Genomic DNA, 121896 nt, shown 5'->3' with positions numbered 1-121896 from the left:
TGAGACAATGTCCTTCTTAGCAAGCGGTGCCTAATAGGCAGGCCACGGCTATCCGCGCTGCCATCTGCGCAGCGAAGACAGCCGCTGCAGTGAGCGGTGGGTATACTCCGACGTCAGAAGGGACACCTTTGCTTTGAATTTTGGCGATTGGTGAGCTTCGCTTGGCGAAGGGCGGTATCATTGATGAAAGGGTGCAGTGAAAGCCAACTGCACTGCGAAGAGTATGAGTAGTGGCGATCAGCTTACCTGGCAATTAATACTCTTTCCGAAACACTAATCTACCCTCTTCAGCATGACGTGCACTTTTGTGCACGTGACTTATATTTGCCATTTCTGTGCAGTGGTGGCCGAGAATAGACCTCGGACATTAACCTTAGAGTAAATTGAACATTCTGGTTACCTAGTACCTACATTTTACTACTGTGTGAAATGTATCTCTACAGAAGACCGTTCTGGAGAAGGAACAATGTGCTTGACGATTCGTGTGACATGAGGCGTTTCGGTAGTAACTATGAAATATTGTTTCTTCCTTTCTAGTAATGCTTGGAGCCAATAGTTAACTTGTGCATTTAATTCGAACGCGTGATATAATTATTTTTATGAAGAAACGTAGACTGACTGAATGTTAAATAAAGAGATATTTAATTACTTTGCAATTGAGATGACTCACCACAAAATGCATAAAGAGTCAAATTGCCACCTTGACTTCCTTTCAGTGGGACGTTTGCGGAGGGGCGCTGTAACGTAAAGCTATTCCAAACTGCTTCTATTTCATTACTGCAATCATTCCGCCAAGATTGGCGAAATTTTTTTGGCCTATCCCTCCTTCGCCTGTCTCTCACGCGACGTCACGAGAACCACGAAACCTCCCCATCTGATATGATGTGTACATATTGATTATGCATGATTACACCGAATAAAAGGTAAATAATTGTACCCGACTCTACGCCTTTTTCGCCATTAGTCCTCTGGTACTCGTCAAAAGCTTTAGGGCTGCGTCCTCCTAGCCTGTCTGTCATGCGACGTCACAAAGCTGCGAAAACCCAGCACGTCAAAGTGATATGCACGCTTAAAGGTGCATCAATATGCTTAACAAAATTTTTGTGGAATAGCCGGGAACTGCCCCTTTCCGAAAGGAATAGAAGATTGCTGCCTGCCGATCGCTCTTGCACTGGGCACTTGGATCTGCCGGGAGTCACGGATTTATTTACTTATGATAAAAAAATTCAGTGGTAATATAACGTTGTAGAGCCCTTTCGGCCACTGCCAACTATTTTAGCGGCATTTTAGACTTCCGGTTATACGTCACCGCGAGTTTCTACCAGCGACCGCAAGCTAAGCAAGGGGAAGCGGACCGATTGCAGACGCTGGCACCACCCTCCTCATACGGTTATCAAATTTCACTGCGTTAGCTTGGCACTTCGGGACCCTCTCCACTTCTGCGTGGTCCTCGCCTATTGTCAGTCAAGTGGATAAGAAAAACCTGTCAAGATAAGCAACACTATTCGCATTGAAAACAAACTACGTAACCTACTATAAACGAGGAGAGCGTTTCATTGGGCTGCTCAAACAACGCTGCGAAACACCGCCCAATGCTTGTGTCGGCGGTTACGTAAATTTTACGTTAGGAGATTGAATAAATCACTGTCGAGTGACAGTCGGCAGTAGTTATCACCCTGGCAGCAAAGGCTGCTGCGCAGGTGACAATGGATGATACTGATGTCGTACACCGCGTTTCAACAAAAAACAAAAATCAATCGAACATTATTATAAAATTCAAGTCCTGCGCACCTTGTGACAACATGCTTCAATTTGCAAAAAAAAAAATCCGTTTTACTGCAGCCGATTTTGGCCTGAGAGAACGTACAGCAGTGCTCGTAAATGAGGATTTGTGCACTGAGCACAAACTTATGCGCGCAAATGCGATTGCCGCAAAGAAGCAACACAACTAGAAATGTGCTTGGGTATCGAGAGGACGAATATTAATGAGGAAAGCGGAGAATTCAGATGTCCTCCGCATCTTCACGGAGGCTGACCTAGAACGTGTGGCATAATATCCCCAATATCCTCACGACTTCTTCCGTTGATAACTTTCACAGATTGCATAGAACACACTCACTGCTTCAATGCAATGTAAGAAACTTAGGAAAAAATATTGACGCTCTTCTTACGCTGTTGGCACAGCGCAATAACATGTATGACGTCACAGTCGTCACGGAAACTTGGCTAAAAGCCTGGTGAAAGTTATAACATCCCAAACTACGTTTTCTCTCGTGTCCTAGAATTGCTGAAAACAGAGAAGGAGGGGTAGGATAATATATTAGAAACTTAGTAGGGTATAGGCTTTATTCTTCTTTGAATGACCTACTAGTGGACACTCGGAAATGTTTTTTGTAGAGGTGGACAATGTAACAATGTCGTATACCATCCCCTGCATACTGATCGTAGCTAGTTTTTAAATGACATAAAATGTGTTCTCATTCACCTGACTGAAAATAATAAGAAAACCGTTATAGTCGGCGACATGAATATTGACACTCTTACCCCTTTATTCAGAAATGCATCGTAACTTGAAGCTCATGCTTGACTTTATATAAATGATGTCTGGTGCGAATGTGCCCAAGAGGCTATTTGCGTTTCGTTTACTGCGTTCACGACAGGTGTCATGTTAAAGTGTCATGTTAATGTGTCATGTTAAAGGCTTCAAGTTAAAGTGTTCTGAATATGGGGGTTAGTAGCAGACACGCTGAATATTCAAACTTACTGTCCTCGTATGAGATAAGTAACCTTGTCATTGGTCCCACGCGAATTACAACTCATAGCTCAACTTGTCTTGATCACATATTATGTAACTTTGATGCCACTGAAAGCTTTTATGGAGCCTAGGATACAGATCCTGCTGACCACTTACCGACTGTGTTCCTATATTGTCTTGAAGCCCAAAAACAAGAAAGGGGCTGACAGATGGAATAGCACACTGTGGTATAAAGTTTGTAAACAGGGATAAGGTGCCTCAAAAAGGCTGGCCAACGTTTCGATAGGAGGACCTATCTTCGTCAAAGACGAAGATGGGTCCTCCTATCGAAACGTTGGCTAGCCTTTCCGAGGCACTTTATCCCTGTTTACAAACTTTATACCATATTGTCTTGAAGATACACACTTTAACCGGACAAATGTTTTCCGGAACAACAATGTGAATTGATTATGAAATACTCTCTCTGTCACTTTTCATCAAGTCGTTCGCCGACTTATACGACTTAAACGCTAACATGCAGTGTTCTATGCTAATAGAAAGACCTAAAAGTACAATTATAGAATGCACTCAAATTAAAGTAAAAACACGATACACGCAACCAGTATGTCCATAGATGACACAGAGCGCTCTGAACCTAATTAAAGCGCGAGATTATTGGCATAATAAAGTGAAACAATATCGAGGAAACACGTACTACTTTAATCAATATAAGGAGCACAGCAACAAAACCTTGGCAGCAATGCGAATACAGAAGAAGCTTTATTACAATAACCAAATCAACGCGTAATCTCACAATCCGAAAAGATTATGGGCTACCATAAACTTTATTATTATACCTACAGTTTCAAAGCGAATTATTGCATCGATAGCTACAGGATGCGATACTTCATCAGTAAGTAAAAAATGTAACCATCATTCTTGTGCGCTTGGAACTGAGCTTCTTTTGGGCATGCAAAGTAAGTTCGAGCCATCTTTGCCTGTTTGGAATTCATGCTCCTTTGGCATGAATAACAACTACGAATCTATTAGACAGAGGAAAGGCGCCTCATTTCGATGGTATTGCAATGTCCGCACTGAAAAATAATATAAAAGTTTTGGCACGGTACTCTCGACACATTGTTTAACAAAGCATGTTACACGGGCATATACTCGGAAGTATTAAAAGTAGCAAGAGTGACGCCTATTTATAAAAGTGGGGACCCCTATTATTTAGGTAACTATCGACCTATATCGGTACTGAACTGCATAAACATAATTTTTGAGAAACTACTGCCTAGAAGACTAACAAAATTTCTATATAAAAGTAACATCCTGTCCCCGCGTCAACACGGGTTTCAAGTATCGATCGAAAACTACGGCTATTTTGTCCTTAACAGATGTAATCAACGGAGCCTTGAAAAAGACCGAAATATCAGTAGGAGTATCTTTAGATATGAGAAAGGCATTTCACACTGTCGACTATCATTCATGAAATTGCAAAGATTCGGATTACGAGACATTTCCTTAGACTTTTTAAAGAGCTATCTCGATAGCCGTAAACAAGCAGCGGTCATCGATGAGCACATCTCAAGTTTCTCTGACATTACTATGGGCGTACCACAAGGATCGGTACTTGAGCCAATATTATTTACAATATACATCATCGACCTTCCAGACTTCCTAAATGAAGCACATATCTTCTCGTATGCTGATGACACAGTTCTTGTGGTCAATAGCAAATATTTAAATAACGCAGTTAAAGTAATCAACAACGAGCTTCGATATATTAGTAAATGGTTTGAAAGTAATCGATTATCCTTAAACTAAATAAAAATAAAAAAATGAAAGACAAATAAAAATAAACTTGTTATTTTTAGGTCCCCGTTTAAGAAAAAGTCTCTTTAGGAGCCGTGCCGCATTACGATTGGCCATGATGAAATAGAAGTTGACTCAGTGCTCTACTTAGGGGTAAACCTTGATTCCGCTCTCAACTGGAAGCCACATATTGACAGGTTGGGTGGTAAGCTCTCTTCCGCATGCTTAGTACTGACGAACGCGCGAAGTAATTTGAGTTTCGAAACCTTGAGCACCTTCTATTTTTGTCTCGTTCATTCTCACATAGGCTATTGTATTGAAGCCTGGGGATTTACCTACAAAACATACTTAGAGCCTGTAGTACGGCTTCAGAAGAGGGCTCTGCAGATAATCAACTACGCTAGCTTTACTGCACCGTCAAGAAGTCTTTTTGTTACGAACAAATTCATGCCATTATTGAACCTTGTAGATTACCGTGTGGCCTTATTAGTGTGATCGATAACCAGATACAACACGCCTTTTCCTGCCACTATATTCAATGGATCGACATTTAACAGTTGCTCAGCCTTTCCTGAAACATTTCTGGTCCCGTATGTCACAACCAGTATGGCAAGCGACGCATACATAATATAGGTGTCAAAATATGGAACTCGCTTCCTACAAACATTAAGCAGTCGGTTGATTTTAATACCATGGGAAAATAATTATTTCTTTCTTATCTAAACTGATTAGGATATAGCGAAAATTATAACGATGCAACAACTGGATACAGTGTTGCTGCTATGCTTTCTTGTTGTTTCTATGTATGTGCGTATAGATGTATATTAATGTTAGTGTAAATGCCGGTGTACCCTTGTTATTACTCGATATACTGTGCATCAAATGTATATATAGCGTATCAGTGTACATTCTTGCTACGTTGATTGAACAATAATTACAGGTTAGCCTTCTGCAAACAGTGAAAGCGCTATAATGTTTAACCAGTTCTTTTACGTGTAACAGTTTCAGGTATCCTTATCGCCAGCATGCGTGTGTGCGGGCTGCCGTGAGAGGGAGGCCATGGGTCTTGTCTCGGATGCGCGCTGCCTCACTGGCGGTGGGGGGTTCCCGTCGTGGGCGACACTTAGCAGTTTGGACAGCAACTAACTTCTTCGCTCCTGCGGCAGTCTGCAGCATTGTCTATTGGTTTTTGTTTGGTTTGAGTTCTTTCTTGTTTTTTTTTTCGATCCAGAACAAAAAATGATTGTGTCCATGTATGAATGGCTGATTTTTCTTGAGGTAACTCCATGGATCCATAACTAGCTTATGGCTAAGGATCCAGACTTTGTCGCATACCAGTCTTGTATATTGAACTGAACAAAGTTATTATTATTATTAGATTGGAATAGTATTACGTTGAAGGGCCCGGGGTCTCTAACCCGGGCCCTGTAAAGTTATGGCATAAAGTTATGCAAATATCACACATTTATCTATAGGCGATGATAATTCGGGCATTCCATGGATTACTCGAACTGTAATTCATGCCAAGCGGAAGGTCGGACGACTGAAAAAAACGCAACGACGCCACCCATCAAAAGAAACAGCCGAAAAATTAACATTAGCCATTAATGATTTAAAATCTGAATTCTAAATAGCTAAAACTTTCTATTTTTCAAATACGCTGACAAATTTCCTAAAAGATTCTTCCCAAAAGTTCTGGCGTTACTTAAATCCTTAAGTACATAATGAAAGTCATCCGTCCTCGAAGGAAAACGGAAATACTGCAACCACACTAAATAACTACTTTTGTTCTATTTTCACTACAGACGATGGAAATGCACCTCGCAATAGCCCCTGCACCGTAAAGCAACTAGGGCCCCTTACTGTAACCGAAGCTGGAGTCTTAAACCTTCTATTTTGGGCACTAAAAAGGACCGGGGCCTGATAACATCTCTAACACATTCCTGCGCAGATATGCCGAGTGGATTGCGAAGTTTTTATTAATACTCTTTAACCAATTCCTGTCATCCTGCACCCTTCCTAAAAAAAATGGAAAACAGATAAAATAACACCAATACATTAATCAGGAACCAAATTAGATACATCAACTTCAGACCAATCTCACTAACCAGCACAATATGTAAGCTATTCGAGCACATCATCTTAAAGCACATAACAACCTATCTAGAACATAACCAAATTCTAACACCTTTTCAGCATGGCTTTCGTAAGGGACTTTCTACCGTTACTCAACTAATTGAACTCATGCATGACGTAACCACCTCTATTGATCACCAGAAACAAGTTGACCTCATTTTCTTAGACTTTTCGAAAGTCATCGACCATGTGTCACACCCAAAACTTATTAGGAAGCTTGAACTAAGTTTAGGGACTGGCCCAATTTTAGACTGGATTATTGATTAACTCACTAACCGTACTCAGTTTGTCGAAATTAGCAACGAGAAATCCGTAACAGCTGATGTCACTTCAGGTGTACCACAAGCAAGTGTCTTAGCCCCAACGTTATTCCTAATTTTTATAAACGACCTTCCTGCTAGAGTTTTTAACATCAGACTACTTGCCCATGACTGCGTACTACATCAGCAAATTAACTCTATCATCTACCAGACCCACCGTGGTTGCTCAGTGGCTATGATGTTGGGCTGCTGAGCACGAGGTCGCGGGATCGAATCCCGGCCACGGCGGCCGTATTTTGATGTGGGCGAAATGCGAAAACACCCGTGTACTTAAACTTAGGTGCACGTTAAAGAACCCCAGGTGGTCGAAATTTCCTGAGTCCTCCACTACGGCGTGCCTCAATCAGAAAATGTTTTTCGCACGTAAAATACCATAATTTTTTAACTGTGTCATCGACCAGTTAAATAACGCCATATCAGCACTAACCAAGTGGTGCGAACATTTGCAGATTACTAGTAACGTTATTATATCTGTTCTATTATCTGTAACCAGGAATAAACATAGATCATTCTTTCAGTACACACTAAACATTCCACTTGCTTCGTTCTGCGAATACAAATACTTAGGAATATTACTAACCTCTGACCTCAGATGGGATGCTCACGTTAACAAAGTCACGGCAACCGCACTATAACAGTTATTTTTCATTAATAGATGCCTCAGACTAGCATAATCTGATATAAAGCTACTAGCGTATAAAACATTTGTCAGACTGCTACTAGAGTATTCAAATGTCGTTTGGTTTCCTTTCACTAACATGTTGATTAAAAAACTTGAAGGTGTTCAGAGAAAGGCGCTCAGATATATTTTTAACAAACATAGCTAGGCTAGCAGACTCACGGACAGAAATACTAAAACAAACCGGGATGCTAACCCTTCAAAATAGAGCAAAACCAGCGCGCCTTATTACCATTAACCAACTCATAAACAATCAATTAAATCTGGATACCTCACGATACGTAACGAAATCTCAAACGAGAAAAATACGTCATAACCCCCCACACACACTAAACGAGTTTGCATTCCGTACTGACACTTTCAGGTATTCATTCTTTCCGCAGACTATACGCGATTGGAACGCTTTCAACGTGAGCTCTGTTATTAGTTCATCACTAACTGCCTCTATCACGCTTGTTGAAAACGATCTACTTGCATCTCAATAATTATTTTGTTTATTGTCAGTATCGCTTTGTTACTTCCTTTGTTTTGCATTTTGTGGCACATTTATCTGTCCAACCCAAATCTTGCAGCATGAACCTCATTGTACATTTTTTTACTCCTGCTGATGTAAAAGTTTATTCAAGGTAATAATGTGCGTTTCTGAACCGTTTATCATTGTCATGTTTGTATGTCGGTGTACTTTTTTGAATGCCTTTTCTGTTACGATCCCTGACGAGATTGACAGTATTGAATAAATAAATAAATAAATAAATAAATAAATAAATAAATAAATAAATAAATAAATAAATAAATAAAAATAATTCGTGACTGGAAGGACTACGGCAGTCGGCGAAAATGTGGCTTCTGAGGACACCGCTCCGTGAGAACGTAGCCTCGAACCAGCGCACTACGCCGCTCTCCTCCTCACACTGGTATGGGCGGATTCCGTTTGATCCAAGCGACAGCTTGGAAAGGTGGCGGTTTAATTGCGGATTAGTACGATTCTGACGTGTTCTGTCTGTTGACGGGCTACCACTCTGCCGTATTCGGCTGCAAAAATAACTTTAGGAAGCAAGGGTGAAGTGCATCTTCAGCCGCGGCGACTTCGCGGACACCGCCGCTGCGGTAGCAGAGAAGCGTCCGCTTTGTATTGCCAGCATTAACAGAAAGGACTTGATGGCATCGCGTGTATGTTAGGAAGGTGTTGTCGCCAGTGAGCGCTCGGCGACGAACTCGGAACTGGGCACCCATGATCAAACTTGGATATGAAAGAAAGGTGCGTATTCGAGTCGGTCAACTATTGCGAATGGATGAAGCTATTTTTTCGTGCACGCACATTAAGCTTATTCTGTTTAAACGTGTTCTAAAATTATCATGCTTGGCAACAAACGTTCTGGCGGAAGTTGACCGAGGACGTATTATGAAAACAGTATGTGCCGACTAAGAAATGAAAGTGTGTTCCTTTCCATTCTGTAACCAAAGCCATGCCTGCCGTATTGCCAGCCGGCCCTAGTTCACACGGGCTCCCCCATGCTTCTGAATCTCGCCGGCAATCTGTCGACGACGCTCATCGAGCGCTGTATTACTGCAGAAAATAAAGTTGCTGTTATGAATAGTACTTGTTGGTTTTTCAGCTCTCTCAAGTAGACGAGGTGCCCTTGCAAGCACAGGCAGCATTCGAGACCTAAGAGTGTGCATATTCTTTCAACACGTCGCGTGCGTCTGGTTAATTGTGGCATATTCGCGGCCACTATCATAAGCTCATTTTATCCATGTTAACAGCCCTTTCGATCGAGTTATTTTAGAGTTTTTTTATTTTGTAAAGCTTGATGCCCGGTTGCCAGATAAACAATGTTTAGAAAACAGTACCGCGAAACTTTTAGGACCATGAAAGCTAGCAAAGCGTGCTTCCTCGGAGCTTCGCAGTTACGTCGATTGGGATGTACGCTGGTGCGACACACAGCATCACAGATGAAGACACCTCTGACTGTTGTCGCCTGAGTGATACCTTAATGGAGTTCAAGGCTAGATATACAATAACAACACGTTACATGTATACGTTACGTATCGACAATGTTCAGACTTGACTCGCCTCCTATTTCGATCGTGGAGAGGGCTGCGGGAGCGCCTCTAGGCCCGTCACCGTTCGATATTGCGGCTATATCGAAGCTAAAAGCTTACTGACGACACGCTAAGAAGTTTTCCAATTCAAACAACTTGTTGATACCTCTCGGGAAAGTGCGAAAACTTGCTGCTCGTCATCAACAGCACGTTCGCCGTGCACCCTCCTGCGCGATCGTACATACCAGCATGGCGCCGCACGATAGACGGCGCTGTGATCGAAAAATGCCGGCGCCCTCAATAAAACAGTCTATAGACAACAGTTATGAAGGCTGTACAAAGTCATAGAGCTGTTTTGCTGCTAGTTGTTTTATTACTTCTGGCATGTCGCGCTTGCTCGCTTTTATAGCACAGAAAGCTGGCTTGTCTGCAATGGGCGGTAGCCATTTCGAATTAGCAACCCATGGTGGCAGATACCGACAAATTTGTAAAAATGTCCTTCTCCTTCAATAAGTCTTCCAACTTCAGAACGCGCTAGTTTACGCTTCTCAAGGAAGTATACTGATTCAAGTAAAAATTGGTAAGGGATATCTTCCCTCGAAGCGTATTATATGCAAGAACTTCAGGACGATTATTCTCTGCTGGCACCACATTATACCACTCTCTGGTGCTGCTCGAATCCTTCGCAACTGCTTCAGAAATGAACGAGGTTTGGTCACATTGACTTGGTTTTCAACAAAAATACAATGCAATAGTACAACGCTCAACGCGCCAGTATGGCCAGAAACGGCTGAAACCATCGAGCACCACCTTGCCACCCACCACCCACCACCCACCCACCCTTTTTTTTTCATGTTTACTGTGGCTGGAACGTTAACCGACAGCCCATTAAGGACAGGGAGTTATAGATCTTTTACATCTAGCAGCCTGTTCTTATAACTCAGAGATAATCAATTGGATGCTTACCATCATACTTGTAACCGTAGGCACCAGTCTCTCCCTGAGGAATGTTATGCGCTATGATGGGGAACGAGGACTCGGGGAGTGCGCCAACCTGGCGCAGTCGCTCCTGCAGCTCGAGTGAGTGACGCTCCTTCTCCATCTTCTCCCTGGCCTGCGAATCCATTTGCGCGGTCCGGTACCTATCGGCGGCCGTCCTCTGCTCGCGGTCCGCCCTGCGCTCCTCGTCGATCCAGCGTCTGAGGTCGTCCCCGGTCAGGCCCAGGCTGGCGCCAGTCTCCATCAGAGCCTCGAGTTCCATGCTGGGGTGTCACGTCAGCGCCAGTTTACCGCGACCAGATCGAGCCTTCTCTATCCGCAGCTGGTTTGCCACCTCCTGTTTTTCAGTATCTTAGCTGACGCTGCCCATCTGTCTGGATGTTATCTTCGGGATTGATTCGGTATTTTCTGTCTGGTATCGACGGGAGCGTTGGCCTCGCCTGTCCCCACAATTGAATGGGATTGCTGAGACTTCGCTCAGCGAGTGTCGGCTGTTTTTTCCCGTCTCCCGTTTTCGCTTCCGTGTTCGATGTTTATTACCTAGGTACCAGAGTGCTTGCGAACTCCTTGGTATTAATTTCACACTTATTCGTGTCTTTTGTCACCTGTTTTCCAGTGATGGGTCAGACTCTCTTACTTCTTCGTGAAATATTTGCTCGTTTGCAGGATTCGCCGCCAGAGGGACAGGAGACGAGATTACACCTCCTTGCCTTGTCAAGTCTAGGAGCTACGGCGTGTGATTATTCCGATGGAATGCAAAAATTGCACTGTTCGTCTGGTAGTCGCTGAAGAAAGTCGAGTGGTGTCGATGGCTGTAAAAGAAAGCCGCAGAAAAGTTAACGAGGAGTAAAAATTTAATAACCTTACCTACTGCTGAATCCCCTTAGAAGCAAGCAAAGAACAATGTTAGCCCCCGCACCCTACCCCTCTTTCTCCGCAACAACGAAAGCCCGCAATGCATCCGCACATTATTTCATGTTTCGATAAAATGTACACTCCCGTTAAGTTGTGTATTCTTTAATGTGATTTCTTGTTTTCTATGATATTTTTTTCACTGCCCGAAGGAAACTTTTCAAGTCCGAAGGAATCGCTTTTAAATGGGCTATGCGTGGAATGCAAGAAAAGAAGAAAAAAACGAAAAAAAAAAAAACGAGAACTACACTGAATATTACTTTTCTATGCGACACATTAATAATCGCTCGTCTTCGAGAATAGATCCTCCTGTTTCCTTTGTGATTTGCGCCATGTCTGATCTCCAGGAATTCTCGTCTTACGGGTGTTTTGCTATTGTTTCAGTTGGTACAGAAGGCGAGTATGAGTTGGTATGCTCGCGTCGGCATTGAACTACAAAAGTATTTTTTTTTTTCTGAAGCGTGCCATTCTAAGAACAAATTGCATCGCGAGTTAAAAGAAAATAAATAAGAACTCCACCTGCTATGGACTTGGTTTAAACCTTCCACCTGTCCCTTTGCATCGCTCTCAACTGCTTCAACAATCACTTATCGAAATTCAGCGCAACATAATCGAGCTTGTGCGTAGTGTTGCAGTTACTCGCTCGAATGTTCTGCTTAAGACTCTCCTTATGTCGCGTCGGGAGCACGTGAAGAATACGCTACATAATAACCGAGAAGAAGGGGGGTTAACTGAGGGGCCTGATTTTTATTAGTCATATCATAAGAAGCCAATGAACACTGACACCAAGGACAACATAGGGGAAATTACTTGTACTTATAAAATGAAATAAAGAAACGATAAATTAATAGAAAAATGAAAGTGGATGGAAAAACAACTTGCCGCAGGTGGGGAACGACCCCACAACCATCGCAGTTCCCGTGCGATGCTCTGCCAATTGAGCTACCGCGGCACCGTTTTCCCATCCACTTTTCTTTGGTATTTATGTTTCCTAGTAGAACTCTGGGAGTGTTAGCCAGCGCCACCACACAGACCTTTGATGTTCCACAGACCTTGTGGAACATCCTTCCTGCCGCAGGCGTCACGAGAACGTGATCTTTTTGGGTGAAGGCAACCGATCAATAAACCCACACATGCTACCTGATGGCATCAATGTTGCCGGATTCGGCAACATTCAGCGTCGCACGCGAAATGCGAAGGTTTTCGGATCGTTCCCCACCTGCGGCAAGTTGTTTTTTCATCCACTTTCATTTTTCCATTCATTTATCGTTTCTTTATTTCATTTATTAAGCACAAGTAATTTCCCCTATGTTGTCCTTGGTGTCAGTGTTTCTTGGCTTCTTATGATACGTTACATAATGTGCACTCAAGTACGCACGACTATGGAAACGCATTCATGCTTTGTCTTCCGTTACGTTGAGTGAAGTGTTACCTAGTTAATTCGTATTAAGTAAAGTAAGTATCTCGCTGTGACCTCTCTGCCTGTCAAAGTTTCCGTCTCTCTGTCATATGTCTGTCAAATCAGTCAAGGCTTTCGAAGCACGCATTTGCTTCCTTGCTTGCACCTGTTGAAGTTCTCTGTGCCCCTCTAATTGCCAGGTCTTGAACTAAATTCTCTGCAGACATTGTGACTATACGATGGTAAACACAAGTCGTGAATTGAGAACTTCGTCAGAAGGTGAACTTTGATTATGCAATACCTTCTTTTTTCCTTAATTTCTTAAATAAGCTCAAAATTGCAGTAACAACTTCCGTATTACTATTACATTTGTACTTCACGCATGCGTAATAGTATACGCAAAGCAACCAACAATTAACACCTTTTGGTGAAGTTCCAAAACTGTAAGTATGGTTTGCAGTTGCTGGAGCAGGTGCTCGTACAAGCGCTCTAGGGTGCCCCAGACGAATGGCTCATTTCTTACAGCGAAGCTGTATATGGTTAGCGGCTTCGTCCGTCCGTCGCCTGTACACCGAAAACACCTCCGGTGCAACCCCATGCGCATGCGCAAAAATAAAAAGAGAAAGATAGGCGCGGGATTAGCTGCGCCAGTAGTGACGTCGCTGCTCTCCGTCGAAGCCGAGCGCGCGCGCAGCAGTTTCTCGCCGGCTCCGAAATTGGTAGGCCCCGCGTCATACATACTCCTTGGGAGAAGGCAGCTTTCCATCAGCAACGCCGCGAGCAGAACCGTGAACGAGCTCGTCTACGCCGTGCCGATGCTGCAGCCCGGGCATAAGAACAGGTTCGTGCTAGCAGCAATTGCGTACCGAGGACCTGCAGCCTGCCAAGCCGTCGTTTACTGAACCGTCGGGATTAACTGGGGCCGCACGCCTCAGCTTCGCTGGTTAACTATCTGTACGGAGTGCTTGGGCGGTGTTATCTTTTCAACTGGACCTGAAGCAACAACGTGAATTACCAAGTTCTATTTAAGGTCGTTAATTCGGCGTTTAGTATTGCGTCATTGCTTTCCACGCAGATTTCTCCACTGTTACTTATGCGCGGCTATTTAGGGAACAGTTCTGGGGTTTTACGTGCCAAAGCTACCATATGACCATTAGGCACGCCGAAAAGGGGGGGGGGAGGGGGGCTCCGGATTAATTTCGACCACCTGGTGTTCTTTAACGTGCACCCAATTGCACGTGGTTCTTTACCGTGCACACGGCATTTCGCCCCTATCAAAGTGCGGCTGCCGCGGCAGGGATTCGATTCCGCGCCCTCGGGCTTGGCATTTTAGTGAGGCCGATGCGACTTAGGAGATCTCTTGGCATCCCGAGATGTTCTTCGGCAGTTGCAACGATTGTCATTGGACACGAGCACCTGATCACCACTCGTGTAGTCGTTGAGATTTTAAGGAGCGCACGTTAGACACCTTTCGCGGCTACCATACCACCATTTGGCCGGTTTAGCAGCGGGAAAACCACTGGCTACATTCTGTAGTATTGTGACAAGATACCATGACTCGATACTGTCTGGCTTCCAGCCGGCGACATCGGTATTATTGTGTCTCCGGGAGCCTCACGTGTGCCCCTCAGCTCCTGAGGTTGTTTAGAAGGATGACTTGTCAGCACTAGCCCCGAAGCAGTTGTCTCTGCTTCTCCTAAACGAGTCCTCTTTTGAACGCATACATATTCACACGGACGGTTCCACCAATTCCAACAGCTCTACCGGAGCAGTGCTTGTTCCATCGGATGCCGTCTCTTTGCGCTTTAAATATATTCTCATAATACCAGGTCAACATCAGCTGAACTTCCGGCTCTTCAAGATGCAGTCAATTACATGCTTCAGCTTCCACCAAATCGTTGGGCCATATTCTGCAGTTCGAAAGCAGCCCTAGAAACTCTGCAGTTTGCCTAAAGTCATGGGCTACACGAGCAGCTAGTGTGCGAAATAAGGCACGCTCATCGTCAGAAAGGGCAGGACATTTCATTTTAGTGGTTGACGAGTCATTGCGGCATTGTCGGCAACGACAGTAGAGATGAAGCTGTGCGCTCGTCTATTCGAAAACATCAGCGGGTGCCTATAACATTCTCGAGAAGGGATGCTGCGCGGCAACTCAAATCACTTGCCCGCCACATTCCACTTCTACATTGGAATTCATCGGGTTTCACCAACACACGTTTGTATCTTCTTGACTCTAACTTAGGACTTTGCGTACCACCCAGACTCTCCCGTCACGAAACAACTTTATCGAGTCACACGTGGTTGGGCGTCGCATTTACATATGCCTATTCAGTCTGTGGTCTCACACACACAGCGCTCTCGGTGAGCAAGCTCCAGGATCACGTGCTGCCGAACGACTACCACGGGTTCGAGCACCACGCGCCTTCATGCATCCAGGGCGCCGCGTCCGCGTCCGTCTCGGGCGCTTCGCGGCCGTTCCGTGAGCCCACTCGCCGAACAAAGCAGACGCTAGGCGAAGCTCTCCAGAAAGGGAGACATGACATCTATTAGACTCAGTTTCGATAAGTTCAACAACACAACCGAATCTGAACCCAATTGCTACGTAAAACATGGGTAAATGGTCGCTGGTGGCCACTAACGGCGCACCGCGACCGAGAAAAACAAAACAAAGAACCCAGTTTAGCGCAGTCGTCTATCCTTCGGCCAGCGCCTGCCATAGCGCGCCCCGCAGCAGATAAAATAGAAAGAGAAACAAACAGAGGGACGGAGGGGGGAACGATCGGAAAGCGCTGCCTCGAGACATCGAGAGGACGGAAAAGTGCGCTCGCCCGCCGAGGTCGGGGCCCCGACGAGCCGAAGAAACCGTCGGCCGGCGGTAGCCCCTTGGCCGCCACCGGCCGAGAGGAGCTCATAAGCACCTTCTGACACCTGGATGTGGTCTCCGCAGGCCCCGCCTTGCACGCGCTCTCCAAAAGCGCATGCAAGCAACCACTGAATCCCGCCAGAATGTCGGTCAATGGTAGAAGCTCGTTGACCATCACATGGGCGGGACGACAGTCAAGTGACAGTGTTCTATGATCCGCTGCCATCCCTTACAAGCAGGGAGGTGAGGGTCATGGAGTTTTCCGCGACGCAACGGCATCGCACATCTATTACAAGCGCTCGAAACTCCAGATTTGCTAATAGGCATAGCCAACAGTGCGGCAGCCAATTTCTGCGGGTGCGACGAGCACCCTCGTATTCGCAAATCATCCTCGACTCGAAGTGCTTCCCCTACTCGACCGAGTTGAGCACAGCGACATTCCTCGACTGAAAGGAATGCTACGTTTCTCAGGAATTGACGCGGAGTGTCAATGAATCGCAGTGACAGCTTCTGTTGAGGGGTAGCGCTCCCATCAACTTTCTTGAGTCAAGGTACACTGTTGAGTGGAGGAATGTTCTAGAACACTGGGGTAAAGCACCTTCTGTGCCACTCCCCATCTTTCGACGCTAAACGATGTGCTCTCCAAGCTGGACTAAGTTGATGGCATAATAGAGCACTATCGGAGGAAAAGATCCTGGGACCATGGCCTATGCATTCTTGTATGCACAAGGCCACAAAAACTCTCCTTAAACGCGACTGGGCGGTTCTAACGCTTGTGACAGCGAACATTGTGCAAGGTTGTGCAATGCCGAGCCTCCCCACGGCGGAGGTGAAGCAGCCGTTAATCACTCCCCACGTGGGCAGCTCCCGAAAATAGTGCGATACCGGGCCGACCCGCGGCCCACACAAACACAGCTTCGCTGGTCACCCTTCTTCACAGCGTGGAAGGACACTGATTTTTTCAAGCGAAGCTTGTATTGGCTCACAAGTTTCGGTGGCGTTCTGGCCATGCAAAAAAAAAAAAGAACAGTTGCTTCCAGAGCAGAGCAGTTGCTGGAAAGGGCGGTTTGATGAGTTCGCAATGACTGACTATTTATTACTTGTCTTCTCTGTTCTTATCCATTCTTCCCCCTTTCTCCTCCCTAAGTGTTCGGTAGCCAATCGGGCGCGTCCTTAGTGTAACTCCCTTCATCTCCCTGTCTGTTTCTATCTCTCTCTACGATGTCCATAAGAGCACATTTTTTCCTGAGCTGAATGTTTTCTACATAAGCACTTTCAATTTCCCTCAGTTCACAACACCATTCTACATCCTCTTGCGATGAGGTCCAGTGTACCTAGAGGATCAGTTACTGAACCTCTTCTCCTTTTAACTTATATTAATTTGCTATGTTCTTTTTTTTTTACAATGAAGCTGTCTATGGCTAGGATCTGGTGGATCGCGTCCGCGCGTAGACCAGCAATTTTTCATACGTGGGCTGATCCCGAAGGTTGTGAAATGCCGGGCCTACCCGCGGCGTAGGTGAAGCAGCCGGTAAACACTCCACATACGTGGGCAGGTCCCGAAAATAGTGCAATACCATGCCGACCCGGGGCGGAGGTGAAGCACGCGTTAAGCACTCGCAATACATGGGCCGATCCCGAAGATAGTGCAATGCCGGGCAGACCGGCGGTGGAGCTGCAGTTCGCCATTCAGGGGCCTACAGACACACAGCTTCTCTGGTAATCCTTCACAGAGTGGAATGACACTGATTTTTTCAAGCGAAGCTTGTATTGGCTCACAAGTTTCGGTGGCGTTGTGGTCATGCAAAAAAACAGTTGCTTCCAGAGCAGAGCAGTTGCTGAAAAGGGTGGTTTGATGAGTTGACAGCTGCGGTGGCGGCGGAGCGTGAGTCATTAGCAAGGATTCCAGCTTCATAAACCCGCGCTTACGCCACGCGCGCTATCAATCAGAGCCGTTTCGCATCCGCCGGGGAGGGAAAGGGTAGGAAAGATTTTCGCGTGCGCTGCACCGACTTCGTTTCCGTTCAGTTCATTCTCGGAAAACGGATGGGACGGCCCCGCACTGTGCATTCCCCCGAGGAACTGGTAGCCTTCGACGAGCGGCAGCGAAGGGTTCGCCGTCGGTGCGCCGATCTAGCCGTTAGAACCGCCCGAGCCCAGACAATCTGACAGCAAGGAGAAGATCTCGAACTGAGGGAGCGGGAGGCCGAAGCAATCCCGCACCGTTACCTGTGGGTTACATAACCGTGACGAAGGTCAGGTGCACCCAGGACAAGCTTCGCTTACCCCAATTTTCCGGTAGATAAAGGGTAAAGATGTTGTTAAATGCGCATTTATTTGCCGATTGTTGTTTAATAGTCAATGCAATAACTTATGGGAATGACGGATTCATTCTGCAGCCTGGGTCTGTGTAACGTAAAACTATTCGATTGTAATTTCAACGCGATAACGTTAAGGGCCCCGTGTCGCAGAGAGTCCGGCGTTGGCGTTGAAGAGAAGTTTATTTAAACAAACTTAATAAAAAAATACATGTGCACTTGATTTGATGTACAGAAAAAAAAACATCAGCAACAATGTCACATTACTTGAACAGCTAGGGCACATTATGATGAAACAACAAACATTGAGGTTACATACATGTCTTACAGCTAGGTGTTGTTACCTGCTTGGAATTAAGTTGTCAGTGAGGCAGCTGCACAGTAATGCGCCCATTGCAGAGTTTTATGAAGCGTATCGACCATTTCCTCAGGAAGTGGTCTTCATTTAGGTTGATCAGGTCCACGCAAGCCTATTCATACATACATTTGCGTAAGCCGCGTATTAACGGGTACATCGCTCTCTTTAGCTGCCCCTGTAGTGCCGCAGCACTTCTTTGCCGCCACAACACGAATGCGCCCTCGCACCACAAGACAACTTCGAAAAGTCTTCGCAGTTGCGTTTTCGGATCCATGCGTACATCAAACATGCTCCACAGTTAGAACAAAAATGTTTTTGCAACAGTATAGTCAAAGAGGGCATGTCGTTACGTTTCTTTCTGTCTGCACTCAAGGCAGCGGTTATTGGAAGATATTGCCCACGCTGCAGTGCGGTTCCATGTAGGCAAACCTCGCGAACCGCGTCTCCACCCAAAGTCGCGCACCTCGGCAGGCACGGCCGATGTGGTTAGCCTGCGTCAGCTGACGCTCCTGCAACGGTGCAGCTCTTGCTGTGTCAAGTGTTCTATTACTAGTAATTCGCACATCTCCATTGCCAGTGTGTCAACTATATCTGCATCTGGTGAGGTTTATCTAATTGATTGAAGGCTGCTGGATACATATTTATAAAATGGCGGTGCCTGTTGCACCGTAGGTCCTGTTCTTATTCCTGATAAAAAGAGTTTCCTGGACGTTCCTAGGAAATAGTCGACAAGATTCCTGCCCGGAAATTCAGAATTGTTCACGAGGTCGTAAAAACCTCGCAATGTGAGGACGGACTACATTGTTCTGATACACGGCATGTTAAGTCCACCCATGCTCGTTGGAAGCCCAAGGAGCAGACGTGCCACTAATTCCGTTTCGTCTTCCCAAGGGAAAGAACTATAGAGTGAAGCTAGCCTCTGTGAAGCCTCGTGTGGTGGGCGCCCTATGCGTGCAACGCAGTAAAAAGCCACGCAAATGCTCGATTTCATTATGTAGCTGTGGTCGGCTAGCGTCAACGAGAACTTTGATGCGACTGACAGCTTCTTTCCTGCCTTCTCACACAAGTGTGACCAAGTCTCCTGCGACACTTCACCAGACGTGAGGAAAGCTACTCCCAGGACTTTGATCCCTGCTACCCACTCAACTTCTCCGTCAAGGGCGGATATAAAGTTGCCAAAGGCCATCGCCTTACTTTTGTCTTTATTCACAAGGGCTCCGGATATTCAGAATAATAGTTAAATAAACGTAAGAAAGCATAGTAGCTGTCATCGTTTCTTAAAAAGAGGGACACGTCGTCTCCATATGCAGACATTTTATCTCTCCTTGGCCTGCAAAGGAGAAGCCACGTATCGCTGACCAAAGTGAAATGAGGTGCAGCATTGGGTAAAGAGAAAGAACGAACAGGTGATGGCGCAGTGAACACCCTTGCATGAGGCCGCGCGTGACCGGGACAGAATCGCATAGGCAACCGTTGACGAGTAACCTGGCCGATAAACCCGAATACAAGAGGCCGATGTTAGATAAGAATTCGGCAGGAAACCCGAATGCGTCCAGCACGCCAAACAGGTACTGATACTCAACACAATCGAAAGCTTTCGCTTGGTCCAGCGAAACGAAGCAGCCTGAAATTTCTGTCCTAGAAGCGAAGGTAAAAAGACCCCTTGTCAATGCTAGGGATGAAAAAATTGATCACTCTGGTACGCTAAACATCCGCATCTGGCTGATTATGTCTGGAAGAGCACCACTTATTCTTTTCGCTAGCATTGACGAGATTATCTTGTAGTCCACGTTTAACAGCGTAATCGGCAGCCAAGACCGTGGGTCGGAGGCCTGGCCGCTTGACTTGGGGACGAGGATGATCCGGCTATCGCGGAAAGAATCTGGCCGAATGCCATCTGATATGAATTTTTAAACCATGAACAAAATCACTTTTTTGACGCCATCAAAAAATCGCACGTAAAACTCTATTGGGATGCCGTATGGTCTGGGCGCAGAGGAGACATTCATGTATTTTACTACAGCTCGAAGTTATCGAGTGTCGCTGGCACGCACAGGTGCTGTACGACATTATCAGTTACTTGGGGAAGGGCTCAACAGAGTTCCCTCAGTCTTTCGCCATAATCATTCCTGCACCAACTGCTTTCTTCGGCAGTAAACACCTCCATTACATGCTGTTTAAAGACTGTGCAAATGTCTGACGAGCGGTCACTGTGACTGCCATCCAGAAGCGTGACATAAGGGATTCAGGTAGAGACTTTTTCCTCTGTCGAGCAGGTTCGTATGTAATCGGAGTACGGCTGGATCGGATCGAGCATTACCCTGGGTGGCAACCTGACTGGCAGTTCAAGTACCGTCTCGCGTGATGCCAGGTGTCGGCGTCTGCCGGGACTGGGGGCGGTGGTCACAGCCTATCGGATGACGCGGCCTGTCGGTGAACTCGCCGGCTGGCAATCGTCTTCGTGCGCTGTGAAGTTTGCTGACTCGTCGATTATGAATTCTGGAGGAGAGGTGGTGTCGCTTGAGCTAGCCTCGGTTTCGCTGACTTCGGTAGTGCTCTTAGAAGATGGGATTGGTGGGAGCTGCTGATCTTCCGAACTGTGTGAAGCCTCCGAGTAAGACAGGGGTTCGGAAAGTTCGTTACGGCGGGGTTCTTCACACGGATCCTTGTCTGTTCTCCAAAACACTCGCGCATATCCACTATGGGGGATTGGCCAAGAAGCAGGTGGTTTCCAGTATGTTTAGAATTAAAACAAAACGAGGTTTGAATAGTAGAGCGTGGGACTAAAGAAATGTGATTTAGAAGTTTAATAAAAATATTCTTAAGAATTTTGAGATAAAATAAGTTAACATAAAAAAACGAAATAATAGAAATAATTGATAATTTTAGAGATTCAGCAAGGTACTCTTTTTGCCTCTTTAATAAAATTGTAAACTGCAAGAAAAGCATTACTGTGGCTGGATCCCAGTGAAGTCGCCCCCAGAAGAAAAAATGGTTGGCGAGGCTATATCGATAGCCCAAGTTTGCTAAAGGAGTTTTCCAAGAGTCTTCTTTGTCTATAAAATCGGCGGCACGAGAGAAACTAATGCTCGATATATTCAGGTACATTGCAAAAAGAACATAGATGGGACATAGCGAAACCAGACCTGTGTAAGTAAAAATTTAGAGGCGATATACGACATCTCAATTTTTTAAAGGAAACTTCCAATTGCCTTAAAGAACACCAATTATGATTCCATGGCAAGTCAAGATCATGGAATTTAGAAGACGGTGTTGGCATGGATATTACTGAATTTTGTGATGTAGAGAAATTTCTGTACCTAACCGCGGTGACATAAGCTGATGTCGGCAAAAAAAAAAAAAAGAAATGATAGGGCCATTGAGGGATGCTCGTGCGAATGAATCAGCAATTTCGTTCAAGTGCAACCCATGATGTCCCGGTACCCAAAGCAAACATACTTTACGTAAGTACGGAAGTACCATCAAACAAAATGTTCGTTGAATTCTTGAATTTGAAGATGTGGTAAGTGCTGCGCATACCGACAGCGAGTCGGTGACAATGGCAGCTAATGGGTCACTTTGAGGAAGCTTTTGTAACGCTAATATAATCACTAATAATTCTGCCTGAAATATGGGTGTTAAGTCGGGAAAGCGAAGAGAGTGGGACCATTGAAGAGATTCAGAGAAGATCCCCACTCCTGCCTTCTCATTGCACACAGAAGCATCAGTAGCTATTACATTGTCAGTGGCTAGCTGGTGCAGGCGGTTGTGTAAAATATTAATTAAATGTTTGCTTAGTAATAGTTTAGCATGATTTGCAAATATTTCCTCGAACTCAATTTGAGGTCTGGTAAGGCATCATTTGAATGGCAAACTTGACGTATGGACACATCCAATTGTTGTAACTGTGCTTGCTTGCAAAAATATCTGAAGGCTGTGTAATCTCGACCACGTTACTTCAACAAACTTAGACAGCACCGGTTCAGTGATAAATACATGTTGCGTACGTCTTTTTAAAAAGTCATAAAATTTTTAAAATGTCTGAACCGTAAGCACGCGTAATCTGCTATCTAGGGTGGGTATATGAGCTTCCTGATATAAAACATTGTTGGCAACGAATCTAAGTAGCCCGAGGCATAATCATAGAGCTTTCCTTTCTAAAAGCATGAAAGGTTTAATATTGTAGGCGGGAGCGCCGGACGATATTACGCAGCCGAATTCTAATATGGGCCGAACATACATCTTATATATCATCAGTAAGGTATCCCAGCGTAGTCCACAGCGACGGTGGCTGAGCCGGTGGAGCATAGGTATACGGCACATTCTGCCTTTGTTTTAATATGTTCAATGTGGCTGCGCCAGGTAAGCTTGTCATCGTAAATAACACAAGGTACTTGACTGCGTCAAATTAAGGAATGATTTCCTGGTGGTATTGTAAAGATATATGCACCTGTGCAGTTGACGGAAAGACTACTACCGTACTTTTGCTAATGCTTAACTACATGCATAACCTCTCTAGCCATGTATCCAGCATTCCTAAGTAATTCTGCAACGACCGGTGTAGGGAATATATATTATTCGCGGATGTAAAAAATGCGATATCGTCCCCATAAACATAAACATGTGCTTCCGAAGACAAAAGAATTGTACTTAGAAAAATCTTAAATAAGATAGGGGAAGGAACGGTACCCTGTGGTACACCTCTTATCGGCTTGCGTTTAGACGTCGAAATACCGTGTTGATAACAATAAAACTCTCGATGCCTCATAAATTCATAGATCCAAGTGGTTATATACTTCGGGAAATTCCTGGACTGAGGCTTATCGAATAGAATACAATATTCTACAGGGTCGTATGCTTTTGCTACATCTAGCGTCACCAAAGTGCATACTCTCGTTTGCGGCGAGCAAGTTTAATGCGGCTCTCTAATTCTACATGGACGCACCATATGGAGTGGCCGGGGCGAAACCTATTCTGGCGAGGACTGAGAAGTGTATCATCCTGCATAAAATTTGTTATACGGCCGTGAACAACCATTTCTATATTTTTTTACCATATTGGAAGTAAGAGAAATCGGTCTTGTGTCGTCTAAGACCAGCTGCTTTTTTCTTCAATAGTGGAATAATTTAGGTACTCTGCACTCTCTTGGAACCCATCAAACTTTGAGAGAGAAATTTACTATATGTAGCAGGTCCTGAGGCACATAATCAAACAAAACTTTTAACATTCACGTTGTAATATCATCCGGACCTGGGGCTGACGCTGGTAATGATCTAATAATGCCCCCAAGCTCTGTCGCTGTTACTTTTACAAAGTCATCTCTCAAGGGAGGTTTCTTTAGTCCAATCGGCAATTTATGCTTGAAACGTCACGCAAGTCTTTGAGCAATTTTCTCAAGTGACTCTGATGATTGTTTTGTTGATAGAACGACAGAGTCGATATTCACGGGCGGAACTTTACGGGATCGAACAAATATAAACAGGGCATTTTTATTGCTAGACTTCGAAAGATATGAGTACTGCTTGGAATCATAATCCTCCTTAGCTTGTAAGACTGTTCGCTTAAATGTGGGTATATATGTATAGTCTGCCCAATTAACAGGGCACTGGCTGTATAAGAGGTTTTTCCATGCGGCTTTTCGACGTCTAAAATCTCGCTCGCAGTCAGAATTCCAGCAGGGACAACATTATCCGCCCTTAATAGATTTTATAACAAAATGAGCTTTTCTTACGATTGTTTTAGAATCGAACACAGGCTCATTGCTTTAGTATCCATCTCCATGCCATTATGAGCGTTTAAAACCGATTTTAACGCATTTTTCAAAGTTGTGTAATTAACAAAAGTGCGCACATGACTATCTAAACTATAGTTATAAGGGTAAGCAGTTAAAAATTATAGGGAGGTGATCACTCTTAGTTCCAGAATCAACAGTCTTCCACGAGGTCACAGAAATGCTCGAGGTAGCAAACGTAAGAACTAGGGCAGCTCGCGATCGACCCCGAACAAAAGTGTGTGCTCTCGAATTTAAGCAAGAGAAATGATTTGGTAAAACCCAATCCCAGAAGCGTTTGCCGCAAGTGTCCGTTCGGAAACCCCAAGATACATGATGATAAATAAAATCGCCCACTAGTATGATGTTCTTCTGACTGCAAGCAATACACTGCTTGTGTCGATATAATGGGTATCTTGCACTCCAGCGGTGAAGTAAGTGGTAACTATAGAAAACGGCGTGCAACCAGGAAGTATTATATCCAATGCTAATATTCCACAATCTGGTGACATTTTCTGGTATGCTATAGTAACTTTATGGCAGATGTTTGATGATAAAAAAAAACTAAACCACCATCTCGGGAAAAGCGATCCAATCGAAAACATTGGAAACTTTTTAGATGAAAAGTCTGACTAGCAGCAAGGCCAAGTTTCCTGTAAAATAATAATCTCTGGACAATATTTACAATTAAGATATAATAAATCGGTTGCACACGAAAGTATGGAATTTTCCATTCTCCTCGGCAGCCCCTAGTAGCCGGTGCCAGAGCGATTGGCGAGCAGCCATCTTTTATTCCTTTTGGAATGGGGCAGGGGCGCATTAAAGTAAAGCTATGTCAAACTGTTTCTATTCCAATTCTGCAGTCAGCGCTCCACAACTGGCCCAAAATTTTTCGCCTTCCTCTCCCCCATTTCACCTATCTATGACGCGACGCCGCGGAAACCGCAGAAACTCCTCATCTAATATCACATGTGTACACTGTTTATGCATAATTAGACCAAACAAAAGGAAAATCATTGTTCCCAATTCTACGCCTTTTTCGCCTAGCCCTCTGCGGCTGCTCAAGCGTTTTTGGGCTGCGTGCTCTTCTCTTGTCTGTTAAGCGACAACACAAAACCGCGAAAACTCATTACGTCAAAGTGACGTGTACGCGTTAGAGTTGCACTAACATGTCGAACAAAACGATTTTTTTTAATAGCCGGAGATCGCCCCGTTCCAAAAGTAATAGAAGATAGCTGCCCAACGATCGCTCTGGCGCTGCCACTCGGAGCTGCCGGGTAGCATGGATTTATTTGCAAATAATAAACATTTTTTCCAGGCAGTATAACGTCATTGAGACCTTTCGGCACGTATACGACATCACTCTTCCAACCCTTCTTCGTTAAGTATCTGTTTTAACGCCATCCTTAACCTTCCGTTGCACGAAGTCGTGAGTTTTGACCAGCGACCGCAAGCTAAGGGGAAGTGGACCAATCGCAGATGTCGGCACCACCCTCCTCATCCGGTTGTCTACTTTCACTGCGCAAGCTCGGCCCCACCGAAACCCAATCCACTTCAGCGTGCCTTTCGCCTCTTGTCACCTAAATAAGATAAATCGCTCAATGTAAGCAATTCTATTTACTTGAAAGCAAACAAAAGTTACCTCCTATAAACGAGGAAAGCGTTTGATGGAGCTCATCAATCAACGTTGTGGGTTACCACCAATGCTTGCGTCGGTGGTTAGGTAGGAGGAGGAGGAAGAGGAGGAGGAAATAAAGAGAAAAGGCACGGATTTTAACCAGAAATGCGTCTGGTTGGCTACCCTACCCTGTGGTATAAGAAGGAGGTAATATAAAGATGAGATAGAGAGAGGGAGGGGGAGGGAAGCCGGGCGGGGAGCTCGCGCACGCACGCGGAGGGCCTGAGCGTAAATTTGACATCAGGAGATTGGGATAAATCAGATTGGAATTGGTTACGTTATATGGCACCAATCTGTAGCTATTAAAAATTTTTCGAAATATTAATGAATCTTAAGTGCTCATACGTCATATTGAAGGGGTTAGTTCCTGCGGTTTTGTGAAGTCGCATGACAAACATTCGAAGTGGATGCAGCCCGAAAATTGTTGACCAATAGCTGAGGGCTAATAATGAAACTGGAGTAGAATAGGAGAGATTTCTTTTGTTTGGCGTAATTATGCATTAGTTCGTACACGTCATATCAGGCGTGGAACTTGTGCGGTTTTCCTGACGTCGCTTGACAGACAGGCGAAGTGGGGGGCGGCCCGAAAGAATGTTGAACAATCGTGGAAGGCGAGTGGCGTTTTGTCCTTGGCAAGACAAATCGAAAGCTCTGTATTGTGTTATTGTCCGGTGTCTGGTTGTTTGTACAGCGGCGCTCCAGAGAGGTTCACAGATCGCCGATATAGGAAATGTACGAAGGTCACCTGTCGTGCCCCTCTACAGAACTAAAATAAAAATTGGCCAGATATTTCTTTGTACCGACCATGCTCCCCTGGAACTTCGCAGTTGACGTCGAACTCGGTTGCTTTGGGTCGATCCTAAACGAAGTTTCCCTGCTTGTGTCGACGGGAAAAGTAAATGGCGAAACTTACACCAGAGTGTCCTGCCCGAATCGGAGCGATGACCTTAGCGACAATGTTTATGCCTGTCTGTGATAATCTGTTTAGAGAAATTAGTTTCTTAACACGGAGGGTGAGCAAGTACGTATCTCTTGCGGGAGAGAAATAGGCGCGTCACTGCTTGTACTTATATTCGTCAGTTTCGCTTACGAAAATGGGCGAATAGTTCAGTTTCGGTAGTAAGAGGGTGGGGAGGGGCTCCCCTAGACCCCCTTTTAAATACTTGTCGGGGTTTGTTTGCGTCATTTTTGGCTGCCTCCGTCGTGTTAGTGCACGCTGAAGCTCAGCCTAAAACAAATGGTACACATGACGTCCGACAAATTTTGAAGTCAGCATGCAGCAAAATTAAATTATGACGATTTACGTCGCAAAGCTGCGCAATGGGCTATGATCGACTCCGGCAGACGCTTCCCCAGGTATTGAAATTGGGCGAGCGGGGGGTCTAATCTTCTAGGTGGGGGGAGATTAGACCCCCCGCTCGAGTGCATGTGTCAGTGTTGAGGGTAGAGGCGTAGTGTTAGTCATTTTTAATTTTTAATTTGTGTTATTGATGTGTCGCGTAGGACTAGCGACGTTTATGACTTTCACTAGTGACAGAGATTGCGTACAATTACTTCAATTTAGATAAGTCGTGTTTATGAATATACAAAACTAAAAAATACAAACTACACAAAATGTGTTCCCTACATACACAGGAAGCCGAACCCATGCTCAACACTGTACACTTGCGCAGAAGGTGTAAACATGGGAGCTTTGATAACCGTCACGATGATTTGCATGACACTGACACATCTAGGGGAAATTTACGGCTGCTAACGCATTTGGTTGAATAGGTACAAGCACAGGTATGTTGCACATCCCAACTATGCACTCAATAAGTAAACTAGTAAAAGAAATATAAATCGAGACGTGAGCATCTATGCAATAGCTACAAATAAAATGTTAAGCCGCCACAAATATATGTGCGCATTCTCAACCATATTCCAAACAATTACATCCTCCTGCGTTTCATGGTGCAACATCCCACCACTTTCACGATAAAATCGATTAAAACGCGTCGGTCATTGTCAGTGGCATCTCGGGCTTCCGGCAGTTCTTAGCTCTCAATGATGATGCTCAGGAGCTCATTCACATGGTTGGGCGGAAGGCAGTTATCCTTTGACGGCATAAACCCGGTTGAGAGCCGAAAAGGAGTGCTCGACGGTGGCTGTGGCGAACGGTAGCAACAAAAGATGACCGACATTTTGCAAACTTCTGAAAAATAGCGACGAAGTGGGGAACAAAGGGCAGCGAAGGTAGAAATGCTAAGGATGTGAAATGCTCATTCAGTCGTCGAAGATGTTCTACTACACATCTAATTTCCTCCCGTGTTATTCGTTGTGCGGCAAGCCGACGGCTGGAAGGATTTCCTTCCAGTTTACTCTTTCTTGCTTTTGCGACAGACACACCTTAAAAGATCGCAGTGTTCTGGTGAGGTCAACAAGACGCTGTCAAAGGTTGTCTTTGTGCTTGTTTGACTGACGCGTCAGGTTACTCTTGTTCTCGTCTGTTAATACATCGATGAAAGTACCTTCGGGATCGCCTCATCATCATAATTGCCTCCGTGCACATGGTCGTCTCAATCACACGACACAGATCCACCGCTGTCGTTGTAGTTGCCTGAATGGCATTTAGCCTGGATGGCCGTCGTATTCGCGGTACGTCCTTTCGTGTAAAAGTCGTGGCTTCTTCCCCCACAAGTCAGCTATGGACGATATGTCCCTCCGCGAACATGCCCTTCTTCCGGCGTCATTAAATGGGTCTCCGTCGCGTAAAAAAAAAAAGCGTTACGAATTATGGGGGTGCCGTAAAAAAATGAGGGGCTGCGTAGGCAAATCATTGCCGTAAAGGAAGGCCTCGGATTTTTTTTTTTTCGACGACCGAGTGTTTTTTAACCTGCACCGAAAACACGCTCCTCGAGCGTTTTTGAATTCCACACTCATCGAAATGCGGTCGCCGTGGCTTGAAATCGAACCTAGGAACCTAGGAGTACGAAGTGTATGATATACTCTGCGAAAGCTATAAATACCACGTAGATGGAACTTCCATGACTATGAGTGCGCGAAGAGACAGAAGACGGCTGAAGAATACGGGGCGAGCGCTATGGTTCTTCAGCAGTCTTGTGGCTTTTCGCGCATTCATAGTCATGAGTCTACACCAACTCATGCAGTTCGCCCATTCTGACTCACACGCACTGTTGCTAGTGGCCACTGATCTCAAGTTTATCATATCTGGTAAATAATTCAGGCCTGTGCGCACTAAGCAGTTTGTCCGCTGGAGGAGTCCGTGAGAACAGTTTTCAGTCAATCGCCATAGTGAAAGTATACTATTACTAGGATTGTGCGAATAGCAGTTTTTGACTAAGCCATTTGTTCGCAAACTCAGGGCTCTGCGGAGCACGCGCGGTCATACATTATCATTTAAAGTTTAGAAAGTCAGTCTTATGGGCCAATTAACATACTTGTATATATTCGCTAACAAACCAGAAATGCGCTTCGTCTGCGTCCGATAGCAGAGCGAAAAAAAAAAGAACAATTTCTGTCTAGTTCGAATGGTTGCGCCTTATGGTGTCACTTTTATTTAAAGGTTGTTTCAGTGAAACGTATTCAGATTTGATCGGATGAGAGGACACAGTCGCTGCATCTTTAAGTATACAAATCACGGTGGCATGACTACTTGTTAGAGAAAGAAAAGGAAAGGAAAGAAGGAAACGCCAGCCCCGGTCCGGTGGCCTCATTTCGACGAGGGGCTTCGTCGAAGGCCGTGTTCCTGTGTCGCGCCGGGCCGCTCGGGGCTCTAGCCCTCCTCCGTGTTCAATCTTTCGTGCTTGTGGGCGGCGGTATGGTAAGGCATACGACACGCAGGTGCCGTGTATGCACGCAGCTGCGCGCGCGGCGTTCGATATCGGCTCGCTGTTCAAAACAACTCCTGCGCGCATACATACCATACCGCGGACCTGCCAGCTGTGTCGTCCATAGCGAGGCAGTCACGAGGGAGGAAATGCACGAGTCGGCAGCTATGCAGCGAGCGTCGTGCGGTATCGCGTCTACCCGTGAACGCCAGCTGTGGCGCCAAACGGCGGCGACGCTACACCGCTTCGCTGCTCTTCCTCCCAGTCCTCGCTGTCGCGCTCCTCCTCTCGCCGTACCGCGGAGCATGGCGCCAACGTGAAGCGCGCTGTACCTGCGAGGCGCCGTTTGTCATGGCTGCTTGGGCGGCTAGAAGAGTACACGTTGCTGCTTGCGAACTCTCCAACGGCTTGTTTTTCCTGGTCTGCCATAACTGACAGCGTCCGTGTCTACATCGGCAGATTGCCGCGTGCTAAAAATCATAGCTGATAACCCAGCGTACTAACTACGGGACAGAGGTTAATAGCAAGTACATCTTAAGAACGAATAGTTCAGTCAATGTGGGTCCCGGGACCGAATACACAAAGCTTTTAGTTCGTATACAACCTCTACCTGCCACTATATATATCTGGTAGCCTTGGCTAATAATATATGGGCATTATCACGGTTGGCGGGCATCTCTACTTCAGAGATGCTTTAGCGTAAGAATTTTATTGTCAATACGGCTCTAGCACACTGGGCCCGTATTAAAGAAACTTATATTGATACCACGCACTGTACAGAAATCAATGTTGTGCGAGGCAATTTGCCGGTAGCTTGCTATCCAACATTGTTTGGGGTTCTGCAAAGCGCTAACCAGATGGGCGAGCGTGTTTATGGTGGCGAGCAATGTGTGTGGGAAGACAGGAGAAACTCGACGAGAACAGCGACGACGCCAGTGTTACTGCGACGACAATGGCATGATGACTGTATTTCTTTTTAAATTCCGGTGAACAAAGGTTACGACCATTTTCGTTACCGGAAACGATCCTGAAGGTGGCACAATGTCGCCCAGCGCATACGTAGCGCTGCGTACTACAAGGAAAGTACCGGGAGATGTGAACCAATGCCGCAGGCAGGGCTGCTGTCTAACACAGCGTCTCAAAGCGCTAGCTGCTGCTCCAGCGGAAGATTGAGAGAAGCTGGCGTGCTCTCTCTTTCGTAAGCAACTTGTTGCTATGCGACGCGACCTTCATGAAACGCAATTGTAAGGTTGGCCGTTATTCACACGTTCCATTCATGCGTTTGTGGCTTAAAGGACGCTAGCGTGCATTCGTGCTTACACGTGTGCGTGCACAAAGCAACCGGCTCATTCTGTTTACTATATATATATGTTAAAAACCATTTTTCTTGACCATAACACAGAGATTAAGATACACGTTCGTGTGTTGAATTACCATATTTAATGCTCAATCCTGGATTTTCGTGTCATCTCGAGGCATTCAAAATGCATTTAACGGTTGTTTTTCGTCAACTGTAATGACACAAGGGTGTACTGAATTTCGATTTTATCTAAAACTGATGGAAATATATGATTAAATACATCCATACAGTTCTGCATGTATCTCGCTTCAAAACCGTGATGAATAGTTTGCGCAGTGGCAAGGATTGAAGGCAGCGTGTGATATAATCTACAAAGAGTTTACATTCATTCGTTACGGCCATCAACCAGCCACGCTGTAGATGTAGTGAAGCGTTACGGCGCCGTATTCTACAGGGCTTTTCTTCTAGACGATGCATATCTTTAACAAAGCGCTATGAGAGGCTATTGTAGAGGAGTTGTTCGGCGAGGAGGACATACTTTGCCGTGAATAACGTAAGTCCTAGAAACATAATTAACAAAAAACGTGTCAATTACCTTTTTCAGCAGAACCTTGAGGACAGTTGCTTAGGTAGCGAACTTGGAGCCAATCACATTTTAATGCAGTCCCATTTTTTGCAGCTTCGAAATCGCGCCTGATTCGAGATATCCATTTCAACTTTCAACGCCCATCGAGGCAATATCGAAACGGAGTGCGCCGGGAGTTTAGAAAAGACAGCCCCGCTGTCACGTCAGACGGAAACGTCCCGCGATGAAAAGCGCATGGTGTTCTTTTTCTCTCTCCTTCTCTTTTTTAATTACGGGCTTTTAGGTGCCAAAACAACGTTTTGATTATGAGGCACGCCGTAGTGGGAGACTCCGGAAATTTGGACCGAATGAGGTTCTTTAATGTGCAGTTAAATGTAAGTACACGGGTGTTTTCGCATTTCGCCCGCATCAAATGCGGCTGCCATGCGCATGCCGTTCGCTCGCGCATCATCATGATGTGATGAGCCAGCGTTTATAAGCAGCTCATCAGCCCTCGGCGGACACTAGCGGCATGTGATGCGACAAGTGGCGCATGCAATGCATCGCATCGCATTTCTAGCGCATCACATTCATGTAAACGGCAGTAATGCGCTCGGAGGGCGAATCACATTGATGCGACCGGAGAGGTTAGTTCGAGACGGGGCAAGCCGCCTCACGCGATGCATGTAAACGCTGGTGTGTCTTAGTGAGGGAGAGTGGCGGCTGCCGCGTCATGTGATCTGCTACATTCACCGGCATTATGCAAATCACAGGAAACAGGTTCCAGCAGGTTTTGGACGAGGGCCGATGCGCCACATGTACACGCTGTCGCACAGTAATTAACGTGATGCACTAAAGAATGCGACACGTTAATGTCGCATTCATGTAAACGTAGCACGTACGAAACGAGCTTGCGGCTGTTTTTAGCTCTCCTCCGCCTGTGAGCAGAGAAGCGCAAACGTAAACGGTAACGCGTTCGCTTTCCTCCTCTTCACGATATGAACTAGATAGCTACATGAATTCCTTGGAGCTGACTTCGCCCACTTAATGTATACATCCGGATGGCGCATTAAGCCAATTCGTGCTCTTAGCGCATTGTCTTGGTTTGAACGCGAGGCGAAAGAAAAAGAAAAGGAAGAAAGAACAGTATACGATGTGCTACTATCTCTTTTATGCAAGAATGACCAGGGACACAATAAAAAAGCGGTGCAAAGCGTCCAAAGAACTCTCAGGAGCAAAAAAAGAAAGAAAGAGAGCACAGTGCGCAATGGAAATGAAAAAAAAACGGGAGACATAACGGCGCGAGAAATTGGAAGATATCACACTAAAGTGAAAAGCGCTAGTAAGCTTCCAGAACGAACGACAAAAGGACACGCATGACATCTGGACAAGCGCAAATTGACAACCTTAGCTCTTTTGGAAGTTCATATACTGGTTCACGGGGACACGGGGAAGAATATAAGAAGCTCAAATAAGAAATACGCGATAAAAAAGCAATGAAGCGCCAAGACAATTCTGAAACCACGTCAAATCATTCGGTAAAAAGGAAGAAGCACACCGCCTAGTATCGGTGCCAAAAAACGCGTGCTCGCCAAGAATAAAAGAAAAATAAAGAACGGACGTTTCGGGCCCGGTACGGGTCCCTTGATCACAAAGAAGATGTAAGCATGGGCGAGCGGCTATTTGTGGGTGAGGTGGCGCAGCGTTCGGGTGTGTATCTCGGGAACATTACCCCGCGTCCTGCTTATTGTGTGTCTAGTTGATTGGATGTAAAATTATTCCAAAAGCAAAAGCGAACGGGCAGATAAGTGTTTCTCTTTTGCGATGATGGCTGCCGAGTGTCAATGACGTGTCCGGTTAGCTCGCGATGTTCCGCCAGGGCGTTCACGGCTGTGTGGCCCTTGGCGAGATTAAGATACTTAACACCTTGTTAAGATACTTAATACCTTGTTAAGATACTTCACAGCGTCTATTTGTGGAATGAAATCGAGCTGGTACGACTGAGATATATGTACTGGGTCCTTCAGAGGAAATATGAGCATTGAGCACTCGTTCACGTTTAGAGCCAGACGAATGAAATTTAGCCAAGCTTCGATAATATAATAAATACCGCGTAGCCAGAAATTTCGTTCGGGGGGGCTCACAATGTAGCTCGGTCTCCTCCAGCTCGGGTGCTCGTATCTAAATACATGTAGAAGGAGAATTCGTTTTTCTCGGCAACCAGTGCACCAAATTTGACGAAGTTTGTTGCATTTAAAGAAAAACTTAAGTTCTAGTGACTGTTGGTTTTGAATTTATCATTTAGGTTGTAAATTCTTTATTAAAAATTCACCAAAATCGTACATTTTCAGAAATCGAAACTATCAAGCTTAAAACTCTGTAACTCTGCAATGAAAAATGATATCACAATTCTGTGAATTGCACGTAATAGTACATCTACAGCGGACAAAACTTCTATGTTACACGTGGATCTCAAGAAATTTAGCATTATAGAAATACGGCTCTCGCAGAATCCTTGTACACAACGTAACCAATTCACCCAGGATACGAATTGACACACCAAAGTTGTCCGTTTTGACTGTTATAATAGATGCCGTTTACTGAACAGCGACATGTGTGCTTGATTCAGAGCTATTGGTTGGTAAACGTTGTGCTTTTTTTTTACTTTCGAGTTTTTCAAAATATTTAAACGATGTTCAGGTCCTAAATCGAAATTCCGCTTCCAACAGACACTAGAATGTAACTTTCTCTCTAAAATGCAACAGATTTCATTAATAACAATCAGGGGGTTATCACAGGAAAGCGTTCCTGCGTTTTACATGTATTTGAATAGGCCGCGTCGGAATTTGGCGCGAGCTAAAGCGTCCTGTCAAATAATTTGTCTGGGGATCAGATACACGAATAACAACTGCATTGTCATTGCTAAAGATGCTGCAAACGAATTCTTGAACGCTACGCACTGTCAAAATAAGTAAAATACGTATTTTTTCATAAAAGAATATACTTGAATGGGCCAAACATTGTGCCTAGAATAACCGATATCAATGCTTCCGTGTTTTTTTTCTCTATTTAATAAGTAAATAAAATATCACACGAACTTTAGAACTATATCAGATCGAAACCAGCAAGGCAGTGCATGCCGCTGATATGAAAAATGTAAAGGCCATGAAATTAACAAGCCGAGGACAAATATTGTAATGAAACTTTGTCATTCAAGAACTTTGTTTAGGTTATTGTACATATGCAACGGCCAGCGAAAAATCTTAATGAGGCTGTCATTTCTTCCAATGTATTACGCAGGAGCAGCTGTCACCGGTCGTGTATCGTGAGTAATTGCACCGAAATTATAGCCGCAACAGAGAACACGTATCAAGAGCAGGAGTTCTGCAAAATAAACGAGGGCGGGTCAAATGAAAGTCAGCCAATATGAATATATGACAAACTGGGTGCCTTATTTAAAAGTAGTCTCCATGATCATTTAGACATTTGTCCCGTTGTCTAACGAGTCGCGTGATACCCGTCTCATTAAATTCCTTGGGTTGCTGCTTCGAAAAGTCTGCAACTGACTCTTTCACGTCATCGTCCGACACGAATCTGGTTCGCTTTAACCTTTTTTTTTTTTCAAATGCTCCAAAAAGTGGAAGTCGCAAGGCGACAGGTCTGGGCTGTATGGCAGATGTTGCAGCGTTTCCCACTTGAACATTGGCAGTTTTGTATTAACCACATCAGCGACGCGGGTACGGCATTGTAGTAGAACAAGATGACCCCATTCGTCAATTTTCCACGTAGTTTGTTCTTGATTGTGACACGCAGCCGATCTGGCGTTTAAGAATAACGAAAAGAATTGATAACCTCTCAAGATTTAGCAAAGTCTATCCAAAATGGCCCCTGACGACCGAAAAAAAGAAAGTCAACAACACCTTTCCGGCGGAAATGATGGCCTTTCCTTTCTTGGGGGTGGTGAATTCGAATGTTTCCACTGTAAGCTTTGCTGTGCTGTTTCAGGCTCGTAGAAGTGGCACCATGGTTCGTGCCCGATCACAATTGGAGACAAGAAATCGTCACCCTCATTTTGATACCGGATCAGATGAGTCAAGGCAGCGCTCAATTTCTCCGTCTTCTGGCGGTAGTTCAAAATCTTGGACAACCATTGCGTACACAAGAGCGGATAACCGAGATGTTCATGAATTATGGCCCGAACCGAACCGTGACTGATGTCCACACGCTCTGCCAGTTCATGGATCCTTATCCTCCGTTCTTGTCTCATCAGAGTATCAACCTTCGGAATTTTGTTGGGGGTGATTGCACGATGGCTTTGGCCCGGCCTTGGATCCTCTTTGCAACATTCACGTCCTTCTTTGAACCGTTTGCTCCAATGCTTCACATTGGCCAATGAAATGAAATGCTCAAGGAACACGGCAGCCATACGGTGACTAATTTTTTTTGGGGAAACACCTTCAGCTGTCAAAAACCTCACGGCACCACGCTGCTCAACTTCTGGAGCACCCATTACGTCACGCAACCATGTTCAACCCAGTGTATGGGAGCATTGAAACACATTTATCCTCACACCTGCGTGTCACTTGTAAGTGAGAGATGCCTGTGTGCTACGCGCGTGCCTCGCAGATAATGAACCGAACCATTATTGCGCGGGGTGGGTTGGCTCACTTTCATTTTACTCGCCTTCGTACATTAGAAATGCGAAGTTACAATGGAATATACAAATGCGAAGGTACAGCTTGATAAAAGGCAAAAAAGTGTCACTGGAAGCAAAGTTCACTGCACGTATACACAAAACCCAACAACAAGATATTTAAATATACGTATAAGTCTACAATAAATCTACGTATCTAAAGAAAGTAACTGTATATAATGCATCAAACAAGGCAAATAAACATGTTGCACAATCACAGATTCCCAGAATCATAGATCCCACCCCCATTCCATCCACTCCCCCCGATGTATCGCGCGCGACGGAAGGCGGTGCGCTTGCTCCCCGCTTTTCTCTTTTGCGCACACAAGACTTAGCCACCATCGTAGTCTCACCCATTCCAGCCCCCCGCCCTACGCTTTCACTCGCACATACAGCATGCGGCGCGCGGTCACGATGTTATCGCCCTTGAACTTTATACGAAACATGAGGGAGACGGCGACGGCAGGAATGCGCCTGGGTTTCGGCCAAGGGTTGTTGGCTCTTGACGGCTTCTTCGGCTCGCTGGACGGCCCAGAGTTGGTGCTGCAGGTCCGAGCTGAGCAACGCAGACTCCCAGTGCGCGCGGAGGCTGTCGCTTTTTGAGGCTGCATCCCCGTTATTGTGTATTACACCCGTACATTCCCATAGGATTTTCTATAAGGTGGCTCCAGAATAACAATGTCTGCACTTGTCAGTCGTGTAAAATCTGGGTGTATTAGATGCGTGATAGCTGGACTCAGATAGGATCTGGTTTGTAACTGCCGCCAATTTTGGGTGCAGCGGCGGGAATGTGCGCCTCTGCAATCTATGGTGTTGTGTAATTTCGTGAAATCTGGTCATTCGATCTTCCCACTCCCACTCGTAGGTAGTCGATGAGGCGGGGCTAACCGAGGCTCGGTCCGTGAGCTCTCGAGCCATGCGGTGCGCCGCCTCATTGCTACAGTCTGGTAGTGTGTGAGCGGGTGTCCAGATGAGATCTACACTGTTGTGGTGGTTATTAGCTAATTTTAGGAGCCTCTGAGGAGATTCAACCGTTGGCGAAGTTTTGTATCGCCCTCTGCGAATCGCTGATGATTATGTACGCTTGTGTTTGTTCTATGGCTAACGCGATAGCTGTTTCTTCTGCGGTTTCTGCGTGTAGCGTGTTGACTGTGGCGCTCTTCGTGCATTTCCCCTCGCGATTTATCACCACTGCTCTGTAGGCGAGCTTGTATCTGTATTCAGCTGCGTCTACAAATGTGGTGTCCTTGCTGTTACCGAATTTCTTCTTATATCGCGTGCTCTGCTTTCCCGTCAACACTGATGATGGGTGGGATGCCTATTCTTCAGTATTGGAGGGACGGTTATCATGTCTCTGATGTGTCTGGGCATATCTACTTTGACGCCATGTTGGGTATGATACCCGATACCTAGGCGATCCAATATTTGCCTAGCTGTTTTAGTTTTGGACAAACGTTCGTATTGTGCTATGCGTTGTGACTCGATTAGCTTATCCAGTATATTGTGTAGACCTAGCTGCAGTAGTCTATCGTTGCTGGTGGTGATGGAGAGTCCGATTGCTTGCTTGTAGATTTTTCTGATTAAGCAGTCTAATTGTATTTTTCTTACGGGTACCACGTAGGTACGGTGCCACGTATACTATTCTGCTTATTACAAACGCTTGAACTAGTCTAAGGAGATTGCCTTGTTTAATTCCACTATGTTTGTTGGCTATTCGTTTAAGTAGCCGCATGATTTGAGATGTTATATTGTCTAATTTGCGTATGGTCTCTCCATTTTAGCCGTTATTTTGGATGATGAAGCCCAACACTCTGATCTCGTCAACCTTGAGTATGGGCGTAGCATCTGCCGTAGTTAGGTGAATTTGCCCATATTTCTTAAAGTCAAATTACAGCTGTAAATGCGAAGTCAATATATTCATTCCCAGCGATGGCCCTTTCTTGGACCGGCCCGGCCTTATCTGCCGGTAGCTCCGCGGTACGGCGCTGCTGTCAGTTGTTGAAGATGACGGTTGTGCTTTACACGCTCACGGCCTACAAGGAACGAAGTGTGATTCCTTTTCTATGGAGCAAGGGGCGAATTCCCATCGAAATCCACCGGGAAGTGCTGCCCACGTATGGGGAAAGGTGTCTCCCTTTGAGAAGTGTGAGGTGGTGGTATTGTGAGTTCGCAAACGGCCATGAAGACTTGCCTGACAATGAGCGTCCGAGGAGGCCGCGTGCGTTGCTGACTGACGACACAGGGGCATCTCAAATTTAGTGCTGCTATGGGACAAATGTCTGAACCAATGTGGAAAAATAGTGTAAGGTACGTAGAATAAATAGCACATATATTTGTAATTACCCGTATGTACCTTATTTTGGCTAATAAAATATAGGGGAAAAGACTTTCTGATTCGTCCTCGTATATCGAACATTTGGCGACTGCGAATCGTGTAATATGCTATCTAAAGGCTATGAGGCGTTGTCGTTGTTACGGCATTGTTGGCAGTGACTCCGTCAATGATTTGGGCTTCGTTTTCCACCATGTTTTCCACCAACTGCCGCATCCCCCATTGGCGGACTATGTTTGGGGCTCATCATCATTGTCATCTGCGCTGTAGGGGTTGGAAGGACGGGACTTCGGGATGAAAACCCAAACTTGGGAGGAATTTATTCTACATTATGTACAAGGAGGTGAGCGACAAGTAACATTTGTACAGACATTACGGGCCGGCAGCAACTCGGACGCTGCGGCCCGCGGCAAGAAGTTCGAGAGAGGTGAATCAGGGAATCAGGGCATGTCCCAGAATGCTCAGGTCTCTCTGGAAGGCTTCTTATAAGCCCTTCGAGCACTGCAAGTCACGTCATGTTTGACCAATGGGAGAGTCCACTCCGATGACGCCACTTGCAGCCAATGGTAGGCGCCCGTGTCGTGGTGTCACACCTGGCGGCTTGCTGCGGTCTTGCCTCGCAGACTGGCAATGGACTTCGAACAAGGAGAAGGGGAGGGCTGCACCTGCTTCATTGTCGGATGCCCACCTGCTAATCCCGGCGGCGCACGAACTTGTTGGCACGTAAACTTGTTGCCTTAAACTTGTTTGCTCGGCCGCTTCTCTGGAATGCGCTTTCCTGCTTCTGCATTCCTCAATTAGCTGTGCTGCAATCCGATGTGGTCTGGGGAACTCGAAGTAATCGCAGGAACCAGCTCCATATCTAACAGCTCGTCCTCGCCCCGGTTGTTCTGAATGGCCGGTGAAATCAATTCGCTGGCCATGAGGAACGCTGAAAGAAGCTGCAGGGTACTGGGGTCGAGCCTCGTTTGACGAACTTCGGGATCCTTGGCCCTGGAGAACAGACGTCAAACAAACAAAACAGCACAGCGCTGCACCACGCGTAAGCGCAGGCTCTTCACCCCTGACTCGCCAGGCTATTACTGAGTCAAAATGAACCCTGATCTTTTATTTCCCCAATTTTGACAAAGCAGTTCCAACCACCCTTCCAAACAGCTATCCATTTCTCCTCGATTGCCGACAAGACCAGAGTACTATTGTTGTTGCAAAACAAAAGGGTCGTTGACGATGCAAACAACAAATGAAAACAGCCGAACATAACTTAAGTGGCCTAACTACACGAACAGCATGTTTCCAATCTATCGCAGTGGCGTACTTATCGCACGTAATGGTGCCACTGAACAATCTGGTCAACTTCACAAGTACGTAATCACAAGTGCACCAGCCTTGTGGTCACTAAACAGAACGCGTACTTGCATTGTAGGCAAACTTTTCATTCACGCTTACTCACGTTTTTTCCCTGAAGGTCCTACAGGACACGTGACGTAAACGAACAATTAAACTTGCGGGACTTACACACTCCGCAGAACTCTTAAAATAATGCGTCATCTGATAACTAGTTCCAGGCACGCTCACTAAAGAAGTCAGAATACGGCTGCCCTCAACACACACTAGCAACCCAGTCATAAAGTCTGCTTCCTTCCGTCCACACAGGACACGCGCTAATGGAACTAAGAACGCTTCTCCGTGCAAATCATGCACTCACTGAAACTCTACGCGCTTAACCTTAGAAAATTCAGAAACACTTAAAGAAGGTTAAATAACACACACGCGCGTTACGATAGGCCTCTCAACAATAACCTTGACCCTTCAGGTTACTCACACATACACACACAAAAAAAACCTATCTACTTATTAATGAGCATCTCGCGAGACTACATGTTTACATAAACCTCATCTTTCAAATCACGGAGCTTCTCAAACGAAAACACAGACAAAGCTCAAACCTTACATATTGAAAGAAATCCTAGTCTCAAATCGCGAAAACATTCCGATGCTCAAAATAACAAACAAAACACTTCATTTCTACGGAAGCTCTCTTGGCTTCCCTTTCCGAACGCTTATATCTGACTCATACTTTGAGTCTAACCCGGGGTGGGCGTGGTCTGAAAGCTACTCTGGCTGCCGAGAGACAACAAAAGGGCTGATTCACTATCAGCTCCCCCAAGACGTTACGGTCTCCTGCCAATTTGCGTCCCCGCGCCCCGCTTTCAACACAAGCTCGATTGACCGCGTCGCTACTCCCCACCTGGTCTCGTCCTGCCACCTTGCGTTTCTTCGAACTGCACGCTGAGCTATGAAAAGAACTACGGAACGACGAGGAGGTTAACTGTCCCGTGCCCTTTGTCCGCGTCCGCGCAGAACATTCTTCGCGGTCCCCCTTTGACCGGTGGCTCGACCATTTTGGATGCGTCAACATCGTCCTAGACGACCGCACCTTCTTCCTCGCGCCCTGCCCTTTTGGGTTTCTCGCCATCTTTGGCGGCGCTACATTAATTACCGACTTTCGGTTTTTACCGCGCTTCTTTTTAAGGCGCTTTCTCTTTGCACTAGCCTTCATGTCGCCTTCTCGTGCCTCGTGCTGGCCGGTACACATTTCGTCGGCCCGGATCGGCCTCTTACCCGCACAGTCTGAGTGATTTTCATTTAAATCTACTCTCACTTTGCCTCGACTGGCGGACAGCCCAACCGACTCTGGCACAATGCAGCAGGCTTTACTCGAGTTAGACAACTCGCACTCTTGCGACCTGCCCTCTGCTACATTGCCCAGCGCACGCTGTGCATCGGCACACAGCCCGTCGGTATCGATCGCTGTCTCACGCGCACAGTCCGAATGATTATTAACTGAACCATCCCTCTCTAGGCTATCTAGACTGGCGGAGAGCCGCACCGATCCCTGAACAATGCAGTTGTTCTCTCGTGAGCTACGGAGCTCGCCACCCCGAGAACTATTCTCAACTGCATCGTCCAGCTCGCACTTCACTTCTGCACGCAGATCTGGCTCTACATGGGTGCTCGCGTCTGTCGCGTCAACAGTACCCGTTTCCTCGCTAGCAACCTCGCTAACATTACCAGCGACGCACACGCTCGGTAACTGTGCCAATTTGTTCGCAGCTGGCCTAGCTGTCTCCACAGTCATCTGTTGGCACAGCACCTCGTCGCTCTCCTTGCGGCCTTTAACGGCCTCTATTGCCACTAAGGCATCGTTAGCAGCTAGCCTTTTCCCTTCACTTATTAATCGGCAGTCAATCTCACAGGCACTACTCTTTTCGTCGGCTTCTGGCGAAAATCCGCTAGACACTTGCTCTGTACTTCCTACAGAATTCTCAGACAGCCGTTGTCTCTGTGCCAATAACTGATCACAATGCTGTATCTCTTTGATCAGTGCTGCCTTCTCTCTCGCATACTTTTGCTCTCGCTCACGTTCGCGTTCATTCTCACGTCCGTGACGCTCACACCTAAGAGTAAGTTCTTGAAGCTCCTGCTTCCGTTCATTCTCGCGTTCTTCACGCTTATGCTTACTCCTAAGCTCACGACGCTCCCGCAAACGAACACGACGCTCACGCTGCCGTGGCTCCTGTATCACCTCCCAAGCAAGCTCAATGCTTTTGTCATCATTGCCACTATCATTAATCGCCTTTATGATAGCTGGCGTTTCCATCCGTTCGTCCGCCTCAACTCCCAAATCGTCGCACACCAACAACAAGTCTAACCTCGTCAACCTTCTAAGATCCATGGCAGCTGCCCCGACAGGTGGTTAAAACTGTTTTCCTTAATTAATTTGTGCAAACACACAATGCATCAAACTCCCGATTCCCAGAACTATCAAAATTGAACACACAACCTTTGAGTCTGGCGAATCATAAGGAAAAAAACCACGCGCTCACTTACGGTTGAAGCACCCTGCCATCCGGTTCATTTGTCCGCTGTTCCGGTTCCTCCGGACTCCCTGGGTCGAAGGCTCGCTCCTTCTTCGCTGCTCCCAGTTTCTTCGGACCTCTTTCGACGAAGGCTCACTCTTCTTCGCTCTTTCCGGTTCCTTAGGGTCTCTCTCGACGAAGGTTTATCCGTAGCGCTGCCACCAGCTGATGCATTCGGAGGCGATCCTACCGCTGCCAACCAGATGTAGGGGTTCGAGTACGGGACGTCGAGATGAAAGCACAAAACTTGGGAGTATTTATTCTACATTATGTACAGGGGACGTGAGCGTCAATTAACAGTCGTACAGACATTACGGGCCGGCAGCAACTCGGACGCTGCGGCCCGCGGCAAGAAGTTCGAGAGAGGTGAATCAGGGAATCAGGGCATGTCCCAGAATGCTCAGGTCTCTCTGGAAGGCTTCTTATAAGCCCTTCGAGCACTGCAAGTCACGTCATGTTTGACCAATGGGAGAGTCCACTCCGATGACGCCACTTGCAGCCAATGGTAGGCGCCCGTGTCGTGGTGTCACACCTGGCGGCTTGCTGCGGTCTTGCCTCGCAGACTGGCAATGGACTTCGAACAAGGAGAAGGGGAGGGCTGCACCTGCTTCATTGTCGGATGCCCACCTGCTAATCCCGGCGGCGCACGAACTTGTTGGCACGTAAACTTGTTGCCTTAAACTTGTTTGCTCGGCCGCTTCTCTGGAATGCGCTTTCCTGCTTCTGCATTCCTCAATTAGCTGTGCTGCAATCCGATGTGGTCTGGGGAACTCGAAGTAATCGCAGGAACCAGCTCCATATCTAACAGCGCCTCTTTTGTACCCTCGAACGCTGTTTTCAGGAGCGTGACGACGAATAATTGCACGCCAGACGATGCCATCTTCTCAACACCTTTTGTGCGATGCACATAATGCAATCCTAGTCCACTACAGTGCTGTTTGTTCTGGCCTCCGAAACACATGCGCAGACGCTGGCACTCTCAGTCTGTGTGGAGCGCATTACGTACCATGCACTCCTTGCCCGCTGAAGTTGTTTAAGCCTTAGCGCAGTAGTTAGCACGCCAGACTCCCGAATGCATATTCCGGAAGAGACTAAACCCAGCAGCGGCGTCTGCGGACAACGCATTCTTTCTGTACGCCAGAAATAAATTGTAAAATTGGGCATGACAAGGCTGCCTGACGACGACAAAATAGATTAGATGACGCGACAAGGTCATCGTAACAAATGTTCAAGAGGGATTTTTTTTTATTTATTTATTGCATGAATTATTAGTTAACAAACGTAGAGAAAAAGCAGACCACGCAGTTCCGTCCCCAGCTCAAGTAAAATGTGCCGCCAAAATAACGGAAAACGATACCTGTGGCGCCACCTCGGAGCGTTTCAGTAAACTTAAGATGAATTATAGCTTTCGCGAGCCTGCCTGTTTTTTTGTCGTTCTATTGTCTATCTATCGCCGCATGGCCACGGCGGCGCTGAAGAAATGTACGCCATGCTTGGCCCGCTGACTACTTCGTTTCACTACGGCATAACAAAGTCGCATCAGAGTGGGATATTCGTTGCTTTTTTTAAAGAGCGATCCAGTTTATGTAGACGCTTTTGGATCGGGGTATCATTTATATCATTTTCAAAACCTCACTCGTTCGGTCAGACGTGGGCACCCAGCGTCCTCACTCTCATCTGCCCTCATCGGATTCGGTGAGGTCAGATGAGGTGAGGTGAGGTCAGTGACGCACCAGCTATTTCTCGGGTGGGAGGGAGGGGGGAACTTCAAACCATCTGACCCCTCCCTCTTATATATATATTGCAAATTACCATTACGTTAAAAGGGGCCTGGGAATGCATGTCAGTATTTTTGATACTTCACAGACATAGGCTAAGTTATCAGTTACACATGGTGAACTATGGGGGCCCGTACAATTATTTGAATTTGCATTTATTCCTCGCAACTTTATAGAATCTCAAGATGATGCAGGGACGAAAGGCAGTGAGCGTCTGACAGAGGTCCCTGATCCCGCCAAATAGCAGCAGTACCGCGGACATAAAGAATGCACATTTGTTCATAGACATATTTATTAGGGAGACATGGGGAGCACTTGCCTCTCCCCGCCCCCCACAAGGGGAGAGGCAAAGTATGCGGTTCGAACCCCCCCAAGAAAAACACACTTTTCTGAAAGCGCGTGCTTTTGGCCTCGCGCTGGAAAGTCCAACAACAGCTGAGGCCAAATTTTATTTCTGAATACATTAGCCATGTAAGTAATGGGTTTCTTTATTACTTATCCCCTGTTTGGGTAGAGAGGATTGTCTTTCGTGCCTCGCTGCGAAGAGCTGTAGCAGACGACGAACAGGGTGCGGCATACACGCTAGCATTGCGGAGAAGACTGGAGCTGGGCAGTTCCCGCCATAAAACATATTGCGTTGCGCTTCCATCATGTCCTGTTCTTTGGGACCTCTGAATCATATTTAAAAACATAAAATTAGCTTGCTATGTTTAACCTAAGGGCGAGGGAAGGGGTCCGCACAAGCTATATTAAGCAGCCGCGCTCAACGATGGCGTGCCTTGCGGCATGAAATTGTTAGTATATCAGTAACCGGCACTATTGAATATATATATATATATATATATATATATATATATATATATATATATATATATATATATATATATATATGTGTGTGTGTGTGTGTGTGTGTGTGTGTGTGTGTGTGTGTGCCTGTGTGTGTGTGCAGAGGCTGTCGAATTTCATTGTGTAATGACAGTTTATCCTATATATGTTGGGGAAAGCGACCTTCACGAATGTCGGCAGTCGTGTGCTGTCTTTCTGCTTTTTTTGTGTCGTGCTTTTGTTTTTGCTTCATACGTCACAAAGAAAAAAACGACATTGTCACATGTGCAGAGCCATTACAATACCATTAGAATACTGCCTTAAATTTTTTCTCGATATGTTTCACTTGTGACGTCTGCCCATGTTATCTTTAGGCTTTTTAAACATAAGCGTTACACTAGCACACATTCTCTGGAAGAAGTATTAGAAGTAGATATTTCATATTTTGAGAAAATGGGGACCACTTCTTGGGTCATATTTACCGAAACTCTGAAATGCTTAAGTTACTTAAAGGATTCGAAGAAACTTACAAAATACCTGCCTTTTCTCTACTTTAATACGTTAACGAGGCGTTTAGTTGTTTTTCACAGTTTGCTCGGTAAACTATGCGAGACACCGTGTTTATATTTCGTTGCAGTAGGAACCGTGTTCTCAGTGACGAGCGATAAATCTTGGATCTGTGTGGGCTCATTGTAGTCTTTGTAGAAAGTTACTTATTCAAGCATTAAGGTGTCATACTGTCGTTATTGAAGATATTTCCCAGAGTGCTAAAGCAACTGCCGGAGGTACACACTTTAAGTTCCGGGAAAATAGGGAGAATTTTTTGTGTAATGCGTTGCGAAATTTTCGTGTGCTTGCTTTAAATGTAACGTTGTAAATAATGAGTGAACCCTCGTTTTCCCCCCTATGTTTGTTCGTCATACGAGGCTCGCAGTTTGTTCGTCCGGTGTCTTCGGTTAACTAAACCAGACACCTTTTTCATATTTGGGAAAAATAAGTGTCCTGGTATGGGTAATGTGTACGCAACGTTACAAATAGCTCGATTAAATAGGTGGCCTTTATAGTTTTGCTAGGGCAACGGACTTAATTCTGCCCCGCTCGTTAGACACGCTCATAACGCTCTGGAGCGCTTCCATAAGTAATTTATTGTCAAAGTACCGATTAGCCATACATTTGGAACTTTGCCTACACATCAGCCGTTATCTGCTCCTTACTGTCACAAAGCATAAAGAAGATGCCTCGTTTAGTTCAGTGAGGGCACCAGGCAAACCTAATAAATTTTGTGCGAAAATTTTTTTAAAAAACAAGGATTCAATAGTATTCGTAACGTAACGCTTCTAAATGAGCTAGAAAAGTTAAAACTTCATGACATATTGCACTAAAAACGCCACCTATTCCTTCTAGGTACAAAATTTCGGAGACGCAGATTTCGCTGGAAACATTGGGAAGCGTAGCAGCTTGGCACTTACCAACACTTGCTAACATTTTTTTAAAATCTGTATTTGATCAATACGCATATGACGTCGCACACAAACTTGGCGTTGCGTTCCCTCTATGTTCAGATAATTTGACCTCATTTGTGTACTTGTTATTATGCCAGGGCAGCAGTCTAAGTTTCACACCACTCGTGAAATACAGTAATGATTCCCTGAATTACTTGCATACGTATTCTATTGTGAAAGGCGCATTTAACCCGCCCATTTGGAACATCGCCTACATATTACCAATACCGTGCCGCTAAGTTTAATTCCTCAAATGTATGAACAAGAGGCATTGTTTATTTCGGTGAGGGCACCGCATAAACAAACTACGTACCAGGCTTCCAGCAGAAGATACGGACATGGATAGGAGGGAAGAAGACACGATATGTCGTGTGGGTTCTTTCCTTGCGTCTATGCGAGTGTTTTATGCTGGAAACCTGTTCTTGCAATGCTATAATCGCTCCGTCAGTGTCTGCCATTTTTGCGCCTCTGCCTGTGATACAGACGTCAGCAGGCCCCATTGCACATGGATGCAACAGGATATCTGTGTCAGTAGCAGGCTGACTTCACTATTGGAAAGCATAAGATTTAATTGTTCTTTGTTCTCGTGCGCCCGTTTTGCATGTGCACCCGCTGAACTGTTTCTAAGGATGTTGCAGTGTTCTGGTACCCACTGAAGCGTTCCAACGCCATTTCTTGCCCTTTATAGCTTCGGTGTACTCTGTCCGTTCCATACAATAAACGTGCACTCAATAAATTTTCATCTGCCTTTTAACTCAAATGAAAACAAAAGAAAGAGATGTAGTCAACCTATAATGGTGACGGCTAGTCGTTATCACGCAATAATAATAGTAACGAGAAAAATATTGTGCAATACGAAGTAACGCCACTATATAAACGTATAGATTTCTGAAAATCTTGAGCGGAGTTAGGCAAGAGAGTAAATGAAGTCTACAGACAGTACTACGCGTATAGAAACTTAAATATACAAGAGGCGAGGACAGGTTGCACCCCACACCATACTTAGTCCCGACCCATACGCGCATACACTGAGTTCCGAACACGTACACGAGGCCGCGATGCAGTCCAAGGTGAACAGGCGTACAGATGAAAAAAAATATATATATATCACGGATGAAACAAGACACGCACAGGAACACGACAGGCAAGAGCAGGCTTCATCGCACAAGGCGCACCAAGATCAGTATGACGCACACATTAAACAAGTGCTAGTGCCGCGGCCGCCAGCATGTGTGAGCGGTGCTGGCTAACACTCCCAGCTAACCTTACACACGTGCACAAATCTAACAAAGTCATAATTCAAAGTTCGCCAATATTGTTATATGGTCCCGAACAACCTTTCGAATTTCATTCTTTATCAATTTTTTTAAGGGCGCGGTTTAGATGCTCCTCATGTGGCGTTAAAATGCGGTAAGCGTGTCGACAGGTTTCAACTGTTCTTATTACCGTGAAAGGCGGATGGCGGACCTCAGCGATACCAAGAAAACTTTGGGATGCCTGCTGACGCCATAACACAATAGAGAGTTTTAGAATAGGGGCCCCAAAAAGCTTTGCGGGTGTTAGCGTTGTGGTACGCAGGAGTGAAGAGTTTAGAATAGGCCTTGCGTTTGCGGATAGCGTCTTGCGCTGACAGCGCCACTACAGCATAAAAGAAAAGCTATTAGAAATAATTAAATAAAGTATACCATTTTATGATAGGAATAGTAATTTTGACTTGCGTGTATTCGTGTTTAATTACAATTTAGATGTTATTCTGTAAGCAGCAAACAATTAGTTGCGCTTAATTTTGAGCAAACCAACTTTATGTGCCTTCACCAGCCGAGCTAATCCGTGTTAGGCCTACGAGCCATAAATTCCACAATTGAATTCGGAATCAGCGGCCTCTAATGAATAAATCTTCATAACACACGCTAGTTGAGAGAAAGCGATAATCGCAGTCACTTCTCATAGCTTGCAAACTTCACGCATTCCCAGTTTGGTGCTAGGTTAGAGCCGTCGCTTCGATGGGTGCTGCCATGTTTATTGACGCAAAGCTTTTGGGAACGCTATTTGAGCTCCCGCTAAATCGGTGAAATAGCGTTCCCAACGCAAAACCCAAACGCAGTTTGCGTCTCGCGCATGCGCAGTGGCTTCGACGCTATTTCTTTGGGGCCCCAAAACATTTGGGACCCCTATTCTAAAACTCTCTGATGTTCGATCTTTAAAGCGACGATAATTAGCGAAGTTGACCACCGCTAGGTCTTGCTTGGCGCTCTGCGATAACTCGGTTGTACGGCATGGGCGAGAACGGGCGTAAGAGCAACATGGGTTCCAGCAAGAGAGCATAAATTGCATGCAAGGCTCGCATGCAGGTCAGAACTCAGAGCTCATAGTGCCAGTAGAAAAAAATCACAAACGAACGCACGCCTATCTAAGTACAACAATATCGCTTACAATAAATTATTGCTAGTCGCATTGTAACCATGTTTCACGCTAGTGCGCGCTACGTTCACGCACACAGTAAGAAGTAGCGGACAAAACGCACCTCACATCACTAACCAACGCTTAAACTTTCACGATTCTGCCTTACGGATGGCCGAGAAAAATAGTTGGGTTAACTGAATTGGATTTCCACACCATGCGCCACGTATGCGCATGAGATCATTCGGCAAACGCATAGGCAGACTTGCGATGCATATTAAAATGACAGCAGAAAGTTCACTCGAATCCTGCGCCGATGCAGCTCCTCTTTATCCGCGCCTCTGCACACTACACCACGGCAGTTCTGTCACTTCCTGCTCGTCCACACGACACCGAATCCGTTCCCACGCTCACGGCGAACGCGGTGTCCGACAACCAGAGGCCAATTGTTCCTCCGGTGCTATATATATACCGATGGCTAACCGTATGCCCAGGTGCCCTGTTGAGAGATCCAAATGCGTTGCTCACCTTACACATTCGGGGCACGCGGAACGCACTTTGCTATTGTTTCCATCATAACAAGGTCAAATTAACGGTTACGGCCAAGGTGCACCTGGAAACATCAGGCGCGTATTTCCACGCTCTGGCCTAGCGAGTGACGTCGAAGCAGCTGTGCACAGAGATTCCCGATGCACGGTTCACTTTCGTTTCCCTCTTCATGTCTCTTTCACTCTCTTACGTGGCGAAATAGTAAGAATCTAGTAGCAAAATCGAACCAGCGAACTCGCATTTAGGGCTGCCACCTGGCCAATTTTTTACCGGCACAGACGGTGACGGCTATGGGTTCAACACCGGCACGCCATTTGCCGGTTCACTTTAAGTGAACCATAGTGAACCATATCCATACATAGCAAACAATTGAACTGTCCCAAGTGGATTCCTTCCTAATTCCTTAAACGGGAGTATGGTAGCGTGATTCAAAGACGGGACAAAAGAAGACACAAAGGGACACACACAGCGCTTCTCTTGTCCCGTCTTTGAATCGCGCTACCATACTCCCCTTGAAGATGCATTACCAACAAGCCCACATTGCAACCCTCGTGATCCTTAAACGGCTCACGGTCGTGTTATTCATAGAGCTTCATACAATATTTACTAGAGGGAACTCTAACGTTCCCTCGTTCCCTCGTTCCCTCGTTCCCCACGTTAGTGTCTACGGGGCTGCAGGCGGGGTAGCTCAGCTCAGCTAGCACGAGAATGATGTGTAGTACATCCATGGATATACTTAAACTTGGTCCTTCTAGCTTGAAGGGCTTCGTAACTTTGTAAACTCGTCATTTTCATCAAACTACTGTGTAATCAACGATGAAATAAACAATTTTACAATTGTCCGGCGGTGTGATTCGAACACAATCCCTCAAGCACAGAAGCCCGATATCGAAACCATTGCACTCACCAACGCATGCATCGACAAGCGGCATAGCGCCCTTATGAATTTCTTGCGGGCAAGCCAGCGCGTTGAGACACATTGCGCGTTTCAATTTTGCCACCTCGACAGGCAGAACCGCAGCAAGCATCGATTATGCCTGTTCGCACAGTCTCCTGCCCTTAGAAAAATATAGATTGCTTTAAAACTTATGACATGCAATGAAGGCAGATAAAGCGTAATAAGACAGACCACAAGAACGTCTCAAGCCACAGGCACGAAGATCAGACAAATCCGTGTGCTACCTATCATTTCCATAGTGGCTGAACGATTGCAGCGCCCGAGTTCCTTCTAGTAATCATCTTAGAAAACTCTATGGCGTTATCCGATTTTCTGAGACTCAGTGGTCCTTCGTTTTACTACTATTTTTCCTCTCAGACCTTTCTTCTGCTTCTCCCCGACACATAATTTCGGCATCCGCCCACTGCTGGCACCTATCGCGTGATCTGTCAGAATAGTTCGGGCCACATGCGCGAAATAGACGCACAGTGTAGGTTCTGGCCCTACACATCCCTGGTCTATCGAAACGACGCTGAGTAGGCTGTTGGCTTTAGCTGCTTGTTTTATTATTTTTTAAATGTTAAATGTAAATCATTGTGATGATTTGGATTGTGTAGCCGTGACACGAGGAAGAGGAAACGCGTGGCCACGAGAGCGAGAGCGGCGTGCAGCCTTTAACCCTTTTGGGATGTTGTTGGGTGTATGTTTCAATCTATCAAGTGTGGCCAATCCCCCTCGTGGGCTCGAGCCAAGTGTTGAGGGAACAAGGACAACAACAGCTAGAGCGAATGGAGCGTGGAACGACTCGAATGGCGGCAGCTCGCTGACCGGCGGTTCGAGTTATGGCCTTCTACAACCAGGCGTCCTGCAGCCATGCGTATACCTTGTGACGCTGATAACCGCTCTGCGCTCGCTGCTGACGCGGCTACTGGCGACCTGCTGTCATAGCGCCCTGGTGCCGTATTTGATCTGAGAGCCTGGTGGCGCGGCCTGGGACCAAGGAGGCACCCGCCTGCGGACCAGCTGATCCGATGCGCCCGCAGCCTACGACAACAGTGGCTGGCTAGCCACTGACTTCTACTGCAGCAGCCTGGTGTTCTGCCTTTCTACTCTCTCGCCGCCGCCACAGAGGAGAGGGCAACGGGAGAAGAGGAGGGATCTTTTTTCCCGAACTTTCCGCCACAGCATATGAACCGAACCTTCAGACGCCTCCAAAGCTTTCGTGCTACAGGACGTGCATCGTATAGAACTACAGCAGAGTCGGCGCTCGGCAACCAACGCGCTCCGCAGCTCTCTTGCGCGAGAGTACGCGGCCTTTGCATCGGTGACTTTGTATCAGCGGTGAAAGTCCGACCATCACCAATCACCGACCGTTACGAAAACGGGCGAAAGAGCCAAAGAAAGCTATTCGTTTTTATACAAAAATACGGAACATTCGCCCATATCGTGTTTGGCTTTCGTGTCCCATATGCTTTGTGGCGCTCGAGTTAAGTGTGCAGAAAGCGAAAGGCTCGGCGATCAAGGTCACTGAACATCAGGTTCCTAGACAACTGTATGGCAAATTATTCAATTTGGGCGCAAGATACATTATTCAAGTTACTTTCAATGCATAAATTCAGGCTGATTGAATTCAACAAAACTTTCACTCAAGGAAAGATATTGGAGCCAGCTCGGAAACTATTATGTTCTCTAAATACCTTAAAACCGATTAACATTCACCTGCTCCGCCAAAAAGATTACTGCGTTCTATAGGAGTAGGCAAATCTTTCTTTCTTCTTTCCCAGTTTTCATATGGCACAAATGCATCAGAGGATAATAGGTCTATTCATATAGACATTTAGCATCTGAAGCAACTTAAAGCGGTCAGCTTGAGCTTACCCATACTTTGGCATAGAGTTAAAATGTGGCTTAACTTTACTGGAAGAAGAAAACCCCGAAGGAGCGAGCATTGACAGCTATAGCAAGGTTTAGCGTTTCGCTTGAACTCCTCGGACTGTGTCTTAAATATACGTGGTTGCGACATGTTTGCGCGACGCAGCACGCAAGGCAACTCCGGCTGGGCGTGGAAGGAATAGCGCCCTGGCAGCTACCAGGCCTCTCACAACACTGGAGTGATGAGGAGCGCCGCCAGTGGCGTTGCAGGCGTCGCATCTGGATGGTGCACGAGACGAGACCAGCGGGAAACCGCCGGCGTTTGTCAGCGTCGCGTGATGTATTAGAAAACGTTAGCTTCACGTTTACTGACTGTTCTGCTCAGACCAGAGCATACGCACATGAGCTTAGCAGTAACTCTCGTGTATACTCATAATGTGCGTGCGTACAACACTCATGCCCTCAGCGGAAGGCAGAACGGTTCCCTTGCTCCGCCGCCACGCTTGAGCGTACGGACCATTTTCGCTGCGATCCCGTGGGCGCCGTGATGCTTGATCGCGTGATCACCTGCTCATTGGTTACATCAGCTGCCTCCTTTTCCTCCGTGTTTACAACAGATTTACATGACGCCCCGCGGCAGATCAGCAAACCTCTGTTTCGGCGGTTATCGTGGACGGTGAGTGGCCATAGCTTCGGAGGACATGTAAGCGCTTTCTGAGCTCATTGCGCCTTGTCCAAACGAAGCGAGCGACGCATACGGTGCTTGTACTAAAACCGGCGCTTGAAATGTATTCCATGCTGTTCTATCTACCGCTTACGAATTAAATCATGATCAGTGTGTCTTGTTCTTTGTTCTTTATTTACAAACGCTTTGAAGCAGAGGATAGTCATGTTTCTGATTCAGTAATGTTCCTCGGTGCGGTCACAACCCGATTGTTTATTTTCTGCCTAATTGCTCGCGGGTGTGCTTAGTTGCGATAGATGTGTTCTTCCTGTGCACAAAACTTGGAACGTAGACGTTCTGTACTTTGTCGAAGCTTGTAGCAAAGACGTATTATCGCCACTCACTGGCTTACTTCATGGGCCGTCACGAACCGTTCAGCACAGTGGTCTATTCATTAACGTTATTTCTTTTAATCAGCACTCGATCAGGTTGTTAAGTTTCTTTCGGTTGCTTAAAATGCTTTTTTTTTGTGCTACCATTTATTGTCGTTTTGCTTTTCTTATTGTATTAGCGTTACTTTATTGTAGCTTCTGTGTGTGTGCTTGTTCGTTATTTTCCCCCAAATTCAATTGTGATACTGCACCATATCTTTTTTATATGTCCCACTACAGTGATTTCACTTTGGGAACTCTTCCTGTGTATAGTTTGTAATGTGTAATGATTCACATTGTTTATTGCATAAGCTTCCCTTCACTCCGTCCCGGGAAGCCTTCTCACAGACCGCGCGCATTCCCCGCATACGCTGTCCATAGCTGCACAGCACGAAAAACGGTGGTGGTGGTGGTGCCGATGGCGCGAATGCACCTCGAGCGTCCGCGTAATTCCTGTCCCAATAAAAACTACAGAACTTGAGTTCGCGTACTCTATTTTTTATATTGCCTTGCTATAAAATTGTTCCATAATGGGGCACCGAAGTCATGCCGAAGTGCAGGACATTAACTGTCGTGCAGGGGAGTTGCAGGTTCGTGATGTCATTGCTGAATTAGGTTAATCGTCGTTAAGGTCTTATTGAAGCCCTTGGCGCTGTGACATCACAGTGCGTCTTTTATTCGCCTCTTTTCCGTTTTCTTCTTATCAGATATTCTTGCTTGTTATTTACGGTGAAATTAATCAAAAACAGAAATGAGGTACGCGATACATTATGCTGTCTACATGATATATCTTTTAAACTTAAACAAATCAAATTAGTAAACGCTAACGCTTGCTTGACTCCCATATTATATTAAAACTTTATATCACAAGAAACCTGAATCTTCGGTTTGAACATGTAAGAACACTTTAGAATAGAACCGAACACACATATTCGGAGAGAAATGGCTTCGATTATGGAATCAAATGCCGAATTTTTCAGAACGTCTAAAATGACGAACGCACAGTGGCACATAGGAGCAAACAAATCTGATATATATCCTTAAATACAAGCACTGCCGCCTAAAAGCGAAAGTACCATAGGCTGGACGTCTTTTAAACGTGCCAAAAAATCGAAAGATCTGTGTTTCATTACGAGAATCACAATAAGAACACAAGGAACCATACGGTGCGAGATGTCCGGTTACAAAACTGTTATATGTGATCGAAGAACGTGACTCTTGATATTCCCCAGCAAAGGAAATCGCCATTATAACAGAAAACTGCGCTCTTAAAGAACACTATAGTTGTTACTAGCATAAGTATACTAACTACATGTCCCATAAGCTGCTTTAGTGATGTACACATCCAGCAGTCAGTATCTAAGGCAAGTAAGATGTTTTTTATTGCTAGAAATTTCAAATCAGCGTCCAAAGAGAAGAAAGAAACACTGTAGTTTTTGCATGTCACATCTAGCTATCCTCGATTATGCCTCCATTATTTGGGACCAATATAAGGACTAGTTGGTACAAGTAATAGAAAAACTTCAAAATCAGGCTGGCTACACGCTTCGTCTCCAATAATTACAACCCTTTCGAAAGTATCACTGAAATAAAAGCATTGCTGGGCCGGGAAACGTTAATCACCAGAAGAAAAAATTTAAAACTGAAATTCTTCCACCGTATTTTCTACAATCAAATTGCCATTGATAGCCGCAACTACCTGTCGGAGCCAACCTACGTCTCGACTCGGCTCGGCCACTCAAAGAAGGTGCGAGAATTCAGCTGTAATACGCACCGTCTTCCGAAATCATTTTTTCCACAAACTGTGACAGACTGGAATTTGTTACCGGAGGAATGTGTTTCAATATCTGACAATAGCCATCTTTATTCCCGTCTGTGTTTGTCAAAGTGCGTTACTGTCTTAATTTTGCTTTAATTTTCGGTTGCGCTTGAAAATGTTCACTTATTGTGTATTGTGTGTATTGTGTATTGTGTCCCACCTTGATGTCACTTTAATTTGTACATTCTTTACTTATTTCTGTGAACGATTTATACATCTTTTTCTAACTGTCCCCCTTGCGATAATGCCTCCGAGGCGACGCAGGTATTCTGCAAATAAATAAATAAATAAATAAATAGGGATCCAACAAGGTACCACGAGATACCACTGCAGCGAGCCTTTCAACAAGTGGTGGCGTTTTAATTGTCGCGTCCCCGTCGTCCTGAGTACCTCTTCCTTGTTTGAACACGTTGTTAATAGGTTATTAGTAATTTACAGCTACCAGCACATGAGGTTAGTTCATATAATTAGCTTGCCAAGCATTCCTTCTTCGTCATGTCAACAACGCCAATTAAAACAATTAACACGGCCATTTTCACAGACGCCGAACGCTGTCTATTGTATTTCTAAACATCGTTGTTTAAAAATGCATTCACGACTGCTAAGTCACCAAGATCAAGGAAATGGTACGTCATATCAATAATGTCTTCATGTTTGCTTCACAAAGAATAACAAATGGCAAGCCGAGGCGGGTAGTGGCGTTTACTAAATGATCGCATCGATTGTTGGTCTCTCGCGCTACTGGGTCCTAGGTATAATCAAAGCCCTTTGATCACAAGGACTCTCGTATGAGGTTAGTAACATATAGAAAAGTTGGCAAATGAAGAAGTTACTAGTACTTTTCCACAAACATTTTTTATATAAGAGTGCTGCAGTGTATGTCGATCTTTGAGAAGTTAAGGTACTATGCACGCTGACTGTTTGTAAGAAGCTTACGAACAGACAACGCTGTGTGCACAAAATGTGAAACGAATAATTAATTCGATGCTCGATCGAGTAAGGAAGATGTATGTCTCACTGTGTAAAGAGGAGCAGGTTCCGCAGTGCTCGCTGTAGCTCATTAGCTGTCCGGCTGCCAGGAACGGTGGATTGGCACTATTAAACGCATGTCAGCATAGACGGCTTCGTTTAACTGCGTCTTTATCCTGAAAGCGTTGCTGAGTGTTCAAATCCCGTGCTTCCAGATCTTAAATTGAACCAGCACAGGACGTCACTCTTCGGAAATTACAGAGCACTCGTAAGTTGTACGTGGAGCGCTCTACATTCGGAAAATATCGAACAAACTAGGACACAGGTGCCGAACGCCCAGCTGGCATATCAGGTAATGCTTTCCCGACACAACGCAACCGCTTGTTCAAACCAATAATTCATTCATGCATGCAATAGCGCGAACCACAAGAGGGCCAAGGAGGCGGAGGCAAATGTGTACATACAGAAATGCACTGTGTTGAGTCTTACAAAAATAATAACAATGTACGTACGGGACACTTCACACGTTACACTTTAGGAGAAGTGGGCTTCAGGCACGTACGAACGTTCGGGCTCAGAATAATACTTGTCTTTCTATAGAACTAAGCAATGTTGTGCTTAAGACAAGATAGTCTGGCAGCATGCTTTTTTTAAGGCGACACAATCTTTTCCTCTTGCCCCCGCTTTACAGGTGCTGGCTGCAACCTGCTATCTGCTGCTGTCTTGCACGATTAGCCGGTCCCAGGCATAATGCAGACCGGTACCGGATGTAGTGTAAAGCGAGGCGGCCCGGAGTGGCGGGGATCTACGTGAGCCCAGACGTGAGCTCCAACACAAACACGCCTGCGTCGTCACGCCATCTTCGTCATTTTTTCTTCGTCATTCCTTCATTGCATTCACCTGGAGTAGCTTGTTAGGTGTGACTCCAGGCAATCTTATCCAACTTTTATTTGAGAGCCCCTTTCTCTCTTTTGAAAAGGTCCATTACTTCTAGTTCGTACATGGTGGCAGAAAGCATAGCGGGTAAGTAGCCATGCCTAGAACGGTATTTGTTGGGAGCGTACATGGTTGTCGGTTTGCACTGTCTTCCCATAGCATGCGCAGTGAGTTGATTTGTCTTCCATGTTTTCCGCTACTTTTCGATCTTTCAGCTGAAAGTCGGAGTTTGGTTGTACTTTTCGTTCCTCTCATGTATGCGGTTGTACACCTGACTTTTCAAATCTTGAATCCCATAAATATTTGCCAAGTATTGCAGGTCGAGGACTCTCGGAACAGACGAAGAGGAGACGAAAAGCTTTACACATTATGTACAGATATAGCAGGTAATAGCATACAAGTAACGGTGCCGAAGAGCGCACCAGACCAACGGGGCGACTGGTGGCGGCTCTCTCTCCTAACAATGGGCCAGTTCTGCCTAAAATCCCTTTGGCGACCCATCGTCGGCAGGAACGAGGCAGACGGGTGCTGGCATCAACCGCGTCGCCTTCCTCTTCCATCGCGGGAGAAGTCCAAGCTGCATGTCATTGGACTCCACGGCAAGGGGTTAGCAGTTCTGTATGGTATCGTATGAAGAACTTTATTTAGGTCCTGAGGAATCAATTTGGGACTGATGCGACCCACTCACACGTCAGAGTAGAGAAGTCGGGCCCTTCTGCCGTCACACGGGCCCTCTGGACAGCCCCGAGTTGGTCCGCCAGAACTTCTGTGTACAGCATCGGCTGCCACCACTGTTCACCTTGAGAACCATCACCGGGCAACGCCATGCAGCGCCAAGGCGCCTGTTCTAAATCTAGAAAGCCCCCACACTTACTACAATAGACTGGAGCCCCGCATTCCGGATTAATTTCATTCGTTCGTGTCTGCAGAAGCCTTAGTGTAAGCGCCTGTAGCCTATTTATTTTAGAATGTGGCAGGGGGAATGCCATGCGCCCTAAGTAATAGTGCTTGGTGATCTTGTCGCAGGTTAATAGCTGGTCCCTGAACTCAGGATCGGGAAATCCAGCCCCTTCAGGGAGTACACGCCACACTAATCCTCGTGCCTCCCAGAGTGCCACCTCGTTTAGGTTCGCGGAACTCCCTCCACTGACCCAATGTGCGCCGGGAACCAAGTAACATTATGCGAAGTGATGTCCCTACCCTCCAGCAGTCTGTTAGCGGTTTCCACAACAAGCCCCTCGAGAAGGTTTTAATCGCAGATCGCGAGTCACTAAACACCAAAACTCTTCTTGAATCAATTAGTGCTAGAGCAATAGCCACCTGCTCGGCGACCCCCACATCTTTGGTATAAATAGAAGCGGCATTTATACCGCTCCCTTTGCCATCTACCACCACCACGGAATAAGCATCTTTCCCATTAATCCATGCGGCGTCAACAAACACAGACTTCTCCTCCTGATCGCCTCTCGCAACAGAGTCCTCTCCTCCGGACGCCTCTCGCAACAGAGCCTTAGCTCTCGCGACCAGCCTCCCTACATTGTGCACGGGGTGCATATGCCGCGGAAACGGACGAACCATGATATTGGCCCTAAGGTTCACGTTCAAATCGTGTAGTCGCACGCCATCGCGCGACACAGCCACCGATTCTCCAACTGATTCTAATATATACCTACCCGCTGGTGTACCTAGCAACCGCTCTCTCTGTGCCGTACGCTGAGAGTCGGCAATTTCACCTAAATTATTATGCAAACCCAGTTGCAACAAAATATAGTTTGACGTACTCACAGGCAGACCAAGCGCCGCCTTAACGGCTTTTCTGATTAAAGCTTCCAATTTATCTTTTTCCCCTCTATTCCAATTTAGCGTAGCTGCCAGATACGAGAAATGACACAAAATAAATGCATGAACTAACCGCATCGCACCTTCTTTTCCTAAACCCATAAGCCTATTAGAGTTCCTTCTGGTGAGTCTTATGGCGTTATACGCTGAATGGTTCTATTATTCGATCCGTTCGCTTCAACTACAAAACCCAGGACCCTCATTGCCTTAACTTTGGGTATCAACGGCCCTTCCCTAGTATGGATTCTAATGCAAGACTGAACTTCCGGTAACCAATCCTTCGGCCTACGACCCATCTTCTTAGATTTGAAGATCAACAACTCCAGCTTTTTAGTGGAACACTTGAGCCCCATAAGACCCAAATACTCTTCCGTAAGCGTTACCACCTCCTGCAGCCTAGCCTCAAGCTCTTCGTCACTACCACCGACACTCCATATAGTAACGTCATCCGCATAGATAGAATAGTCACTACCCTGGACAGTTTCCAGTATATTAACAAAATTCGACATCGCCAGATTGAATAACATAGGCGAGAATACAGATCCCTGTGGAATACCACAGCAACACAATTTAAAGACTTCTGACTTTATCTCCCCAAACCTGAGGGTTGTCCTTCTATCCGTAAGGGAAGCCTTGACAGAATGCAAAAGCCGCTGCCCCAGATTGAAGTCCGATAGCACCCGTAGAATGCAAGAATGTCGGAAATTATCGAAAGCTTTTTCGACATCAAATCCAATTAGTACATTGTATCGCTTGTTTAAGCTGATGCTTAATCTTGATCATAGCATCCTGAGTCTAGAGACCGGGCCGAAATCCTATCATCGAGTGCGCATAGACCCCATCGCCCTCAATATAACGCGTTAGCCTATTTAAAATGATATGCTCAGCGACTTTTCTCAAATACGATGTCAGGGAAATGGGTCTGAGATTTTCAAGCCCTATGACCTTCCCTGGTTTGAATATCAGAACAGAGGTTGGACGTTTCCACTCTTCTGGGAAACAGCCTTCCTTCCATTGGCTGTTGATCTCCCGCGTAAGGAACTCAATGGACCCCTCGTCTAAATTTCGTAACATTTTATTTATTCGTAATGCCATCCGGCCCTGATGTCGATCGACCATTAAGATTCTGCAGCATCATCCTTATATCACTTTCGATAAATTCCTCATCCACAACTGTATTCTCATCCCCACTATATTCCAGAATCACGTCAGGTGTTTCGTGCCAGGTCTCCAACGGAAGGTATCTTTCAGCCAAATCCTTCAGCAACTCCTGCTCCGTGGAGTCCCGACATGCCTGATGGACCAGCTTACTCATCACAGTCATCACAGTCCTTTGATTAGATTTAGTGTTTGTCTCATCTAGTAAATGTCTGAGCAAACTCCAGGCACCTCCCCTCTTAATGCGACCATCAATAGAATTGCCTACTTCATCCCATTGCTGCTTGAACCGTACCTGAAAATGGTCAATTTCCCGATCAACCACTGGTATACGCTTTCTAAAACTTCTATTCAAGCCCTGACCCTTCCATCTCGCTAACATTGACTGCTTTGCTTCCAATAAATGCGCCAGGTTACTATTCATTTGCTTTGTGTCAATATGGGTCTTAACCTCCTTAGTGGTCGCTTCAACGTCACTTTTAAGTTGACTAGTCCACTGTTCCAAGGTCAAATCACTTCCCTCATGTTTGATTATCTGCGCTTTTCGTTTCCTAAATGCATCCCAGTCAACCATCCTGAATGTGCGCACTTCTTTATTAGCCCCTGCCAAAGTAATCATGAGTATGTAATGATCGCTCCGAAAATCTATATTAGATTTGGACCAGGACGAATCCACCACCCCCCGATCAAAAGTGAGATCCGGTGTCGAATCTCTACATGTCGACGTGCCGCATCTGGTGGTACACGAAGGGTCTGTAATCAGAGTTAAATTCACGTCTAGTACCTGCTGCCATAGTCTCTCCCCATTAATAGTGCTGTAAACATACTTATACACGTGATAGGGTGCATTAAAGTTCCTTATAATAAGCAACGGCTCATCTTTAGCCAGATTGGTTGCTTTGATCAAGAGAGATTTGAAACTCTGCTTCATGTCCCGGGGGCTACTGTACAGGTTAAGTAGCTAAACGCTCCTCTGACAGGCTCTTTGCCGGCATAAAATTACCTCCACCATAATATATTCATTCTCGCAATCCGCCATGGGAAGATCATGCCTAATATTCATGCCAACCTGCTATTAAAAGGTTGCGAGTCCTCTGCCCTGTTCATTATCCTTAACCACTGCTTTGAAACCCGTTAAGGTCATGCTAGACGTCAGTGTTTCCTGTAACATGATAACTTGAGGTTTCACACCATGCGTTAATTCTAACAAAGTGCTGCAGGGACGCCCTCTTATGATTGAACCCCCTACAATTCCACTGCCAAATACTAAATGGACTATTGAATAGAACCACCTTTACCATGTAAATTCGGTGAACTTGTTTTGAGCTTGAGTCGCTCGGCGACTTACCCTCCTGGGCTAGCGGCCGAGAGCACTCCCGCTCCATAACAGGGACCACCGTCTCGTATAGATATACTTCGATTTTGTCTAATCTCTGATCCCTGATATTTCCCCGCTCTTCTATCCGCTCCAGCCTACTAATGATCTCATTTACACTTGCTTGCAATGTAGCCATCATTGCTTTAATCTCGGAACCGACCTTGCATTGAATACGCACCATCCAGGATAGGGCCCTCTTTTTCGGAGCCGGCGTCTCCTCGTCAGCCAGGTTCTCTTCTGCAACCTCCACAGACATCGGTACCTCAACCGAGTCATCATGCTTGCTAGCTTGTCCTAAGCTACCACTGTTACCGGACGGTAAGCCCCTCCTAAGTTCAGCTACCTCGTTGATAAGCCCGTCAATGGCTGCTTGTAAGCTATGATACTCTCTCTCCAATTGCGGACTCCTATCCTTATCCTTATTACCATCGACATGCTCCTGGTGCTGTTCACGCACTTGGCCGGCACTGATGCCGGCGTTGGCCTTGTCAGCCCAGATGATCCGGCGCCCAGCTGCGCCGCCGCCTCCACCAGCTGCGTGAAAGCGCACCCGCGCCTCCCTAAAAACAGAGGGGTTCCTGGTGGTTGGAGTCCCAGACGACGGCCGCTGCCTCGAGCTAAAAGCCGCGCGAGCGCCGCTTTCAGAGCATTGGGGGGCGCTCGCCAGCTGCGCCATCTAGGGGTTTTAGCGCCGTCTCGGCTACCTCCTGTTCCGCCGCTATCTCCGCCCTGGCTCTCTCCTGCCGTCGAACATGCACGACGTAGGGAAGCTGGTACCGTTGTCTGCATTGTTTATCCACCGTCAGATGTCGGCCGCCACAAAGCTTGCAGCAAGGCACACAGTTATGATCCTTTTCAGGGTTCCGAGTCCCGCATCGTCGGTATTCAAGACAACCGGGCGCCGGACAAGCATCCGCCCGATGTCCAAGCTGACCACACACATAGCATATATCCACCTGCTTTCGATACAGGAGATACCGGACCAGGGTTGGCTCATATCTGACAAAATTGGACACTCTTAACCCATCGAAAATAATGATAACGGATCCTGTATTCTTGATTCTTCTGACCGCCATAGCCAGCGGATTGCGTTCATTAACGATGCTCCGCTCAAGCGTCGCAGGGCCATTCATAATGTCCACAATGCGAATGACCCCTTTACACGTAATGTGTGGGGCCGTCTCTTACGCACGTACTTCAAAATGCTTGTCCGCCATCCTGATTGACCTGAGTCTCACATATCATTCAGCGTTGCTCCTTTCTGGCGTACTAGCCACCGAGATATTTTGCATAAAGTTAGGGCAGATGACGTCTTCCTTAACCTGCTCACAACTGAGGCCTGCCGCCTCTACGACAGCCTTGCCCAACGCTGTAAGGCTAACTTTCTCCAGGTTCAGTCTACCCCTTGGGCGAATGACTATATTGATGTGTTCTTCTGGCATCGGTGGCGTGCGCGATGCCCTCACAATGCGATTCTTGATCACAGAGCCTCCGCGCCGCTCACCTGCGCCCATTCGTTTAGGCATCTCGCAACTCAGCTGAGAGTTACAATGAATACCCTCCTCCGTTTTATCTGATAATTTTACTTTTAATGACATTTACAGATCAGCCATAAAACAAGGTTAGGCGTCCCTTGCTTTCTGTTACGTCTTGGTTCACATTATTTCTGCAGTTCAATAGAACTGGCGCTCAGGTAGTTGGTTTATTATGCTAAAAGAAAGATGCAGAACAGCATAGATAATGACGAAAAGAGAGAGAGGAACGAACTAACGGCAAACTTTTAACTGATTCTCATTCGTCAAAAGCAGTCAATTTAAGGAAATTTTTACACATGCACAGTGAAACAGGAAATGAACACTATGTTGAGCACAAAGACAAGTAGAATTTAAAAACCTCTCCTCGCTGCTAAACAAAGAAATTGACTTCGGTATGCGCGACTTTCAAAATGGTTATTTTATTCATTTCAGTTGTCGCGTCGACCGGGAAATGGGCACCTCCCGTTGTCGCCCCCGTCTCGATTCGTATGAAGCTTCCATCCCGTAAAAATAACTTCTTTACGACAGAACTTTTGGCTTCAGTTTGGCTACATTGTTTTTCTATGTAGTTCAGTTTACAGTCATTATGGAGAGAAAGAGAGAGAGAATTTATTTGAAAGAAGGTAGAGAGCTCGGCCTGAGCTAGCGCGCTCTGGCCTGCTACTCTGCGCAGGTCTAGGAGGAATGGGGATATAAAGGTGTGATGAGGGATGATGATGACATAGAAAGAGGGATGCACAACGGTGAAAGAAAGTTCAACGCTCTGATGGTAAACATTCAGAAATGTCATCCATGAAGCCGCTGCCGGGTTCCATATCTTGTCTGTTGTCACTAGTTCAAATAAACTTTCAGATAAAAGCGCTCAGACGAATCTGATGTGTGGGCCTCTCCTGCGTGAGCCGCACAGGCACCAAGCAAAAGCTTTACAGCATGTAAAAAACTGTGATAAGCGACTCCAGTACGGCGAGCACATGCAGGGCACTTTTAGCGCCTGGATTCTGGAGACCACAGAGAATCACGTGCATTGACTCTACCAAGTGCTCCAGGATTTTCTTAACTTTGTTCTTGTCATTATGTCCATCTCCTTGCTTACCCGTTGTGTCATCGGACAGTCATCGGTTTCAGTGGCTCTATCATTCTTGGCTTTATGGCGCAGAGGACCACTAGGGCCCGCTTGCATAGCCATGCGTCTAGAGGACAGCAAAGGCCACTCAGTGTCTGTATCAGCTGGTGGAGGCGAATATTCGGCGCTTGCTCTTACCGACCTTGAATTAGCAGTAGGCGTAGTTACCGTCCTCCATGCACTTACAGGCAGAGGTGGTCGGGGCACCTGCGCCCCGCTATGCAGTTCTTCTGAAATGGCTTTGTGGCGCTTCTTTCGCGAGTGGTGGTCACTTTGGCGAACAGATTGAGCAGCTTTGTTACGGGAAAATTGGTCTGTTGCCATTTTTTGCAGAATACGAACTTTTTGTTGCATCTTCGGGAATTCCTTCGAAGCCGCTTCGTAAGAGCCAGTACAGTTTGTACATTCAAATGAAAACACATCACAGTCGGCGGTATTATGCTCTCCGCCGCAACGCGATCAGGTGACATCACTTCTACAAGCAGCGCTCACGTTTTCTATCTTTAGAAATTTGTGATACTGAAGTAGCCTCGGAGCGAATGATTGTACACGGTGAATCACGAAGCTTGCTTTGACAGACGCTGGTAATGTCGAAGAAGCAAATATTAACTTGATGCATCGGGAGTGCCTCAAGCGGTGAATCTCAAGAATGTGTACCAATGACTCGAAAGACTCCAGAAATCCACATACTTGATTTCAAGGACCACGTCGGAAATCACATCAGTCGTTGTCTCCTTCCCTTAAGTAATAAAGGAGCGAACGGGGATTGTGCTTAACTGCGGAATGATCGTTAATTTCTCCAGTATTGCTGAATTTTTCGCATCTGTCGTCAGGATGTTCTTGCGAGCGTTGATCCCGATCTCGTTGATTTACCAGGGGCCACAGTTTCAACATATTCGGTTAGAAACTGCCCGGTGAGGGGGTTCATGCTGTGTGACGTCGAGAACGGCACATAAGAAACCATGAAGGATTCCTGCTTACTCTAATTCGACAAAGTCAGTTCAGACAACGTATGGCGCATCTTCTTCATCCGGCGGCCCATGGTTATAGTGTACTCGCTGTCAGAGTCCATGACTGCCGGCATTGGGCTCTCCCAGGAATCGAGCTGATTCGAGCTTCCAAAGGCACGTCATCCAAAAATGAGCGATGAAGCAGATGACTGAACTTGTTCAGGTGGTTGTGGGAGCGTCTTCTTGCTCATCTTTAGTGAAATACCTCTCACGAAAATGGCAGACCAATAAAAAAATTGCATAACAACGACAGGCTCAGAGCACCGGTGAGCCCTGGGCACTTCTTTTTCTTCCTCTATGGAGCAAGGGACATTATGGAGGTCTCTGTAGCTTCAGTGGGCTCCTATTTTGTTTGTTTATGGTGGTGCGCACTCTTCAGAAAGTATACCTCACTTCTGTCAAGGATCTATTTCGTGCCTTTTTCATTGTTGCTGATGCCCAGACAACGCGATAGCATCCAGACATTCGTACATCCTATGGATGCCCTGCTACTAAAAGGCGCCGGATCAGGTTCATTTGTCCGGCCCAATTAGATACTGAGAATGTACCAGGTACATAATTGTAGGGCCATATTAGGATGATATCAGGATGATCCAAGGCGCTACTGTTTGACACTGGAATTCAATGGCAATTAAATATTAATACAGTGGGTTATAATATCAATAACGCAGCTTGGATATCGGGACCTATATTGTAGGGCTCTGTTTTTATTTTTGTGCACTTTCATGTGCTCTAAAAGCTCATAAAGTTGGCATTGTTGTTTCTCGCCAACACCAAAAAGAAGTACGGTATCAAAGGTCGCACGTTTATCGGGTAAACATTAACCCATTCAATGTTTACCGTTGAGAACACTGCCTCAGAGTCATGGGACTGATTGAAAAATTATAAAATTTTAATCTATGCAGGTAGGGCCAGACGTGTCAGCATCATGCAGGAGCTCGATGATATCTGCAACGTATCAGGATAGTTCAAGCAGGCGGGGCTAACTCTCTTTTAATGAGTGAGTGCCTTGAAACGCAATGAGTACGTTGTCACACGATATCAGAAAACACTTCAGATCCGCAAAAATTATAAATTATAAAATTTATAAAAAATATCAAAAAATTTATTTAAAAATGTATAAAATTTTGTAAAATTTTATAAAAGTTTTATAACAATTATAAAATTTTAATCTATGCAGGTAGGGCCAGACGTGTCCGTATCACGCAGGAGCTCGATGATATCTGCAACGTATCAAGATAGTTCAAGCAGGCGGGGCTAACTCTCTTTTAATGAGTGAATGCCTTGAAATGCAACGAGTACGTTGTCACACGATATCAGAAAACACTTCAGATCCGCAACTTGTTATGGAATTATATTTATGGATGAAGTGACGTGGAAGCCACGTGAGTGGCATCGACGTGACTGTAGTGTGACGCAGTGTACAGAGTATCTGCCTCCACCTGAAATTCGCATAGCTGGCACGAAGCTCTGGAGATTATCAAGCAGTTTTTATCTTTGCGCTTTATTCTCTTTAGGGCTCTTGACACGTGATCGAAGGGTAATCGACCACCGTTTTGAGCATCAGAATTGACAACGCAGCAGAGTGTACGGCTCATAAATGTTTGAACCACGATTGCGTGTTGTTAACATCCACCAGCGCAGGTCAATTGACATCCTTTCCACTCATTTTGAACTGCTCAGTTATTCAAAGAGACTACACTACTCTCCTGGTCTTTGTTTTTTTACAGGTTTGACGCCATCCTGATTGACAAGGTTTGACGGGGTTTCACGTCCCAAAAGAACAGAGGCGCTATGAAATACATACTAAGTAGGAGGGAGTGGGTAATTTTGACCACCTGGCGTTTCTCAACGTGCGTTAAAACACGGTACAGGAGCATTTTTGCATTTCGTCCCATGGAAATGCAGCAGCCGCCACGGGGCATCGAACCCGGCACCTCGTTCTCAGGATGTTCTCAGGATGTCCTCTGGCCGGACGTCCTAGCCGGACGTTATAGACGAACGCATAGGCGCCGACTACACGGAGGCTTCGCGGCACGAGCCCCCTCCAAAATTTTCCTGGGGGGGGGGGTTGCCCCGGCGATGCCAAAGCCTATGCTCCCCCCCCCCACCCCACAAAGTGCCATTACCAGAGTTCTGTCACCCACATCGTTTAAGATTTCTTTTGAGTTGCATCTACCTTTTCTTTTAAAATTTTGTTGTGCCTAAATGCTTACTGCATTATTGTTGGCACGGACGTGCACGGCGTTTAATTGACTTCGCTTTATTTCCGCAAATCCTTACACCAGCAGGATAAGCACCAGTGGCGGGTACCTCATCCGTATTTTCTCAATTTAAACATTTTTTAAAATTTCCATTTTAGACGCCCTGCATAGACACAATACATTTAAATATATACGCAGGACAATGTTTATTATAGATTTAAACAGAAGAAGGCAACCACGTGACAATTATCTTTAATGGCATGAATAACCTATGCCTAGAGAATGAATATGTTGTTGTACGTTCGTCTCACTTCAAATTGCTTTGCGTGCTTTTCTGACCATGAAGAAAAAAACCTGCATGCTTCAATGACCCCATCGGCAGAGTCTTTTATCAACGGCGTGTGAAATGCACGAGAATGATATGTGTCCTCAGCGTTGCTTCTCTTTCCATTAATAAAGGGAAAATCAGACATCCACCCGTTCGTAACAAATGCTACAAAGGAAACCCATACGGATTCCTCGAAAGAAAAGCCTCGCAGTTGAAGAAACATTCGTCCTGGTGATACTTTCCAGTATCCAGTTTCCAGTGGAAACATAGCCACTTGGATACAGAGGTTATAAATATATATAATTCACTCAGTAACTGAAATGACGCCAAGCCGGATTCACTCGAAATCGGAATAAATAGCAGTCATGCACAGCAGCGCTTATACTCGGGCTCAAAGAAAAAAAAAAGAAAGAAAAAAAGAAAGAGAGGCTGCAGTTTCGCCGGAAAGGTGAAGCAGTATTAGTGATCGTGAAGTATAAGACAATTACATGCCGGAAGATTACACCAGTGAGAAACGCCAGATTCCTGGTGGTGCGAGAGGTCTCTAGCTGTGTAATTGAACTCTCTCCTACGATGAGGTCGTGTAAGTACGAATATATGGCCGTCACTTCAGTGAACAATTCTTCGAGATCACACGAAGTTTATTCAAGTGCAACTGTTATTTTAAAGGGTAACATATATATATATATATATATATATGAGGTCGAAAACCTGATTGAGCTCCAGCCCCCCCCCCCCCCTCCCCTCGGCAAGATGAAGACTTTCCGCCTACGGTCGGACGCAATAGCAAGATGCCATAACCGCTGAAAGACCGTGGCGGGTTCAGCACTTTTGCCAGGTCGCAAAAATGTTGAGTGCCGTGCAGCTCCATAGAAATCAGTGTCAACTGTCGGCATGTGACCATTGCTGCATTCAGTGTTCACATGCCCACAATTGCTTCATTTCTTGCCCTTGTAAAAGTTACGAACACTTGCTAAAGAACTATAGCGTGGTTTTGTGGGACCATACTATCCCCACTAAAGGTGTAATATAAAACCTATCTGGCGCGGTCTTGCTCCAATAACAGTGCAAACGTCATCGATACCGAGCATCCCTTGGTATTGATATAGCGAATGGCTATGATAGTTCGGGTGCACCTGATATATTGAACATAAATAATAGAGCAACTGCACTTACCAGAGGTTCTTTTATGAATATGTTCTTTCATGTGCTCTACGGCGGAGAGCCTCTAAAAGGAAAAGAAAAACATATGTACCAACCAAATTAACAATTATAACAAATTAACAAATTTAAGTCGACCAAGACAACAGGGCAATGACTGTGGTTTAAGACAAAGCGGAATAACAGCGAATGTATAGCCATACCTGTATGAGTCCTTTCCTCCTTCTTCAACGACCGGATCGACATAGAATTTGTTTCCGAATTCGGTGACGCTAATCGTCGCTGCACCCTGCGTATACCGCGTAGCAGGCGACACCACAAGGCGCCAGGCGCCCTCTCATCGACAAGCAAGGACCACACTTCAAGCCAAAGATGTGGGAGGCGTTAAAGAAGCACTTTTCGGCACTTTTCCGGCACTTTTCGGGGCTGGAACAAGGTACACGCGACCCGAGTACCTTCGAGCGCCAATGCGCGATCCCTTATTGGTGTATCACACTGCTTCCAAACAAAGAGGTGCGCAATACCTCATGAACCGGGGGCAACTTGATAGCGCTGCCCTCTGCAAGCCGAATGCCGCGAGATGACACGGATGCGTTCCCGCAGAGACGACCCTGGCGTGCACCCTAGCGTGCACAGATAGTCTCTCGCCAGGGCCGCACGGAGGATACGCTCCGCTGAGCCCTATAGCGCTGCGCGAGCACGTGTTCGTCTGTGCATGGCAAGGGACAAAGGAACCGAGCAGCACCATGCACATATGTATGACTATATACCGCTGTACGACCTGGAGGCATGGTGACGTCGATAGCCGGGCGAAAAGGCATGTACTGTACGTGTATCGTATTGCATTCGCGGCGCTGTTCTTGTTTGCTTGTGATTTTCCCCGGCGTCCTCGGTATCAATTGTAAGAGCGTAAGAAGCTCACAAGACGCACACGCTATCTTCGCTGATTAGCAAGAACCATCATAATTCCTTGTTAGAAGGTGATGTTATCCAAAAGGTGTGGACAAAACAAACCCATATATCACCGTAGGCGTCCATGTCTATTAAAATATCACGCTATTGTGTTCACTAGCAAAGTGAATAGAAACATTATTCGGGCTGCCTTTCGAAGGTTCAAACTGCTGTTCAGCAGCAGACCCTTGGGGTATTCCGCTTTTACTGATTACTGTCGCACTATGCTATGACGTCATTGGCCACATTCTGCTATGCTATGAATACATTCATTTATTGCGCAGAAACCGCAGTAATTGGCAGGGACATAAAGAAAGTTTAAACGGGGACAGAAGAGAGAGAGAGAGAAGGGAGGAAGGAAAGGCAGGGAGGTTAACCAGACTGAGTCTAAGAAATGGACAAAAGAAATGGAATAGAGATATACTAGATTATGGTCCTGGCATTGTGCAGGATGCAGATGTGCTAGGTAAGGTAAAGTACAGAGACCATAGGATAGTTAAAGCCAGAGCTGTCGTTGCTATGAAGATAAAAAAAAAACGAAAAGCAAGCAGTGAAATTCAGGCCAACCTGAGAGCAGTCGGTAAAAGGGGGTATTTCAGTTTCTTGCTCGCGAACAAATATGATGCTTTAGAACCAGTAAATGATGATGACATAGAAGTAATGAATGCAGACCTTAATGAAAATAATTTCAGAGGTGGCAGTTGAAGTCGGGGTAAGGCACCAAGGCAGGAAACAGACAAACTTTGTCAAGCAACAAGGGGCTCTATAAAGAGAGCATGAAAGTTGCAAACCCCGCAGATGAGGCAGAATTGACTGAACTGTCGGTATTGATCAACTAGCAGAAAATAAGTCACACTCAAAATTCTAACATTTGAAAAACTTAGGAAGAAGCAAAGAACGGTGGAGACACATATTCAACAAGAGGACCACGTATTATCAAAAAAATAATGTTTATTCACTAAAAGATTAAATAGGGCATTGTCATCACCAAATGCGTTAGTAAGACGTTACCGTCACTGTCAAAGAAAGTTTTTACACGATAAAAATGTCATTTTTATTACAGTTTATATGAACGTTTATTTGTTATATTTTGGCTGGACATTCGTTGTGTGACTTAGCATGCGGAAAGTGTAAGTGTTGCTGTTTTCCCGGAAATAAAACCTTGTCGGAAATTATAATGATGTATGTTTGTATATGCGTTCAGTTTTTCCATATTTAACACCATATTTTACTACCCGGAAGCGCTTGAATTCGACCTATTTCGTGCCGGTGTTGCGTTTTGAACTAGCAATGCTTTTGAATTTTATGACATTGTGATTAATTTTTAAGCCAGTCGCAAACAGTTTTCATCAATGTGAACAGCCGGTCGTGAGCAGTGGATCATGAGAATGGCATAGAAACGATCGGAAAGCACTTTTAATGGTATGCCGCCTGTGTGCGTTTGTGTTGTCTTGAAATTTGGCTCCGTCTTATTTTGCAGGCACAAGTTGGAATCAGCTAACGTGAGACAGGTGTAACTGGAGATCGCAGGGCGACCCATTTGCCATGCAGTGGACATAAAAATAGGCTGCACACTTTTCAACGACTCTGGTAAGGCCCCAGCACTGATCTGTACTATATTTTGCTGGATGCTTCGTCGCTCGCCGAGCCGGGTGTCGGTGAAGCCATCGGAAATGCGGCGTCGTGCGGCGGCTTGTCCCGGAAGTAGGGCGCATCTGCTTCACTTACTTGTCGCTTGGTCGGAAAATACTGCGGCCGTAACAATTTTTCTTCGTTGTTTACCGTGCTTTAGGGATGTTGTAATTTCATGATTGGCAAGGGCTTTTATGGTAATCTGAACCCGTATGCGAGATTTTTTTCTACATAAAGTGTTTTCTCAATCACCGTGTTTCCAGCGCGCGCTGCTCATGATCGCGACGCTGTCAGCACGGCCATGACGAATTTTAAGCATGAATTACGTTTAGCTCCCGTTGTTGGCGACCACCAAGTGACCTTGACCCAAAATCTAGAGCCGTTATCCGGGCATCATTGCGAGAACAAAACGAGATCATCCGGGCAACCATTTAAAACTTAAGAAAACGGAGTCTCTGGCCCCAAACCCTTTGTACAGGACCGCATCACATACGGTAGCTACTGCCCAAACAAGTTACAAAAAATATTGCTTCCGGTTTCTTCCTAATATTTGTTAACAATATCGCTCAAGCTGCATCTTCTAATACGCTGAAGTTTTATTTGTCATTTCCAATAGGCGAAGTTCAAAAGGTAGATACAAGCCACCATACACTTGATTGCTATCTTTTGGCACTGAGACAGGGTTGTCTGTGCTGTTTTCAATGCCAGCGGTCCGTGCATTCCGCGGCGCGGGTTCTGCGCCGTCTGCTTCGAGAGATGGCGCCACGCTGCGTGACCAGGCCGGCAGCGTCCGGCGCGCCGCGGATGGTTGCGAGATGGCTATGAGTAATCGTCGTAATTGCTCCGATCAATCTGCTTTGCCGGTAGCCATTTCATTCATGCTTACATCTCCTCTCGATTACGGGACAGCCAGCATTTTTTTTTTATGTCTACCCACAAGACATATCCGGCCTTCTTGGGCAGTTTACGGCACAATAGGCAGGCATCTTAAGGCGAGAAAAAAAGAGATGCTGAGCTCCCGTGCAGCTAAAGTGTCGCTAGAAAGCACCAAATTACCGGCTTCCGGCGCAAAGGAGCTTACTTCCGGTGGCATTAGTTGAGGGCGCTCGATGCGCTATCCAGCCCCATAAAATCGACATCAGTGGCTCCCAGTCAGAATTCCACACCTAATACCTGATATATTGCCATGGCAGCACTTAACGCTAAAAGCTGCGTTTGCTGTGTCCGCCCATTTGCCTAGTGCCCGGACAACTGGTTGTGCTTTACTGAAAACTGATGAGTGCATTTAAGAGTTGAACTGGTGATCTCCCTGCAACTGTTTCATTGAAATAAATCCTGTATTTTTAATGAGATTGTCAAATGATTCAGCAGCCTGCAGAACATAGTTCTGTAGCTTCGTTACTGTTAGTTGTTATGGCATTTACAAGAATTTTGAAGTGAATCCAGGACTTGAAACAGTCGTCTAGCTGCGGCGTTGACGAAATTAATTCAAAACTTTTGAAAAACACTGCAGTATATTCATCTGTCTTTTTTATGTACCTCTTCACCCAGTCTCTTAATTGTGTATCATTACCTGCAGATTGGAAGGTAGGGAAAGTGGTTCCTCGTTTTAAATCTGGTGATCCACATTCACCTCTTAATTATAGACCTATTTCACTAACAGGCATCCCCTGCAAACTTCTTGAGCCCGTAATCTACTCGAACCTTGTCTCCTTTCTAGAATCAAACTCATTCTTCACTCCTAAGTATAATTTCCGTAAAAGTTACTCCTGTGGAACACAATTATTATTCTTCATTAATAAGTTGGCTTCCTCTTTAGACAAATGACAGCTAGTTGATTGCATCTTCCTAGACTTTGCCAAGGCGTTCGGCAAGGTTCCACACCAACTGCTGCTCCTTAAAATCAGTGTCCTAAATATAGATCCTAACATACTGAAGTGGACTGAATGCTTTCTTACTAACCGTACGAAATTTGTTACTGCAAATGATTCAGTGTCGCAGCATTGCGCAGGTCAATCAGATGTACCAGAGGGCTCCGTTTTAGGACCATTGCTATTTCTAATATATATTAATGACCTCCCCGGCGCAATTATTTCTTCAATTAAACTCTTCGCAGGCGACTGCATCATTTACCGTGAGATAAGAAATTCACAGGACTCTTTCATTCTGCAGACTGACCTTGACGTTATCTACAACTGGTGTTCCAAGTAGCAAATGGTCCTTGATGCAGCCAACTGCAAAGTAATGGCAGTTTCTCGATAGTATAACCCATCCAACACTTTCCAGTACAAAGTTAACGAAGTTCGTCTTGAAACAGTTCCCTCGTATAAGTATCTCGGTGTCCATGTGGGTAATAACCTCTCCTGGCATACACATATCTCCGAAATCACCAGTAGCGCGAATAAAATGCTAGGCTACATAGGCAGGAATTTTTCGCAGGCCCCACAACACTTAAAACTGCTTCTGTACAAAACACTCATTAGACCGAAGCTATAGTAGGCCTAATCTCTATGGGATTTTGGACAAAAAACACTAACAGATAGCATCGAATCAGCACAAAACCGATCAGCTCGTTTTATTGCTTCTAATTATTCACGCGGAGTTAGTATTTAATAAAGTCGAACCTAGGTCTGGACAATTGAAAAAATAGACGAAAAATATTTCGCCGCTGTTCATTCTACAAAATTTTCTTTCAGTACAAACTGTTAAAGGAATAACTTTTGAAAGAACCAGCTTATGTGTCTTCCAGAATCGATCACCCGCAAAAAGTATTCGTTCCCTTTCGTGGAACAAATGCATTGTTTGAATCGTTTTTGCCCAAGACAAGTACCGAGTGAACCACCTTGCCTCGTCAATCACCTGTATAGAAGACAATGATTTTCAAGGCTGCCATAAGTGACTACATACTTCACCCTAGATGAGTAACAATATCTTCACTAATACTTTGTTTGTCGTTTGTTATTTTTCATTTGCTTTATTTGAGTGTACTTGTCGCGCGCTAAGTCTGTAACATTTCTTAGGAATTTTTGTTTTCGTGTTAATGTTTTGTTGTTATTGATGTTTTTTATGTACATTCTACCTATCCCCTCTATAACGCCCAATGGGCCTTGAGAGTACTGTAAATAAATAAATAAATAAATAAATAAATAAATAAATAAATAAATAAATAAATAAACGCTATTGTCATCAGGCCCCCTCCTCACCTTTAGCTTAGCCGTGCCGTCACTATAGGACGAATAAGCACAAAATTTACTCAGCACCTTCATTTTGAATGGAACTCGTACCCTTGTGGTATTTGTGCGGTCGGGAGTGGGGCACACTAACCACCGATCTATTGTGCAGCTTTGGCACTTCATAATTTATGCCCAGTTTTGTGCCACACGCTGATTTTGAGAATGGTGGCATTTCCGCGGGTATTTCGGAGGCTACATCAGGCAATTCGGTAGTGGATGAAGACGGCGTGTGTATCGAAAATAAGTTGTTCTTTAGAAAAAATTTACAGTTTTTTTTTTTTGCTTTTTCCCCGGTAATTCGCCACCCTGCACAATATATTCCTCTAATTTCGATCAAGACAATTAGGCTTAGCTTCATCAAGCTCAAATATATTATTACCCGCCGTGGTTGCTCAGTGGCTATGGTGTTGGGCTGCTGAGCACGAGGTCGCGGGATTGAATCCCGGCCACGGCGGCCGCATTTCGATGGGGGCGAAATGCGAAAACACCCGTGTACTTAGATTTAGGTGCACGTTAAAGAACCCCAGGTGGTCGAAATTTCCGGAGTCCTCCGCTACGGCGTGCCTCATAATCAGAAAGTGGTTTTGGCACGTAAAACCCCATAATTCATTCATTCATTCAAATATATTATTGTCCAATGCGCATAAGTTGAGCGCCCACCATAGTGTCATGGGATCATTCTATATGCTCTCGACAAGTTCATTAATGCATCCTCTTAAGCGGCCAGGGATGCGTCTTCCGTCGCGCACAAGACGCCGGGCGAGGGGAGGGAGGGTGGTGGTGTTGTACTCCGGCAGCAACTGCGCATTACGCGACCGCGCACACCCTAGCTTGAAAGCGATCTGCGTCGGGGGCTGAGTCTAGGTGCGACGGCGACTCAACCTTTGCGCGAGCTGCCTTGGGCATTCTTGGGCATTCCGGACGCCTCCCAGCCTACCGTACGCAAGCGCAGTCGGAATGAGAACCTGCCTCAACTTCCTTTGCACGATGAAAAGATAATTATGCGGCCTCACGGAGTACTTTGTCTCGATAAGTGGACGCGCCCAGAACTCGCCAGTGCTCTGTGGAGTGCAGCCGGCTTGACCACCGAGGATCGTCAGGACTTCATATTCCGACTTCAACCTCAGCAGAACTTGGCAATCATCAGCACGCCCCAGTCACACGTAGCAGACGCATTGTACAAGGTGAGGGAGCTGAACCTTGGTCAGCGGGTCTATCCGATCACAACATGTTTTGCGGCCCCAGACAACTCATGCAAGGAAATGTTCCTGGTCTTTTGCCCGGTACACCGTCTTCCAAGCTAGTGGATGAGCTTTTGGCTCCTGGAATTCAAATACTTCAAGCACGAATGATCGGTGAAACCAACGTTGCATTGGTAACATTTGAAGGACTTAAAGTGCCTCGCAACGTGCGTTTCTACGGTGCAGAACTCCGCTGCTACCACCATCGACCCCGCCAGCTGGTTTGCAAAATATGTCACAAGCTCGGCCATTGGGCTGATTACTGTCCTACGCCGCACATGGTCATTTGGGCGACGTGCGGGACTGAGAACCCCACTCCGTCACATGCGTGCCCCCACACTGCAAATCCTGTGACGGGACCCACCCTACAGCGGACCCAAACTGCCCGCGGCGAGCTAGGCAGACACTGAACAAAGTTTGGGTGCGGAAAGCTCTCGAGAAAGAGCAGCGTGAACTCCAACCCTATAGTGACCCGACCACTAACACAAATACGGCGGAGACCCGAACGTCTCGCGCCCCAACGAAGGAGACCAGAAAAGTCCGGTCGGAGACCCGTTCGAGATCCCGTCGCAAGTTCCGGACCCGCTCCAAGTCTCGGTCCCGATCCCGCGAGGCATCGGTGCGCCTCCCAGAGAAACGCCCTCCTTCCCCATCTTCCCAACAATCCTACAAGAAGGCCCTGCAGACCAACGCCCCAGCCAAGGTGACCCTGGTCCCTTCAGGAGTGCAGCGGACTCCGGAGAAGAAAACAGCAATGGAGGCGCCTCGGGAGGTCGGGCGGAGGGTCCCCCACAGCTCGCTCCGCCCCGTAAATCTCTCCCTACCCCTTCCCCTATTACCAATTCGTTATCAAATCTCGATCCTCTAATAGAAATAGCCCGCCTACGTCGTGACATGGAGGCGCGCTGTGAGCGCCTGCAAAAACAAGTGGACGCGCTGGTGGCAGACATGAGCTCTAGTATGCAGGCGGCTCTGGACAGGATAGAACGCCAAATGGAGGCCCTTCAAATAGGGATTACGGAGCAAGTAAAATCATGTATAGAGTGCACTTTCGCACTCACGCAAGTTCCTGAGCTTAGCGGTAACAACGAAAGCGCGCTTTCCGACCAAGGCTCTCGGCCGCAACCTTCCAATGTTGGCACCCGGCGCCCGCATCCCTATGCACGACCGCCTGCTTCCTCTCGCGATGATGATGGCTCCGCGTAACGCGGAGCAACTAGTGGTGTGGCAGTGGAATTGTAGGGGATTCCGCCGAAAACGAGGTTCCCTACAGCAGTATATCGCCACATCCACGAACCCTCCCGATGTCATCCTCTTACAGGAAGTCAATTGCACTCCTTCTTTATCCGGCTACAGCACGCTCTCGGGTGTCTCTCCTCTTGTGGGAGCCTTAGTTTCGAAACATGTTACATGTCGCATGCATACCACTAACATTGACGTTCCTCACCAAATATTGGAAATAATTACGCAAGGTAAACGCAGCGAGAGTCTGTTTATACTCAATGCATACAGTTCCCCCCGTTCGCGAACGCACTGTTTTCAGCACCTAGCTACTAACAGAATTTGGTAGGTTTGGACGGGTTTGTGTGGTGGCCGGCGACTTTAACGTTCCACATACTGCATGGGGTTACGTTAAATCGCAGGCTAAAGGGAGCCGCTTATGGAATGCGATCTGTAACATGAGATACACACTGCTTACCGACCCAGAGCACCCCATTCGGATGGGCAACAGCGTATCTCGTGACACCTGCCCTGACCTTGCCTTCGTGCGCAATACTGGCCCAGTCGTTGCGCACGGGCCTTTAGAGGTGCACCTTGGTAGTGGCCACTACATTGTGGCGACCACCTTGTCATTACGGGGTGCGCGCAGGCCCGAGCGAAATGTGCGTATAACGGATTGGACGAAATTCAGGGAACGTCGCCAGGACCCACCTGAGCGCCAAGGGTACGAACGCTGGCTTGACTCTCTCGCACAAGATCTGAGATCATGAACATGAGATGAACATGAGATGAACAAGAATGAACAGGAACATGAGATACACACTGCTTACCGACCCAGAGCACCCCACTCGGATGGGCAACAGCGTATCTCGTGACGCCTGCTCTGACCTTACCTTCGTGCGCAATACTGGCCCAGTCGTTACGCACGGGCCTTTAGAGGTGCACCTTGGTAGTGACCACTACATTGTGGCGACCACCTTGTCATTACGGGGTGCGCGCAGGCCCGAGCGAAATGTGCGTATAACGGATTGGACTAAATTCAGGGAACGTCGCCAGGACCCACCTGAGCGCCAAGGGTACGAACGCTGGCTTGACTCTCTCGCACAAGATCTAGAGGCGACCACGAGCACACTGCGCACCACAACCGAGACACCAGACATAGACCCGCATTTACTTCATCTTTTGGAACGCCCGTAGAGGGTTGACACGACGATCCATGGAAACGACAACGCCTCAACCGCAACCTTAGGAAACGTATAGATCAAATTACACGGGAATCTCAGGAGTATGCAGATATCCTTACGAGGAATAACTGGCGAGGATTTTGCGATCGCCTCTCAGGCACGTTGAGCACAGCAAAAACGTGGTCGATTCTTCGCTCACTCACAGATCCATCACAGATCCCACCAAAACAAAGGGAAAAACATTTCAACAGCTGCACATCCTAATGCACGAGCACAGGGACGATGTCTCGACACTCCTCAGAGAGCTCGAGAAGCATTTCATACCCACAGGCCTGCCGCCGCAATGTAGGCGAGGCGAACGAATTGCTCGATGCAGACATCACATATGACGAGGTGCGGGTGGTCCTACAAGACCTACGCCGCAACACGCACCGGGAGCCGACCAAATCCGATTCGCCACCCTTCGTAACCTCAGTGATGCGGATATTAACCACCTCACCCATATCTTCAATGATTGCTGGCGCAAGGGCATGCTTCCCCAAGCATGGCGACACGCCAACATCACACTGATCCCCAAACCGGGCAAACCTGTTAAAGTTGAAAACTTACGACCCATCTCCTTAATACCCTGCATTGGTAAGCTCATGGAGCATGTACTCTTGCGGCGTCTGCAGCCCTTCCTCGAAGAAAAATCATTCTTTTCTAACTCTCAATTCGAATATCGGGCTCATCTGTCTGCCAAAGATGTGCTTTTACAATTGCGGGAGGAATTCATAGGACCTCCGTCGTCCGCCCAAACGAGAGCACTCATCGCATTAGACCTAAAATGGGCATTCGATAATGTTGAACATGACCTCATCCTTCACAATGTTGCACATTCAAACTGTGGAACTCGTATGTACAACTATTTCCGCGCATTTCTTCGAGATCGCACAGCCACCGTAAAAATCGGACCGCATCGATCCGGTACGATTCGCCTTGTAGGACATGGGACACCCCAGGGCTCAGTTTTTTCCCCTACTCTATTCAACATCGCGCTCGCAGGATTCTCCCGCCTACTTGACCAGATCCCTGATGTCATCCACGCTATTTATGCGGACGACATTACTATCTGGTCGACACGGGGTTCAGACGGAGCCATCCAGGACCGACTGCAGCAAGCAGTCGATACAGTTTCCGAGTACGCGAGGAAATGCGGCTTAAGATGTGCTCCGAAAAAGTCGGAGCTCATAATCATTCGTCCCCGGAGCCGTTCCTCTACTCCCCCTATCACTGTGCATGTGGATGGCACACCGATACCACAGGTTAATCGTGCTCGTATTCTCGGCCTACACGTCCAAGCGGATGGCAGGTCAAACTACGCTGTTTCCCTTCTATCCAGACCAGATTGAGCAAATTCTGGCCATGATCCGGAGGGTCTCCAACAGGCGCTCGGGCCTTCGAGAAGAGGACCTGTTGCGCTTGGTGGAGGCATGCGTGATCAGCCGCCTTACATACCATCTCCCATTTCAGCGGTTGACCCAAGCGCAACAACTTCGCATAGACGCAATGATTCGCAAAGCGACGAAGCTGGCCCATGGCCTCCCGAATTATACTTCCACACGCCGTCTCCTTTACTTAGGGCACAACACACTAGGCGAGCTGCTAGAGGCACATTGGGTCAACCATCGCCAGCGCCTCCTACTCACTCCTACTGGTCGCCATCTTCTCACACGGCTAGGATACTCTGTGATGTGGAGGGGCTTCGGACTCAAGGGGTGGCCCTTGAGTCTGAAACCCCTCCAATGGTCTTGTCGTCAGCGATACGCCAAGCACTAAGTCTTCATCCATTGCCACGTAATATGCACCCCGAGCATGACAAAGGGCGGCGCAAAGCTCGTGTACGATACATTGGCCGCATGCTTGCAAACATCCCGGAAACACATACTTTATACACAGACACATCACGCACTCAAGAGGGCTATACCCCGGTAGTGTTGGATGGCACCGAATCCCTGAGAGACTCTGCTGCAATGCGCGGAACAAATGCCGCTTACGGAGAAATTCTCGGTGTTGCTCTTGCAATTTGATACGCCATCCGTGTTCCTGAGGAAGTGTATATATTGGTATATATGGACGGACTCGCAACAGGCATGCCGGGCGTTCCTATCAGGACATGGCATCCCGAGGGCGGCACACCAAATTCTCAAACAGATCCCGCAAAATACACCAACCACACCTCCCCGCATCCACTTACTCTGCACTCCTGGTCATACCTCGCTGCCGGCTAATGAACGCTCACATGCGGTTGCCCGAGAAATTTCCCTCCGGGCGACTCGGCGTGGTGAGGCGACTAGTTCACAGTGGGGGATCCCTTGCTCCGTTACAAAGACATACTCCGTCATTATACACGCATTCGTCGCACCCACACCGCACCACCGCCGTCCTTCTCACGGGAGCAAGCAGTGGCATTACGCCAGTTACAAACTGCAACTTTTCCAAATCTTGTCTCTCTCAATAAATTCTACCCACACTGTTATGCAGATCGTTGCCCTGGCTGTGGCAGCTCGCCCACAATCTTCCACGTCACGATTGAGGGCACTGCAAACCTCTTTCCTCCCTTGCCAACTCTCCTTTACCCCCTACGCAACAAAGAGCTATATGACGATGCCCTCCGCGACGGACCTCCCGAGGTCCTCCGAGCTGTGATACAACGGGCTCGAAACATCGCCGGAACCATCTTAGGGACCCTGGACTGAGGGTTCCTCCCACACTGCTCTCGCCATTCAAATATTATTAATAAAGATGTTTTACTCTCTCTCTCTCACGTTATTGCGGCCCTAACACCAACCGAAGCAGACGAGGTACATGGTATTATCCTCGCGCTTCTAAACGAGCATCATTACGATGCGCTGAGACGCGAGCTCGTCCGCCGCACCACACTCTCCGAGTATATAGAAGCGCCTGCAACAGCTCCTAACGGCGCAAGAGCTAGGTGACCGCAATACCATCGCGGTTACTACGCGGCATGCGGTAACTTTTAGGCGTGACGGCATCGAAGATGGACTACACCCTGCTCCGCCAACTGATTCTCAAGCGTCTCCCTGCATAGTGTGCATGGTTCTGCAAGCGGCAGTGGACTTGCCCCTCGATGATCTTGCAGTTCTTGCAGGCAGGTTGTGCCACCGGTGATTTCTGATATTTACAGCACCACAAAAGTGGGTGAAGCTTCTTCCAATTCATTGTCTGGGAATGTCACTGCAGGAATATGTCGCTAAATGTGGAAGTCGAGCGGATGGAGCGCCTTCTTGAAGCACTCAAGAATCAAAGGGAGAGACGCCCTCCACCTCACGCAACCACGCGTCGTCTTCTCCTGACACGCACGTATCTGCTGGTACCATCGCCATTTTAGAGAAAATTCAAGAAAGTGCGTGGTGCCCTGCGCCCATAAGGAAAACATGCCGGCTACGCACCGAAATTGGCTGGTGCGCAGGCCCAACGGCATGCTGCTGTCGGAATTTCCACTTCCAAAAAAGTTCGTTTTTAACAGATCAGCACACGCCGTCTAAAAGCTATAATCCGCCAACTTCACCGAAGAACTTGTCTGAAGTATCTGGCAGATCCAAACCCCGTTTATTTTATGTTGTGGACACAGGTAACGAGGTCAGTGCAATTTCGGCGACGCGTGTGGATCGCCAAGGCCACGCCACATATATTTACAAGCCATGAACGCCACGCGAATTGCAATGTATGGACAGCTAGCTCTAACGGTAGACTCTGGGCTGGGCCGAACCTTTCGTTGGATATTCATTGTGGCAGACGCGGAGCACACGATCATTTGAACCGACCCTCTTCGCCACTTCGGTCTTATTGCAGACGTCCGGAATCATTGCAACGAGATGCTACATTTCACTTGAGATCCAGAGCATCACAGCCTTCAGGGAAATTATGACGTCAACGCTCCTTCAAACGGAAGAACCGAATGTTCAGCCCGTCATCACAGACTTGTTGAAAGATTTGCCCTGCCTCACATTTCATATGAACAACACACGCACTGTCAAGCAGAGCGTGGCGCATCATACCGTGACGTCGGGACCACCAGTGGCGCGCTCGTCCTTGCCGCCTGCCACCCGAGAGGCTGAACATTGCCCGACGAGAACTCGAACATATGCTAGAACTCGGTATTGTGCACTTATCCTCAAGCCCACGGTCATGCTCGCTCCACATAGTCCCAAAGTGGGCCTCCAGGTGACTAGTGCCCTTGCGGAAACTACCTTTCCCTCAACAAGGTAACACACGCCAAACGGCTATCCAGTCCCCCATTTGCGTGGCTTTGTCGGAACACTACACAAAGCTGCTGCCTTCTCCAAAGTTGACTTCATCAAAGCTTGATGATAAGAGCTTGATCATCACAAAGCTTCATCAAAGCTTGATTATCACAAGATAACTGTGGAAGAGGCTGATAATCCAAAGACAGCAGTCACGACAGCCTTCGTTTTATTTTAGTACGCCAGAATGCCTTTTGTACTCCGTAATACATCGCAGATTTTCCAGCGGTTTATTGAGGAGGTAACCCGAGGCTTAAATTTCTGTTATGCATACGTCCACGACATCGGTTAAGTGATTAAATGAAAGCCGTTGAATGACCTTCCCTCAACCCCTGGACGAGGCACCGCACCGCCTTCAACACAATCAAGGATTATCTGATGACTGCAGCTCATCTCAGTCATCCGCAGCCTGACACATCGGCCCGCTTCATAGTGGCCACTTCCAGCAATGATATGGGTGATATACTACAGCAATGCACTGGTGATGAAAAAGCCTTTCGCTTTTTTATTTCAAAAACGCTCTCTTCTGCACAAACCCAGCACCGCACCTACGGACATGAGTTACTCGCTATCTATATGGCAGTGAAATATTTCCGCCACTTTCTGGAGGGTGGGTCATTCTGTATTCTCAGTGGTCGCAAGCCACTGACCCACAATTTCACGACCCAGTCAGGGTGATTGTCAACAAGAGAAATTGAACAACTGGCATTCATTTCAGAATTCTGCACTGATATTCGCCATGTCAATGGCTCTGAGAACGCCGCAGCTGACGCACTCTCACGTGCAAAAATGAGCTCTTTCACTTTGAATTCAAGTTCTATCGACTTTGACAAATGGTATTAGAACGAAGAGGGGATGAAGAGCTCCGAGCGCTATGAAATCTTCAGACTCGTTTTTCAAGACGTGTCCTTGAAAACATGCACGCGGATACTCACATGTGACATGTCCCCTGGCACATCCCGCCCGCTTGTACCGAAATCTTTGCGCCACTATGTATTCGACTCTCTCCACTCTTTTTCCCACCCGGTAATCCACGCAACGCAAGCCGTTGTGACCTGTGGCCAGTCATGAGCAAAGACGGGCGAAAATCTTCACGCACATGCACTCACTGCCATGGCTCAAAATACACCATCACACTGTGACTCCATTATCAACCTTTCTGCTACGAGACGCCCGACTCAGAGAAGTCCACATCCAAATAAATGGCCCTTTGCCACTTTCCCAAGATCACTGCTACTTTCTTACCGGTGTCAATCGCTTCACTCACTGTCCGGAAGCCGTTCCGATGCGAGATACATCTGCCGAGACCGTCGCAAAGGCACTTCTGCAGACATTGATTGCACGCTTCGGAGCACCATCCACCATTACAGCAAACTGTGGACGCCAATTTGAGTCTTCCCTTCTCAAGTAACTTCACGTCTCCTTGGCACACATCGTATCCGCACCACCGCATACAATCCAGTAGCTAACGGCCTGGTTGAGCGAATGCATAAGCAGCTGAAGTCTTCTTAACTACCTACGGAGAACCATCTCGATGGACCGAACTGCTGCTGATTGCTCTTCTCGTAATGCCCAGAACACTGAAAGGTGCCTTGCAATGCACCAGCGCTGAGTTGCTCTATGATACCACCTTTCGCTTTTCCTGGCAAGTTTGCAGAAGCTAGCAAAAGCGAGCACTTGCCCGACCCTCTCCAGTACGTTTCACGCTTGCGGACTATGATGGGCAGCCTCCGTCCCACACCGACTCGAGTGATGGAGACTGCTCTTGTCTACGTGTCCAAAGACCTATGTAATTGTACCCACGTTTTCCTGCGCCGCGATGCTGTGAGGAAACCCCTTCAGCCACAATACCACGGCATATTCAATATACTTCGTCGCAACCCGAAAACTTTCCCAATTGAAATTCGTGGATGATCCGAAGTCATCTTCGTAGACCGACTGAAACCGGCGCACGTAGAGCAACAGCTCAACCAGACCGCTACCAAGCCACGCCTAAGACTCGCACATCCATGCGTCACGCGTTCAGGAAGGACAGCGCGCCAAACTATGCAATTTGGAACATGACTGACTGTTCGCCTATACTTGTACTGCTTACATCCTTGCCTAATATACTCGCCTTTTCATTTTACAAGGAAGGGGAGCGGTGTGAGAACACACAGTTACAGTTTAGCGAGTTTTGGTTTTTGCAAGTTTCGGTTTCGCTTATGGTGTCTCACAACCACGAGCGGCCCCGGAATCCCGCCGGAAATAAACATCGTATCATGTTAACTGCAGACACACAGAACAAACGAGACGCTTCCGGCCTGGTAACAGAAGCGCTCGTGGGGCCTCCGCTATGCAGTCATGTACATCTACTGTAATAAATAGTTAAACAGTTCAATGCGACCATATAATCATCCTCTACACCTCCTTTCTCTTTCTCCTGCCTTAGACTATCTTCCTTTTCTTCGATCATTTAGCGCAAAATTTGTGCACTGCTATTTCTGCAAGGCCGGACGTATACAAAAGACAAGTACGCGAGAAAAGAACCGATAGGTCATTGTGACCATGCCAACATGAGTAATGCGGCGAACTTTGCATGAAACGCGACCTCATTAAACTGTGCATTGAACTTTGCTTGGTATCTGCAGCTGAAAAAGGTACGATCAGCCCATTTTTGTGCTTGAGAGCACGCAGTGTCACCGGTGTTGCAGGAGGGCACTGTGTAGACTGAATGGCTGCTGCTATATGCCAGTGAGGAGGAGGAGGAGGAGGAGGAATAAACTTTATTTGTGCACAGCAGATTTGAGACCTAGGCCTCTACCTAAATGACGGCCTCGAGCCCTTGGGCCCTGGCGGCATCTTCGGCCTGCTGGATTGCCTTGCGTTGGTCTTCCGGTACACAGCTGAGCAACGCGGTCTCCCAGTGCTCTCTGGTTTTAATTATTTTATTCTGTATGGGTGTACGAGGACAAGCCCATACCATGTGTTGTAGGTCCGCCCTTTCTTCACAGAATCTACATCTATCCGTGTAAAGGTCCGGGTAGTAGCGGTGGTAGGCCACCGGGTTCGGATATGTATCTGTTTGTAAGAGGCGCCATGCCGTCGCTTGCCGTCTATTTAACGAGGAGTGTGCCGGGGGGAAATGGGCCCTTCCCAATTTATAGTGTTTGGTGATCTCGTTAAAGCTGGTCATCCGGTCTCTCTCCGTTCCCAGTATTTGTTGCGTGTCACCTGCTCGGCCTGTCAGTTCTCGAGCCAGGTTGTGCGCTATTTCGTTCCCGGGAAGGGAGGAGTGTGCGGGTGCCCATATAATGTGAATGTCGCGATCTTCACGAAAGTTGTTTAAAATTCTGAGTGCTTCCGGCGAGATTCTTCCTTTTACATAGTTCTTGACTGCTGTCTTGCAGTCGCTTACTACGATGTTGGCTTCCGTGGAGGCTATTGCCAGTGCTAAGGCAGCTTCCTCCGCCACCTCTGCCTTCCATGTTTTCACCATCCCACTAACTCTGCAGTCACCCTCTAGACTCGTAGCAACTATCGACATACTCTGTCCATTTGCGTACTCCGCCGCGTCCACATAGACCACGTCCCTGGCATCACGGAATCTTTTGTGGAGAGCTCTCGCTCGTGCGTTTCTTCGATCTTGGTGAAACTCCGGGTGCATGTTTCTGGGGAGTGGGGGTATTGATAGATGTTCCCTTATTTTCCTTGGGATGTCTCTCCGCACTCCGTGCTGTGCTTCGTAGGTTATTCCGATGTCATCTAAGATGTGTCTCCCCGTCAAACTCTGCGTAAGCCTTTCATACTGCGCTACTCTCTGTGCCTCAATAAGTTCGTCTAATGTATTGTGCACCCCGAGCGCCAAGAATTTCTCGTTTGACGTATTTGCCGGAAGTCCCAAGGCTTGCTTATAGGCCCTTCTAATAATGCAGTCTATCTTGGCTTTCTCCGCAGCGTAGAGCTTGAGGTAAGGAACCACATATACAATACGACTGATTACGAATGTTTCTATTAATCGGATGAGATTGTGCTCTTTCATGCCATAGTGCCTGTTGGATATCCGCTTTATTATTCTGATTGTTTGTTGAACACTATTGTCAAGTAGTCTAATGGTTTCTCCGTTATGGCCGTTTTCGGATATGCGGAGTCCCAGTATTCTCAGGCTCTCCACTATCGGTATTGTGGTGCCTTCTACTGTGACCACAATGCCCGGCCTTTCCCTAATGCTTTTTCGACCGCGGCATGTGTGCCTATAGAGCAGAAGTTCTGATTTTTGCGAGGAGCATCTCAGTTCCTTGTCTTTGATGTAGTCTTCTACCGTGTTTACTGCGGTTTGAAGGATCTCTTCCACATGCCCATCGCTTCCACCCGCCACCCAAAGGGTGATGTCGTCCGCGTAGAGGCTGTGTCCGAGTCCTTCTATCTTTTCGAGTCTCGCAGGAAGACCAATCATTGCCACGTTGAATAGAAAGGGAGATAGGACTGAACCCTGCGGGGTACCCCTATTACCTAGCTTGAGTGCGTCCGATTTGGATTCTCCAATTGAAATCTTTGCGGTACGATCTGTCAAGAAGTCTTTGATGTACGCGTATGTTTTACGTCCTACATCCAGTTTTTGGAGATTTTGTAGTATGGCCTTGTGCGTGACGGTGTCAAAGGCCTTAGTTAGATCGAGACCTAGTATGGCCTTAGTGTCTAGACTTTTCTCACCCGCATCTATGATCTGATGTTTTAGTTTGAGCATAATATCCTGCGTCGATAACTTTGGTCGAAATCCAACCATGGTATGTGGGTAAAGTCCTCCATCATCCATGTATCTCGTGAGACGTGTGAGAACCACATGTTCCATGAGTTTACCGACGCAGGATGTCAGGGATATGGGACTTAAGTTCGTCAGTTGTGGTTTCTTTCCAGTCTTTGGTATAAAAATAATTTGGGCTGATTTCCATTGACTTGGAATGCTGCCTTGCTCCCAGCAGTTATTCATGTAGTCCGTGAGAGCTCGGATGGATACATCGTCGAGGTTTCTAAGTGTTTTGTTACTTATCCCATCAGGTCCTGGTGCAGATTTCGAGTTGAGCCTGGTCAGTTCATATCTGACTTCTGCCTCCATAATAGGGGTATCAAGATCTGGATTCTCGTTACCTAGATAATCCGGAAGTACTTCTCTATCCGCATCTCCAACGTACATCTTTTGGAGCTCTCGGAAGAGCTCTTCTTCTGTGCCGTTGTAGCTGTGTATAACCTTCTGTAGATTGTGTCTTTGTATGGTTTTTGTACTTCCGGGGTCCAAGAGGCATCGGAGAATGTTCCAGGTCTTGGACCTTCCTATCTGCCTTTTCATCAAGTCGCACGTGGCTTCCCACTTCTGTTGGGTTAACCTATTTGCATATATCTCGATTTCCTTGTTTAATTCCACAATTCTCTTCCTTAATTTCCGATTATGTTTTTGCTTTTTCCATCTTTTCAGCATGCTACCTTTCGCTTCCCACATGTGCAATAATCTGCTATCCATCTCCTCTATGCCTGCCTCCTCTGGAACAGTTTTGGTAGCTCGTTTAATGTTTTCTTGCAATTTCTCTGCCCATTTCTCTATGTCCGTTATAGTGTCTTCCGCATCATCTTGTCGGATTTTGCGGAAAGAGTCCCATTCTACTAGCTTCAGTTCTCTCCCCCTCTTTTTCCTTGGGCCTGCTTGTACCGTTGTGACGACGATGTAGTGGTCACTACCTAAGCTTTCCTGCATGTTTGTCCATTGAGAAATTGCTACATTCTTCGTAAATGTGAGATCTGGTGTCGTGTCGTTGGTTACGCTGTTTCCTATTCTGGTTGGTGCCTGAGGGTCAGTTATGAGCGTTAGGCCTTCGTGCTGAGCGTCTGCCCACAGGCTTCGGCCCTTAATGTTCTCTATGCTGTATCCCCAAGCCGCGTGTGGCGCGTTAAAATCGCCGACCACGACTAGTGCCTGCTTGTGCGCTACGCTCAACACTTTTCGGAAGAGTGGGCCGAATTTGGGCTTGTGCCGGGGTGGACTATATATGTTCAGAATAAATAGACTTCCCTGTTCTTTACGGGAGGGGATTATTTCAATCAGGACGTGGTCTATGCCGCGCACACCGGTATCGTGCTCGACAGCCGAGAGGTTTCTGTGTATGAGCGTCGTGACGGTTGCCTTCTCGCCGGAAGCACTGTACGATTTATACCCCGATAATTTTGCGATCCCCCCGGTTTCCTGCAGGGCGATGACATCTGGTGCCTCCTTACTTGTTATGAACTGCTGCAGGTGTCCTCGCTTGCGACGATACCCGCGGCAGTTCCATTGCCAAATCGCGTATTGGTTACGCGGCGCCATGTTGATTTATCTGTTCTTCCCCGGTGGCCTTGCTATTTTCTACCGCATTCGGCCTGCTATACGGCTTGCTTTTAACCGGTCCTGCGCCTGCTGGCCTAATATCCTTTGGTGTGCTTTCTAGTGCTGCTACTCTATTCTCTAATCCATCGAATCGTTGTTTAATCTCTACATACATGTTTGTGATTTGTTGCTGTAACCCATCGAACATTCCTTTAAACGTTCCCATAACCCCGCTGATTGCAAAGACGCTCTTTTCTTCAGCCGTTTCTTGCGCCCTCCTTTTGTGTGGTGGTGCTTCTCCGTTCGCTTGCGTGGGAACGGGCGTTGGAGCCCGACTCCGCGTCGACGTCGTACTGGCGGAGGGTGCGTTGCCATTCTTTTCTTGCTGAAGCTTCGCGTTTTCTGCCCTAAACTGCTTGATCTCATCTTTAAGCATTGCATTCTCTCGGGTAATCTGTTCTAACATGTTTCTAATCTGTGTCATTTCCTGTTCTAGGGCGGACCCTTTAACTTTAGGCGATTGAGTAGCAGTGCCGGAGACCGCGCTTGCCCAGCTCACCTGTGCTTTGCTCCCGTCTCCCCCTCGATTAGTTCTCGAACCGGACCTCGACCTTGATCTCGTCCATGATCTGGTCCTGGACCTGGACATGGAGCGTTGGCGACCGGCTTCCCCTGGCAGTCTCGGGAAGGAACCGGAGCGGTGTCTTCCATAGTCTTTCCTGCTTGTTTCTTCTCTGTCGGTTGAGGGCTGCTTGCTCGCTACAGTCTTATGATTACTATTGTTGCTCCCTCTGTTTTCATTGTAGTTGTGGTAGTGGTACTCTTCCTCTTCGGCCTCTTCTTCCCTCCTCCGTCGCTCCCAGCGGCGTCTCCTGACCAGGTACGGTATCTTGTATCTTGCTTGGCACTTCTTGTCTCCCGTGAGGTGGTCTTTGCCGCACAGTTGGCACTCCGCGTTGCAGTTGTGATCCTGCTGTGGATTCTTGCACCCACACCCCCGGCAAATCTTGTCTTCAGGGTTGGGGCACACGTCAGCCCTGTGCCCTGTTCTTCCGCATCCATAGCATATGTCGATGTGTTTTTTATACAAGGAGCATTGGATAAGCATCGCTCCATACCTCACATATCTTGGGACGTGAAAACCTTCAAATAAAACGATCACGTTGTCAGTGTTACCCATTCTCTTGGCGTGCAAGACTCCAGGATTGCGTGGCGTGACCAGACTGGTCACTATGTCCCCCGGACTCTCCTCCTGAGATATTCCTCTGATGAGACCCTTGGATGTATTATCAGGAGCTGCTCTGTAAGCACTTGCTTCAAATTCTTGTTCTCCAAGGCGTAGCTTATTGATAGCCCCATATTTCCTGGCTCGGTCCTCGGAAGGCGTGCTGAGCACCACTATATTTTGTTTGCTGTTTATGCATATGCTGTCTTCCTCCGCTGTCTCTCGGCCGACCCCGGCAGCGTTGCGCAGACAGTAGTAAATGCGATACAGCTTGTAGTCTGATACCTTAAGTCCGCCACGTGGACGCACGATAACCCTGTAGTCTTCTTTTGGCAGGTTAGGCAGCCTACTTGCTTTGATGATTTGTCGCACCTTGCGTTCGTTCTTCCATTTGTTTCTATTTTTTGCTTCCCCGACGAAGGTTCTTTCCTGCTGCTCGTGTCCCGCCAATCCGGCACCACCGCTGCATCGCTTCTTTGTGCCTCTTCTAACTTCGCACCAACCTGATTCTTTTCCGAACTCCTCCGGTTGCATTTCTTCGCCTCCCACGCTCACGACTTCCATTAGGGGGCAGGGCCTGGGTATCTCCGTCGGTAGGCCGAGCTCTCTCAGCCACCGCTGCGGCGGAGCCGTTCGAGGTGTCGAGGCGTTCTAGTTAGGTGTAGATCTACCGCCACGCGCAGCGAGAGGAAGGACCGATTGACGGCCGAAAAACGGGCCCACCTGGTAGAGAATGGTGTCCTTGGACTCCTTGGCACCTGTTCTTTTGAAGATCAATGGATTTCTCCACAAAATGCGATTTTCCGCCGAGAATCATAAGAAAATGCGGAGCTGACGCGATGTGCATCCGCACTCCACGGCTTCTTCTTCTTCCATGCCAGTGATAAATATTTTTTGCCGCTTATGTACTGCCCTGCAAGGCTGGAATAAACAGAACCTTAATGGTACAGCAGTATCAAACAAGTCAGCACTTTTGTATTTCTTGTTCTGTTTTGCCAACTTATTTATGTTAACATGGCTTATCCAAGCTCCAGAGCTTGAAGCTACAATGGTTCAATGAAAAAGCTTGATAAAAACATGGTACTTGATATGAAAGGCTGCACCATAGTGCATTTATGCTGTTCAAAGCACCAGAAATAAAAGCAAAAATGTTGACATCTACTTTTTTATAAATTCTGGGGTGGAAGGGAAGTTGAAAATAGTTATTTATTTCGTATACGCGCCATGACAGCATGTGGCATCTTAATAGAGTGGGTCCACCACGATCTGTGTACCGGTGAAATTGTCTACTGCTTTTCGACGCATCTGTGCATCACGATATCAGAGTCCACTGAATGTCACCCTCTGCACTTTTGTCAAGGAAGTTATTACATATCTACCTGACACTAACGAAAAACAATATGTCAGTTTATACAGATAAAGTATTCTTTAAAGACGATATTTTTGTTCATTTCACTGTAAGAGATTCATTACTACGAGAGAATGAAGGATGAAGTTCCTTTCTTTTTCATTTGACACCGAAACGTCGGTGACGGTATGTCAGTATGACGATTTGGAAATCAAAGCATTTTGTCGTATAGGGGCCATTGTGGCAAGCAAACGTTCTCGAAAATATCCAAGTCTTTGGCTCCTTGAGGATACAATACAGTCCATCTACCGATAAAGAATCGAGTAGGCCCAAGAAGACACGAGTAAAATTCATGTCACAGCGAGCTGTTGCGGAAACTTCAAAGCAGCATCGCCCCCCGTCTTTCTTTTTTTCGTGCATTTTTGTGGCTTATCAAGCCTACTTTCATGCTAGAGTCGCTTTCTTGGCATTGTAGAAGCATTATTAACACAGCTCTCTTTTTTTCTTTGCTGTCTTATTTAATACAAAAGCAACGGCAACAAGGTTGCTCACGCCAAAAAGGCAATGTTTTGTTCCAGGTGAGTATGCTATTTGGCAATCCAACCCACTGCATGATCTCATCAACATTAAGTTTTACACCTCTTATAAAAAAGCCAGTCACCAGACCTCTCACTAAGCTCGGTGATAAATTTTGGTTACACACCAGAGATAGAGAATTTATTGAGGAAACGCAGAGAGGGCTGCCTGAGGTAATGTCCTCTAGCTTGCTACTCTGCTCAAAGGGGAGAGGAAGAGGAGAAGAAAAGAAGAAAATACACACTAGAAGTTGTAAAGCACCGTCCAAGGTGCTTTACACCTTGGCGTTATACCGCAAGATTCTTCAAAAAGAATCAGTAGTAGCCGAGATATAAGCAAATGAAACGCTGGGAGGCCATAATGCGATCAGTGAAGCTACCTTCCCTGCAGCAGAGGCTCTCTCCTGTTGACAACGACGTACATCGGCCCAGTAAAACTTATTAAAAGACAAGACGTTTCGGCTTCCATACGGAAGCCTTGTTCACAATGGGGCGAGAAAGGTTGAAGTGCCTGTTTAAATAGGCTTCAGCACGTGGCACAACTACCGCACGTAAGAGGGGGGGAGGGGCAGGGGCGCCTCACACAACGACTACGCACAATATTGACTGGGTGAAGTCTACTCTAATCAGCCAGGAAAGAAACAGGAAGTCGCGTCTGTACCTGGAGCCTTTCGAGATACAATCAACAGGACACACGCTCAATCGAAATGAAGGAACCCTCCCAACGTCTTACGCGCGCTGCTTGCGTCACATGCTGAAACCGATTTAAACAGGCACTTAGACCTTTGTCGCCCCATTGTGAATAAGTCTTCCGTATGGAAGCAGAAACGTCTCCTCTTTTTAATAAGTTTTACTTGGTCGGTGTACGTCTTTCTTCGTCATGTCTCATCCCGACCAGACAGGCTTCCATCGAACTCTCAATTACTCTCTTCTGTTCCCTCGACCAGCGCCCGCGAGTGACATTACTCTCCTGCCTTCTACGACCAGTGCTGAAGACCCACCTCATTTTGGTCCCAATTTTCACCTACGTTCTTTTGTCTCCCTTGTTTCCTTGCTACACAGTGCACTTCCAGAGCTGTCTTTGTGTGTTCTGCGCTTATCGGAATTCCCCGAGCTGTTCGTCCTGCTTCTTCGTTCGCTGCAGGCGCTAGTGCGTGACGCGGAAGTACCACACATTTGACGTCATCTTGTGGGTGGGCCGAGAGGCTTCTTTGAGATGAAGAAGCCTGGAATTCTGTGTGAGTTTTCAGCTGTTGTAACGGTGTACATCGACATAGTGCTTTGCAGACATCATCACCGTCTTGTGATCTAAGCACCATGTTTTACTGTTTGCGATCTCCATACCTGGTGGTGTGATTTGTGGGAAACGTCGAGTGAATGGAAATGGAGAATGAACAAGCACATATTATCCTTCTTTGGTCCATCTAAATGTTTGCACTGATGACACTTAATATAGTAGCATGAACTATCTAGGCTGGAGATTACCCATCTTTTTGGTCACTTAGGTTATTAACGGAGTGGATAAGATGATTACTGCGGCATGTGATTATATAAATATTAGTTTACATGCGACATCAATATTGGGAGCAGTAATTAGCGATTTCCATGACATTGTCCAATTTATTACGTTTTCATCTTGCGTAGCAGTCCTGCACGTATTGCGCAAGTTGGTGGTACCAGGCCATGGACTAAGCATAGTATGTCAGTATCCAGTGGACAAGCGGTGCATTGTTAACAAGTTCTAAATAGGCATAATAAACAACGCCTTACCTGTCAGTGACGTGCCCAGCAATCACATATATTTGTCGTGTTTCAGTGTAAACTAAGAAACATTTGTAGGATACCATGAAGATATCCTTCTGTGGAGGAATAACACTCTAGAAACATGAGATATTTGGTGTTGTCCAGGAAAGGTCTAGACACAGTTTTATTTGAAGAGTCCATACAAAAGGAGAGGGTTCTAAGAAACGTTCAGAGTGGAAAAGGTCACACCAGCATTTCATGAATGAGCAAATAAGGGCTGCTCGAAATGCATATGGGAGAAAAATTTTTATACACCTCTTGATAGTGTTGCAAATTCCCAGTAACTGCTACTGTCCGCCATTGTTGAAAAATGTAACTTTGGTAAAGCTGCATCTATTTTCTGCGTGATCACTTCCCAGCCAGTAAACGTTATTCAATTCACAATGTCATATGAATTATTGGGGCACACAACACCCACTTAAATGAACGTGTAATAAGGCCCCTAATCAAATTTACTTGCAGCAATAGGCGGTAATGCTCCGATCCTTGTTCATATAAAATGTTTGTGCTTGTTCATTTTTGTCGTGCCAAAAGAAGCCAAAACGGCAACACTGAACTGTTCTGTTGCGTTACCTCCTAGATAAAGTAATTTTTTTTGAAACATCCAGATATGTGCCCGTTGTACTTACTGTGACTGTCACTCAGCTAATGCAAATTTTATATTTTATATTACGCGCATTATTGAAGTTGACATTTCAGCATGTGAACAGAAGCTTTTTTTTGTAGCAGCTACAGGACTACTTGGCTTGAACTTTTATGTCTATTTTTCATAAAATGTCAACAATATTCAGAGGGGCTCAAAAAAGTAAATATCATTTTTGAAGTAAATGCTTGAAAGCTGAGACTAGCTCAGACAGGGCAATCTGCAGTAAAGACATTAACCTTTTGCAGTCATGAGCATTGACCCGTTTTGTTGTCGTTCTGGTAAGAAACTATTTCATGCATTTAGACACCATGTAAAAGGAGCACTAATGTGAACAAACTGATAGTAAGTTATCTCAGACGCTTTCCTTTGTTCCTGAAGCCCTCGTAAAGTGTGCAGTCTCCAGCCAGCAACACGTTGTGGGTGATAAACAGAGGACCTGTATTCTCTAGTATCCTCATCATCACTTTCTTCGTCAGTGCTCTCATCAGAGGACGCCTCGGGGCAGTTAAAGGCAGAGTGTATTCCTCCTCGACACTAAAATCCTCTTAATAGCCACCAAACTCATAATATGCCTTTCCATAAAACACGTGCCTGGAAAGCGTCCCCCTTAGGTGCACTGTGGCCCCCAAAACTGGATAGGAATCTCGTGAAGTGCGCTGTCAAAACAATTCTGCCCTCACACGGAGATATTCCGAAGTGACAGTTGAAACGTTCCCCTAAATGCACCACTACAAACACAAAAGACCAGCGCATACACACATCTGGTTCGAACCAATAAGTTCGCGCGTCAGGAGAGGCCCCATACGTGACCACAAAGAGATAATGTAACAACATGCCTTAACTGAAGGATGAATGAGCCAACTTGCTTACGGAAAACACAGTTACTTGAAGCTAACACGAAAACACAGTAGTATTGTGCAATTCAGTGCCCTTAACAGGTGCTCTTTCTGAGTATATCTTGCCTCTTTTTACAGCATAAACAAAGTGACTAGCGTAAAACATTCTCTGCAACGTTACTAAGCAGATATATTGTGTCAACAAACTGCAACGGAGCTGATAAAATATAACCGTTTACAACCGTATGACGTACCTTATGTCGATTCAGTCAAAGAATAATAATTGAGAGCAAAATAACAGAACAATCAATCGGATAAACTGCCAGTCGCATGCTGCCAGTCACACGCTCAAATAGACTAAGGTACTAAAACAGAAGTTTTCAAAATTCGTTTATAATCTTTTTCTCTTGGTCACTCCCATGGCTTTCAATTCTGGCAGCATTGTACTGGAATTGCTAGGTGTGTAGTACATTTGTCATTGCACAAAGACAGTAATATTTGTACTGTGAGCTAATTTTCTCATTGTAGTTATTTCAATATTAAATCCCTAAATGACTAGGCAAAATAAGCACATGTACATAATGCCTTAGGAGTGTGGTACGTTTTGCTCGTCGCGAGCTTTGGTGTAGGGTTATAGCTATTACCCAGGTTTTTGTTTGTAAGGTATAAAATATCAAGTAACGTGGGTCATAAGGTTTCCTTTGATCAAGGTGGTTTTGAAGAAAGTTTTAAAGGGTCCCTGAAACGGTTTGACAAATTTTGTAGACGCGTAGGGTACAGCTACAGTAAAACATTAGCGCCACAGTTTAGGTGAAACGGTCTGATGTTAAAAGAGCTACGGACGATTACAAGATGCTCTCCGCCTTAACCATTTTTTAGAGCGCAGCTCTTTGGCGTCCGTTCCTGGGTTTCGCGTCGTCGTCGTCGTCGGCGTTGGCGTTGTCGTCGTCGGCGTCGGCCTCGTAACCAGCTCGCCGACGAATCTGCTGCTCCGCCGCCGCGCATGCGCGCTGTCGGCTCTCCGGGCGAGGGAGGATGATGGAAGGGAGGAGGAGAGACTGTGGAGGAGGGCTGTCTACACAAATGGCTCTTTGGAGTCCGTTCCTGGGTTTCGCGTCGTCGTCGGCGTTATCGTCGGCCTCGTAACCAGCTCCGCCCCCCTTTCATCCCCCCAGCGCTAGCAGCGACCGACTGATACCGCTTTCGTGAGTCCGCTACCGCACTCACGAAAGACGTCGTGCACTTCCTGCAACTCGCATTAACCGTCCATCGATCCACACCGATGTTAGTAGTGGGGGACTTTAATGTTGACATAAAGACAAACAGCAATTTCCTAACACTTATGCGGGAGAACATCCCGTTCCTCTCGCTCGTAACGCGTCCCACGGCTGTGACAACCTCGCGAGGCACTTGTATAGATCTCGTCTTTGAGAATCAAGCATTGGTGTACCAAGTCGAACATATATCAGTCTATTTCTCCGACCACAAAGCTTCCTTCATGACTGTCAAGAACTGTTAGTGGAGTCTTTGTTAAAGGAATACGTGTGAAAAATAAAAAAAAAATTCTGTGATAGCGCATACATGTGTTGCTCGATTTCTTTGCCTCAATCTATCGAAAAGGTGAAACAGCTTATTTGCTGCGCTCAAATTTCGCATTAGGAAGTAACGTAATCGTCGGTAATTTTTTTCTCCTCAACTCGTTCACTGAGTGATCGCGGCCTTCACTGGTTCTGCGTCATGATATGACGTCATGTTGTCTACTTCAGGTGCTCGGAGCCAGCGCACCAACATCTCCATCTTCTCCGCTAGCCGTCTTGCCGTCGATCCCCAGCAAGAGCTATCCAAGCAGCGTGCACTTTCCGGTAAACGCAGGCAAGCTTGGCGTTTCGATGGATGGGCGGAGGCATAAACTAAAGTCCCTCCAAACTACTAAAATGGTAATGAAGGGGCTCTGGCGTAAGCGTGAGCGGCCTGAGTGGCCTGCACGGTGCAGTCACCTGGTGGCGCAGAGCTTAACCAGTCAAACACAGAGCTAATAGAACTGTAACTAAGTATAAAAGATTTGCAACATTTAAAAAGACAACGTGTTCACAGTTACGCTGCTGCCAAAATTTTACACCAGCAGCAAAGTAGAAAACTCTTGGTTACTGCTATATTAGCTGTGTGCTCGTCTGATTGAGCTCTGTACCACCAGGTGGCTGCACCCTGCAGGCTTCTCGCGCTTGCGCTTCCACCTATCTGACAAAATGCCCAGTCCACCTGCATTTCACGGAATACCGTACCCGCCAATACTATCTACGTGGTAGTAATGCTCCGGCGTGAAGTGACGGCTGCAAAAGCGTAGATGCTGGCGCTGATCCGATACCGACAGTCCGATGCGCTGCAGCCACTCCTGTCGCATGTTGCATTGCAGAGGGACATGATGTCGCAGCTGACATGTCGCCGATCGCTAGATTTGCAGCCCACAACGTAACAAGGGCGATCCATTGTACTCGCGAAAAGGAAGATCCATTGTACTCGCGAAAAGGAAGCTCGAGACCTACACTGACCGCGCTGCTCGAGTAGACACGGAAAACGTTGTAAAACAAGCAGAAGACACTTGCTGTGTGCCGGAAGTGCTTGAGTGTAGTGATAAATTGTCGTTGTGTATTCTCTTTCTGTTGCTCTTTATAGAAACAAATTAACCAACATTCAAACTATTACAAGGAACATTTGTTCACCATGAAGTCGGAAAAATTATCGATGACATGCCCTGGGCAGCCAATCAGATAGCTCGCTCTACTGGCGTCATATGGTCACCTCATTGGTCAGCTACGGCACCTGGTCAGGGGCGGCTGAAAACTCAGCCGAGTGGCGACCTTCGATCGGTAGCCATGGGCATCTTTAATACCTTATAATAAATTGCACGCCTTATTAATGCGTCAATTAATGATCGGAAGGACCTACCCTAAAGAATCAGTACGTTTGTACAAAACCGTCAAAATCGTTTCAGGGTTCCTTTGAGCTTGATTTGTGAACACACTAAAGCACTCAAGATGTTTTCAGGAGACCATGGTAAAGTGGCACTGGAAAGAGGAATGAAGAATTTGGGATTCTTGACTCATCTTTCCCATCCAATGGCGGTCATGCACCACTCGCATGAACACAAAATGCGCAATGGGACACACTGTAGCTGTAGTTCTTGACGATTGTGGAGCAACAATAGGCAATGAGGCCAAAAAGAAATATGTCTAATTAGTTATTTGTTGTCATTTTCATTGTTAGTTCCATTTGCTCTGAATAAATCATATACATGTTTCAAAGAAAATCAAAGCATTGTGAAACAATTGTACATTTAGTGATGACAATGCCAATGCTTAGTTTGTAACAGAGGGTGCACTATGGCACTAATATTCACTATAAACTTTCCTGAACAACCTGACACACAGTATGTCACTGAATTTGTTGAACGTCTGTAAATGGGAGAGTCAATCTGTTCTGGGGCTGATGTAAATGCCATTGAGTACTTTTTACAATAAATTCAGCTCTTCAACAACTTACAAGTAGAAATCTTGATTTGCAGCAGAACAGTCATTCGTCTCCTTCTGCTCTTTGGTGTTGCTTCACAGCATTCTTCCTAGCAATGGCCTTAAAACAGACAACAAAGCCTAGTTCTATGTGTCCCACAATAGGTACTTATAGCTTAACGTTTACAGTTCGCTCCGCTCCGACCAATGTATCCTCACAATTTGCACACAGCCACCCAGTGGGAATGTTAGAACACATGTACACAATACTCATGCCAGCAGCAGAAGGCAGAACGCTGCTTGCTCCGCTGCCGAGCCTATAGGGTAGAGCATGACGGTGTATCCGCTTGGCTTCTTTATCCTTTGGAACAAAACTGGCTGCGTGTCACTTGCATCTCTGGGAGACACGCTTACTAAAAATTCAATACCAACGCTGTTCTTTACACTCTCTGAGTGAGTGACACGTGAGCAGAGTGGACCGTAGGCGATGCGTAGCTAAAACTTTCTTATATTTGCAAGCGCATCAGTGCCTAAGCGCATTGACAGTGTTACCGCTTTCCAAACAGTGACTGTGAAAAATACTTAACCTTCATTCAACATAAGCAGTCATTCCCAAAAATCTTATAAGCTGGTGCATAGGAGACCAGAGTCCTTTTCAGCTCCTATGGCAGGACTCCTGTAGCACTCATTGTAGTTGATTTGAAGTTGAAGTGCTCCACATGTTACAAGAAGTGCTACAGAAATCTCAGCCAACCCACAGCTAACACTCAATCTTCACACCAACAATCCCTCTCAATATTATAGAGCTTCAGAGCAAGGAAAGTTCTTAAAGGGCTACATGAAATGTAAATGAATAATCAAGAAACTTCTCGAAATGACAAGGACCACAAGAGAAACACAGACTCAGTTAACATATGCACACATTGCATACCTCTAAACATCTCCTATTGCGAGCCTACACTATGTTGTATTTGTCTCACTCTTGTGTCATCAGTTGTCATCCAGCACATTAAGACATTCTTCAGTTGAATGCTCCTGGCTCAAACTGAAACACTTCCTCACAGTAACTTGCCTGGCGATAAAAAAACGTTTTGGCAAGAGCTGCAAATGGTTTCCATATAGAGGCAATGCGCCTATTTGACAAACACTTAGCTGAATTCCACAAATGTGCGCACACTTGCTCAGTTCTTTGTAACAACTCTATTCCAGGCTAATTACTGTACACGTTTTAAAGCAGGGAAAATTAGCTTGAACGTGCAGAATACAGATGTGTATTGGAAAACATGTATATAGCATTGAAACAAGAGTGATCTATAGCACAACCACACACAGATGCGATAACCCTTATACAAGTCACGGATCAAAAAGTGGCTTTGGGGCAACTAATTAAGCTAATACCAGCAACAAACGTTTGCTGTAATAAGTATAACATTGCCAAAGATAGATTTATTTCTACCTGACTGACGTGGAAAGCATTTGAGAGTTTAGCGCATTTTGTTGATGCGTTATTGTGAGCCGAATGAACTAGGAGGCATCTTCTGCAAAACATGTGTACAAACAGCATGAATGGTGTGTGGGAAGTACGAAGAGATACCAAAAGTACACATAGGTTGATCAATGTTCTCAATGCTCTAGTGAACAGATAATGAGTGGCACAAAAAATAATACTCGTATTACACACTGCATACATTGAATGTCACTTCAACCACAAGACAGAAAATGTGCGTTTATACAACTGACAACTTTGATCCCAGACTCAAAAAGAACAGTCAAAAAGTGTTGTGCTCAGTTAGCAATTACTGAGTGCCAACACATATTCCCATATGTGGAACCACACCACCACACTTTGGCCACAACTATGACTGATATACATTTTTCAGAAGAAAAAACAGCACAATATTGGCTAAGACAAACATCACATATCTTTGTTGAAAATGCTACATTTGGCACCGGGATTTTCAAACCACAAGGTATGGAACGAGCTTTCTCTGCTTACGAAGTTCTCAAAGAACAGCATTTAGGGTTAATCATGACTTCTTCCATCATAAACAGTAGCCTTGTCTGTCAGCACCACACGGGTGTTAATGTCCAGAACTCCATCACCACATCAAACAGAAGAATACAGTCACTTACTGCAGAGTTACTCTGCCTCCTTAGTACAGCCATTGTTTCTTCATGCTGGCGTATTTTGCACTAGTAAGTTTCTCCAGACTGGTGCCGTATAAAACTGGTAAGAAAATTGAAAGTCATCTTCTCACCAAGTCTGCATTACGCTTTCTGACATAGAGTGCTTGCAATTCCGAAACGTACCTAAGTGCATGAAACAAACATAACACACCCTTATGGGTCACAGGAACAATGACAAAGCACAGTACACAAGACATTTCTTTTGCAGGTTTAGCTGCAGCCAATAAAAAATGGTGTTTCTGCATTAAAATAATCTTCATAACCACGTTTGGTTTTGAGGCTTGGTGCATCATCTGTTTCCTCCGACGGAACTTGCCTTTTTTTGGCACATCTGTGACCTTTGGTCACCAAAGAGCCAAATGATGATGAAACTGCATGACAGTTCTTTAAATGTCTGTTGCAGATGCACATAAACGATTGGGAGTACACTCCTTTCAAATGCCTGGATTGGTGCAGAAATCCACACAAAGGCACATGCATTACATTTCCCTTTCCGTGATATTATAGCTAAACTTTCTGGAGGCAAAGAAGCTACTGTATTCAAATGTCAGTACGCTGATTTTGAAGCAACATCACAAAATGGTTACTGGTAATTCAATCTATTCACAAAGCTGATCTAGCATTCATTATTGATAATTTGCCCTGATCATAATGTACTAAAGCTAACGCAATAACAGGTCATATGTGCAGCATGTGATGCCTCAGGCTACTGTTCGTGAATGTTCAGCAACAAGAGCGCATAGCCAGAAGCAAAGCACCATATATATGCACGCAAGTAACACCCCATTCTGTCGACGTAGAAATCACAACTACACATGTACATGTTTCGATTGAAAGCAACCTTCATTTACAACAGCGGAATCGATTCCCCAAGAGGCTTGGCCGACGATGTAGCAGCATGATGTAACTTCTGAAAGACAGTGCACCTTACGCATTTGCTGTTTGCTGCCCCACTCGAGGGCTCTGGCCGATATGAGAATTACGTACCAGTGCAGAGCCCTCCTGCACTTTATCTGGGGTTTTCAAAGAGATATTTCTGCTATTTGTAAAGCAGTGCAGTCCACTTATAACAATAGCATTGATATCAAATCTCAGTAAACGAGGGTGTTGTCACATAGTACGAGGGGGCGCGAAAAGGTAGCGAGAATCCTTTACTGAATCAGAAAGTTAGGTAATAGTGACCCACGCCGCTAGGCACAGGCGCTACACAACGTCCCGCATCAGCTGGCGAAGCAGCGTCCTTGTGAAAAGTTTTGTCTGCTCATATCGTTGCTGTCTTTTGAGCCTCTGTCACCGTCTTCGTCGGTTTTGCGATGGTGGACGTCAAAAAGCAACGTGTCTGTATCAAGTTCTGTTCTCGTTCGGGAAATATTTTGAATCAGATAAGTTCTTCATTTTAAATCTGTGTAGCAAGGTCAGACAATCAACCAGCATGTTTAAGTTAATAGCCAAGCGGTTGCATGATGCAGTTCATAGGAAAACGATCCAATCTGTAGGACTAAGGCCAGTGGCTTGCGCACCATGACAACACTGCTGCCCACATAGCACTGAGCATGCTGCATTTCTTCAGAAAACTTCTAAACTAACGCTACCTTACCTCACCCCACTCTAATTCTCAAAACTTGCCCCTTGCGATTTTCTAATTTCCAATATTGAAATAAGAGCTTAAATGAAAGCATTCTCAAGATCTAGAGGAGATAATGAAGAAAATGAAGGAAGCAATGGGGGTCATCAAAATGCAAGAGTTGCTGAACAGTGTTGAACAACGATTAGAGCGGTTCAACAAGTCCATTGCCTCGAAAAAACTGTAATTTTAAAGCATTTACATTTTTGAATCATTTGAAGAAATATCAGAATTATAAAAAACAATTCTCGTTACTTTTGGGTCCTGCCTCGTATATCTATAAGGCACAGAAAATCAGCTCAGAGATAACTGTGCAATTATGATAATAGAATTTCGACTTCAAATTTTTCATCAGAGTTATATGCAGACTCTGTTATAACGGGTTCAGCTGCATGCAGTGTGGACAGAAGAGGACATGTCTTGATCATTTTGTCATAAGTCAGTACAGAATCATGATGTGATTAACAGTGTCGTAAAGACGACCAGAGAAACGAATGGTGCAGCCCGAGATATTTTTGGGGGGTGGGGAGCTCGCATTTGACCAGAGGAAGGGAGGGGGGGTGCATATCCACGGTGTGCCCTCCGTCTGGCTACGCGCGTACCCTGAAAGAAACTAGGAAAACAACACGCGCCCACTATGTCAGTGCTTGTGTTGTGTTTATCACTTTCATGCTTTTCTCATTAGACAGTTAGTTATATCGCATTTGCTAGCATACACCTTTCACTCTAAAAAGTGCAGCAGAGAGAGTTAGTATGTATTCTTTAATTTTGCATTCCTTGATGAATGCTCCGTGCTATGGCATTGCAGCGCTGAGGTGTCTCCTTGTGCTGACAGCTGTTCGCATGTATTAGATATATCAGGCTACTCATTGGCTGCTGCAAACACTAAAATATATTCTTACTTTCAGGGGCTTTCGCCCATATCCTCTGAATGAGAGCCAACCCTTGACTCTATACTGGAGTCATGTAATATCAGTAGTGCATCCTAATTTTTATAACGCATCCAACTGCACACTCGAGAAGGACAGCCCCTTAATAGTGGTGTCCTTGTGCTGCAAATACGAGCCAAATTCATTAAGTTTGCTCAGCAAAACATAGCGATTTGGATGTTTTATCATGTGCAAAACAGCAAACCATTTGCAACACCAAGTCTAATTGTTTAAATCTATGGCATAATCCTCATGCTAACTTTGTCACCAGATTACAGATTTCATAATGCCTTTCCAGGGGGGTAAAAGACATAGTATGACCGCTCGCATGAGTCTACCACTTACTCACATATTGAGACGTACACTGACCCATTAAAACATCCAGCGCTTCTTAGCCTTGACAGATGCAGCACTTCGAGTACCAGCCATCCTGTCAAGCTGCTCTTGGTCTGCCAATGGCAGCACAATGCACATGAACACCTGGCCTGAGCGTGAGTCCGTGGGGAACATGCACACAGGCGAGAACATCTCTCCTGTGTCAACGAATGCGCGTATCTTGGCATAGAGCTCTGGATAGCAGGCACTCAGGTCGACGCCCCTGATTTCCAGCTGCCTGATGACGTGGTGTAGACCTTGAAGGCGCTGCTTCTGGGGCGGCAGCAGGCCGTTGGATCCTGCCGTGATCGGCGACGCCACCGGAAGGATAAGCGTCTGCACGTCGTCTTCGGGCAGCGGCCCACTGAGTCGAAGTTTGACCGCCTTGACGACCATCTCGCGCGAGATGGCTCCGGCTCCAGAGGGCGTGACGGCTTCGTACGTCACGCACACGGCGACCAAGAGGACAAACTTGCGCTGGGGATCATACTCGTCGCACAGCGCGCGCACACGCATGTACACGCGGGGTCCCATGTCGTGCGGCTGAAGATCGTCGCGAGCGACGTAGAACATCTGTCCACGCACGCCGGCGTCGCTCCAGCCGCGCTCAAGAAACTGAGCGGCCCTCTGTGCCCCCTGAAAGACGAGCCGTATGACGCCGCGGCCACGGGAGAGGAGGCCTCGCTGTGCGCACACCGACAGGTGCTGCCGCGATACCTGATCGAGGCGGATCTTCTGGAGCACCTCCTGGCACAAATTAGAGATGCGAGTCAGCGCGCAGCGCTTTGCGTCACGGTGCCGGTTGCGGCAAGCACGGCTGCAGAAGTAGCCGTAGCAGGTGGGACATGTGTGCACTCTGATCTTGCCCACTCCCGTCTTCGGGAGAGGCTTCTGGCAGTCGTTCCACTGGCAACGCAATGAGGCGGCTGAAGCGGCCGTGGCGGAAGCTTTGTCGCCGACGCCGCCAGCAGCCGCGACGGCGCGGGGACCGACGGTAGCGAACGATACGGACTCCTGGTCCGACGTGGTCGTTTCGGTGCCGTAGCCCTCAGTCGCCGTAGCACTCACGTAGAAGCCCGGCGGCGGAGGGTTCTCGGAATCCGAATCCCCGTCACCTGTCGCGTCGAATGATATTCGTGCGTCGTCCGCTTGGCTTTGATGTTCGGCCGAAGCGTCTAGAGGGCAGTTTAGGAAGGACGTGGAGAACAACAAGAAGATCGTGTTAGGAGCCATTGAAAGACATCGGCGGCGCGCACAGACGCGCACACAGACACATACTATACAGTATGTTATAAGGCATAAGGCTAAGACAATGCACGTCCTGTACAAGTACGCTGCTTTCCCTGGTTTTCTTCTGAGTATTACATTGACAAGATAACACTGATATGAGCAACATTGTGCAGCTTTAGACAGCACTAAAGTACTAGCACGAATTCTCGCGCAGCTTGCGAAATAAATCGCTTTGTCATCCATTATTCGTAACGCCCGAGCTTACTTGGGAGTGGAAAGAAAATCTGCGGGCTTGCTAAAAGCCTCGCTTTTATGTTTTTTAATTCCTTTTAATTTCAAATGCCGTGTGTCCGTAAAGTCATGGTGCACTTTTGATCGGTCACAGGAAATCAACGAAAGAAGATAGAAATGTGAAATCTTCACCAAATAAAGCGCTCCAAGTTCCATACTTGTTCAGTGCAGTTCGTTGTGGCCTCCATTTGTTGCCCTATATACACACATCTAAACGATATTCAAATTCTTCCCGCACACGGTTAAGGACGTCTGGTGTAACAGAATGAATAACGTCTGTGATTCTCTGCTTTAAATCATTAAATGGCGGCGCTTCGTTGTAAACGTGACGATATCCACGTTGCACTTTGGTCACGGGTTCGAATTTAGCAAGCCACAGAACACACTGAATTTTCCTCTGTACTGTCCACATATCGAGTGGTGTGGGCGTGGGCCAATCAACTGCTGCGCAGTTCGTGGTGCTGCGTCATCACCTGTGCGCGCACACCCTTGCACATCACACTACGGAAGCTTGGAGAGTTTTCCATTTATTTGATGAATATTTCACATTTCTTTCTTGTTTTGTTGGTTTCCTGTGACCGGTCAAAAGTGCACCACGACTTTACGGACACACTGTACATGGCCGGAATATGATGATATTACACTAACTGCTTTGTTCCCCAGCAAACACGATAATCCTAGTGAAACTGCACTGTTTCCTGCAGGAAATTTTGATATAGTTGGAATTTTGTTAAAGTAATTTTCGTCCGTTTTAAATGTCAAAACTTCACAAGCCCTAACGAAATACTTTCGCAAGAAACCGGAGCGACAGTTTCGCGATCAGTCGTGCCAGCCGTCGTTTTGCATGTTTTGTGTACGACGAGCGACACCGCCCGGTTGCGTGCAGAAAAGCTAGCTCTGGTGCGCCCAGGACCTCCTGCTCGAGCGCGCCGTCAGGTGGCGCTGCACGTGATCGCCAGCAAGCCTACGCCAAACTTGCATTCCTTGTTTGTTTGCAATGCTCTGGCGAAATATTTAGCACTCTAGTAAGATGCAGTAGCGGCACGCTAAGCGGTGATATATGTTACAGTGCTACAAAACGGACATGACGCCACCGGCGGTAACGAAATAAGAAAAGGGTCCTTCTCGACTTAGCCTTCTGTGGAAAAAGAAAAATCTTTTCCACCGCATGCTGCACGCCAGGCCGTTGGCTCCGACAGCCACTTGCTTGCACTCGCCGGCAACTTTTGTATGCGGAAATACTTGTGCTAATAGTCAAGACTGTCTCAGCTAAAAATAATCTAATTTCGCATTTTTAAGAACACCCGGGCAAGCACCGCTAAATACGCAAGGCCTATAGGACTCATTCGCAACAGAACTGTAACGCAGATCGGGAAATAAACATAATAAACAAGAAAATATAGTTTGTTAAATTGTGGCTCTGGTTAAATTCAGGTTCGCAGCGAAAGTCGCCACTCACCATAGCATGAATGGAATTTCGGCTTCCTGCTGACGAATCAGGAAAACGATGCAACCCGCAAATTTGTAATTTGACATGAGAAGGAGTGAAATTTTGTGTATGCCAGGCCCGAAAGGTTAGACTAGCACAGCGCTTGAAGCGAATAGTTTTTCTTTCTTGTGTTTTTTTTTCGAATACGTTTGAAACACCTTTTCTTCCGGCACAAGAAGAAACGTGAACAAAACGTAACGCCCACATCCCCACACCCTGTGCTGGAGGCAAAACGAGTAACACTATAAGCAGCTCTAAAGTGCGCCTACGCGATTTCACATTATACGATATAATTTTACAACATATGACATATACAAGGTTACTAAAAAAAATTACTGGGGATCTTTTTTGTTCACCGTTGCTTCCTGTGCTTGAAATATGCGTAATAATTTTTAAAAATATTCAGGCAGACGGCGCAGCGGTCTGCGAGTTCTTCAGTTCTTTCTGTAAAGAAAGGCACCTATGTCATTTCCAAAGTTCTTTAATCTTTCGCCTACTTAAACTAATTTTCAAACACCCTCTCACGGATCCATTTCTAATTTACTCAAGTTGCCTCATCGGATAAAGGCTGTTTTGTTTGCGTAATATGTTTTTCTGTGCCGGATGCGCATTCTGTCCACTGCGCATGGTAAAACGGAGAAAATGCAGTGATATACCAGAATGCCCGGCAATACCTGCGAGTTGACGTTTCTCTGAATGAGCAGAACTATTCTAGTAAAAAGAGGGCGACCCCTTCCCTCTGCATAGTGGCAACTTGTAAGCAAAACACGCTCAGCCAAGCTAAGCAAAGCATCTGAGTGAACTGCTACTGACGCTGTGATCATGTGAGCGCTCGCAATTGTTCAGCCCTGCTAAAAGCAGGCAGCAGGAAGCAAATGGACAAACAGGACAGACAGTGGTGATGACGCTTGCACATGTTACAACAGGCACGCCAACGGAACGTTCCTCACCAGACACGCACCGACGCCTTTTCGATATCAATCGAACGACACTAATGTGCGTTGCGCAAAAAAATAGTTCAAAAAAATTAAAAGGCGAACACTGAGAAACGAAACTGCCCAGAGAACTAACGACGTCAACTGCTGACAAGCCTTATGCAATCCAGAGTGCGACAGAGTGCGCATGCCTGCATTGTGTGCTCAATGCAGATAAAGAAGCACTGTGTATGCCATGCAGACACGTCACGGAGCAAGACCTCAGACCTCCCGACACTTTACTGACCTTCCAGCAAGCTCCTCTTCCTTTCACAAACACCTTTCGTTTAGTTTTTATTCGGGTGAGTTAAGGGGACACTAAACAGAAAACTAATCGAGCCAGTTCAGACTGATACAGTATTCTTTAAATATTACGTGTTCATTCGTTTGGTAGAAAGTGGTTGATCACTAATAGAGAACAATAAGCTAAGCCTACCTTTCTTGAATTTCTCGTCCGAACCGCAGCAGCGATAGGACTCAAGATATTTTCTCGTTCTAGCGCTGAAAATTATATCGAAACTTCGTAGGCAGAGCATTTGGTTAATTTATAATGCAATGCATTAGGCGAGAAAACGCCATCGATATCCATGACGTCATAAGAAGCTGGCGCAGGAAGCTCAGGGAGGCGTCGATCGCCATCCGTATTTTTTCATTCTTGCGTATTTTTCTGGCTGACCGAGCCACCGCGCAGGTAAAATTGACCTTTTTTGCTATTGAGAAAGTGTAGCTTATTAATCCAGCTTAACTTAATGCTTCAGGGTTCCCCTGAAGTTACGAACAAATCGCGCTCTTATGCGCGTGCCGACTACGTCTGGATTCGTCCGTAAATACATTGACCAGCGTGCAAGATTACTGACATTCCTGCAAGGAGCGTTCCTCAATCTAAACCTCGTGAAGGGGTGGCACCTTACTCTGACGAAGAGAAAATGTGCCCGCCGCGCCGAATCCTGGCTCTACCACGCTCTGATCACACCGTATATGGCTACCGCGTGATGCGACCACCTGCAGATCGCGCTGAAGACGGGAGAGGGGGAAGTATGCGGAAGAAATGGCCTTAGTGTTTGTCGGTAACAACTGTATTTATAGTACTGCAGCGCTTTCGCCGACAGGAGTTTAGATCTCGCACGTGGGTACGTCGAGGTGTTGCCTCGCCGCCGCCTCGCGGGCCTGCAGGACGGCCCAGAGTTGGTCACCGAGGCTGGGGCTGCGCAAGGTAGCGGCCCACCACGGCCGAAGGGTTCCGGAGTTAGCACCGTGCGGGTTTTTGTTACAGTCCCAGAGCAGGTGAGTTAAAGTGGCTAGATCAGTATGGGAGACCTTGCATATATTTGTAAGGTATGTACCGGGGTAGAGCCTGTGGTACATGTGCCAGGTTAGGGTACGTGAGCGTCTGCAGTTGTCTGAAGGCCACCGCCTGCATCCTGTCCAACTTGTCGCTGGGCGGAAGGAAGGTTCGGCGGGCTAGGCAGAGGGCCTTGGTAATTTCGTTGTAGCTCGTCAAGCAGTCTTTGGTGCTGTCCCACGGACGACGGTCGCCGGCGCTGTTCGCGAGCTCGCGCGCCTTTGCGTGTGCCGTCTCGTTTCGGTTGCGATGGCCTTAGTGTTTCCTGCAAAAATTACTAAATGGAACTCTGACGATGCGAATGACTGGCATTAGAATGGATTTTGTATAATATTCCTGATTGTGCCTTCAGACATTCTTGTGTTGCTATTTATTGCGATCTAACTTTCTAAATTTCCAATAAATCGTGTTTTTGTATAACCATGAATACAATAAGTTTCTGCACACATGCATTATCATTGTGAATCATTGCACGTACAACGCAATATTTTGTACAATATTATGAAATTGCAACGTCACAAAGTTGTGTGAGGCCAGAGGGACGTAGTAAGTGAAACCAAATCCACGTACTGACCATCATTCCCATGCTGGCTCAACCACTGTGTTTGCAGTTTCTGCAGACACCAGCGCCAGAGTTCCCTGTAGTAAAGTTTGTAGCAAGTTCTGTGAGAACTACTGTGTGTCCGAAAGCGACGCAGCGCAGGTGATACCGGGCCAACAGCGGACACGTTTTGGTGTCGGATGAGCTATATATTGCTGTTGCCGTAAAATGCGGACAGAAAGCTATGTATGCTGGTTACGAAAGCCGCATGATGCAGACAGAACTGGTGGGAATTCACAACTAATTAATTGATCATCAAAGTTCATTAGCTTATCAACAAATGAGGCGAACGGTATATTGTTCACACTCGTCTATACAGTTGCTCAGACTATTTTTGTCAAGTGTAGTTAGTTAGATGATTAAGTTTAATTATGCAAAATTTTAAATACCCGTTTTCGGGCATGAGTCGCATTCGAAAAGTTGTAGAAGCAACCAATGAAGCTGTTTCCATGACGTTATCTTCAACGTGGTTCTATTTCCCGAGGGTATAGAGCAAGCACGCGAAGTATAAAAAAACAGAAGTGTGCTCTGTGCTCTTACTGTTACTGTTATGCGCTCTTACTGGCCACAGATGCGTCACACAACAAATCAATACGTGGTCAGCTGCGATCAATGCCAACGCCACAAGCGACCTTCAAACGCTCCATCAGGACTTCTCCACCCACTGACTCCGCCGCATACAGCCTTTGAACAAGTTGGTATCGACCTCCTGGGCCCCCTTTTTTTTGACGGTCGTCAAACAACGACCGAGGGATCATCGTCTGTGTTGACTATCTTACTCGGTACGCAGAAACAGCAGCAATACCCTCATCCACCACTGCTTGCGTCGCAGCTTTCTTGTTGCGTTTCGTTATTCTACGCCAGAGCCCACCTCGCATGATCAGAAGTGACCGCGTAGGCAGTTCGTCGCCGACGCTGTAGAAGAACTGCTTCGTCTGTGCAGTGCACATTTCGGACACTAAACCCCGTATCGTCCACAGACCAACGGTCTTGTTGAACGGACGAACCGGTCTGACGAACATACTGGCCATCTCCTTTCTATTATGCCCGATCGCTACGGACCTGCCTTTTCACCATCCCACCGTTTTCTATATATACCGAATATTAAATCACCAAGACAATCTGCCTTGCCGAAGTCCGACGGATAGCACGTATTCGCACGGTGGCATAGCAAAACCACTCAAAGCAGAGGTACGACAACACTCATCAGTCAGTTTCTTTTGAAAAAGGTGATTTAGTGCGGCTTTGGACCTCGCCGCGCAGGCGCGGCTTGTGCCGCAAGTTTCTGCCGCATTACTGCCCCGTTCACACTGAGACATTCGGCGGCTGGAGCGGCGCCCAGCTCGGCGGAACCCAGTTCGGCGGCGGCGAGATCCGTCGGAAAAGCCCCTTCCGCGCCGATCGCTCCCGTACCGATTTTTGCGGCAGCTGCCGCCGGATTGCCTCGCCGCCGCGCGGCGCTGACCAATCGGGGAGCGCGAAACAGAACTTCCAAAGATGGCGGCCGAGTCTCACGTCATGTCGCCGCCGTCTCTTCGGCGAATACTTCTGCGCATCATGCATCGCCAGAAAGGTGCTTGCCAACAGGCCGAGCAGTACTGCCTCTTCTTGCTCGGGGTTCATCATTGTCTTTCCAAGTAATGGTGGAGACGCGCAACATAACACACGAACTCGCCGCGAGCGCAGACAACTGCGCAATTTCGAGCCACGCGAACATCCGGGATATCCCGCGCTTCATTGGAGGTTAGCACTTTATGGGGCAGATGGCGCTGTATGTCTTTCCGGCGGCGCGGTCCGCAAGCAGTGTGAACTACGCGATTTTCGGCGGCAGGAGAATTCCATTCGCTGTAGACGCCGGATTCCTCAGTGTGAACGTACCCTACGTTGGCCCGTTCGCCCGTTGAGACCGTTTGAGTGACTTACATGGTCGCATGCCTTTTGTCTACAGGTCGCCGGTCTAGCAAAACCCAACTTGCACAGGTTGCGTCCCTTAAGCACTATTATCCCGTCACTGAAAATGACTCCCCCGGCGGGATTCGTCTTTGAAACGGGGATTCTAACGCGGCGAAAAAAGGAGGTTGAAGAATATAGGACGACGACGGTCCCTCGCTGTGGCGAGCAGCAGCATTTCAACGGCTATCTTCACGATCGATCATATCTGCCAGCCTTCATGTGTAAATAGACACACAATCACCCGTAACAGCGTTATGCCCAAATTGCTTTTCTGTACATACATCTTTTCCTTTTGCTTTGTATCTTTCTTTTAAGCTGTACGATATATTTTTGTTCGGTTACCTGTGCGCCAGTATCAAAACCTCATGGTTTTTTCTGGGCACATAATCTAAAGCCGGGATTGATTAATTTATTTTCATTGACACCGACGCATTGTTCCTGTTTTTCTCCGTCGTCGTTCGGTCGTGAATTCACCTTGGCTTTGGTTGATTGTAAACTGTTCCTTTTCATAATTCTCGTTTTCTATTTCGTTTTTTTCTGTATTCGCACTTCTGTATCAATGTTTCTTTACCGTGCTGCAGCACTCAGACCTTAGGCTATTCCTAATGATTGATTGATTGATTGATTGTAAGGAGATGTTGGAGCCTTGTAGAGACGCCAGCTACTCCTCTGTTCTGACGTGCAATAAAAAGAGGAACAGCGTGATTAGAACAAAGTCATAGCGGCACAAGTTCCCGCAAGTAGTTCCCAAGTCGTGACACATAAGCTACAAGTTCGAAATTCTATAATATTTGGGGTTTTACGTGCCAAAACCACTTTCTGATTATGAGGCACGCCGTAGTGGAGGACTCCGGAAATTTTGACCACCTGGGGTTCTTTAACGTGCACCTAAATCTAAGCACGCGGGTGTTTTCGCATTTCGCCCCCATCGAAATGCGGCCGCCGTGGCCGGGATTCGATCCCGCGACCTCGTGCGCAGCATCCCAACACCATAGCCACTGAGCAACCACGGCGGGTTACAAGTTCGAAATTCAAGTTCGCAAGCTAGAATACAAGTTCAATGCTGTCCATGGAATGTCATACATCACGGGGTTTTTTATAGCCCGAAGAAGCGAACCACATAATATACAACGCCGTGAAAACAACTTCTTTGGGTGTTTCTGAGTACTCTTTACAACTTTTTCAAGTACATCATGTGCCATAAAGCGGATGTTTGAAATTTTGCGTAATTACACTTAACAAATTGGCGAACTAATCGCAATTCAAGAAATAGTCTAACTCAAGATGACCACGAACAATATACCGTTGGTTTCATTCGTCAAAGGTGTGAAGCTCTATCTTTAATGTTTCGTTCTAGCTACGTGAACCAGAGGCCTGATGTGTAAACCAAAGCAATCCTTAGCCACGGAAACTCATTTCGCTTATTTCTAGTCGTACAAGACTGTAATGTCGTGCGCCAAAATTAGCCGTCGATATTTATTTCGCCAATTCTCGCGGCGCTATCCTCAGCGGAGGCTTGGCGCAACCTAAAAGACGAACAGATACTGACCCAGTGTGAGGGTACAAACAAATCGGCTAAAGGAAGCCGTCTGCTCACCCAAGCATTGATCAGGTCAGGGGGACAGGATTCGCTGCACAGTTCCCCCAGTTATGTAATAAGCCGAACTTGAGGCATATTTAGAATTATGCAATGTCAGTTTCCCTGGGATGAGGGTCACGTTCATTTCTGTAATACCAGCAAGGCCTTCAATTGGAGTGACACTAAAGAAGACCGTTGACTTAGCTGTATCGATGAATTGCACTTTTGGAAGACCAAAAACCACTATCCCCCCGTGAGCGGAGTCTTGCTATGCCATAAAAGATGCAATAACGAAAGACGAGCTTAAAGTTCCCGCACTGGATTCTCGTAACGTCGTCTTTTTTAGGCAGAGTGTATATGGTGCTGTTCCGGGCTATTTCATAGTTTACCCTTAAACAAAGCTTGCATTGCATGGCTGCGTTTTGAGGGGGAAATTCAAAGAGGTGTAATTTGCCCTTCGTCTTCTCCAGTCTTATTCAACCTTTTTTCTAGCCATCAAAAAACCCTCACTAGGCTAAGCAAAGTTTGGGATGCTCTTTACTGTATATTTAAAAGGACGCTACAGAGAAACACTGAATAAGTTTAGATTGATAAGGTATTCTTTCGCAACACTTTATTTTTCGCTTAATATAGGTTGGTTGTATGAAAGGAAAATGAAAGTCATAATTTCATCTCCTAAAATATCGCACCGAGACCTCAATGCCGGTATGGCAATGTGACGTCACGGATTTCAAGAAAGCGAAATAAATGAGATGCGAAAAGCAGGTTGGTAAACCATAAGATAAACATAGTTTGCTGTCCTGCTCTGGGGAAGTAAGGACTCACCAAAAGTTTTTGAAGTTTGCTAAGATAAGTAGAACTTGTTGGCTGGGCGAGTTGGTTGAGATCTAATGAATACATTGTTGCGCTAACAGGAAAATAAAAACTTAAGAGGGCAAGTAAGAAACGATAGGTCGAGCGCTGAACTTCAACTGATTTTACTCTTACAGCAGGGTATAGAGAAGCAACAAATGCGCATGCGTACATCAGTTGTGTCTAGAGCGATTACAGGGACGTTTTTAACACCTGCATCTCGTCGTAAAACAGAAAAACAGACTTATCACTAACGCAGCTCGTGCCTCTCTCTTTTATTTGATATGCCTCCAAAATTTCCCTTGCTAACGTATCACCACTCCTGTCGATTATCTTAATCTCGCGCAGTATAGTGGCTGGCATTTGCCTGCCAAGCAAATCATGCAATGCGCAGGCAAATGCGCATTACCTGTGTTATTTAAAGACAGTGCATGCTCCCAGGTCCGGTTATTTACACATCTCCCCGTTTGTCCCACGTAGGACTTCCCGCATTTCAGCGGTATCTCGTATACAACACCCACCGCACATTTCACGTACGGTCTAGCGTGGTTTTTCTGGCATCCTGACTTTTTGTGAACGCGGCTTATGCGCGGACACAGTCGAGCCAACGTGCGTCGCGAGAAAACAACTGGCACATCAAACCTAGTAGCGACTTTCTTCAAGTTGTGGGAGAGTTTGTGGACGTATGGCACCACTGCGGGTTTGAATCCTTTTTTGGTCAGGGCTAGGCATACGCTTCTTTTTCCCGTCGCCTTCTGGAGCAATGTTTTTTGACACCGCCCCTACGACCGATCTCGGGTAGCCGGCTGTGGTAGCCTCGCCGATTGCTTATCAAAGCTAGCCTGCATCACGTGAGGGCACGACTTCATGAGAGCAAATTCAAGGCAAATAGTGGCTATTGCTCTTTTAACCAACTCTGGATGTGCCGAATCGTACGGGAGCAGTTCCTTCTGGGCACGTGGGCTTTACTGCCAGCAGACGTGGCTTTTGTCAAAAATTAAAAATAGATCTAAAAACTGAAGAGTGCCATGGGAAGGGATTTCATGCGTAAAAAGCATGCCCTTCCGATGTAGTGTAAAAACTCCTAAGACCTCGTTAATACACTGGTCAACAGTAAAATTATGATTATTTTTTAAAAGAATTAAAAGGAAACATGGACATGTCTAAAAGCCTTAAGGTAGAACCTATCGACTTGCAGGTCGCGGTCAGGTGACGCCAAGAAAATGTCACACAGCACAAGAGCGACGCAGGAAGCAATGAAAATTCCTTGCCGTTGAACATATAAGTCCTCGTTAAAAGAAATAAAAAGTCGACTTTAAATAAAATTCCGATAAAACCATAATATTGTCAATAGACATACCCACTAGATTCTGAAAATTTACTGAGCTGTTGTGGTCAGTGCAATCCCCAACAAAGGCACACACTTCCTGTTGAGGCACTGAGTAAAACAAATCAACTACGTATACAGAAAAATCGTGTGCGACAGAAGCGTTTCCTTTCAGGAATTGAATTACATCTCTAGAGCTTTTAATTAGGGGGGATGTGTCAATAATCGGGCCCGGGAACATGAATTGTCTACAATTAACAAAGGTAATGCGCATTTACCTGTGCATTGCGTGGTTTCCTTGGCAGGTAGATGCCAGCCCTTACTGCGTGAGATTAAGATAATCGGCAGGAGTGGTGATACGTAAGCAAGGGAACTTTTGGAGGCATATCACATAAAAGAAAGAGGCACGAGTTTCATTAGTGATGTGCCTGTTTTTTTCTGTTTGGCAAAGCGATGCAGCTGTTAAAAACGTAACTGTAATCGCTCTAGACACCATTGAAGTACGCATGCGCATTTGTTGATTCTCCCTGCTCTGCTGTAAGAATAAAATCAGTTAAAGTCCAGCGCTCGACCTATCGTTTCTTACTTGCGCTCCTAAGTCATTATTTTTTCGGTTAGCGCAACGATGTATTCATTGGCTAAGATCAGTCTTTGGATCTTTTTAGAATAAAATATACTCCAGCTCTATAAAACAAATAATGAATTAGGCCCAAGCATATAAGACGCGTAAGAATCCATGACTCCGCGGCGAGCTGGTGCGGAAACCTAAATCGGCGTCGCCGCCTGTCTTTTCTTTTTGCGTCTTTTCTTGCAGCCTCTTATCCTAGACAAGAGCGTTCATTTTTTTTTCCTTTCTTTCCTTTTCTGTTCAACGGCTAATGTACTCATACAGCTCAATATATTTTTTTATCTTCAGTGTCCCTCTGACGTCTGCACATTGTGCCCGCATGGCCAGATAATGAATCTGGATTGGTAGTTTCTGCGTCTTCTGTTGCTTCTGCCCTTTCTAAAGTTTTAATAGTTTGTCGTTGAACTTTATTGTTGGCATGACGTCTGCTCCTTGGACTGCTGCGAGCTGGGGCCAGACCGCTCGCGCTGCCCTTCACTCCAAGTTTGCAAGCGCTTGCTCGGGAGTCGCAACAGGCAACCGGCCGTTCACCATAGCAGCGCATGTCGAGCTTTTCTTGGCTCTTCTTGGCTGTCTAATGACCCTTTGAAAAGGAACTGTCAATGTATTCTCACGGTGTGCGTCAGGCCATTAGCACGAAGCAGAGGAAGTGGCAGCGCGAGCTTTATTCACATGTCTGCGACAGTTCAGTGTATTCGTGTTTCGACTTGCTATAAACACTCAAAAGGTGTGGAGAGAAGGGAGCATATTTGGAACTTTGATATTTCAGTTCTGTGACATAAATCACAGGTACGAAATATCTACTGAGTTTCTCACATGCGTAACTGAATTGTATGTCATGAAACCTCACTGTCCTGCATGTACGAGGTCGTCCACACTTTGGACGAAGACCTCATCAGCTAGAATTAAATTCATCATAACTTCGACATTTCTCCTGCTTTGTGAGAGAGTTGTTTCTATATGACTTCTAATACCGATATCTATCGACGAAAGATTTTTCTACCAGCCTAATTTGAAGTTTAGCTGCTAGAACCACTGATTTACTATTGATGTGTTTCCCTTAACGGTGAACGGCCTAGAACGCTACAAGTACCATCAGTGATCATAGTCGCTCCGCACTGCAACTTATGCTCGCCCTTGCTTTTGATGATGCCTCTGACGTAGATGGTGCAGATGAACGCCTGATACAAGCTCTCTGCCGAACGGTATGTTAAAACTGGGAATATTATTATGCTGCCGCTTCATTATTTTCCTGTGCAAACTTGCTTCAATATTCAGCTGACATCAGTCCTCGTATTTTTCTCATTCTCTTAACCCGATACCTGTATTTCATGACGCGTACTTATTGTAAATCTGCTTAATACCGTCAGCGGGGTGTTCTGCATGCATGCAGGGCCGGTAGCCCTTGACTTCCCTTGATGCCTATCCTATGCAATGCATACCAGAAAATGCTTTTTTAATTGTCTGTTGTTGTTACGCCTCACTAAAAGCGGACAGCATTGCAGAAACTATATGGTTGGGGTCAGCTATGGACAGGGATGCCGCCATATGTGACCCCAACTATATAGTTTCTGCAATGCTGTGCCATGCAACAGATTCTAACCACATTCAGTCGAATGGCCACACATGGACGATATACCTGTGACACTCTCCCTTGCCCTCGCCGCTTTTCGCATTTTTTTTTTCAGTGGATGTACTTTGCTCTCTATCTCTGTTTTATCTTGGTAGCTCCCCTTCCCCCGTTCTCCAGTGTGGGGTAGCAAGCCGGATTTTCTGTTCTGGTTGACCACCCTGCCTTTCTCGTTTTATTCGTCTGTCTTTTCAACCACGCGCTGGGCGCTCATATAATGCGTACTAGCCAAGAAGCTACGGTAATGGGCGTTAACCAGTTAACGCGCAGGGACATTTGCGGCAGCCCGAATGGCAGTGTGCTGCAGCACTGGGTCAGGGCGACGCTATTTCTCTTTCTTTCTCCTACACAAGTAAACTGCCCACACCATCGCGTCTCTGCGCACCAACTCGCGCGGAGCTTCTCGCGGCCAATTGCGATTGTTCCGGAGCAGACGTCACAACAATATGGTGGCGCCGGCGGGCAACGAGTAAAATCATTACTAAACTGATTGAACGATTGCATGCGGCCGATATCGTATAACGACAAAGCGCCAGCAGGAAATGCAGAACTTCAAGCAAGTAGGGCTCGTTTAGGTCATATGTGAGCAATATTTTGGCGTCATTTTCGCACTGCTAACATGACCGTTATCTACAGCGTTTTTTGTGACGACGAACGTGTTTCGCCGATTCGGAGCACGGAGCTACTGAGACGCTAGCTGTGTCCTTCGCTAGTTACACATTCGTTGAAAAGAAGCAGCTCTGCTGGAAAGTATCACTGAAGCATGAAGAGGTCGAGCGTATGTGCTGTGAACAACACGAAGCGACACTCGCCACAAGCAGAGCGGACATCGATAATGCAGAGGGTGTATATTTACAAACGGTGCTCTCTACGCCACGGAAATCGACTTGCACACCGGTGACAGCATGGGGTCGCACGTGGTGGTGGTGGTGGTGGTGGTGGTGGTGGTGGTGGTGGTGGTGGCGGTGCGACGAAAGCGCAACACAGGGGAGAACATAAAACAAAGGAGAAAAAAAATAAGGAACGGGCAACACTTACTCTCCGGAACAAATCATCGGAACGGAGACTTGAGCATGTGCAAAGCGAAGTCACTGAGTCTGGTCAGTTTCGCTGACAGCCAGAAAGAGAGGAGATTCCACGTTAGCAAAATCTGGGAACAGTCAGATGCCCTGCGACAGCTTGCCATGTGCGAATTGTCGCGCACAGAGCACAGACACCAACAGCACTCACACCGCGCCCTTCTTTGTATGCACACCTAAAGAAGTACAAAAGAAGCCTCTCGGAAGAGCATTGCTTGGAAAGCCCCGTTCTCACCGCTGATTATACGCTGCGGTATATGTATACAGACACACGCACTTATCGAACTAAAATACGGCGCGAAGTGCCTTCATGCAGAATCTCCATTCAAGCTATTCCTGTGAGGCAAAGGGCTCGCAAGAGCCTTGAAGCCAAGGTGGTATGCAGATTGTAGGAGTGGCTCACGAACCTAATTCGGCTCACACAATGGCGTGGCATAAATAAAGGCATCCGAATTAACATCAAAATGTTGCGAGCTACCTGTCAACACACAGTCTGAAAGAACGCTGGAGAATCCTTTAACGTGAGTACCTTCAATTGTAACGTACATATCACAAAAAGAGCTTAATCATAATTCTCTTTAAATCATCCTTTAATCTACAAAAAGCACACAAGGTGATCATAAACGTCTAGGCCTTAACAAAGAAAACTCCTCTGGTGAGACCGTAGTGATCGGGTTCAGTTGCCACCTTCCTCTTCCTCTCGTCCTGCCCCGTGACTGCATGTTCCACCCTGTTCTCATCTAATCAGTACAAAACGTTGTACGCAATATGGGTACCTGTGTTTCAGGACTGCATATAAGATTATTCTGTTCCAACTCCAGTTCAGCTAATTGCTAATAAATATACTACACCTAGTGGTTTTCTTGGTACGTATTATCCGCCGACATTGTGATGGATAAATAAAAAGAAAGAAATGATTCCACAAGTCCTAAAATGAAGGAAGGCGAGGTTGTGACTCGCGCTTGACCATGTGGGTCTTACCAAAGTTTTCTTCTTTAGGGGTGCATCTCAACTGCCGGGAACGCACACTCGGCCTTTGTCGCGACATTGTTTTATGCCATCCAGACGTTTGCATTCTAGGCTGTGCTCCTGTTACATTCTCCCTCGCAATTCTTTCCACTCACCAGAGCACAGAGAGGCCGAGATAGAATAATCGCGCGTAACTACATGTACACGAAGCTCATTATTTTATTGTTATTAATAATTTTTTGTAGTACCTTGCGACTTAATACGCAAAATCGTGACACATATTACTGCTGTTTACTTAACCGCGAAGCTAAAGCATGTACTGCCTTCACATAACGGGGGAACACAGTTAAAATAAGCCTCATTGAAAGCTTTAGCATATACCAGGTGCTTCCTTTCATGCGGAACACATTTTTTTATAGAAACTGTCATCTCTAGGACCATGCCGATCTTGCAGATAGGCTTGAAGCCAGCTTGTTCTCTTGGTTGATTGAAGGCAAGTATTGCCCTTATTATATTGGAAATTATCTTTGTGAATATTTTGCACAATACTGAAAGCAAGCTAATGGACCTATGATGTTTCTATTCTTCAACGTCTCCCTTCTTATGGATTAGTATAATGTTGTCATCCTTTGGTGTACTTGAAGATATGAGGCACTGCCTATCATATGTGTCTTAATATATGCTACGAAATACAAGCGTGGTCCTGTTAACCGTTTCCTAAAAAGCGCGCCTCTAACAATTCGGGATCGACGATCCTAACTGGAACACCGACGCATTTTTTCAACAGATATGGGAAACAGATATTTCTGAAATGAAGCTAGTCTTAGAATTTCTGCTAAGAAGGCATGACTTCAATAGTCTACGGCTTGAATTTTGTAAACATGTGCCTTAAAGTTAGTAACTAAGAAGTTAATGCGTATATTAGTCAGTTAGCGAAATTAACGTTGATATCTTTCTTGCTGCTAATGTTCACTTAGCCACGTAGCCTACCTGCAAGAAAGGCAGAGCCCTAGATATAACAGTTTATTTTTTAAGTGATCCGCATAAAAGCAAATACCTAATATGGTTGAACCTGGAGGCATTGTTTATAGGTGTGTCTTTCGTAAGCTATCTCGGGTATATGGAAGGACATTACGAACATCCACTTTGAAACAAGCTGTTCGCGCACGCCAAGCTCATTTCTGTTTTCGCTTCCCATTTCAATCTCTTTCTAGAATCCTTAATGGCTTTCATAGATTTGGTACAAACGTCACAAATCTTCAAATCGCTCTTTTTTTTTATTGTCTGTACAACGAATGCGTTCATGTTTCTTCCTCGATCTTAGATAACTTTCGTGTCTGAGGCAGCCGGCCCTTCGGTGGCGCGTTTTTTCCAGGATATGATCACTTAATAAACAACAAACAACGACTTTGACAGCATCTATTCTGAGACACCCATACCTTGATATTACGACATTCAAAGCTTCCAGCTGGCAACCCGATTACTGCATGACACTGCATCAAATCGGCCTCTCCGTCAGCGTACACAGAACGTGCACACGAGTACACTGCTTCAAAGTTATGTGGTACACAGACGCCTTCAGCGCGTGCACTCACCTTCCTTCGCTGCCGGGTCCGGAGACCTGTCAAGCGACGACGAGCCGCTGGAGAGCGGCACGGTGATCTTGACGTCTCCGGCCGAGGCCCAGGCCGTCTGATGGGCTAGCGGGGCGGC

At 46.3% G+C, this 121896-nt stretch overlaps 1 protein-coding gene and 1 long non-coding RNA gene across 4 annotated transcripts in view; both read right to left on the bottom strand.

Annotated features, from left to right (window-relative positions):
- Window positions 1-10699: 10699 nt before the first annotated feature.
- Window positions 10700-69629, bottom strand: LOC135906728 (uncharacterized). Its single transcript, XR_010565821.1, has 3 exons — window positions 69286-69629; window positions 69098-69149; window positions 10700-11538 (listed from the first exon to the last, which is right to left on the bottom strand). It is a non-coding gene; the product is annotated as an uncharacterized lncRNA (long non-coding RNA).
- Window positions 69630-97181: 27552 nt separating this feature from the next.
- The window catches only part of LOC135906745 (uncharacterized), a 312903-nt gene continuing 288188 nt past the window's right edge, over window positions 97182-121896 (bottom strand). The window contains exons 4-6 of one of the 3 annotated variants that reach the window (XM_070521817.1): window positions 121779-121896; window positions 118992-119021; window positions 97182-105414 (exon numbers count right to left, since the gene is read on the bottom strand). The exon at window positions 121779-121896 is cut by the window's right edge and continues 164 nt beyond it. In XM_070521817.1, coding sequence (XP_070377918.1) covers window positions 104237-105414; window positions 118992-119021; window positions 121779-121896 — 1326 coding nt within the window. In that variant the 3' untranslated portion in view covers window positions 97182-104236. Of the gene's footprint in view, window positions 105415-118991; window positions 119022-119173; window positions 119246-121778 lie in introns of all 3 variants that reach the window. The other 2 variants (XM_070521819.1, XM_070521818.1) reach the window with 2 other exon arrangements.

The sequence above is a fragment of the Dermacentor albipictus genome, chromosome 1 (assembly GCF_038994185.2).
Source record: "Dermacentor albipictus isolate Rhodes 1998 colony chromosome 1, USDA_Dalb.pri_finalv2, whole genome shotgun sequence".
NCBI lineage: Eukaryota > Metazoa > Arthropoda > Arachnida > Ixodida > Ixodidae > Dermacentor > Dermacentor albipictus.
This window is presented reverse-complemented; position numbering and strand designations above follow the sequence as displayed.